Source organism: Dermacentor silvarum, unplaced genomic scaffold (assembly GCF_013339745.2).
Source record: "Dermacentor silvarum isolate Dsil-2018 unplaced genomic scaffold, BIME_Dsil_1.4 Seq925, whole genome shotgun sequence".
Taxonomy (NCBI): domain Eukaryota; kingdom Metazoa; phylum Arthropoda; class Arachnida; order Ixodida; family Ixodidae; genus Dermacentor; species Dermacentor silvarum.
In genome coordinates, this window is record NW_023606977.1 from 7446 (window position 1) to 151624 (window position 144179).

A 144179-nucleotide genomic window follows, 5' to 3' on the forward strand; every position below is an offset into this window, starting at 1 on the left:
AATTCAGAGACTTGAGAAACTACTTCTGCAAAGCCGCAATGACCGATACGTGGAACTGCTGTTGTGTTTTTATTTCAGTCAGCCCAAATTGCTTTCGCATTAGCATGCGAAGTATGATTTATGGTCGTTCTGCTGTGTATTGAACGCCTCACGTCAAGTAAATGACAAGGTGTGGATGTCCTCCTATAAAGGTAATATTTATCCGTAACCGGCAGAATAAACGAATGCTGCAATTCGAAACAAAGCAGCATCTACAAATATCGGCATATACCTAGCGCTGAGCATGACTAGGCAGTCGAGGCGCTGCGTAACCGACTATGCACTCAAATTTACCGCCAATGGTCAGTGGTCATGCAATTGGGTGAGTTTTCGCACAGAGGAAAAGGAAAGAAAATTGTACGCGTATTTGCGTGCTTCGCTGCAAGTGACTGTAGGTGCTCAAACGTGGTGTTGCTACGTCGGTACATCACAGCATGTTATAAAAAATTATTGCGCATACTTTATATTCGTGTCGTTCAGGGACATACTGGTTTAATATTGCTACATATACTGTTCTCCGGTGTAATTAGGTGCCAGCTTCCATACAATTCAAGTAAGCCTCTGTGCCAAGCTCGGTTTTTTTGCTGTTTAAATTTGTTTCGCATATGGAGCGCGTATAAACATGCTGACCTCTTGTTCAGTGAATGTAGTTTCAGGCATGAGGCTGTGTTGTTGACACGGAGAACTCTGGTTAGAACGACTTGCACTGCAATATCATTTCAGCTTCAGTGCAGCAATATCAATATACATCAATACGAGCTTGGAAAAACACTTAACCTTGCACTCGGCCGCACAATGCTCGAAACAACGAAGATGGGCAATCGTAGCCCAGAATTTTCCGGAAGTGCGCGCGAACCTTTGATCTTATCACTCATGATGATGAAAATTTCTTTTCGCGCGTCTCGGACTTACGGCCGTCACTGCGCGTTGCATAGCGCAGCTTGCAACACCGACACCGCGTTGCAACGCCGACAACGCGTTCCAGCAGACCCGCTCCGTGAATGCGTCTCTCTTTCGCTCTCATAGCGGCCAAAACCTCTTCATCTCGCAGAGCACGAGCGTGCGAACGCGCCAGCTGTGGACGAAGACGACGACGCTCGAACGCATCTTATGGTTCTCATAAATGCATATTCTGCAAGCGTGGCTGTATACACTAGTGGTTGCGATGCTCGCCTTGGGACCGGGGGTACGCGGGTTCTAATCCCGCCTCGGCAGGGAAGTTTCTTTGTTTCTTGATACGAACCACAAATTACGGCTGGCTTTAACAGCTTCGCCTTTAATAAATTGAAACTATAAATTTCGCAGTCCCAGTGGCTGCGGAGCCCCTGACCAAGGCGGCGGTCAGACCTGCGACACAGCAGAGGGTGCTAAGAATCTCTGGGGTCCGGACAGGCCGCCACTGCAAACTGAACCTCGTAACGTTGAGCACGCGCACCCTATCGAAGGAGGCAAGCTTAGCAGGGCTATTTGAACAATTATCAGGTATTGCCTGGGATATTATTGGCCTTGGTGAGGTTAGAAGAACTGGTGAGGCTTACACATTGCTGACTAACGGCCACATTCTCGGCTACAGAGGTCTTCCAGATAAGAGCGAATTCGGAGTACGATTTCTAGTCCATAAAGACATAGCGGGCAACATTGATGAATTCTACAGCATTATAGATAGGGTAGCAGTCGTCGTAATAAAGCTGAATAGGAGGTATAGAATGAAGTCAGTACAAGCCTACGCCCCAAGATCCAGTCACGATGATGAGCAAAAATAGAACAGTTTTATGAAGATGTTGAATTAGCAATGAGAAAGGTGCAAACTCAGTATACTGTATACTCATGGAGGACTCTAATGCAAAAGTTGGGAAGAAGCAGGCTGGTGAGCAAATGCTAACTACGGCATCGATTTTAGGAACACTAGAGGAGAGATGTTGGTAGAATTCGCGGAAAGGAATAGTCTCCGAATAATGAATATCTTCTTCAGGAAGCGCAGCAACAGGAAGTGGACCTGGAAAAGCCCTAATGGAGAAACACGGAATGAAATAGATTTCATACTCTCTGCCGATCCAAGCATAGTGCAGGATGTAGAAGTGTTAGGTTGGGTAAAGAGCAGTGACCATAGGTCAGTGAGGTCTAGGATTTCTCTTAATTTGAAGAGAGAAAGAATAAAATTAGTCAAGAAGGAACAGGCCAACCTACAACGCAGTAAGAGTAGAAGCAGACCAATTCAGGCTAGTGCTCCCAAACAAATATGCAGCTTTAGACCAGGCAGATGAAGACAACATAGACGCAATGAATGAACAGTAACTTGGCTGATCTCTGAAGCAGCAATTGAAATTGGAGGTAAGGCACCAAGGCAACCAGTAGGTAAGCTCTCCCAAGTAAGAAAGGATTTAATAAAGAAACGGCAAGACATGAAATTGTGAAACTCGGGACAACAGATAGAATTCGCTGCACTGTCTAAACTGATCAACAAGAGGAAAGTAAGGGATATCCGAAATTATAACATGGAAAAGGCTGAGGAAGCAGTAAATTATGGACGCAGCCTGAACTCAGTGAGAAGAAAACTTGGCATAGGACAAGGCGAAATGTATGCAGTGAAACATAAGCAGGGTAATATCATCAGCAATTTCGATGACATAGTAAAAGCAGCAGAAGAATTCTATACCGACATGTACAGCGCCCAGAGCAGCCAAGCTACTTTTATTCGAAGTGGTGAACAGGTTCCAGAGGCTCCTTCTATAACTAGCGATGAAGTTAAAAGGGCCTCGAAAGACATGACGAGGGGAAAAGGTGCTGGAGAAGATGGAATAACAGTCAATTTAATTAAAGATGGAGGAGATAACATGTTTGAAAAGCTTGCGACCCTTTATGCGCATGCCTCACGACTTCAAGTGTACGAGAGAGCTGGAAGAACGCCAACATTATACTCATCCAAAAGAAGGGAGACGTTAACTAATTGAATTATAGGCCCATTAGCTTTCTTGCAGTATTGTATAAAATATTCACCAAGATAATTTGCAACAGAATTAGGTCAACACTTCAGCCGACCAAGAGAACAGGCTGGCTTCAGGAAGGAATATTCTACCATGGATCATATCCATGTCATCAATCAGGTAATAGAGAAATCTGCGATGTACAATCAACCTCTCTATATGGCTTTCAAAGATTATGAAAAAGCATTTCATTCAGTAGAGATACCAGCAGTCATAGAGGCATTGCGTAATCATGGAGCACAGGAGGCATACGTGAATATCTTGGCAAATATCTACAAGGATTGCACAGCAATCTCGGTTCTCCACAAGAAAAGTAGAAAGTGACCAGGCAAGGGGTCAAGAAAGGGTTCAGGCAAGGAGACACAATCTCTCCAATGCTATTCACTGCTTGCTTAGAAGAAGTATTGAAGCTCTTAGACTGGGACGGCTTAGGAGTGAGGATCAACCGCGAATATCTCAGCAACCATCGGTTTGCAGATGGCATTGTCCTATTCAGCAACAATGGGGACGAATTACAGCAAATGATTGAGCACCTTAACAGAGAAAGTGTAAGCGTGGGGTTGAAGATTAGTATGCAGAAAACAAAGGTAATGTTCAATAGCCTGGCAAGGGAAAACAAATTCAGGATCGCCAGTGAACCTCTAGAGTCTGTAAAGGAGTACGTTAATCTAGGTCAATTACTCGCAGGAGACCCTGATCATGAGAAGGAAATTTAGTGAAGAATAAAGTTGGGTTGGAGTGCATACGGCAGGCATTGCCAAATCCTGACTGGGAGCTCACCACTGTCCTTGAAAAAAAGTGTATAATCATTGCATTCTACCAGTGCTAACATGTGGGGCCGGAACTTGGAGGTTAACAAAGACGCTCGAGAACAAGTTAAGGACCACACAAAGAGCGATGGAACCAAAAATGTTAGGCCTAACGTTAAGAGACAGGTGTGGCTCAGAGATCAAACGGGGATAGCGGATATTCTAGTTCACATTAAGTTACAGAATGGATACCAAGAGAAGGGAAACGCAGTCGAGGACGGCACAAAAGTAGGTGAGCTCATGATGTTAGGAAATATGCAGGTGCAAGTTGGATTCAGCTAGCGCAAGACGGGTAATTGGAGATCACAGGGAAGTCCGTCGTCCTGCAGTGGGCATAAATATAGGCTTACGATGATGATGATAAGTTTTCAATCTATTTGCACAATAAAAAAGTATATCTTTACCAAAACAATATTGACAAAGTGAAAAGTTTCGTGGTCCTTACCAGTTCTTATTGGCAGCATCTAGTCTTGCCACAAACCTCTACAATTCTTCAACGGCATTCTGCAGAACAGTGTATCTTACGAATATCTAGGGAAATCTAGAGATTTTTTAATCCAATTTAAGCGAAAAGTGGCTTTGGAGATAATCAGCACTGCTTTGACGTAATGTTTTAGAATTTATTATACCTCAAATGTCTCGACGACTCGTATTACATACTAATTACCGTATCGTAAACTCTTCCTTTATATTACCGCAGGCTTTCTGCACATGTGCTGAACAGCTAAATAGGACGTAGCGTCTCTAACAGACTCCACGTGACATCACTATGGGTGCACGAGCAGTTCTACCGGAAGCACTCGATGTTTATGCGACTCCTTCTTGAGTACTAATGACTGACCACGTAGGGCCTACTGGGTCTTTTGCAGGGCACGTCTTCAGCCCGTTTTGGTTCACCATAAAGACGTTGCACTTCCTGAAAGAAGCTTCATAGTATTGGTGCTCTCACACAACATCTTGATCTTGGATTCGTTACCTAAAAGTCAGAGATGTCCTTTTTTTTCCTGTGCAACATATTGCTCGCATTCAGCGGTGTTCAAAGAAAGCCAAAATTCCCGTGGCAAATACAACGTTACAGGCACAAAATGAGGAACTGAATAAAAACATGGTTTCTTCAAATGTTTTGATTGCTTTGTGCGACAAAGTAAACGCTGAAACGAAACAAGCCCACCAGGGCATGCCCTCGAAGCATAAAAGATGAAAAGTCGCTTCCACGTGGGGTATTTGTAAAAAGGAAGGTTTGGCCCTACGTCTAAAGCAGTAGGTCTGAGGAGTGCATAATTATGGTTGAACATTCATACCGCAGTGGAGTCTATCGAAGGGTTGGTTTCCTCAGTAGTTACTGCTGGGGGTAATAACAGTTTATCCTGTTTACGCGGGTACCCAAAGAGACGAATGGTTTATTCTTTAGAGGCTAATGGCTGCGCCAGTGAAGTCATTGCACGGAGCACTAACCTCCCTTCCCTTTTTAGTCAGCTTTGACTTAAAGTGTAGGACTAAGCCTAAGCAGCCACGAACGTGGGCTTGCTGAGGCTTCTCAAAAGAGTTCAGCTCTGTGGTACGAAATGCTACCGAGTGTCTTTTTTTTTCAGAGTAAGATACCTGTAAAGAGTACTTCAATACATTGCACTCACTTGGTGAACGAGCTGCGCATTCTCCTCTTGAGCCCTTAGAAGTTCGCCACGCAACGAGCTTACTTCTTCCTGCAGCGACAGAAACAATGGCTGTGTTGTCTGCAATGCGCTCCAACGCAGACAGTGACATTCTCGACAAGGCTTAGTGCGCTCCACCGAGATACCCAAGAAACAACTGGGCTCAATTGATAGAAAAATATAGTAGTCATTCTGAGTTTGTGGGTTCGGCTCCCACCAGGTTGCCAAGTTTTCTAACTGAACTAGTAACTTAGCGCAATAGAACACAGGCACAAGAAAGGGAGACCAAGACAAGCGCTTCACTTCACATACAAGTTCTCTGCCCCTTTATTTCGGTTTTCTGATTACTTCATTTCAACTAAAAACCAACTTCTCTCTTCCCCTATGATTACCTAGCCTTTCTGTTCTGTTGACTTAAGTAACAAAGAATCGAGAGACGCTCGCTTCCCTTAATCCATGTCGCTCATTATATATTGCTTGGGCACGTATAGTCAGCTATCTAGGATATCATTCCGAAGAGTGATTGATATTCGGAATTTTCGTGACCTTGATGGGGTGCCGCAGTCGTGCAACGTTGGCGGCTAGATCCAGGAATTTGTCCATGCTCAGCTTGAGCTTATCAAATCTTTTCTCAATTGCGATATTACATCGTCGCGTTTTGTTGAAGGCGAACGCCTTGTGTTGGCCAAACACTTTGGGGCTGTTGGGGTGAAACAAAGGCGCTGATCTAAGTCATGGCCTATGCTTGCAAACGTCTGCCTGCAATGGAGTTGCATACCATCTTTCTGCGTTTCCGTGATGTTTGCATTGAAGTCGGCATACGTGACGCTGAATGTTACTGAACAGCGGAAAAATCGAAGTGCAAGCACGTCATCGGTATGCTGATATACTGATGCCAGCACGAAATACTTGGTCATTTGGGTGATACAGCAGCCAGCCAACTGATACGACTCACCGCGGTGACTCGCTTGCTTTTCAGTGCTGAAATGTGAACGAGTACTGCAATAGGCGCGCTCGCAATTTACCCAAAGAGTGCGTTTGTAAATGATTGATATCGATATCTTGGTATAAAGTGCAGGCGTGCATGCGTGCGAGCAATAACGCCGAGCGGTCGTCTACTAATACGCGGGCACATTTTATCGTGAGCTGCCACTTCGCCAAGCAGGTGATGCTTCGCGTGAGAGGCCACGAGTGCGTAGCATGTTTTGTGGTCTCCTTATGTTTCGTGTAAGGCATGAACACGATAAAGCTTCGCTTGGCTGACGCTTGGATCTAAGGTCCTCTAATGGGTAAGTTACGACGTAGTATCTCTGCATTGTTCAGTGAGAATTTATAATACATGTGTTTTTACTTAACCTTTGCATTATTTGAGCTCTTAGCATTTGAGCTCATAGTCTTAAAAACAGGCTTGCAGAGCTACCTCGCCTGAGCTGCACCGACAGGTAATGTGCCAGCAAAACGAGAAAGTCGGCGCATGAAAACTGCTGGTCAGTGGAACTTACAGAGCAGTGCTATATCATCAGTACATCTCTTCTACGATATAATGCTCAGGACTTGACGTAATAACTTTCAAACTAAAGTGATTCCTCGGTGTTTTGCTGTTGTCTGCTACAACCGACCGTGCATTCACAAGGAGACCTCAGATTAGCCTCCTTTGTATAGTGGAGTTTGTCCGAACCGCCCGTCTGCGATCGTCTGCACTATGCTCACAGTTGGGGACGTCTGGTGAAAATATGAAAGACATACTGAAGAAGGGTAGGGGAAGTATGTGATACATTCCTGCCACGTTTATCGTATTACCCAAGATTTCTTACTGCTAAAACACCTTTTACCACTCGCACTGATTGCCGAGCAAGTTAAATGCTAAATATCAAGTGTGACTTCAATAAACTCGCTAATCTTCACACTGCGAAAGCATGCAGAGCTAGCGATAACTGTATCTGCTCGCGATTCATATTGCAAGGCAGAATGATTTTATAGTTATAAATGCCGCAATATAGGTGACTGTGCGTAGCAACATAATCTAGAGCCTTAGCTGCACATCAATTTAGTTAAAACGTTTTGCCTTCAAGGAAGAACACGAAAATTATGCAAGTTCTCTGTTCCAGGCAAGGAGTACTTTTCTGTCGGAAATGCCACGAACATCTATCGTCGCCGTTATGGGCTAGCCCATCCGTAATTTCTGTGCTCATATCTTCGCCTCGCGCTTCCTATACGCTTTCCCTCACTGGAATTTTGGGAAAGATGGAGTGATGCCTCAGGACTCTTCCATGTAAAAGGTGTGTAGAATTGCACGTAACAATGTTTTCATTATTTCATTTTGCAGCGTTGCTCTGGCGACACCGAAGTATGGCTGGACAAGCGACCGGTCTACGTAGCAAACGCGTTGGTTTCGAAATTCGCTCGCACAAATGCCGGATGCGCATATCCCGGATAGAGTGCTTCGTGGGGCGGCCGTGGTGCTGCGTCTGTTTCGTGAACATAGCGAATATGTTAGCTACACCAGCGGCGGATCCAGAGCAGCCTCATAGTGAAAGAGTGTGCGGGGGGGGGGGGGGGGAGACTGCTCAGGTGAGCCGTCCCCGCCTTCCAATGGAACATACATAGCTTTGAATGAGGAGGGGGGGGCTGTTCTACAGCTTTCTCTGTGGATCTGCCAGCGTGCCTCACCTGTGCTTTTGTGAGCTGCTCCGTCGTTTCGTCCATCTGGCGAGCGGCGTCAGCCAACCTGGCAGCCAACTCACCAAGCTGAGACTGAAGGGACTGCTTCTCAGCATCGGCATCCTGCGAAGTTTGGCCCAATTTGAAGTACTCCAACACATTGATCCCCATTTCAAGCGTTAGGCTTCCACTGCAAAGCAAATCAATGTCGCACACATTCATTCGCATTTACGCCCCCTTAGAATCTGAGCCAATATCGACAAATTGGAGCACCAAAGATAAAATAACTGTTTCCAATGGAAGCAGATCGGAATATCAAGCAAATTGAGATGCTCTTTATTTGTACAACCCCGCCTCTCCTAAAGGATACAAGTAACATTGTACTGGTTAAACCAGGATCGAGCTCGTCATGGTGGGCCACTCCGTTTTTTTTTTCTGAAATAAATATTTGGTTTAAGGTAGTTAAATGATTCCGCAACTATAGGAAGGGCTACGCGCAAGCGAAGCTGGCGAACAAGTGGCACGTACAACGAGGACAATGGTCGAGTCCTGGTTGTACGCCTCAATCCTTCGCCGACGTTTTGACGCGCCGCCTGGTAGTTGTTTCGCGTCTTAGACAGCGACGCCAAATGTATGCTTCTCACTTTCTTATTACAAGGTTCTGCGACGGTGCGGGTCGGCAGTGACAGGCACAGTTCTAAGATTTTCAACTACTACAACGACATATTCGTGGTGCACTTACAAGTTCTTAAAGGCAACATCGAGTCTTGCAACACACCTTTACAATTCTTAAACCACATTCTACCATATTCTACAGTCTAAGGCGACCCTAGAGCATCATGCGGGACATTTCCGAAATAACTGTCTCATTACAGACAAATTAAAAACTGGTGGCACGAAGCGATACGTTTGTGCATCGCAAAGGCAACTTATGTTACTGAATTTTTGTAATTTCAACGTAACCGATTAAGCTTGTACACAGTACAATAGTCGCTGCGAAGTCTGATTTCAGTGACCCGTGGCAGTATTTTCTATCTATTTGTTTCATTTTCCACTGTTTTCCTCTATTCGTCGTTGGCTTGGACGCGACTCTGACGACACCATTGTTGCTAGGATGGACTGCTCCACATGACGCGTAATAAAAGAAAAAAAAACAAAAAAAAACAAGTTAACTGTTACGGTGTACGGCTTGTGTATCAATGGGCTGGAGTAGAACACACTGCAAATGTCTAACTTATAATTCTCTGTCGCAGAAACCACTGTGTAACTGTCGAATGGGGTTTGATTTCGTACCTATTCAGATAGGTGTCAATTTATAAAATTATTAATGCTTACGAACCAGTTACTATCCCAAAACATATTGGCGAACAACTTCACCGCAGTACACGAGACCATCGGCCTCTCATGTCCTTTGCAGACAACAAGTCGCACATCGGGCAGTCATGTCAGCAGGCGAATCTCTCTGTTCAGTTTTTTTTTTTGCCACGAGAGCATCTAGGAGCTGAAAACCAAATTTGCTTCGTCCATCCATCCGTCCGTTCTCGTGTTAGGCTGACAAAAACGACGACGGCCGTCATTGTCATCTTGGAGTCATCATTTTTGTTATCTTGTAGGCGTCAGGCCACCTGCTTCATCGGGCGAACCCAACAATAGTCGGCCACCACCAAGACTTAAGCTCCAGAATATCCAAAGCCCGAGCAAACCGTTTTGTAAGCGCTGAATTTTGCTGACAAGGTAGCTTTATTGAGCGCATTTATACACTGCATTATTTATTTTTCATGCACAATGCCTTACAGGCGCATTAAATGGCATTGCGTAAGGGTGGTAAGAGTTTCCAAAAAAAAAAGCAGATTAAACGTTAGCATCAAATAAAAATGTAACTGAACAAACGTTACAAACAGTACATGGAACATAATTATAAATGTTATCCAAGGGGTATTCAGGTTACCACTAATATTTCGCGGCTTGACATGGATGCGACGTGGTCCAGAACATTGTTCCAATGTGCAATAGCGCAAGGCAGTGATGTGATATTCCATATCAGACAATTATTCGAGATTGAATACCAGTATATCAGCAGTCGCCTCATGAGTATCTCAAAAGCAGACGCACGTACCAACTGAATAACGTATAGAAGAAGATAATGCTAAATAAACGCGGCTAGGTAGAGAAGGAAAAGGAGACGACGTGATGAAAGTAGTGCTACTATTCGTATCCATACCGTTTATTCTCCACGTTTCGACTTAAAATAGAGGCGTGCTGACTGTAGCCACATTAGCAGCTTACGAGGCTAAAGCAAATTTGCAAACCACAGCCGCTGAGATATTGCTTGGTGGTGGTGGTGGTTGTGGAGCAGCTGGTGGGGTTAGCCTAGAATGATTATGTGCCAATTGTTCCGCCTGAGCACCTCATAGGTACTTCGCAAGGGTGTGTTACCACACTTTGCCCAAATCCCTGCGTCAAAGAAAAGCAAACTGTCGTAGCAATCTCGCTCTGAGTACTGCGGTCCCTTCAAGGAACACTACGTATTCGTAGCTCACGCGTGTAATACCTTACTTTTGCAGTCTCGCGCCCCTGCGGCAATGTACACACTGCAGCCGGCCGCATTAACTACTGGGCTTATCACTCGACATTCACGCTAAATCTTTGTAAAGTTTTGGAAACAACGCAGATTCTGAGAGTGGTGGTGCCGCAGCACGTATTTCAAATGCCACGAGATTCAATAGTGCGGTGGATGAGAATAACATTGTGCGCGTGGCAAATAATTTACTTATTATTATGGCAAGAAAGACGGGATGGTAGCCTACTATCCCGTCGTTCTCGAAACCAATGTCCGCTTGCGCAAGAGAGCATACTACTGGCGCACTGAATTAATTCAGTGCCAATGGAACGCCTGAAGTGCGGCGATTGCTCAAGGGAGAGGGAGCGATAGGGCGCTGCAAGGTAAATATTTTAATCTGTGTCTATTCCAGATCCGCCGTTAGCCTCCTTAGCTGGTCAACATGAGGTGCGCCGTGCCCTCTTCGCCTGTCTCTCACGCAACTTCACAACGCTACGAAAACTCAACATGTCAAAGGCACGTGTAGGCACAACAGATACATTATTATGCGGAAAACAACTTAGTTTGAAATCGCCAGAGATTGCTTGTTCTTCCAGTGCACGCGCTTTCACACGAATCAGGAAGTCCAGTAAACATGAATAAATGTTCAGCCCCACACTTTGAGTAAACTGACTTCACTGCACCAAACGTTTTTAAAAGTATCTACAACACATGTTAAAGGTAATTTCACTCTTCGCTTTCTTGAACTACGGACATTAGATAAGACAACAGGTAAACCAAAATTATTGACCCCGGTTAGCCGCATATGTATGATGACGCATATTGTAGGGCATGCAGGGCGGAGCCAATGTTTTGTCACTCAAATAAAAATCCATGGGTGCGGTTACGATACGCAAAAAAATATCCCTCTTGTGTTAACCTAATCTGTTATGTTATACATAAACAAATCAAAATCTACTTTTCGATAAGGCCACGCTTTGCACGCATTCAAGCCTTGAGTTACTTCGGATGCATCTATGCGATGGGGGCGAAATGCGAAAACACCCGTGTACTTAGATTTAGGTGCACGTTAAAGAACCCCAAGTGGTCTAAATTTCCGGACTCCCCCACTGCGGCGTGCCTCATAATCAGATCGTGGTTTGGCACGTAAAACCCCATAATTTAATTTTAATTTTTTTAATGCATCGATGGCCTCGCCAATGTAGTCTACTTCTAACTCACTTCAGGATTTTTTTATTGCCCACTGACGAGCCGAGAAATTGCGGTAAGTGGTAGAGCAGGCTGTACGTTTTAACACAGATCAGAATGACTAGTCAAGCAAGTTCAGATCCGGGCTGCTGGAGGCCCATTCTGAAGTGGAAATGTAATGAAGGTAGTTTTTTTTGCGCACCATTGTTGCAGCACCTTCGCCGTGTGAGCCGGAGCGGACTCCTGCTGATATGTCCACTGACTTGTTCCGAAGTGTAATTCTGCTCATGGCAGGACCTCCTTCTTCAGGACATCTACCGGTTATTTGCGCTGTGCACTTTGGCTCCTTGTTCGAACAAATTCAGCGGCATCTTTCCATTGCCCTGAAAGCCATCCCTGATTGAGGGAGAGAAACTCTTTACGCAATCCTTCCGCTGACGTTGGCTCCTTTTCAACCTTTCTGTCAATACCCTGTCGCTTGGCGGTTTAATAACCGCTTGATAATGAACATTGCATCATTTGTGTAGAGAATGCTGCGTTGGCTTGCTTTGCTGCCTAAGCGCTGGAGCAGGTCCCTGTCTTTCCGTCTATTCCTCCTCTTCCTCGTTGCATCTTATGCCCTGATCTCTCTCATGTGTTGTGAGAGTCTATGAGCTTTCTGAACCGTGTACTTTTGTAGTTTCTCTTTCCCAATTCTTCAGACGGAACGTTCAGTAATTTCTTCGCTTCGAACCATTTATCTTCTTTACAGATGATTTCTGGAGACTGCGGGAGCTTTTGCCGCGCTCTGTACAAGGTAATTAAAAGCATTCATATCTGTTTATTGCGGAACATTATTGTGAATATTATCTGCATTATTTTCCATTATGTGGGCAGGATACCAAGCTTTCATTATTCTCGAAATACGTGGAAGCTTTCCTGGACACAAAATTTTGCAATAGATTGAAGTACTGATTGCAAGTCAACATTAAATCATGTCATTAGCTGAAAGAGGATATAGCAAGTCCTTCAGCTCTCCTTTAATTAGTAAATTTAACGGTTCTGCTCGCAAATCGCGTCGCCTGCATTGCGAGAGTAAACTATAATGTTGGTTTGTAATGCATTTCAAGTACTACTGAATACACGTGCTGCTCAAGCGTAATGGGAGGAAGGAAAGACGTGTAAATACCACGGTGTCGCTGGCGGTTAGGTTTCTTTTCAACCATGCGCAGTAACAGTGTCAATAAAATTGTAATAGTCGTGTCAGTAAATGCTTTATGGGTTGAACGTCACTTTGTCATTTCATTGGTCACTTTGAACGGTTATCTACAGAACCTGCAGTTACGTGCACTTTGGAACGTACATTCAAGTAGCTTGTTTATGCTTCTCTTTAACTGTCATTGTATTTCCAGAAAACAAGACGAATTATTTCACAGTGCATCTATTAATTAGTACGTCATCTGTACTACTGCATATTGTTTCAGGCGGTCTTTTCCTTCCTTGCATTTTGTGTACACAGTGAAGAGTTAAGATATCCGTCGAATCGTCAGTCAAGATGGCAGTCAGAAAGTAGAATCCGTCCATTCACCTTTACTGCAATGCTACATGAACAGACCTACTTCTTCAATTATGTGACCAATGATGTTACTCGATTGCGTTGAGCGTCTAGTGATATCTGGTGCTTGTTTTGAGTGTACTCATTGCATTTCTGTAAGAAGAAATGACATTCAGAAGAGACCTTAAATGCATAACGATAGCACCACCTTGAATTCAGAAGTTATTTTTATTCTAGGCGCAAGGGTTAGCACAAGTTCTTTCATTATTTTTATGATTTAGCTTTTAAAGACACGCACACATCAGCTTACAGTCTGGCTGTCTCCTTCATTCTCTGTATAGTGAGGCAAGCTCTAACAATAAAAGCGAAGACAATACGTCCGGCCACTCTCTGCCATTATTTATGAAACGCGTGTGGCCATGGAAACATTGTCCTCCATTATGCGTAGGACATGTCACTCTCTGCCGACATCTATGGCTGACAATGTACAGCCTCTAGTCTGGCCAGTATCATTCTTTGCGGTGATTGCAAAATTGTTCATGCATATTGTTTATTATTTCCAGCTACAACCGAGAAACAGACAGACAGACAAAGAACTTTATTCACTAGGTCCTGAGAACTGAGAAAGATACAAAAAATACGCTGTCAAATTTTGTTCAAGAATAATGTTCGAACAACTTCCACTCTACCAGGCAATAAGGTAAATGAAAAGAAGCCACACTTTTTAGCGAATGTGGCTTTAACAAATGAGGCTCATTCGTTAAAGAATGTGGCTTCTAGGTATGATCTATGATTTGTGCTCGCCTCTCATCTGTAAAAAGGGCCGAGTGAGCCAAGAAGCACGCTAAGTGTTTTTTGAAATGTTCAGCCGGGGTCGTTTAGAAGATTCCTTTAGGCTGCCGCACGGTATACATCGGCCAAACTGGCCGTTGTAAATGATCGCTCTCGAGAGCACGCAATATCAATCAGAAATTGGGAAGGCTCGCACTTGCCTTGTCATTGCAAAGCGTGCACGTGTGAACCGTTGCTGGTATACACATGCACACTACGAAAAAGAGACACGATGGCACGGGAACTCACATAGGTTTTGTATATAAGAAAATCTGGAGACCAGTGTAGCAGCATTCCGTCGTAGTGTCCATGCGAGAATGATCGAGTTTAGTCTTCTTATTGATAGGATGTCATTAACCTTGGTATCAATCTCACGTGGACTCATTTGGTTATGTTGTTGTGCACATGCCTGATGGTATATGAAGCGAGGCATCGGGAACAATAAATAAGTTGTGAGTGTGCGCCTCTCCGTGTCTCTTCTTTGTCAGTGTCTTATATTGCGCCTAAAACCATTTGTAGACATTTACCAATTAGCCCGACAGCAGACGTTACTGAGCCCATTATAGTTCAGATCATAACATTACATGGACACACCGCTTCTATGACGACCAAGTTCTTTAGGTGGAAGAAAACCTTGTATGACGTCACATACGTAAGACGAAAAAAAACGACGCCACGATCTCGTGTAGTTTTAAAGTAGTGCAACAGTCATTGTACGCATAAACCTAACCACACGCCACGCAAATTCAGATATGCGCGAACAGCTTCTGCGGAAATCTGCAATGCGGTGATATTTTATGATAGCGAAAGTTATCATCCTTGTTAATTAACTCGAAGCTACAGACGAATCCGGTATGGGTCTTACAGAAAGTACAGTTTACTAGAATAGGGGCAGTGTGCTCACTGCCATATCCCTGCGCCGCGTCGCCGCGGCGCACTCTCTGTCGACTGCTCCGGCGCCCGCCAGAGGCGCTGCCGCCAGAGGCACTGCCGCCAGTTTCTCCTGAAAACTTCCCTCGCTTGGTATGGAGTACGTTCTGTCGGATCGCGACGTTGACCGTTCTCCCTCAAGGGCTGTAGAAGATAGCGCCAACCTTTCCTTTTCTGAAAACTAACCACTTAATATCGACGTAATCGGCTCCGACTGCAAGTCCCGCCGGCGTTTTCAGCATATCCTCTCTGCTTGCTCTCTGCTTGACGCTTTACTCAATGTGCACTCTTAGTGACTGAGAATGGCTAGCCGCCGTCGAAAATACTGCTTTGAACCCTAGTGCAGATCTGCCTACGGTCGTGTGAACGATGCACCAAAGGCGTCTTTGCTCAGCGTTCCCGTGATGAAGAACGCGCGAAAGGAATGGGAGAGGAACCTCAACCGCACAGATACGAAGACACTGGAGGAATCTTGCAAATCTGTGATTTACACTTCGAACCGCGTTCATAATTAGGGACCTGTGCACCTTATAAATATAGAATCAAAGAGGTGGAATTCCTCGTGACATTGCCACTGCTATCAGAAAACGCTGTTCCCACGATTCTTCCTAATTTACCACAGTACGTGACGAAGACGACACCGAAGCCCAGGAACAAAAGGAAATGGTGTGAAAGGGACGAAGCAACCGCGAAGAAAAGCCGAAGCGCACTAGACAGTAGCTATTCGGAATTTTCACCAGCTGCTCCCGTCGCTTCCGGGATCATTCTTTACTTCGTTGTAAATAAACATTGTTAATTATTGCAGAAATGTACACCCGTGAGCAAAGTATACGACCAGGGATTGCGCGATAAAGCTGATTTTTTTCAACTGCCTGCGAATGCAACTTGAAATTGAGGACTGCAGTCCAATCTTGGCATTGCGAGCTTTAACGTGTACTGGTCAATTCCACTTTATGCATGTTAATTACGAAGAAATTGAGTTTTTTTGGCGAACCTGTGGTCTGTATACTTTTGCTCACCGGTGTATCTGGTATTTTCATCCTTTCGATTTCATGTCGCAGTAACGTTACGAAAGATGTAATACATAAATAACCAGCTCACCAGCTTAAATTGTGCAGCAGTGATACCTAAATATTTAATTTCGTGAATAGATGGGGCAACGTGAAAATGTCTAAGGCGCTGCACGCCTTCATCATCGGCCTATATTTATGTCCACTGCAGGACGAAGGCCTCTCCCTGCGATCTCCAATTACCCCTTGTCTTGCGCTAGCGTATTCCAACTTGCGCCTTCAAATTTCCTAACTTCATCATCCCATCTGGTTTTCTGCCGACCTCGACTGCGCTTCCCTTCTCTTGGTATCCATTCTGTAACCCTAATGGTCCACCGGTTATCCATCCTACGCATTACATGGCCTGCCCAGCTCCATTTCTTCCGCTTAATGTCAACTAGAATATCGTCTACCCCCGTTTGTTCTCTGATCCACACCGCTCTCTTCCTATCTCTTAACGTTACTCCTAAGATTTTTCGTTCCATTGCTCTTTGTGCGGTCCTTAACTTGTTCTCGAGCTTCTTTGTTAACCTCCAAGTTTCTGCCCCGTATGTTAGCACCGGTAGAATGCAATGATTGTACACTTTTCTTTTCAACGACAGTGGTAAGCTCCCAGTCAGGATTTGGCAATGCCTGCCGTATGCACTCCAACCCAATTTTATTCTTCTGTAAATTTCTTTCTCATGATCAGGGTCCCCTGTGAGTAATTGACCTAGATAAACATATTCCTTTACAGACTGTAGAGGCTGACTGGCGATCCTGAATTCTTGTTCCCTTGCCAGGCTATTGAACATTCTCTTTGTCTTCTGCATATTCATCTTCAACCCAATTCTTGCACTTTCTCGATGAAGGTCCTCAATCATTTGTTGTAATTCCTCTCCATTGTTGCACGCCTTACCTGCGAGAAAAAAAACTCGAAGTGGTGGTTAAATTCGGCGCGGTGGTGCTGGAAACGCGGATGCGCGGTCGTTGTGGTGAAACTACACTGACCATTTTATCGATCAGCTGCAGAAAAAACTCGAGAGCCTCTTGCTACCGTGACTGCAGCGGCCGTATCAAGATTTTAACAGAACAGCATGAATAGCAAGGCTAGTTCATCCGTGCCTCCGGCTAAAAAAAAAATCGCCAACCAGTAGATCAGCCGCAACAATAGTAATTTATTTCACTGCACACTGCGAAGGTGCACCAAAAGAACTTTCGTGCGCTGCACGTCGTGCATTTTACTTTTATACGGTGAAAACAGCAACACGCGATAGCTGTTTTACCGCGACGCGTAGGAAAGTTTCAGGTGACGCTGCGAACCGCCACTGTCGGCGGCGACATGAAGTGCGTCAAGTTCTGCCGTGGTGTGAGCGCACTACAACTCTTCTAGTACACTGTACAGAAAGCAAGATTTGTAGAACGATTCGCGCTGCCCTGGGGATCGAGCGCGACACCACCGTCTTTGTGGTGCAGTCACTCGACCCACTAACCTAACCACTACAGGCCAGCAGATCGCCAGGCGATTGCAAATCACTCGAGAAGTTGTACTGCAGTAGCTATGATTACGCAAATTGGTTCTAGAAGCTACGTCGAAGGCCGTTTATTTTTTATCACTGTTCCTCAATGTGACAGCACTAGGTGCCACACCAATATCATTATGACTGTTTGTCTCCGCTGTGATTAGGCAGACAATCACATAGCTGGTAACAAAGATTCGCCGCAGTGAAATATGATACAAATGACTTTGACAAATTCTTATTCCCGCTGTCACAGCGTCTGCACCATCACGGCCGCAGCGTCTCGACATATTCACCTGCGCTACTTGTATTTCTTCCTCTCGTAGTTGCAGTGACCACTCTGGACGAGAAAAGGTGATGTCTAAAAGATGGCAGCCATGACGTGTTTCGGGATGCCAATCATTTTCGAGCGCATGCAGTCCGCCAAAACAAGTACATCGAGATATAGTTTTTGTTAGAGGGAACCGTCGCTTGTGTGTGAATATGCACACTGCCTATTTTGCCTTGAATTCTCTCAAAGTTCCTCTCAAAGAGCTAGCTCAAAGAGCTTAGGGTGGCGGTGGCACGAGCTAAAGGCTTTCGGTGAATTTCCTGTGCAGAAACATCCACAGAGAAGCGGTGGCTATCATAGAGTGTCGAAGCAATAGCGTTATGAGCGAAGCCGTTACTATCTCGATACGAGAGACTGTCCTGTTCTTACATATGCACACAACATTGCACAGGAACCAACACAAAACAGGTTTCGTCGCGTTAGACACGTCTGGCGAAGCGAATTCATGTCGTGATCGATTACGTTTGCCGCCAATTCCTCGTTTTTATCCGATATTTAGGATAAGGATTCACCAAACCTAAGCTTTTTTGCTACAAATGGCAAAGACAAATCTTGAAGCACTACAAATGGATACGTTACTTTCACAAATCTGTTTTGATCTCAAGGGATCGCTTTCATCCTTTTCTTGGGTGGCAATGCGCTTTCTACTGTTCCCTATCGAGGAGTTTGCTTTCTTAACTCTTGTACGCCTGTCCCAACTCCTATTTCGTCCACTTTAAAGGTTTCTCAACTCCGTAGTCGCATAGAGTATTACCCAGCACCATGGTGCACTAAATTTCCAAACGAGATCATGCCTATTTTCTTCGTGCCTTTCTTTATGTCTAACATCTTGGTTTATCACTGCACTCCGTTTCGTCATTAATACACAAAGATGGACGTAAGTGTGGAATTTGATGCACTACCTGCGGTGTTTAGTACCAGGATCGTGTAGTTACCAGGCGCCTGACCGTATTTTTTGGTAGATAGGTGGGAGACTTCCACCTCATTATAAGGCTGATGATGATGAGGTGCGAGACACTGACATGTTCAACGCCAACTGGAAGCCGAAGTATCGCGGGTGTAAAAGGCACCAAACATTCACACAATGAGCCTCCAGCTCCGTGTGCTAGCATCTAAGTTCCCAGAGCCACTTACATAAAAAAATACCTAGGTTGGGGAAAACGGCGTGCAATTAGGCACAAATATAAAATATTTTAGGCTGCCCTTACGGCCACACATTACTTTAAAAAAAGCAAAAGTTTACTCAGCAGTGTTCTAATTCATATTCTTTTATTTTGCTATTGAAACTATAACTACCGGGAAAAGATTCTACGTAGTGGTTGAAGACGGTATTTACCACAGCATGTCACTTCTTGCCAATTGGAAACTTCTCCTATAAATTCAAAGTGAATATATTTGTTCGAGTCGGTTTGATGTAAGGTAGAACACTATAGTTATGGCGGTGATAAAAAGAAGCTTGACAACCGTACTTGTTCTACTGACTTGTTCAACCGCTAGAAATTACGATTATATATCTCAAGAAGCATTTATTGTATTGCAACTTAGTGTAGTAGAGGAAAAAGTCATAATTGTGCTGAGCAACAACTTTGGACGTGTGGCACAAATTACACTTCAGCACAGTGTGAGTGTAGAGATCCCTGTCGACGTGCCAAGTCGCATTCGTGTCAAAATTGACGGACAAGCATGCTTTCTCATGAAAGCAACAACTATGGCTGGTGCATGAGCATCGTGGACAGTGGAGCAAACATTTAGACTCCTGAAGCGGCAAATCTTTGCAACGACGGCTACGCACATTGTCAATATTGCTCACAATTAAGAAATATAGAATAAAAGATGCCGCAGACAGTGACTTTTTAGTCCTAGTAACCGCTTCAATTGTTCGTTTTCCGGGACGAACACGCACGTCGTCAGCTGCAACAAAAAAACTGAGCCATCTTTCTACACGGAAAATGCAGCTGTGCTTCCAGACTGGCATGTCAATCTCCTTGCTGCTGCCGAAAACGTGCAAGGCATCTGCATATAGTAACACTCTGTTCTGGTGAACTAAGGCTACACAATTCGTTTATAACTTGGAACTGTAGGCTAGGATTCTGTTTTTTTTTTTGTTTCTTTTGATAAATTACTTGCAACAACAGACAATGTCGCAGACTCAAGGATGAAACAATGTTATGCAAAGGGCTTCCAAAATTATTCCCGACACCGCCTTGAAGAATCAGTATAAAAGAGTCGGGGATTTCGAACCAGGGCAGACTGATTTGTGCAGCGAAGCAGCCGCACTATGAGGTTCCTGAGTCTCACTGCGGTGGTCGTCGGCCTCCTGAGTAAGTCAGCGGACCTTTTCGAACGTGTTTATGTCTAGCTACACTGTACTTCTTTTAAATCCGGAGAGCGCAGCTCACTGCACTAATTTCTCAAAAGACCGCCCGATTTCTATTTTCATACAGAAGAAATATTGCTCCGCATGGTATAGTCAGGATGTTTTCTTGAAATATAGCGTAGAATTCTGTGATGCTCCTTCCATTATAAGCCGGTTACGTTTGCGATGAGCAGGATGCAATTAACCGTTGAAGCTGATAATTCTCTTATGGCAGTTATGCTTTCTAACAAAGTAAGACAGCTAAATATGCTTGATTTATCTTGTAGGATGCATAATAACAAATTTTCTTTATGATAGTGCACGACTCGCGGCTTGCTCGGCGTGAAAGCTCACTCGAAATTATAATTTGCATCCAGAGAAGGCTGGACTCTTTCGGAAACGGAAACATGCCATCTTTGTTGAACTTAGGAAGGATGTGGCTAGAAAATTATATTTGTCTGAATAATGAAACAGAAAGAGACGAGACAAAATCTAAATCATAACACACGCTTCATCTTCTATGCGTTATCTTCTTTTCGTAAAAACGTATTTTCGCGACCCTAATGCGCTGACGTTACTGTCAGATGCTATATTTTATACAGCAGCTGGAACAGTACTTTTGCTACCGCGTATAAAGTGCTAAATTAACGAAAGCGCTCAACCACGCAGCTCCTGTGCATACTTTCCTACTTCCTTGGATTACGTTCAATCGCTCTACTTGCAACCACAACGCCATAAATATTATCACTTACTGCGCGCAAAATAGCATTGGCCAAGCGAACACGTTTCCCTTCTAAAGTTCACAAACGCTTTAGCCGAATGAAAAGTCAAATGGCCTTAAAAGGAGGTATTAGAAGGCCACAAGTCATTAACAACTGCTTCTAACACAATTCAATTACAATATGCATTGATTTCTAATAATCTAAAGGAAGTCACTGATCTAATCCAAAAATAAGTTTCTTAGCATTAGCGCCAATGTCTGCCATGTACGCGTGAAAGAAAACAATAATTTTGAGTCTAATCTGACAGCAATGTTCAACATCAACATTTTGGAGTGCGTAATCACAACATAATGCAAACGAAAGTCAAATAAGTTTGTGTTGAGAAAATTTAGTTGCGAAATACATATTTAGGTTGATAGAAGTTACGGGCCATTCACACCTTGAAGTTCTGTCAAATGATGTTCCGTCAGTTACTAAACAAGAGCCAACTAAAAGGCGAGGACCGACAATAAAGATATTAAAACGAAAGAACAGCATGCTTCTAGGTGCATGTAGGCTATTGTGTTCGTCAAAGGAGCTAGCTGTAGTACCACCATAACACAAACCGGTTGAAAAAAATACAAAGCTTGCCGAGACGGGACTATTGATAATTCTTCGGCGTTCGAAAAGTAAGTGTGCAGTGAAAATGAAGGTCCTAAAATTTGAAGTTTTGCTTACGACAATGCACCCATCTATACAAAAGAAACTAAAACTCTCCACCACCGGCTTTACTCATATTTGCGCACGGCTCTACGTATTCTTAAGCACTCGGGGAGCGTTCCTGGATTATCTGTGCAATGTCTTCGGTAATGCCTGTCTGTAGCTCCTGCTGTGTTGAAGTATTGTTCTTGTACACCCCTCCTATAGGTGGACTTCACAGACGTTATCAGACAAACTACAGGTTTTACGTTATGATATAGAAATTGAAACTGTTTTGTCATTCACAAATGTCATCCTATGTCTATTTTCTCACTGCAGTTACTTTTCTAAAACCAAGTATATTGCCTAATTCAGATACCAGTCACGAAGCATCGCCTAAAGGTGACCCAGTCTAAATGAATGGCGGGAAATTATTGTGCCAATGTTGGTTGCTTCATCTATTCGTTCAGAAATCGGTAGTTCACCGCAATCGTGCCTCTTCTACAGCACAATTATTCAGCGTTGTCGACTTCCTTCACTGTGATATGTCTTTCTGTAGACTACAATAAGTTAGTTATCCCTAAAAGTACAACAGAAACATACACTCAAAAGTTTGGTGCACTTTGTTTTTGAGTGGAATAAGCATCAAAAAGCACAACTTATTCGACTTGTAACCGATACTAAAAACATTCGCTTGAACTACAAGTGGGAAGATGCAACCGAGTTATAAACGCGATGATGATGGTGCAATCCACATGATTTTAAAAAAAAACGTACATTGCTGAGAATCACCTCCAGCGCTTGTCATCTTTAGTATGACTTCTGCAGAATCGACAGCATCCACAACAACCAGTGTCAATTTATTATTGACTTGCTCACGCACAAGCTACTTGATGTTAGAAGGCCCTCGTAGTTCGACAACGATGACTAATTACAGGTGGTTCAATTAAAATGAATATTTTTGTTCACATTTTTCAGGCACAGGGAACGTTATACTTATTTCTTGTTTGCACGACAAGACAGGGGTAATTTGAGATCGCAGGGAGAGGCCTTCGTCCTGCATCGGACATAAATATAGGGTGCTGCTACTGCTGCTGATGATATAAAATTATACTGGCTTTACTATGACAAAATAGTATAATTGCGCGGTGAATTCCTAATATGCGCATAATAATTACTTCTAATATAAAGGGTGTCCCAGCTATCACACATCGCGTTCTTTTTTTGTTGAAAAGACGGGCCATTCTACGCGAAGATAAGCAAGTGCGTATTGCTCACAGACGAGTAGAGTAGCTACTAGCAATTTTATTGTTTATACCATTCAATTTACTATTTAATTGCAGTTGGCTAACCTTTATTACTGATCTGGATGCCGTGCTGTCAATGAAGAACGTGTAGGAAATTGAAAGAAAACTTAAAGCTGGCATGTTTCCATTGAGGTACATTCTAACCGCTAATTTTCCCGGCTGATAAAAAAACTCGTTAAATTACAGACAGTCTAGCTCCATCTGCCACGAAATATAGTGCGCAAGCCCATTTTCTTGGAACAAATTAAGCATTTTCGTGCATAAAATTAGGCATTGCTATGCTGTTGTTGCACCGGTTGCTAATTAAATCCTGTGAAGTCGCGATCTCATTCTTAAACTATTGTTTTATTGCACAGATGATACGCATAGTCATGCACACTAGCTTACATAATACATACTGGGTTACCCGGCGGACACAGGAGGAGGTGGATTGCAGACTTGCACAAAACCGTTTTGGTGTTTCACTGTTCTAGAGCAGCCTTCGCATATGCATGAATGGTATGGGAGGTGAATTCATGCGCTGCGCTATACAGTTGAGCGGAAGGAGGTGGGTATTGTCGGTTGGATATTTGTACCCATTGCTCACAGAGTACACAGTCACTTTAGTTTGGGCGAGCGAAGACTGCCACGTTCTACACACCTTAAACGCAGACAATTATTCAACCCCGGGAAAGGCCGAAACCATGAGGCTGTGACGCAGTCCAAGTCCTTCTTGTGTCACAGTCTGTCACACTCAGAACATGCAAAACCAAACGGCTTCTCCATGAATTCCCGCTTGAAGATGTCCGTCACAGCCTTTGCCAAAAACAGACGTTCTTCCACCTTGAGACGCTAGTATGCAACGTCCGCAGCTAGTGTGGCTTGTCGCGCTTCATCTATTCGGCAGCGCACTTGGCATGCTTCTGCAATCTGTCAGTCTCCAATCGCTTCTATCATCGTCGGCAGTTTCGTAGTCCCGCTTCAACGCCTTGAATTATCGTCACTGCAATCGCTTGGCCACACCTTCGTTGATCGACTCCATCTGCCTCGGTCACCAAGCTCGTTGTCGTTCGCTGCGCTTGGCACGACGAATCTCTACTTTAGACATCTCCGACGACGATGCCGATTAACTAACTTATTTATTTCACGCGTACTTACGCCGGCGTATGCGTGAAAAGAAGTAAAGGCTGTGCACGGGAAACTCGCGTGAGGAAACACGCGTATGAAGAGACAGAGGCGAAATCCAGGTTGGTAGGCTGGTGGTGCTTCGCACTAGATAAATCGCTTGACTAACTGTGCGCCCGCATCAAAAAGCATCGCCCAAAAACAAGCTCTATAGCAGTTAGTGGCAGAGCTGGACCTTCATATGGCGCGACCCTCTCGCGACAGCGCGGCGCCTTCGTGTTCGCAAAGATAGAGAGGCCGTCACTGATTGATGCGTCGTGGAATAAATGCTCTCACTAACTTGTGTGGAGCGTGCTTGATGGTGCGGTTTTTTGATGCGGGCGGACGGTTTGTCAGGTGATATGTTTCATTATTAGCGGGCTTTCTTATTATACTGGTAATCATCAGCCGCAAAAAATAAACGGACAAAATGTAACTGGGTCAAAACATGCCAGTTCTGAGGTTCCTTAAATTTTCTGCAAGTTCTTCAATCAGAGCATGCCATTTAGAGCAGTAATTAAAGAACTTACCTCATAGAAATTAATTATTCAATTGAATGTTATCGACTAATAAATTCCTGGCGGCTCCTTTATTAGACTCAGAACAATATTCACTTCGCTATCTTTGCGTACAATGGCCCGTATTTTTAACGTGAAGCTGGGACACCCTTACAAAAGCATCAACTAAACTCAGATATTTATGTGCAACAAAAGATTGCGTTTTCGAGGAATAAAAATTTCATGAAGTATGTGAATACAAACAACCGATCGTTAGGCATACTATTATCCAGAACAAGTACAGTATCTCTTCAGTCGCCATCTCATTTACTAAAAAGCAAAGAAAGTAACTTAGCGGTTTGAGAAAATGTCTCCCGCTTCTTTTGTAGAAAAAAGAAACATACGCCCTAACTCCTAGTACATTACAATTGTCTAAACTACGTGTTTATAAATTTCAAAACACCATTTTCAGGTCGCCAGGTCATCGGGGGCCACCTATATCAGCCTTGGAAATGGATTCTGGAGTGGCTCTTTGGGAGGAAGCTCTCTCGGCAGTGGAAGCGGCTTCGGTGGTGGATACAGCAGCGGATATGGCAGCGGATATGGCAGCGGATATGGCAGCGGATTCGGCAGTGGATTCGGCAGCGGCAGTGGACTGACCGGACTTGATGGAAACGGCGGTTTCTGGGCGACAGTTATGGCGGACTGTACGGAAGTAGCCCATTCTCGATTTGGAGGAGGTTAATCTCGCCCCTCATGTTGCCAAGCGGAAGTGGTAACTTCTGGGGAAGCAGCGATGGTGGTTACGGAAGTAGCCCTCTCGGATACTGGAGGACTCCAGTCTACGTATTGAGGTTGTTTTCTGTGCCGTATGGAGGAAGTCAAGGCGGCAGTGGACAGTGGGGTCTGCGGAGAGTAGGTTCGCCATTCACGTGGCTTACGTGGGGTAATCTCGGTAGCCCAAGGCCAGCAGGCACGCCCTGGGGATTTCAGGGAAGCAGTGGGAGTGGCTCATTCCCGCGGCCATGGGGAGGAAACAGTGGTCCTCAGGGTGACTTGTACGGCGTGCCTGGTGGTGTAAGTGGAATGGAGGGTATGGTGAACAATGGGGCCAAGGCGGACAAGGCGAATCAGGGAGCCAGTATGGACCGCAAGGTGGACTCAATGTACTTGGAGGATTCGGCGGACAGTTTGGACGCGGTGCCCAAAGCGGATCCGGTGGCCTGTACGGTAATCAAGGAGGTTTCAGCGGATTTGGAGGATTAGGCGGATTGTCGGTCGGAGGAGGCCAAAGAGGAATGGGTGGTCTGTACGGACAGCAAGGAGGACGTGGTGGAAGTGGAGGACTGGGTAGATTCTCAGGCGAAGTCGGAGACAGTGATTTCGATGGCCTTTCCGGTCAAAGCGGTTCGCTGGGCGTCGGTCGCGGACTACTTGGCTGGGGCAGCCGAAGTGGCGGTTTGGGCTCCGGTGGAAGCGGAAGCTTTGGCAGCCAAGGCGGCTTCGGTGGAAGCAGCGGTGGACGAGGCGGATTTGGCAGCAGTTTTAGTCAGTTCGGGGACAATGACGACGATAATTATGGCCTCGGCAGTCTGTCTGGACAAAGCGGCCCTTCTAGCACGCTGAGTGGTCTGTCCGGTACACGCGGTCTCACTGGGCGACTCGGCAGCCTCCGTGGTGGTCGTAGTGGTCTGTCCAACCAACTCGGAAGTTTTGGAGGACTGGGAGGAGGAAGTGGACTTGGTAGATTAGGAAGCTTTGGTCAGAGTTGGGCGAGCAGCCTTGGTAGCGATGGCAGGCGGAGTCAGGGTAGCCAAGGTAGCAGCGGTGGTCTCACCGGAAGGAACAATCAAGGGAGCGGATATACGTGGAGCCTTTCTGGACTAGGCGGTAGTCAAGGCTCTCCTGGTCAACTAGGCAGCTTCGGAAGTGGATTCGGTGGACTGGGCGGTTTCGGCGGTTCCAGCCTAGGTTGGCTGAGCCATGCCACTGGTCTCTCTCGAAGGCGATTGCAGCGCCTCTACAGGAAGTATAGAAACAGCGGGCATAGATGCACATTTCCAGAATACCTCAGGCGACGTGGATACCTCGTTAGCTTCTATGGAGGTCTCCCATTTGGCGGTAGACAAGGTAGTGGGGGGCAGCGCGGAGATGGTAGCAGTTTCTGGTACTGGAGTTCTAGACCAACGTACCAATACACCTGGGGAACACCTCTGAGTGGCTCCGGATCCTCACAAGGAAGTAGCTCTGGCGGAAGCTCCTTCGGTGGGCTCGGTGGATTGTCAAGCGGTGGATACGGCGGATCCAGCAACGGATTGGGAGGAGGCTTTGGCGGCAGTAGCAGCTGGAGTTTAGGAGGTGCTGGTAGTGCTTGGCAGCAGCAGCAGGACCAGGGCCAGCAACAGGAGAAGGTGTTTTAGAAATAAAGTTCTTTGTACAAACTTACAACAGACGTAAAGCTGTACAAATTAACGAACGGAAAGTGCACCACCACTCTCTGGTTTGACAATAGACAAAAATCAATACTGTGGACAATTTTTCATTATAAGATACAAACTTCCATGTGCACACGCTATCAAGTGTTGAATAAGCAATACAATGGCTGCGAGCGACAACCATTTGTAAGACGAATACATAAGCTATCAAGAAGCCACACAGGGCTTATGCGCACACTTCAATAGAAACTAATATGCAGACTTTAAGAAATCTTTTTCAAGAGGGACTACTTCGGCGCCCGCCAGATCATTCGCAGGTTTCAAGCCCGATATAGTGATACCATAGCACCCTTTACTTCTTCTCTAGTTGTAAACATAAACTTTACTTTCGAAATTGCAACTTCCATTCAAGAATATCAGTGTACAGCAAAATGATCATTCAAGCTGTTTATTCATTTGCACTTTCATTTAAGGCTAAGCCTGAGGAGTACCGCCGTTTGTAACCAATGACTCATTTGGTCACCTCCCAGCCGTAACGAAGCAGTTTTTGGCTAATGCTAGGCACTTCGGGTAGGTTGGCTCCTTTCTGGCCAAGTTTCGGGCCTCTTCAATAAAACAACTGAAGTGTTCTTTGGTGGGACCGAACCTCGAGCTCTGACTCCCAGCACAGCAGTCCAATGCTCTAACCGTTAGACGACAATCACACGCTTGCTTCTATCGCGCCAGTGATAACTAGCTCTTTGAGATGACTTGCACATTCGTTACATTACATAGCACGAGGGCGATCACGTGCGCGCGCGCGAGTTCTCGTTCGGGCACGAACTTGCCACTGACTGTCATGTGCGCCACGAGTGGCAGCAGGCCTGTTTTTCAATTTTTAACGCGTGAGCATTAAGGGCCACGTGTCGCGGAAAACCCGGTGTCGGCGTCGGCGGAGTCATCCTTGGGCGAAGCTATTCTTCGAATTTTGAGAATGACAGCCCACAAACAAATATCATGAAACAAAACACCGAAACCGCGTGCCTTTTATGTTAAATCTTCTCACTGAAACATTGAAAGTGCGAAAAAATACCACAAACCTGAAAATGGCGTTATGTTTTTTTGGCGCGGCTGTGCACAACCTCCAGGATCGGCCCACTCAAGAGGCTGCGTTTGTACCAGAAAGCTCGCTTTCGGGCATAGCGTTCGCTGCCAGCGTTTCCTGGTAAACACTACATTTACATTAGCTGCTGTTGCCGAGAAGCCTGAGAAGCAGTAAGGGATCCTTGAATGCTATCGCGTTGCACTCTTAAAGGCGAAGCTGAAGCGTCCTCGAAGTTATTGCTTCGTGGCACCTTAAACTTCCAGACGATGACGATGTCGAGATCGGCCAAGATTTACATGTCCGTTCTTCGTAGAAGATAACGCTAGCAAGAATCTGTGCGACATTGTACCGTCTTCGGCAAAGGCCAGGTCAAAACCAAAAACTTTGTAACATTTCTTCGTCGCCGTAAAAACAACAGTGTCGCCATGCCGTTGCTGTCTTACTATCGTCGTCGCCGTTATCGTCGTCTTGCTTGTGCCGTCAAACACAGCGTACCGCACACAGTTGCTTGTTTTACACAAGACGTTGGTCTATCTGGCAGCATTTTCAAGGACCCCAAATCATTCTGATAGCGAACTACCAACAAAATGCTTCGCAAGACATCAATTCTTACAGTGCCTAGGATCTGCGTAGCTTTTATTTTTATTTTAATCATTTGTATCTTTCAAAATAGCGAGTGTCGTTTTGAGGTTAGCAAGCAGGTATGAGATTGACATATACGAAGAATAGTTAGAAGATTCAATGTAAATATGTAAAAATATAACTGTTTCGATAGAGTGACCAGAGAAGTAAGAATTATCAAGTGTATATATTCAAAATACTTCGGGCTGAGACTCCATGCATGTATAGAAATAATAGCTGAGTGCGTACAATAAACGCATGAACGTGAACTATATTTTCGCACATAAGCTAACAATGTTAAAAGCAAATACGCGTATACATCTATATAAGAAAATTTAGGCCAGAACTTCTCACCGCTTGTTCTCTGTATACGCGGCACCATACACAGATTGTGACGTACGTTACTACCGACCTTTTGCACTCATTTAACAAAATGAAGATTTGATACCTAGTATCCTTATAAACTTGCGATTTCGAGCATGCCTCGAGGCACTCGCGTACACTCAACACTTTCACTTCAGGTTCAATATCCTTATTAAAGACTCGACTGTGGGGCTATTACAAGACACCAATACTTTTGTGCGAGATGTCTACGAAGTGGGCGAAGGCCTTCTATCAAGTTATAAAGAAATAGGCGACCGATGATGGGATCGAAGCTCTGTCTTCCAGCACAGAAGCCCAAAGCTCTCGCGTTAGGCCACGATTACACGCGTGCTTCTCTCGTGCCAGTTGAGCCGCACTGCACGGAACGCTCGAAGTGCTCGAACGTATGCCTCACTGACTACGAGGACTTCCGACGAAATCGCCGGTAGAAAGCTCAAGTACTCTGCCTTAAGCTTCTAAAAAGACGTCCGTCAACTTGAGACTCACCTAATTGAGTATTTCGCTTATCCCGCACAGTATACTGTGCCTAAGGGCCCATCTTCAACGCACCTCGTTGAGCGCAATCGCCAAGTCTACAGAATGGGCTTGGCTGCCTACACCTCAAAAACATGGAAGAAGACAGACAAAATAACATCCCAGCGTCGTCCGAAGCCCCACATAATCGTGCAGGTCTGTGCGACAGTTTCATACTCCAAAGAAGATTGCACTACGAGTCGAGAACCGTATTCAAAAGCTGCCAAGTGGGCCTTCCATCTCACCGACTACATTATAGCTGCGGTTCAGTTGATTTCAGCTGAAACTAAGGACTTGGACATTGAAATATGGAAAAAATTAAAATTAAATGATGGGGCTTTACGTGCCAAAACCACGATCTGATTATGAGGCACGCCATAGTGGGGGACTCCGGAAATTTGGACCACCTGGGGTTCTTTAACCTGCACCTAAATCTAAGTACATGGGTGTTTTCGCATTTCGCCCCCATCGAAATGCGGCCGCCGTGGCCAAATATATGCAAGCCACAAAACTTTGCCATTGCGGAAACTACACGAGAATGAACTCTTGTGCGCAAAATTCGCGGTGGGCACCGATTCTCAAAAAACACCTCAAAATGCCAACTCAGGCATATCAACTGTGGCGGCAACCAAGGTGTTAGAAGTACAGGTGGGACGACGGAGCGCGGCCGCCGTGCAATTGCTGCGTGGAACTTCGGTACCTCCGCTCCATCACACCGCGAGATGGCAGGAGCGGTCGCGTGGCCGACATCCTGGCCAGCAGGCCCCTATTGCGCATTTGTGGACGAGTGGTGGCGCTCTAGTCGAAACAGTTGTCGCCACGTTGCACACTTGTTTTCATTCTTATGAAGCGATAGCTACATTACGCCAGGTTTCCGCCTCTTCGCCGTCGCCACACTTTGAGCCGTAGCCGCAATGTGACGTCACACCACGGCCCTCGATTGTCCAGCAGTTCGGCTCGTCGCGGTCGCCGCGCGGCCACCCCTGGGCACTCGCCGTGCCCTCTGCGTGACGTCACACCACGGGCCTCAATTCTCCGGTGACTTGGCTCGTCGCGGTCGCCGCTCCTATGTATGACGTCACACCCCGCGCTCTGCAGCTGTGACAACCGGAAGTAGAGAAGGGGAGAGCTCGCGTCGCCACAGCCATAGTTGAGGCCGCAGTATGGATGGTGAGAAGTCAACCAGCCTGAAGGAGGCCAGGGATCGCCGAAGAAATCAAGAGGAGACAGCGCGCTGAAGAGACTCAAGATGAGTGTGCCGAACGGTTGGCCAAACGCCGTGAAAGCGATGCCGCTAGACGCCTAAGCGCAGCCGGGGGTCTGTAGCTATCCCTACTAAACTAGGTTTAACCAGAGCTAAACCACAGCCAAATTTTTGTGCGATGACAAGCTGTACTGTTCGTGTGAGGAAATTGTGAAATCGGCAAGAAGTTTTTTGTGCCATGGTGCAAATATGGCTACAAGACCTGCACTGAAAAAGTGTCGCTTTTTGCTGCACCCCGAGAAGGGGACCGGCTGAAGATATGGCGCCATGCGATTCCGCGCAAGGAAGGAGAAGCAAGCACTTCGAGCCGAGGTCCGTGTCGAAGACGTGGGAAGCAGTCTACAAATAACACGTTCTTGTGAGTGCACCACGAACGACGGCTCTGACAAAAGACGCCGTGCCGACAAGTTTCCCGACTACTCAGCTTACTTGACACTTGACAAAGACAGAGAAAAAAGAAAGGCGCCTGCGGACCGTTCGCACCCTCCTGCCACCAAACGTAGCCGTGTCAGACTGGAAGATTCTCTGCCCGTGCCAGAGCTTCTCTCCCCGCGCGAGAGCTACGCTTGTAACAATGAGAATATTAGGGGTTTTGTGTGCTAAACCACAATATGATTATGAGGCACCTTTAGGAGGGTTCCGGAAACCTCGACAATCTGGCGTTCTTCAACGTGCACTCGCATCGTACAGTACACGGGCCTCTAGCGTCTCGCCTCCATCGAAATGCGACGGCGCGGCCGGGATCGAACCAGCGACCTTCGATCGGCAGCCGAGCGCCGTAACCACTGTACCACCGCGGTGGACTGGCTACGCTTGTAAAGACTCCACACATTCAAATGGATGTGTACCTTAAAGGACCAAGTCGTAATGCTGTCTCTGGGCGTCTATGTAAGACACAGACAGTGAAAAATATCACTCGGATGGGAATAGAGAAGAATCCGAAACACATACCCACCACTGTAAATATGTCTACCCTTCTCGCGGTGCCAAACCAGGATGTTTTTTCATGCCCTAAAGCGTCGTCGGTTCCTAAAGTGCTGGCACTTCGCTTAAATTCACTGTTTTAAATGCGACAAGCTAGCGTTAACAAAACTTGTATCCATCACACATTTTTTATGCGTAATCTACGACTGCTGATTGCTTCTAATGTTCAAGACAACAATCGACAGTACATTTTACTGCTGTAATGCTACGGCTAATACGTTATTTTTGTCTAACTAGGTAAACATTCCTCCAACAAAGAGAACTAACTTCTGTCAGATTTCAACGAGACTTCTCTGTCATATTGTGACAGAGCGATGAAGAAGACGTTTTGAGAGCACTTGAAGAAGACGAAGCTCGGGACTTCGCGTGCTTACTATGATCTTGTCAGCCCCTGCCAGTCTTGTAAATACATTTCATTCCTTTTCCCCGTAACATTTTTGGTGGAGTTTGCGGGCTCAAGTTCAAGACGGATTTACGCAGCGGGCGCTCCTTGGCTGCATCTACCATGCCAGCTCAAGGCGAGGATGCTTCGGGCTCGTCGGCCCCCACGCCAACCGCGCGACCCCGGCACCTTTTCCGGCACTGACAACACGGATGTTGAAGACTGGCTTCAACTATATGAGCGGGTGAGCAAGAGCAACCATTGGAACCAGACCGCCATGCTGGCTAATTTGATCTTCTATCTCGCGGGAACGGCACGCGTCTGGTTTCAGACCCACGAAGAGGAACTTACCACCTGGGACATTTGTAAACAGAAGCTCACGGATTTGTTTGGCAAGCCTGTTGGACGTCAGCGCGCCGCTCAAAAACTTCGCTTCGCGTGTCCAGACGTGCACTGAGTCCTACCTCACATACATCCAGGACGTGCTCGCTCTGTGCCGCAAAGTGGATCCGAGAATGTCCGAAGCTGATAAGGTCACACATGTCATTAAGGGCATAGCAGATGACGCCTTTCACCTCCTCGTCTTTAAGAATTCTTCTACTGTACAAGCCATCATTACCGAATGCAGGCGGTTTGAAGAAGCCAAGAGCCGCATTGCCCACCCGTTTCCCCGCCTCCCAACACGGCTGCTACGTCCACCTGCGAAGACCTCCGCAGTCTGCCCACGCCCAATCGCTCTGATGACATCGTCCACATCATCCGCGTGAAATCGAGGCCGCATCTCCTATCCAAACCCCAACCCTTGGCTCCGACAATTGCCAGTCCACCGTTTCCCTGATCCAGACCGTCGTACGCCAGGAATTGGCCAACGTTGGCTTGACCAATGTCTGCTCCGTTAATCGGCCTGACTACGCTTCGTCCACCTCTGCCATGCGCCCTCGCAACATGAATGCCCCTCCGCGGTATCGCAACCCGACTGAATGGCGCACTCTCGACGACAGGCCAATATGCTTCACTTGTGGCCGTATCGGTCACATTTCACGTCACTGCCGCTCTTCGTGGAATTCGACCCCTTGGCCCTATCTGCCATCCGACCGCCCGCCTCATGCTGCTTCTCGCTTCCCACCGCGCATGCAACCAGTAACTCCTGGCGACTCCTCTCGGCCCGCCCGCTCTAGCCGCTCTCCTTCGCCACATCGCCGCTCCTCCCGCTCGCCCCCATCGCGTCGGTCACCGTCGCCCAGCTCCTTCCGGCGCACGCTTTCGGAAACTACCGGTGCAGCACCTAGAGGTGATCTGCTATACCGCCCCGACGCCAAAATCCTCTTCTGACCCTGCCTACAAATCGGAACCTCATCAAAGTGACGTGGATGGTGTACCTGTTACGGCTCTGATTGACACTGGCGCGCACGTATCTGTCATGGGTGCTCAGCTTCGCCATCGTCTCAAGAATTCCTCACTCCGGCCCGTCGCCTGTGTTCCGAGTCGCCGACGGGGGAACGCCGGCCGTTATTGGCATGTGTCCAGCTCGTGTGAGTGTCGCCGATCATCATCTTCTGTTTTATTCTATGTCCGAGAACACTGCCCTCACGACCTAATCCTGGGACTTGACTTTCTCTCAGCCCATTCCGCCTTGATAGACTGTTCTGCTGGTGTTGTGCAACTCGCTCTACCTGTTGCTATTGATCCCCCCGATAGTGCTCTGATCCGGCTATGTTCCACAGAGCATCTTCGCCTCCCTCACCTTGCCGTTACCTACATAGGTGTTTCACCCGTTCCGCCCTTCCCGACGGTGACTACATCGTATCTCCTAATGGATGTCCTGCTCTCGCATAACGTCGCATTTCCTCACACCGTCATTACCATCACGGACAACACGTCCTGTCTTCCGCTAGTGAACTTTGGACTTAGTGCACAAGTTCTCCCGCGCGGCATATCACTTGCGCAAATCACGCCGGCCGAAGACTACCAGATTTCGGGTTTAAATGCTGACGACTCCTCGTGTGCAACTCTTGCTGTGCCTCCTGCCCCTTCAGACTTGAATGCCCTAATGAAAATGATCGCGACCGACCTTCCGCCCCAGTGTGCCAATGAACTACGTTGCCTCCTTGCCTCGTACTGGGACTTATTCGACCTTGGCGACCGTCCTCTCGGACAAACATCTGTTGTCAAACATCGCATTAACACTGGGGATGCGAGCCCAATCCATCGGCGACCCTACCGCGTCTCTGCTACCGAGCGAGACATCATCCAACACGAAGTTGATAAGATGCTTTCTCGTAACATCATTGAACCTTCTTGTAGCCCATGGGCATCCCCTGTTGTCCTAGTTAAGAAAAAGGACAACAGTTGGTGATTTTGCGTAGATTATCGGCACCTAAACAAGGTAACCAAGAAGGACGTCTATCCGCTACCACGCATTGACGATGCCCTTGATTGCCTCCATGGAGCACAATATTTTTCGTCCATAGACCTTCGCTCCGGGTACTGGCAAATTGCCGTCGATGACATGGACCGTGAGAAAACGGCTTTTATTACTCCCGACGGCCTCTATCAGTTCAAAGTGATGCCTTTCGGGTTATGTAATGCCCCAGCCACATTTGAAAGAATGATAGACGCCCTCCTACACGGTTTCAAGTGGTCCATCTGCCTCTGTTACTTGGACGATGTGATCATTTTTTCTCCGACTTTTGCGACGCACCTCGAACGCCTATCGACGGTCCTATCTGTTTTTCGTCGGGCGGGGCTACAACTCAATTCGTCCAAATGCCACTTCGGTCGTCGTGAAATTTCTGTGCTCGGACATCTCGTCGATTCTTCTGGTGTCCGTCCTGATCAAGATAAAATCGGGGCAGTGAAAGACTTTTCCGTGCCCACGTGCGCCAAGGACGTTCGCAGCTTCTTGGGCCTCTGCTCCTACTTTCGTCGGTTTGTCCGCAATTTTGCGGACGTTGCACGCCCTCTTACTCAGCTCCTCAAGAAACGCTGCCTTCATTTGGGGCTGTGAGCAAGCTCGTGCTTTCACTGAGCTGATCCGGCTGCTTACTTCCCCTCCCATTCTCGCTCACTTTGACGCGTCAGCTCCAACAGAAGTCCGTACCGATGCCAGCGGCCATGGTATTGGAGCTATCTTGGCCCAGAAACAACAAGGACAAGACCGTGTTATGGATTACGCCAGCCGCCTTCTTTCCCCTGCTGAGCGCAAATATTCCATCACTGAGCCCGAGTGTCTGGCTCTCGTTTGGGCAGTGGGAAAATTCCGCCCCTATTTGTACGGCCGGCAATTCACAGTCATCACTGACCACCATGCTCTGTGTTGGCTTTCATCTCTGAAAGATCCTTCTGGGCGCCTTAGCCGATGGGCTCTGCGCCTTCAAGAATACAACTACTCAGTTGTATACAAGACAGGCCGGTTACACCAAGATGCGGACTGCTTGTCGCGCCATCCTGTCGACCCACCTGACGTTTCTATGGCCGGCATTCCTGTCACCGTTCTCTCTTTGAGTGCTTTTGACGATATCGGAGCGGAACAACGCCGGGACGACTTCTTAAAGACCTTATTCAACGGCTGACTTCAACGACGCCCGACCCTTCCCTTCGAATGTTTGAACTCCACGATGAATCTTGTACCGCTGTAACATGCGCCCTGACGACCCTGACCGACTCTTAGTTGTCCCTTCGCATCTGCGCCGGACTGTTCTCGCCCAGCTTCATGATGTGCCGACTGCCGGTCACCTTGGCGTGTCACGGACTTACGACCGTGTTCGTCGGCGCTTTTTTTGGCCTGGTCTTTACCGTGACGTCTGCGTTATGTCGCTGCGTGTGACCTTTGTCAACGACGAAAAAAGCCGACCACGCTCCCTGCTGGCCGCCTTCAACCACTTGACGTGCCTTCAGAACCATTCTTTCGTGTAGGCGTTGATCTTTTAGGCCCTTTTCCTACGTCTGTTTCGGGAAATAAGTGGATTGCTGTAGCAACAGATTACGCCACCCGATACGCAATCACACGGGCTCTTCCGACAAGCTGTGCAACCGATGTCGCCGATTTTCTACTAGAAAACGTCATCCTTCACCACGGTGCCCCTCGACAGCTCCTTACCGACCGAGGCCGCTACTTTCTTTCGAAAGTTGTTAATGACATTCTACACTCGTGCGCGACTAAACACAAACTTGCTACTGCTTACCATCCCAAACGAATTGTCTAACAGCGTCTCAACCGGACCCACTGAGATGCTATCCATGTATGTCTCCGCAGACCATCGCGACTGGGACGTTGCATTACCATTCGTTACCTTTGCCTACAATTCTTCTCGCCACGATACCGCAGGCTTCTTTCTCTCCATTCTTCCTCTTGTTTGCCGCGACCCTACGCTACCTTTCGACACCCTCCTGCCTGATCCTGTATTTCACATCAGAGTACGCCCGGGACGCCATAATCCAGGCACAAGAGGCACGCCATATTGCCCGACGTCGACTTGTGGACTCGCAGGAAAATCATCGGCGCTTATATGACACCCGCCATCGTGACGCCCACTACACACCGGGCGCCCTGGTTCTCCTTTGGTCTCCGTCGCGACGCGTTGGCCTCTCGGAGAAGTTGCTTTCACGCTACTCTGGTCCTTACCGCGTCTTGCGTCAAGTAACCGACGTCACCTACGAAATCGCCCCTCTTGACCCCACCGTGGCTCAGGCTCGTTCCGACGTAGTCCACGTCGCGCGTCTTAAGCCGTATCACTCGAACGCCTCCTAACCAGCACCGGGTCGGTGCTTCAGCCGCCGGGGTCATGTGACAGAGCGATGAAGAAGACGTTTTGAGAGCACTTGAAGAAGACGAAGCTCGGGACTTCGCGTGCTTACTATGATCTTGTCAGCCGCTGCCAGTCTTGTAAATACACTGTAAATACATTTTTTATTCCTTTTCCCCGTAACAATATGTTTAATTGCGCGATTTCACATGTCCGAATGCGAAGTCCGAATGCGAAGTCCGAATGCGAATGTTTTTGACGGGCCGCGGCTTCTCCAAGGCGGCTCTCCACATCCTACACCAGTCAGCAAACACAGACACATGTGCCCCACAGCGCATCCACTTGCTGTGGACTCCTGGCCATGCCTCACTGCCGGGTAATGACCGCGCACACGCGGTCGCTCGAGAAATTACCCTCCGAGCTGCCCGGCATGACGAGGATCGGAGTCCAGATTGGGCGGGCTCCCCACTCACATACAGACACGTATTAAAATACTATACACGAGCTAGACACACCATGGGTCCGCCGCCGCTGTCGTTCTCGCGAGAGGAAGAGCTGGCACTCTGCCAACTCCAAACAAACACGTTTCCCAATCTCCTCTCCCTACATAAATTTTACCCTGACCGCTACGCAGACTCTTGCCCGGGCTGTAGAAGCTCCCCCACGGCGTTCCATGTCACGGTGGAGTGCACCACGAAATTATTCCGTCCCCTGCCAGTCATCTTGCACCCCTTCCGCACCAAAGAGCTGTGGGAGGATGCCCTCCGCGACGGGCCTCGCGAGGTCCGCCTGGCCCTAGTTCAACGTGCCCGTGCTGTCGCAGAGATCGTTCTAGGGACCCCGGATGAGGGGTCCCTCCCACACTCTTACTACCTTTTCTTTTTGCAATAAAATGTTTACTCTCTCTCTCTCTCCGAATGCGAAGGCATTCTACTTTCGCGAACCTTCGAGGAGGCGAATTGAACATATTCAGCAGGTATCTAGGGCTGTATTGTTGAAATCTTGTATTTGTTCGCCGTTTTTGTCGTTTTGTGCTCGTTGTAGCGTGAAGGCCGAGTTAATTTATTTGTTTCGAGCGGCGTTCGTGGCCCCGAAGCGACCATGCATGATACCTCTCATCGGCCATGGGTACTGTGGCGCAGTAGCGCACCCAGGATCTCTGCCAGGGGCGGGGGGGGGGGGGGGGTTGAGAGTTTGCCAATACCATCTAAACAGCACTAATTTCGATTTCTTCGCGGGAAATTGTCAAAAATGCGCTTTTTGCGAGTGTGCAGACGATTGCGCGTCTTACATCTTAGTTGCAGTACTCAAATGCGCAAGGAAGAAAAGGGTTGAACAAAAGGGGGGTTAAGTCGGCCTCAGGGGAGGGGGGGTTACAACCCCCGAAATCCCCCCCCCCGTCGGTGCGCCACTGCTGTGGCGCCATCTCGGGCCCTCTGCACAAAACGCGGACCGATGTTACCCCTTTCCGGAGGCGCCATTGGTCCACCTAAAGTACGTCTAACACTGTGGCGGCAACCACGGCGTCTGGGAACGAAAATGTCCGAGTAATAAAGCGGCAGGCCAAGTGCCCAGAAAAGCAGCACAAAGACAAGACCGACGCGAAACAGCAGTACCACCGACCATCAGCAGCAGTCCTTCTCGACAAAAGCGAGCCAAACAACAATGACCCTCCTAAATGAAAACAAAAACACGCAAGGAATTTTCCCACCCTTTATACGGAAAACCAGTTCGACATCCCCAAAGACAAATGACGCAATGAAGATGGTAAGCAGGGAACACGGATAAAGAGCAGACAAGACGGGACCAACACAGGATTTCGGCCCGTACAGACCAATCGGGACCGAAAGAAATATATGCAAACGCCGGAAGAAATATTATTCTGGAAACCCAACGGACAGAAAAGATGCCGCTAACTTCACCCGCACCATCACAAACAAACAAGGCACCAACAAAAGCAGCCGACGGATCCGGCACAACCACACAACTTCCGACTATTGTTTCTAAAGAAAGATGCGATTGCGACAACAAGCCAGGCAGTGAGCAGACGGAGGTCAAGCCGCGGTTTAATCCCCCCCCCCCCGCGACTACGAGCAGAGGTGAATCGGTCAACACCACCTTCGACCACCCGCAGCCTACTGCGACACCACCCACAAACTTTAAAAGGATCATTACACAAATAAACTATGTAACTAAGCAAAGCCAAGAATGAATTAAATATAACTTGACAACCCCAACAGCTGTCTCAACCAATTCACTTGACTATCTGCACAAGTTGCTATGCTCGTACAGAGCATTACCACTTTAAAACAAGTAGCGGAGACACATCAGCGACACTTACGTAAACGTGCAGAAAACAGGATTGATAAGAAACTGAGCAAGAAAGCAACTAATCTAGACACATATAACAATACAGGACGCGAATATGGCAACTTCTAATAACGCTCCACAAACACACGACAGGAACCGAAGTGACCGAACCTCGAACATTAAGAAGCACGACGCAAAACAAATAGTAATCTGGCAGTAGAACTGTAAAACCATCAGACGTAAAACAAGTAATTTCGTGCAGCACAATCCATGCGTCCCGGAAATCCAACGTTATCACCTTACGAAACAGAAGGTCCAGTAAGCCAACCGGGCTACACTTCCTACACGTGCCCTAAAATCACACCGACAAAGAGGATGATGCACAAACAACCGAATCGCCACGAGCAGTGACACCAACAATGACAATCACGCTCATCCGGAAGAAACACATCGATGCACGAACTCTTACAAACACGCTTGACAACGCGCAGAAGGAAACTGTTCACACGCGGTGCTGCTTTCGAGGAAGACGCGACATCCATATCAATAATACATGCAGGCTAGCCACCGTACAAGGCTATGGTAGATCCCGGAGAAAACATGCATGCGGACTTAGGAAACGACGTGCGATACTGTGGCGTGGTGACTTCAACAGTCATCATACAGAATGGGGCTATGGATTAGAGCACTGCACGGGCCGATTTTTGTGGCCCGGGCCCGGCCCGTTTTTACATTGGGCGGCCCGCCCGAGCCCGATCAAAACTTTTATGGCGAGACCCGGCCCGGCCCGTCCCGGAAATAATCTCGTTACACGCCGGCCCGGCCCGCCATCCTTTACCTCACGCCCGAGCCCGGCCGGAGCCCGGCTCGAAACCGGCCCGAACCCGGCCCGAGACCGAAAATACATGTTTTTCAGAGTTGAGAAGCCCAAGAATACTCGCAGAAGCCTGAGCCCGACCCGGGCCCACGTGAAAAAACCCGAGCCCGGCCCGGCCCGGGTCAAAAAGCACACGCCGTGCCCGAGCCCGGCCCGAGCACGGGAAAAAACTGCTCTATCCAGCCCGGCCCGGCGTACGGGCCGGGCCGGGCCCGGGCTTTCGGGTAAGCCCGAGCCCGTGCAGTGCTCTACTATGGATACAGCCGACCAAGCCAGAAACAACGGCTCCACTTCTCCGAAGGCTTCCATCGCACACTATTGAATAATTCAGAACACCCAACAAGGATAGGTAACCCGGTGGAAAGGAACGCTAAAATGTTGGCTAATCAACCCTCACGTGCCGCAGAGCTTTTACAGGTTCACAACATGGCTTTCAAGCCAATTGTTCAGCATCATCATCAGTGCTGGAAATAACTTAGAATATATACACATCTATGCAGAAAAATGAACTTGCTGTAGAATTTTTAGAATTAAACCAAGTCTTGGACACATTCATTCATTGCATACTGCTAAGAACATTATTAATGTATGGAATTAGCGAAACTTCCATGAACCTGCTTTCAAGCTACTTAGTGGTCGTATACTTCTCAGTATACCAATATTTTAGAAGTGTTCCTCAAGGATCAGTATCGGGCCCTATGTTCTTTTCGCTATAGGTTAATGATTTCCCATCAAAGCTAATGTCATCAAAAGCTGTCATTTACGCCGAAGACACCACCCAATTTTTTGTCAGGTAAAACCCTTACTGAATTTCAGCACCTTCCAATAGTGAGTTATTGAGCCTATCTATTTGGTTTATGAGTAATAAATTCAGACAAAACGGTCAGACTGACTACATAGTATTCAGCTCTCCATACGCAAAACTTAGCACAAAAACATGGGAATTAATCTTGAGGGTGGTGCTATAGAACAGCTTGAAGCCATAAAATACATAGGTGTGTTATTGGACTGCAACTTGCATTGGAGACCACATATTTCCAGTACATGCTCTATAGTGACTTCTGCTTGTTATGAACTGATCAAATGTAGACCGTCATTTGAGTTAATTTTTCTAAATATTAGCTTTCCTCTTTGCATTGTAATATAGTTTACTGTTGTCAATCATTGGCTTGTACATTAAAAATGTCACAGTTTCGCCCGAAGGGCGAAGCAATGAATGCGATAGCAACACAGCAATGTCATACGATGTAAGGTGAGCGGCTTTGGTAGCAATATAAATTGTAGTAAACATGAGCTGATTAAGTAGCAGGTGTGCTGCGGCGTAAGTAGACCGACATGAAGAGAGACTCGATGACCACGAGAAGGCGCGTGTGAACGGTGGTGTTGAGAAGCGCTGCCCGTGGGCAGCGCGTGCGAAGGGACACACCTGTAGCGCTGCACTGCCGATCCGGGCAGCATTACATGTGTAGCGTGCGTTCGAAAATGTGGCCCGACTATTACTAACTGAATGAACAAGCGTGGTGTGAGCGCGCACAACCAACATGAAGAGATCACACTCAATGACTGCAGACAACTACTGTCAAAACGCTGGCAGCAAGCCGATACGCTGCAGCGGGCGAAGGTACGTGCGGTCTATCGCTTCAACAGAAACTGAGCGGCGAATGCACAGTGCATAAAGGTCAGAGCCGTGTGGAGGTAAGAGACTGCGGTCGAGCGACGAGCGCGTTGTTGGCAGAGTAGAAGTGCGCCCCCCCCCCCCCCCCCCGCTCCCTCCGGCGCTGGCTTCCCGCTTCCTTGCTTGCGCGGGGAGAGATAAGAGACTGTGTGACGAGCGACGAGCGCGGTTGTTGGCAGAGAAGTGCCCGCCCCCTGGTCCCTCCGGCGCTGGCTTTCCGCTTCCTTGCTTGCGCGTGGGAGATTGAGTGCGTTCGCTCTCCGTGATAGCGCGCGTCCCCGAACGCTTCCGTTGGGGCAAGATTTTATCTATACGAACCTCACGGCGACGACAACGGCGACGCCGACGGCAGAAATCCGGTTGAAGTGCCCATAAATTGCTATCGCAATAAAAGACATTTAAATCCTGTAATTCAATTGCATAACAGAGCGTTGCACATCATAATGTACGCAAGTCAACGTCAGTCAAGCACCGCACTATTTAGACATCTCGGCATATTGCCATTTGTCTTGCTGTCCAAAATGAAAGTCGCCATTTTTATTAGCAACATTTTACACGGAAATCACTCACTGTCTCCAGGCTCGCTTATTGTACCTAATCGAAGTAGGCGAAATGCTACAAATATTCATTTCAACACTTCCAGTCCCCCGCAACAGATATCGTCAACGAATGTTTGAATTTTGTGGTGCCAAAATCTGGAATTCAGTACTTTTTCAGGCAAAAATAACAAATAATTTTGTGCTTTTTATTAAAAAAAGCTCTACTTATGTAAACTTACGTTTCTCATTTTCAGTCGCTTGACTTTGCAATTTGTTATAGTAATATTTGGTTTTCTTTAGACATTTGTATATACCGCCCCCTTAAAAATTGTGTACATCCGTGTTTTCGTATATGTTTATGTATATAAAATATACGGTTTATCCATATAGCCTGTGTTTAATTATTTTATTAGGTTTGTACTTATTCTTTGTAGTGCTACTATATGCTTAACAATGGGCCTCCACTAGGCTTTGGTTACTGGCCCGAAAGTTTTATTGTGGTCGCAATTAGGTGGTTCTCCAGGCGCATTTCTGCCGCCGCCGGCGGCTTCGCCGTTTTGTTCTGTATAAAGTCCAAGTACCATACGTCGCCGCGCGCCATGTACTGTAGGTGCGAGTGAAAGCGTGCGAGGGCGAGCCGAGGATGGTGACTAGATCTCGCTCGCGCAAGAGGGCCAGGTGGGGGAGTAAGGCCGCCGTCTTCCACCCCGCGCAAATTACCGGAGGTGGGGGCGTTTCACTCTGGCGGCGGCCGCATATGGTGCCGCTGAACGCACCCGCGCGGGCCCTATCTCGAAAGCGATCTGCGTTGAGTACAGAGTCTAGGTGCGCCGAAGGCTGTTAGCTTCGTGCGCGCTGTCTTCTTGCCGCTTAGTTCGCGTTGAAGCGAGAAGCAGCACGAAGGACAAATCACTCGCTGCTGCTGCTGCTGCTGCTGCCGCTCTTGCTCATGCCAACGTTTTGACAGCGAGTGTCCGCGCTGATCGAGTGAGGTGCGCTGATGTTTGCCTGTGCGCGAGTAACACCGTGCTTGTTATTTAGTTATTAAGCGAATGTTAACGAGTTTATACGCCCGAAAAATACTATCCTTACTTCCTAGAGCAGTCTGCTGATTTATTATCGCAATCGGTGCTTCTTCTCGGACGAAACTGCGACTTCTTGCACAATTTAAATTATAGTATAATTGACCAATAAATGAAATGCAATGAAGTGCTCAACGCGAATCTCAAAAAGACCATGCAGCGTTCCAAAGCCTGATGGTCGGCAGGGACATTCATTGCCAACATATCAATAAGCGTTGGGTTGAGGCGTTTTATCAAGCTCTTTTTATGATGGTACGCCGTAGTCAACTTGGGTTGAGTTGAGAAAGACATGACAATGTTGCCGATCACTTTCTAGATGTATTGTCTGCTTAGGTCGATTCGAAATTGCCGTGGAGCCCCGTTCTGGAGTATGACATTCTGCAGCAAATCTGTAACGTCGGTGGCTCAGCTAGAAGAAAGAGCACGAGTAATGGCAAATATCGTCGAATAATCTGCGACAACGGCCACCTACTTCTTTCCAGAGGTGGTTAGGGGAATTGGGCCACGTACGTCGAGGTCGACACGGTGGAATGGTTCGTTTAGAACATCGAGACGCTGGAGATGGCCCGCAGATGGGAGTGTCGTGTTTTTGAACAACTGACAAAGGTCACAAGAGGCCACATAGCGATGCACTGCGTGGGTCATCCCAGGCCAATAGAAACGACGGCATGCGTGGTCGTATGTGCGTGACACGCCGAGATCTCTTGCCGATGTGGTAACGTGAAGTCGGGCCGGTACAGTGAAACGGAGGTGGGCCGGAAGGACAAGCAAGAGGTCATAACAGTCAGGGTGTAAAATACGACGATATAAGATGTCATCTTGGAGTACAAATAGACGAAGAGAAGGATCAGGCGCGTGGAAGCTGGGATTGTCGACGATCTCGCGCACAGAAGTGCCACGGCGTTGTTTGCCCGCGATGTTCAATAGTTAAGAGATAGAAACAAACAACACAGAGGCTGGATTCGCTCAGCGCTGTATTGGATGAATATACGGGCTACCAGGAGAGGCAGTCGGCAGCCTGGCGCAAACTACCAGACTTATAAACGACGGTATATAACTATTCTTGAAGCCGCCATGTCCCACGGTCAAGAAGACCTGTGAGATCTTTCCGTGACGACAGCCAGCTGGGTTATATGTCATTGAAGAGTCGGCCGTACAAATAAACGCAAAATATGGCGATGGCCCCAACACACAAAGAGAGAGTGAGATTCTCTCTCTCTTTGTGATATAATAATTTCGAACAGCAGAGGAAGGAAGAGACGGCTGACGCACGTAATAATGTAGACCTGACCATGCTGACATTGCGGTAGAACCGCACCAATGCCACGGCCACTGCCATTGGTACGAACCACCGTGGGGACAGATTCGTGGAAGTGAGCCAACACTGGTACTTATGTGCGTCGCGCAATCATCTGTGAGGAGGCGGAAGCTCGTTCAGGACCCCACGAAAACGTACGTCTTTCTTAAGCAGATGAGAGGTCGTGCAATATAAGTGGAGTTTTTCACAAAGCGGGGAGGAAAGAACAGAGGCCAAAACGTTAATGTATTGAGAACAATGAGGCATAGGACAATTCGTAACGGAGTGAATTTTGGCAGGGCCAGCCTGAATACTTGCAGCGTCGACAAAATGGCCAAGTAAAGTGAACTCTCGGTGGCCGAAGTGGCATTTCAAAGAGTTAACTTCAGGAACGGCAATGCACGAAACACGAGCCATGAGACGCTCTCAGCATCATCGCCAATCAGCCTACGTTTTTATGTCCACTGCAGGAAGAAGGCCTCCCCCAGCGATCTGAAATTGCCGCTGTCTTGCGCCAGCTGATTGTAACTGGCACCTGCAAATTTCCTCATTTTATCTCCCCATCTAATTTTTTGCCGTCTTCGACAGCGCTTTCATTCCCTTGGCACCCATCCTATCTGCCCTACGCATTACATTGCCTGTTCAGCTCATTTCTTTCTCTTGATGCCAACTTGAGTATCAGCTATTCCGTTTCCTATCAACCACATCGCGCTATGCCTGAAGAGACGTTCTAGATTATGGGAAAACGTAAGCGAAAAAAAAGTTGTCGCAGTTTCACCTGAAAGGCAAAGCATCAATTGCGATAGCAAATTTGTAGAGAGCTATACGGAGTAATGATAGTAGCTTTAACAGCTGTATAAACTTCGACATGCAGCAGCACCGGTACACGCAGAACTGTTGTCGACGCCGTCGCCGTTTGCCCCGCGTTCGCACAGCGTTGGTGACTGTTGCCGGAGCCTCTGATATAACTAGGCACTTGGTGCCGCAGCTAAAGTCGCCTGTCTTCCCTCCCCCTCCCCCAAGGCCTTTCGCTTGTCGGAAGAAGGCGCGTTTGCTCTACATATGGTGATTGTAAGGAGGAAAAGAGCCTACTCTCTGCAGCCCTTAAGGGAGCACGGCGCAGAACGCGCATTTGTTCTCCGCCGTGCGTTCACTCCCCGTGAAAGCGCGCGTCCCTCACGCCCTTTCACTCGCACATACAGCGCTCGGCGCGCGGCGACGATTTCATCTCCATTGACGTCATACGGAACCTCACGGCGACGGCGACGACGACGGCGACGCCGACGGCAGAAATCTGCTTTGGAGTGTCCATATAATTGCTATCGCAATAAAACGCTTAACCTTGCCCTCGGCCACGCAACGCTTGAAACAGCGAAGTTGGGTGATAGTAGCCCAGCATTTTTCTGAAGTGCGCGCACACTTTTCATCTTATTACTAATGATGATGATAACTTCTTTTCGCGCGTCTCAGACTTACGGCCGTCACTGCGCGTTGCATACCGCAGCTTGCAACACCGACGCCGCGTTGCAATACAGCCAACGCGTTCCAGCAGACGCGCTCCGAGAATGCGTTTCTCTCTTTCTCTCTCGCTATCATAGCGCGCAAAACCTCTTCAGTTCGCAGAGCATGAGCGTGCAAACGCGCCAGCTGTAGACGAAGACGACCACGCTCGAACGACGCTCGCCTTGAGAACGGGGCTAAGCGGGTTCGAATCCCACCTCGGCAAGAAAGTTTTAACAGCAAAGCTGTTTAGGCCAGCCGTAATTTGTGGTGCGTGCCAAGAAACTACCGCGCCGTAGCCATGGCAACCCGGAGGAGGAGACCGCATGCGTGCGCAGGCGGTCTCCTCCTCGCCAGCTCCCTCCCTTCCCGACTCCCGCCTCTCTTCTTTCCGCGGCGCGCTGAGCCAAACGAAAAAAAAAAAAAAAGTTGTCGCAGTTTCACCTGAAAGGCGAAGCATCGATTGCGATAGCAAAGTTGTAGAGAGCTATACGGAGTTATGATATTAGCTTAATAAGCTGTATAAACTTCGACATGCAGCAGCACCGGCAACACGCAGAACTGTTGTCGACGCCGTCGGCGTGTTGCCCGCGTTCGCTCAAATGCGTGCGGCGTTGGTGACTGTTGCCGGAGCCCTTGATAAAATAGGCACTTGGTGCCACAGCTAAACGTCGCCTCCATTCCCTCCCCTCCCCCCCCCCCCACGGCCTCTCGCGCGTCGGAAGAAGGCGCGTTTGCTCTACATATATGGTGATTGTAAAGGAGGAAAGACGCTTACTTCGCAGCCCTTAAGCGGCACGGCGCAGAACGCGCGTTTGTTCTCCCCGTGCGTTGACTCCCAGTGAAAGCTGCGCCCCTCGCGCCCTTTCACTCGCACATACAGCGTTCGGCGCTGGCGACGATTTCATCTCCATTGACGTCATACGGAACCTCACGGCGACGGCGACGACGACGCCGACGGCAGAAATCTGCTTTTGAGTGTCCATATAATTGCTATCGCAATAAAAGGCGAAAGCTTGCACTAGGCGGCGCAAAGCTCAAGAGACAGCGAAGCTGGACGATCGATATCGAGCGGCTAGCCTCCAACGCGTTCGGCATGGGCAAGCAGCAGCGTTGTTGGCACTGTGCCAAACTTGGTTAGCCTGCCTGCGGTTGTAGCATGCCAGGAACGCTCGTAGGCGCTGACGCGTCCAGCGCTAGTCACGCTAAATGTCGCGAAAGGGAAGGTACCTCCAAAAATGTCACAGTTTCGCCCTAAGGGCGAAGCATGAATGCGATAGCAACACAGCAATGTCAACGAAGTAAGGTGAGCGGCTTTGGTAGCAACAAACACAGAACTGTTGTCGACGCCAGTGGCGTTTTGCCCGCGTTAGCTCAAAATGCGTGCGGCGTTGGTGACTGTTGCTGGAGCCCTCTGATATAAATAGGCACTTGGTGCCGCAGCTAAACGTCGCCTCCCTTCCCTCCCCCCTCCCCACGGCCTCTCGCGCGTCCGAAGAAGGCGCGTTTGCTCTACATATATGGTGATTGTAAAGGAAAAGAGACGCCTACTCTGCAGCCCTTAAGCGAGCACGGCGCAGAACGCGCGTTTGTTCTCCGCCGTGCGTTCACTCCCCGTGAAAGACGCGCCCCTCGCGCCCTTTCACTCGCACATACAGCGTTCGGCGCGCGGCGACGATTTCATCTCCAAATGACGTCATACGGAACCTCACGGCGACGGCGACGGCGACGGCGACGGCGACGCCGACGGCGACGGCGACGCCGACGGCAGAAATCTGCTTTTGAGTGTCCATATAATTGCTATCGCATAAATGATCGCTCGAGAATACCTTCCTACATGCGTAGTTAAACAAGTTAAAACCTACCAGCAACCAATTTATTACCTAGCAGTAGCAGCCAGTAAGTTTCGCTGTGCCTAAGCTTTGCGCGACCGAGTGGAAACTTGCCCGTTTTTTTTTGTCTTTTAATTCTCCATAGTCTCTTGATACGCAGCACGAACCACAAATTACGGCTGCATTAAACAGCTTCGCTGTTAAAACCGGCAACGTCTTCGAATTCTTCTGTTTTTATTCGTCGAATTCTGTCGAATTCTTCTGTTTTGTAGGCACAAGTCTGTTGAGTCTGACGGGGTGTGGGCTCGCAAGCTAACATGCCTTCTGTTTTGTAGCAATCGCTTTCCCGGCTGCTCAATGGCAAATATATTCCTGCTGCGCTGGTCGATACCATACGCCGACTAGTGTGGCTGTCCAAGCTGTGCATGCGTCAACGTTCCGCTGGCCACCGTCTGTCCGGCAGCGATGCGAGGGACGGTATCAGAGACCGGACCTCATACAAAGGCGGCAGCAGGCGGCAATCCTGTCGCAGTCTGACGGGGTGTGGGCTCGCTAGCTAACATGCCTTCTGTTTTGTAGGTAAGCCATAATTTTAGCGATAGCCACTTCATTTCTTGATTTGTACCCCCCCCCCCCCCTCTGACTGCGACAGGGCCTTTTGCGCTGTGCCATGTATTTTGTCATGTCCCTTGCATCCAGAATTGGAAACTGTGATGCTTGTCGCGAACCGGTGGCAGGAGATGCGCTAACCATGTGCTGTTGTGAATGTCACAGCTTATATCACACTGGGAAGTGCTCAGGCGTTGCAAAAAAGAACGTAAAAGGAAGCTGGCTGTGTTCAGAGTGCCCCATGAAAAAACGTCATCTGGTGCAATGATCAATGCTGAAGACCCGCAGCCCACTATGAGAGAGGTAATGGCAGCCGTAAGCTCTATTCAAAGCAGGCTAGATGAATTCCACTCGCTGGTAGACAGGCTTCATAAGGCCGTGCAGTTGCAGTCCACTAAGAATGACTCAGTTCTGGGATTAGCTGAAACGCAGAGTAAGCTAATCTAAAAAGTTGAAATCTCGATGGAAATGCTGTCAAGAAAGTACGATGAAATAACCACATCTATTGTTTCTGAGGGCAGACATGTTGCTGCTCTCAGGAAACACTCTGATGAATTAGACACACGTCTTGCGACGAAGGACAAAGAAATCGCCCAGCTGCAGACAGCAGTCACGAATATGGAGATTTATTCTAGAAGGAATATTATCGAAATTCATGGGGTGAAACCTAGTGCTATTGAAGACCTTAACATTGTTTTGAAATCACTATAGCATGAAAACTCGATATAGCATCATTGACTGCTGAGTGTATTGATGCAGCTCATAGGCTGCCAGCTAGGGAAGGAAGGATACCGCACATAATCGTTAAATTTACTTCAGTAGTACAAATAGACCATGGCATAGGAAGCGTAGAATCTTGATAAAGGAAAACATTTTCATCAATGCGAATTTTACGACTGAAACAAGGAGACTGCTCTGGCAGGTAAAGCAAGTTGCAAAGGCTAAGGCATTCAACTTTGTGTGGACCAAGAATAAAATGGTTTTCATCAGAAAAATTGAAGGATCTGGCGCGAAGAAAATTGTCAGCGAAGCTGATCTATTAAGGCTGAATTAGTCATGTCCACTGCGCTGTATTCATTCGCGTAATGGATACAAAAAAGGTTACGCTTTAATGATGGCTGCACTGCACCATTTCTAGAGCTTGTACACACTATTATCAGAAGCATTAAAAAGCACTGGGATTCACTAAATGTGTACTTGAGAAAAGCATTAGAATACTTAGACATCTTCATATTAACAGAGATAAATATAACGCAGTCCGAATCTGCAGCGTATGTTCTCAAAAGTTTTCAGTCACATCAAAGTGCCGTGACCTGAGCAAGGGCGGTGGCATCTATGTTTTTGTTAAGAACGAATGGATAATGGAAGCAATTTCTGCTGACTTCACCCCAGCGGTAGTCGTTTCCTTTACATTATGCAAGCCTAAAGCTACTTTCCTGGTATTAGCAGTATACACGCCACCTAATTATGATCTGAAAGTATTTTTATCTGAATTGTCTACATTCCTCACGCGTCCTGGTTGAGCTTGAATTGTTGCCTTTCTTGGACGGCTACAACAAGAAACTGAGCCGTCATTCTATACGGAAAACGCAGCTGCGTTTCTGCAGTGACATGTCAATCTTTTTGCCGCTAGAAAAAAAGGTGCAGTCCCTGTGCACATAGTAACGCGTTGTTCTGGAAACTAAGGGTTCACAATTCGTTTATAACCCAGTGCTAGTAAAGAATTCTGCTTCTCTTTGTTCCTTCAATGTTTCAGACATTATGTCCAACTACAGACAATGTCCTACAGGCAAGGCCGAAACAATGTTATGCAAAGAACTTCCAAAACTACTCCCGAAGCCGCCCTTGAAATCAGTAAAAAAAAAAAAAAAAAAAAAAGCAGGGCAGACTGATTTGTGCAGCGAAGCAGCCGCACTATGAAGTCCCTGAGCCTCACTGCGCTGGTCGTCGGCCTCCTGAGTAAGTCTGAGAATTTTTCAAGCGTGCTAAATCTATCTAACTCCAGTGTCGTTTATTTAAATCTGAAGAACGCAGGTCGCTGCGTGTATTTTTCAAAAACCGCCGAATTTCTTTTTTATACTGTAAGCTTGAAAGCTCCACATTACTCCAAAATATTATTTATTTCGGTATCGTTTTGTCTTAAAAATACTGGCGTAAAGTTACGGTCGCCCAGTATAGAAAGATTGCTCCGCATGGAATAGTCACGATGTGTTCTTAAAATGTGCCTGAGATTCTTTCTTCCACTTCGTTCCCTCCATTATGAACTGGTTTCGTTTGTGATGAGCAGGATGCGATTAACCACTCGACACAGATAATTATTTACAGTTATCTTTGTTTCATAACATCACGAAAGCAATCGATTATGCTTGCGATATTTTGGCAGATCCCTAACAGCAAAAGTTTCCTGGTGAACGTTCCCAATTAGTGGCTTCTTCTATTCAAAGGTGAACGTGAAATTATTATATACATCGACTGAAGGCTCTTTGAGAAAAGGAAATTATTTTCGTGCCTTGTAGGAATTCGGAAGAATCTGGCTAGAACAATAGATATCTCTCATTAATAAACCCGGACAAAAACAGGTTACCTAATAGAAATAATACGCGCCTTGGCTGATACCATGTGTCCCGCTGCTTGGAGCAAGTCAGACATTTTTTTTCTTGTATTTCGCCTAATTACATAATTCGCTCTTACCTTTTATTGAACTTTTCAATTATTATTGCATTTGCAATTATATGGGCACTCAGAGCGCATTTCTACGGTCGCCGCAGCCGTCGCCGTAATGTTCCGTATAAAGCCCACACGATAACACAGTAGCCGCGTGCCGTACGCTGTAAGTGTGAGTGAAAGCTTGCGAGGGTCAGCAGATGATCGCGGCTCAATCTCGCGCGCTTGATTGAGGGAGAAAGGTGGGGCGGGAGCACGCGGTCTTCTATCGCGCACGAGGAACAGCGGGGAGGCAAGGGAGAAGTGGGGGGGGGACCTACTCCAGCGGCGGCTGCTGCTTACGGCGTAGCCGCGCGGGCGCCGTATCTTGATGCTAATCTGCGACGTGCACAAAGCGCTGGCCCACGCGGGCCTCGTCTTGCAAGCGATCTGCAGTGAGGACAAATTACGCCACGCCCAGTTGCGGTAGCCTCCTATGCGCTCTGCTTTCGACGTTTAGTTCGCGTTGAAGCGATATACAGAACGACGGTCAATTCGCTGCCTGCTGCTGCCGCGCTTCCTGATTACAGCGTTTTGACAGCGAGTTTCCGCGGTCATCGAGCGAGATGTGTTCATGTTTACCTGTGCACGCGTGACACCGCGCTTGTCAATTTATTTAATAAGCGAATGTATGCAAGTCTATAGGGTCGATAAAGCTAATATCCTTACTTCGTAAAGCTGTCTACTCATTTTCTATCGCAATCGGGTGGAGCTGCGACTTTTCTTATTCTGTGCAAAAGTGACTAGGAATAAAGTGCAGATCATCCTGAAAAACGGCCATCCTGAGAAGTCGACACGGAAAAAGTGCCGCGGGACAGCGGCGCATTCTTAAATGTGAAGCATTTCTTTGCCTAGACGTAGCCAAGGTCAAAGACTAGGCCTACGAAAACCACGGAGTTTCTCGCCGACCCGCGCACCCCCATGCGCCAACGCGCTAGCCGCTATTGGTTCATACCCTTCTAGCTCCACTCGTCGTTACTGGTGCGCGCGCCACAAATAGGCGTGACTCGATTGCGCTAGTTGCGCTATGTTCAGCGTAGGCCTCTATTTGCAGGAACAACAATAATCCCTCGGTAGTATCAAGCGGAAGTGAACCAGAAGCCTCATCACTTGGATATGCATTTTTAGTAGATAAACTTATCAATAGGTACCATTTTCAAAGTCAGTACGCTCTCAGGTAGATAATTCAGGTTTCTCAAAGGTTTGCCGCTGTGCGACCTGCGTCGGCCATGTGTACGCTCGGAACGCCCTTTCTTTGTCGTCGTTCCACGCGGTTGCGCGCCTAGTTTCCTTCCGCTCTCCCGCCGTGGCAGTCCAGTCGCACGTGTCTACTTCCCACCGGGTTGCGCTCCCGTTGCGCGTGTTTAGTTTCATCCGGCTCCGCGAGGTTGCAGTAGTCTTCCACGCGAATGCATGCCGCTGATCAAGACCGCCGATCAAAATAAAAGTGTGTGCGCGTGCGTCTTTTTTCGAGGTGCCCACTGTCGCCACTCAAGAGAAATAAAGTTTGCTCATACCTCTGATCTAAATTTTGTGTCCCCTCTATGTCGTGTGCTAACCTGCTTCTCTGGTAATTAACCCACCTTCACAGCAGGGGATGCCTTTAGATTATTCTCGTTTCAAGGTTTTTTATGCTTGGAAAAACTTTTATGTAGCACGTATCGAGCATCTAAAAACGGGATCGATAATTTTTCATGATGGTTAACAATATTCTCATTAGCACTCTTGCTATCTCAAATAATGAGTATTTATATAATTAAGTGAAATACAAAAAAAGTATGACTTTCCCTAAGCGGCGGCGAACATTTCCTTGGTTCTGTCCACCTACGTGGCACTTGCATAATTTTTTAATGTTGGCTAAAGCTACATGAGACACATGGTATATGCGTTACACGCTGTTCTCAAAAAACCTCCATCCCATCCATAAAGCCGCAAAAGTGAGTGTCAGATGTTATATTTTATGCAGCAGCTGGAAATGCGCTTGTTCTACGGCGCATAAAGCTTCTGAATAATTCAAAGTGCACATTTAACGAAAGCACTCAGGAGTAAATGCCTATATACTTCCCTAGTTCTTGCGCGTGATTAGTTTCAACAGCTCCACTTGTACGCACAACGCTATCAATGTTTCGTGAACATTTTATCGTTCACGAGAGTGCGCCAACCCAGTGAACGCATTGCCGTTATATAGTTGAAGGAAAATGCAGCTTAAAGAGAAATTAAGCTGGTGCTACAAGGCCAAGACTATTTATAGCCTTGTTTCATTCCCGTATTTGTATCGATTTCCAATAACCTTAAAAAGTCATGATCTGAACAGAAAACAAGTTTCTTAATTGAAACGCCAATGGGCAGATGTTCAGTTGCCAATATTTTCGAGTAAAATGAAACGTGAATATACAAAGAATGAATGCTTATTATAAAATTGTACAACAATTTTAGAGAAAGTAAAACGTCAAGTTTTAGTTCACAGCATTTAGTTACGAAAGATTAATTTTGGTTGATAGATGTTACGGGGGGCCGCTGAGACCTTAAAGTTCTGTCAAAAGATTTTCCGTGCGTTTTTAAACGAGAAACAACTCAGATGTGACGACTGACAATGACAAACGAGCAACATGTTGCCAGATGCAAGTAGTGTGTTATGTTCGTCAAAGGAGCCAGCTCTAGTGCAACGCAAACCGGTTTACCGAAAACTTAAAACGGGCCTATTCAAATTCGTCTATGCAAACCTGTCTATAGAAAATCACTTGGCCTAATTCAGACAGCAATAACAATGCATAGTCTGAAGCCGGCGCCTATCCTTATTAAATGGTGGGAAGTTATTCGCAGAAATGAATTGCTTCATCTTTGCGCTAAAAACTAGTACATGTGCACTGTAACCGTGCCTCTCCTACAGGAGAATTACGAATGTAGTCTATACGTTATTCCACTTGTTACTTGTTCTTGAAAACTGCAATAACTATTGTAATTTTCAAATTAGAACAGAAACGTATATTTGAAAGTTTCGTGCAGAAAATAAGGACCGAATAGCGAAAAGTATTTGCCTTGCATTCGATATTACAACATTCGCTTATCGAGCTCTATGTGCGATGGCGCGAGCAAGTTCTGAAAGTGATGATGATTGTGCTATTCAGATGCTTTCAAATAAAACGTATATTTTATAGAAATAGCTCCAATACTTGTATATATCTAATATAATGTTCTGCAGAAGCGCCAGCACCAATAATAACCGTTCTCCCTTTACGGCTCATTTGCCCTCGATTAGGCTACTGGATCTTAGACCGCCCCAGTTGTTCAACTACTATCGCGAATTACGTCTGGTCACATTCAGGCACAAGTATCGTTTCATGTATTTCTTGGTGTCACGACCGTGAATAAAAATAATCCTGGCTAACATCACCAAACTGTATGATTGTGCGGCCAATTCCTATCATGTGCGTTTTATATAGTTGTAATATACACCGAGATTTTTTCTAGACCATACACATATTGTTAAATCACCTGTAGGAAATAGAATATTTATACTCAATGAGCGGGACTGCTCTACGAGGCGGACGTTACTTGCACGAGAAATCGAAATCCAAATTCAAATAATCAACCAAATTCTTGAATTATTTTATTTTTTTATTTTATGGCGCATATTGCAGTATACGAATTGCAGTCGGTAATATCGCAAGGCGTGTCTACTTGCAACTGATTTCCAGGACGACACCAGTTTCTAGATATTTTAATCCAAAGTCTGTTGCGAAAGGCGTGGGCGTTCCAGTTACTTTTGTGTTTCAATGCATAAAACGGTGGTTTGTAAGTAGAACAATAATGCATTTTTACAGCAAGTTTCGCGACGCATATCTCGCCATCTGTGCGGCCCTTCTAATTCGTTCTAAGTGGTAGTGTCTTCAAAACTCACCCTCTAAAAGTCGTAATTGGAATGTTAAAGTTATTAGTAAAGTAATTATTTAAACATTTATCTTATGCATTTTATTGGTCAATTATGCATTTTGATGGCTCATGCGAGTATGTCCCGTTTTTTTCGAGTAATGCAGTTCAACCACTTAAGTTACGCAATCTGCCAAAGGTATTTTCTAAATTCCTTATGGTCCAAAAAAAAACACCCCGTATAAAAGCGCTATATGAACTCAAATATTTATGCGTAACAAGAAACTGCGGTTCGGAGAAATGGACATTTCATGAAATATGTGAAAACAAATACCTTACCGTTACACATACTTGGCCATAATACTTTGTTCAGAACGAGTACAGTGACTATTCAGTGGCAATCTCCTTTACCAAAAAAGAAAAAAAGTGAACAACTGTTTCAAAACGTCTCTCCCTCTTATTTTTCTTAAGAAAAAAAAAGAAAGAAAGAAATAGTCGCCTTATCCCCTAGAACATTACAATTCTCTAAACCACGTGTTTCGAAATTGCAAAACATCATTTTCAGGTCGCCAGGTCATCGGGGGCCACCAACATTCAAGTCTTGGAAAAGGATTCTGGGGTGGATATTTGGGAGCAGGGTTTGGAGGAAGCTCTCTCGGCAGTGGAAGCGGCTTCGGTGGTGGATACGGCAGCGGATATGGCAGTGGATTCGGCAGCGGGAGTGGGCTGAGCGGACTTGGTGGAAACGGCGATTTCTGGGGCGACAGTTATGGCGGACTGTACGGAAGCAGCCCATTATCGGTTTGGAGGAGCTTAATCTCGCCCATCATGTTGCCAAGCGGGAGTGCTAACTTCTGGGGAAGCAGCGATGGTGGTTATGGAAGTAGCCCTCTCGGATACTGGAGGACTCCAGTCTACGTATTGAGGTTGTTTTCTGTGCCGTATGGAGGAAGTCAAGGTGGCACTGGACAGTGGGGTCTGCCCAGAGTAGGTTCGCCATTGACGTGGTTTACGTGGGGTAATCTCGGTGGCGCCAGGCCAGCGAGCACGCCCTGGGGATTTCAGGGACGCAGTGGGAGTGGCGCATTCCCGCAGCCATCGGGAGGAAACAGTGGTCCTCAGGGTGGCTTGTACGGCGTGCCTGGAGGAGTAAGTGGAATGGGAGGGTATGGTGAGCAATGGGGCCAAGGCGCACAAGGCGAATCAGAGAGCCAGTATGGACCGCAAAGGGGACTCAGTGGATTCAGCGGACTGTTTGGACGCGGTGCCCAAAGCGGATCCGGCAGCCTGTATGGTAATCAAGGAGGGTTCAGCGGATTTGGAGGATTAGGCGGATTGTCGGTCGGAGGAGACCAAAGCGGAATGGGTGGTCTGAACGGACAGCAAGGAGGGCTTGACGGGAGTGGAGGATTTGGCGGATTGTCAGGGGAAGTCGGAGGCAGTGATTTCAATGGCCTTTCTGGTCAAAGCGGTTCACTAGGCGTCGGTCGCGGACTATTTGGCTGGGGCAGGCGAAGTGGCGGTTTGGGCTCCACTGGAAGCGGGAACTCTGGCAGCCAAAGCGGCTTTGGTGGAAGCAGCGGTGGACGAGGCGGATTTGGCGGTAGTTTTAGTCTGCTCGGGGACAATGACAACGATTATGGTGGCCTCGGCAGTCTTTCTGGACAAAGCGGCCCTTCTAGCACTCTGAGTGGTCTGTCGGTACTCGCGGTCTCACTGGGCGACTCGGCAGCCTCCGTGGTGGTCGTAGTGGTTGGTCCAACCAACTCGGAAGTTTTGGAGGACTAGGAGGCCAAAGTGGACTTGGCGGATTGGGAAGCTTTGGTCAGAGTTGGTCCAGCAGCCTTGGTAGCGACAGCAGACGGAGTCAGGGTAGCCAAGGTAGCAGCAGTGGTCTCACCGGAAGGAACAATCAAGGGACCGGATATACGTGGAGCTATTCTGGACTAGGTGGCAGTCAAGGCTCGCCTGGTCAGCTAGGTAGCTTCGGAAGTGGATTCGGTGGACTGGGCGGCTTCGGCGGTGCCAGCCAAGGTTGGCTGAGCCGTGTCACTGGTCTCTCTCGAAAGCAATTGCAGCGCCTCTACAGGAAGTATAGAAGAAGCGGACACAGATTCACATTTCTAGAATACCTCATGCAGCGTGGATACCTCGGTGGCTCCTATGGAGGGCTCCCATTAGGCGGTAGACAAGGTAGTGGGGCCAGCAGGAAGATGGTAGCAGTTTCTGGTACTGGAGTTCCAGACCAACGTACCAATACACCTGGGGAACACCTCTGAGTGGCTCTGGCGGAAGCTCCTTCGGAAGTAGCTCTGGCGGAAGCTCCTTCGGTGGACTCGGTGGATTGCCAAACCGCGGATACGGCGGATCCAGCAACGGATTGGGAGGAAGCTTTGGCGGCAGCAGCAGCTGGAGTTTAGGAGGTGCTGGCAGAGATTGGCAGCAGGACGAGAGGCAGCAACAAGAGAAGGTGTATTAGAAATAAAGTCCTTTTGTTCCAACTTACAACCGATGTAAAGGTGTACAAACTAACAAAAGCAAAGCGCACCTGCAGTCTGCAGTTTTTTCTACATGATTGTTTTTTTACAAATCAGCATTCCAGGCGTTTTTCATATAAGATGTTTCTATGCATTTAATGCGCATCTGTGATTCTCATTGTTTTCATGAAAATGAAGACGATGAAGACAATAAGGACAATGAAGACGCTGAAGACAATAGAACTCTGGGCCACATTTATTATGAGATAGGTAATTACACCTACACGCTATCAATCGTTGAATTTAAAAAAATAAACGAAAGAAAACGCGAAAAAAAAAAAAAAAGCAATTGCGAGCCCAAAACATAAGGAACTACGAAGCCCATCGGGCTTAACGTTCGCTTCTTCTTTCTGGGGTTTTACGTGCCAAAACAAGTTCTGATTATGAGGCAGGCCGTAGTGGGCTCCGAAATAATTTTGACCACCTGGGGTTCTAACGTGCACTACAATGCAAGCACAGGGGTTTTTTGCACTATGCCTCTATCAAAATGCGGCCGCCGCGGCCGGGATTCGATCCCGCGATCTCGTGCTCAAGAGCGCAACGCCTTAGCCTTCTGAACTAGAGCCCTGCACGGGCCGATTTTTTCAGCCTGGGCTGCCCACCCGAGCCCGACCAAAAGTTTTAGGGCGGGACCCGGGCCCGGCCCGGGCCCGGAAATAATCTACGTTGCCCGCCCGGCCCGGCCCGCCAACCCTTTACCTTAGGCCCGAGCCCGGGCCCAGCCCGGCTCAAAACCGGCCCGGACACGGCCCGAAACCGAGAAAGATCACCGAGCGGCATTAAAAAAGTAAAATAAAGAATAGAATGAAAGGAATTTATTCTTAAGGCATAAATACAAGTGACATGCAATTATGAACACCATTCGGGCAGTCTGAACGCAAATACGAGCGCGCGAAGTAGTACGAATGACCCTGCCGAGCAGTAGCGCCAGCAGTTTCCAACGGCGCGACCTTGATGCGGCCCAATCCACTTCTATCGCAGCGCCGCCACAGTATTTTTCCACGTCGAGCGCCTCACTGCAAAGCATACGCCGCCCCAACCACTCGTCCCACTTAACTGTATTCTAGTACACTCTAGCTGAAGCGCAGCCACGACCGGTGGTGAGCGCAGCGCATGGATTGAGTAAGCGGAGAAAGAAAGCCTCTCGTTCCTCCGTGGTGCTGCGTAATGCGCTGCTGCTAGGCGGCCGGTTGAGAACATGCGTGCATTCATGGATGAACGCAGTGCCATATTTCAGCCGCGTGACGAATTATCTGATCTTACCAGTCATCGTTTTACCAATTCACCTTTGAAGAATCAGCAAGTCGCGAACGCGCTCACACCGCGTTGAAAACATTAATTACATTTATTTGGTACAGGAATACAATGACATCCTTTGATTTGAGGCGACTTCGGTCTTTCTGGACCGAAGTCGTTTCTGGACAATTCTGTTCAAACAGCGCAAAATACGACGGAATTAAGAAGCAAATGGAAATACACAGGAGTAGCACTGCTAGCTTCCAGCTGCGCTGGGGCAACATGTTTTCCTGTTGAGACGCGCGAGGATAACTCGCTGCACGTTACATGCACACCACCAGAAAGCTCGAGCCCGGCCCGGGCCCGCGTCAAAATACCCGAGCCCGGCCGGGCCCGAGCCCGTGAAAATACTGCCCTAACTGGCCTGGCCCGGCCCGCGGGCCAGGCCGGGCCCGGGCTTTCGGGTAAGCCCGTGCAGTGCTCTAGACTGAACTACCGCAGCGGGTAACGTTCGCAGACCAATAAAAAAGGCTATGCAGCATGTAGGCTAGCGTTTTCTAAGAACGATTAACCACGGTTCATGCCTGAAGGATCACTTCTTTGCTGTAAGCCCGGTATAATCTTACTAATTCACTTTCTTTACTTCATCTCTAGTTGTAAGTGTAAAAATTAGTTCTGGAATTAAGCCTTGAGTTGGACGATACGAGTGTACAGCAACAAGACTTCTTTCAGGTTGTTGTGAATAGTGGTTCATTATTGGTACTTTCTTTTAAGGATAAGTCTAAATTGGCCAATCGAGCCCTTCATGGCAAATTGTGGGTTCCACATTTTGTCAAGAATGACTCAAGTGGCCAACTCCCGGCAATAACTGCTGATTTCATTTTAATTACTTTTTTTGCTTTTAAAATAGCGAGCCTCGTGTCGAGGCAATGTTACAAGCAAATAAACAACTGTACAGCGAACCAATCATTAAAGGCACAGAATATACAAATGGAAATGGGGTAGAATAGAGGCGACCAACTATCTCTCTGTTAATTTACAAATTTACAATTTATCTCTCTGTTAGAAACGAAATTAGGCAATGATGATGCTGTGTAATAAAACACCCAGGCAATTCTGCTTTCAAACTACACGGAGGAAACAGGAAAAGTGCAAAATATCGTCGTTGTTGGAGAAAATCATTTAGTGTGCAAGCGGGTGCGCAGTAATTTCTGCGGCAACTTGAAAAGGAACCGTGTACTGAAAGAATGGTAAGCCAGCGTGAAAAAACATGTACGAAAGGAATAGGCGAGGCATACACTCACGCTGACTAAGGACTCCATTTTATTTGCTTACACTTGTTGATACAGGGTGTTTTTTTTAATATCATCATCTGCCTATATTTATGTCCAATGCAGCACGAAGGCTTCTCCCAGCGAATCTGAAATTACCCTTGTCTTGCGCTAGCTGATTCCAACTTGCGCCTACAAATTTCCTAACTTCATCTTTTTTAATATACATCATTACAAAAAAGATATTACCGTGACACACCTGTCCTCTTCGCACACGAGCTCTACGTCGAGGCGGAAATACTTTGTCGCTGCTGAAGTTGCTCTGTAAAGACTAATTATTGTCAACGAATTTCAACCGTAAATCAAGGCAATATCGAAACTGAGTGCCGCGGGAGCGCAGAAAAAGCGGCCCCGCTATCATATCAGACCGAAACGCCTCGTGATGACAAGCGCGAGTAAGCTTGAAACTGAACGTGTCGACTAGTCGCGGCACCTACTGATACGGCAAGCTTTGCCTGGTAAGCATGTGCCGCTGTGTGTAGGATGATGATTTGCTGCGGCATGCCATCACTCAAACTTCGCCCCTAATTTCTTTGCCGGTCTGACGCGCACCGGGCCACGTTCAGTCCTGATATTGCCTGGATTCGCTCTTCAAGTTCGATTATGAATATCTCATATTAGTTGCGATTGTTTTTGTTCCTGGAAAACTCGTATGCCATAAATTGTGACGCCCAAGAAGTTTTCAGTCGAAACAACTGCCCTAAAGTTGACGATACACTTGTAATAAAAATATTTTTCGTACTTTGCGCCATATGGACAGTCCAAGCACATTTCTGCCGTCGCCGTCGTTATCTCCGTGAGGTTCCGTATATAGTGCAACGGCGATAAAGTCGCGGCCGCGCGCCGTATGCTGTATGTGCCAATGAAAGAGCGCGAGGGACGCGCGCGTTCACGAAGCGCGAACGCATGGCGCAGAGCAAGCGCCATGTCTTCCGGCGTGCGAAAGGCCGTGGGGGGGATGGGACGGAGGAAGGGAGGGGAGGCGACGTTTAGCTGCGGCACCAAATGCGTATCTTGAGAGCGGGCGCAAGAGGAACTGGCGACTCAATCTACCACGCGAAAGGAAGAAAGCGGGAAGGTAGCGCGGGAGGGAGTGGGCGCGGCGTCTACTCTGCCAGCGACTTTGCGCTGCTGAGGGCTGTCGCGCGCACCGTATCTTGAAAGCCATCTCCACACGGCTCTTTTGAATGCGCTGCGCTTTCGCCGCTCAGTTTTTGTTGAAGCGATAGACTGAACAAACCATCGGTCCCTGCTGCCGCCGCGCTTGCTCATGCCAGTGTTTTGACAGTGGTTATCTGCGATCATCGAGTGGGATCTATTCATGTTGACTTGTGCACGCTGACACCATGCTTGTTAATTCAGTTAGTAAGCGAATGTGTCCAAGTTTACGCAGCCGATAAAACTACTATCGTTCTGGCACGTACACACTAGCGGCAAAACGCGCGCGGCGCGCCGCGAAAGCAGCCGCGAAACAGCTTTTTTTGCCGCGGGAGGGATCACTCCCGAACCGGTTTTTGGTGGTTTGCCGGGTGCCGCGGATAAAGGACACCAATGAGAGCGGCCTGCTTCTTTGGCGTGCGCGCGGAAAACTGGTTTCATGCGGACCCGCCCGACCGCTCGTTTCGTACTAGCGTCCTGTGATTGCCGGAAACAAGTTTCGCGCTATTTAGAGTGACCTAGAATACATTCTAGGTCACTCTAGCGCTATCATCTGCACGCGTCAGCTCCTGGACGGATATTTCGAGAAGGGGGGAGGAGTCTATGCTATCACGTGACTGCCGCAGCGGCGCATAGAGGTGTGCTCCGAGACGTCGGCGCGCCGCCGCCGACTATTCTCGTGACGCCGCTGCCGCCGACGCAAACTGATCGGCGCGCCGCCGCTGCCGCCGACGTTTTTACACGCGAAGCATTTCTTGCCGGCGGCTCTGTCCGTCCCTCCCGCGTCCCATACCCACAGCGCATGCGCGTCCCTACCCCTCTCTCTCTCTCCTATCCCCCCTTTCTGTCCTCTAAGAATCCTGTACGGATCGGCACCCGCGTGCCACACCCCCAGAGCGCACGCGCGTCTCTCCCTCTCTCTCCTCTCCTACGCTCCCCCCTTTCTCTCCTCTAGGAATCCTCTACGGAGCGGCGCCCGCGTGCCACACCCCCACAGCACATGCGCGTCCTCCCCCTCTTCCCTCTCCTACGCTCCCCCCTTTCTCTCCTCTAGGAATCCGGAGCGGCGCGCTCGATAGGTGGCGCGACAGCTGCATACTCCGCCTTACCGGCGACGCGCCGACGACCAGAAACGACCACCACGCCGCCGCCGGCCGAAATGAACGCGGCGCACACCTCTGGCGGCGCACCGCCGGTTGGTGTGGCCGCCCTGCCACAACTACGTTTTGCGGCTAGTGTGTACAAAATTGCTATCGCAATTGACGCTTCGTCTTTCGGGCGAAACAGCGACATTTTTATAATAAATCTGTATGGTAAAAATACTCATCATCTTTATGTACCACTTCGAAAATAACCAGCTAAGCCAGAAAAAAGGCACAACAATACACAGAGAATATCTGATCATATTATCAGCGATTATAATACTATTGCCTCTATATTCAGCTGTGATAAAATAACTTTTCAAATTGAAAAGTCTGAATAATGTTTCAGCGAAATCTAATAAACCAATTTTCAGTGCTAGTCAATAAAAATTCTCAATGGTGTTTCAATAAATGAACAACATACTTTCAGTAACAATTGTTCAAATTGACCAATGCCGTATTCAGTGAATTCTCCACAAAACGTTGATAACTGATTCATACTTCAGTTGAAGGGAATGAAAGACAAAGCTTTCCTGAGCGATTTGGAGGTCAGAATAATGTGCAGTTACTACGCATGACACACTATCGCGTCAGCCCTCGCCTGTGTGGAGTAGGAGGAGCGTCGAAGTGGCTAATATTTTAGTGCACTATCTTTAAAATCTGCGCACATTTCCACGTTATAATGTGTTGACTAATTTTACATAATTTCTGGGTTTTCACATGCCAAAACCACAATCTGTTTAAGGGAAACGCCGTAGTGGGGGGAAAGCGCCCTTGGCATAATTAATGCTTATAGTATAGGGCTTCGGTGCTAAAAGACCCCTGTTAGAGCACGGCCACTGGACAAATTTACATATATATCCGGTACATCACGGTGACCAGCAGGCCCCGTAGCACATATCGGCCCAACGAAGAAAGCTAGAAACACCACCCGATACGGAAAAGCAAGGGTAACTCACCAAGGAACAACATTAAATTTGTAAGGCATCAACAGTAAGAAGAGGACGCGTCCACGCTATCTCACAAGCAGCGTCCTACTCTCATAGCAGGACGGTAGAGCGGCCACATGCAGACCACAACAGCTCGGTCATGCTGAATACATAAACCGCAGCTGTGGTCATTCACCGAAAACCACCAACCTAAATGAAAAATTGTTTTCACCGGTTTGACATAAACGTCATGTGGCACTGCGTTTTATTGATGGCGAATAGCCTCGCTGCTTCTCAATTTGCTGCAATAAGAGAGAGAGAGACCAACAGAAGGAAATGACACTTGATTCTGCAACCTCTGAGGGAGCACGGCGAAGCGTCATCCGGGGAGAGGGAATGGGAAGCAAAAGTAGATAGAGAAAGACGGATGATGAAGGGAAATCGATTCCACAGTGCGCGCCAGGTGGTGGTCCTCAGCAAAAGGGCCAGCGTCGTAGCGGGTGCTCATAAGGTGGCGATTCCTGTTTAGTCCACAAACTCCAGCAGGCATCGCAGCACAGAGTTGAGGACACACTGGAAATAGCAGGTCAGTCTGTGTGGCCGTTGGACGGCCGTAGCGTCTGTAAGTGCCGATGACTTTGGAGCGCTATTGCCCCAAGGACGGGCAGGCACAGAGAAGGTGCTCCAGATTCTCGGGATCTCCGCATCTCTTGCAGGCAGGTGACGTGGCGCGGCCCTTGGCATATAACCGGGCCGCAGTCCAGATGCAGCCAGTCCGTAAGCGCAGTAGCCTGGAGCGGTCTCTTCTGAAGAGACTGTTCTGTGGAAGCGGCTTGGGAGCCTTGCCACTAGAAACTTGGGGGTCCGGGTGGATGGAGGTGAGCAGGCACCGTAGCCGGCGTCTCGTGTAGTCTGAGGCCGCTACCACTCTGGTTATTGGTACTCCATCGCGGTGGGCAACATTGAAAGAGGTGTCCGCCTCTTCGTTACCGGCTATGCCTACGTGTGAGGGCAGCCAGTGGAAAGATGTGGTGGCTAGAGCCGTTAACTTGGCAAGCAGCAGTATCCCTGTAAGTCGTGGGTTGACCAAGACATGGAGTTGACCAAGACATGGAGCGCTGTCTTACAGTCGCACACCACCGACCGGCTGCTGGGGCGGTTCTCAGCAAGGAGGTCAGCAGCCAGATGCAGCCTCGCTAGCTAAGCTGCGGTGGAGCTCGCTGCGAAAAGGAGCCGGCACTGCTTGTGATGGGCGAGGGCTGGAACTGTGCACGCCGCTGCTGCTGACCCGCTCGGGCGAAACGGAACCATCCGTGAACGCTAGCATGTGTCCTTCCAGCTGCTCCTGGATCTTGCAGGCCGCCGCCGGCTGCCGGGCGGCGGCTTGCGTTTTCCGCTTGGCTGTGAACTTGAGGGAGAGGTGCACGTCCGGAGGCTGGTGATGGGGAGGAGGAAGAGGCACTGCCGTGGGTAGTTGGAAAACTTTCTCCTCATAGAGGCGGCACATGCTGCCAATGCGTGAGGCTGGCAGGCTCTATAGCCGTGCTAGGAGAGCCTGGCCGTCCGGTTCAGGGTGCAGCCTGTTAATGTGCCCCAGTCCCCGCTGCAGCATGATCAGTGACAATGGCCATTCCCCGGCCTCAGGCAGTGTTGGGGCGATCTTGGAGCGCCTTAGAAGCCCCAGGACATTTCTGATGGCCGTGCTGTATGGGCTCTCTAGTTGGCTTTTTCTGGCATGCGTCAGGGAGACCAGCGGCAGGGCATATAGCAAGGATGATGTTGCTGCAGCCTTGTCCAGGCGCGCTGCAATAGGCGTCACAACAGCGCTTACTGGAAGCCTTGCCTCGCATGCTAACTAAAACCTTGTTTATATCAAAGCGTAGGAACGCTCGCACTCACAACTCACGCCTGGGTTCCTGCTAGTACCGACCATTATTTTGTACTATCAAGGCGTCGTACAAAAGTGAACCTGCTTGTAAAAAAATTCAATTACTCGTTTCCTACTTATTTCTAAAAAAAAGACTGAGCAACTTGAAAGCATGAAAAATATATTAAATTCCTTGTTTGACCAAACCCTTCTAACAACCAAGTGAGCAAAAATCAAATAAACTTATCACTGTGGCACACCGCTCCACCGCTCCTGCTGCGCTGGAAAGGTACTTCAATGGGCACGGCACGTCCGCTCCCTTCGGCGTCACTCTCTGGAATGACGCCGGCGAGGCGCTACTGACTGCCGCCTAGTGCTTTCGAATGTACGATCGGGATGCAGTAAAAAGACGACAGCACTTTGCAGCAAAAATGGCTGAAGATCGCGGCTGTGATTTTCTGTTCGTTCGGGTGCCAGAGCGCCACTTCAGCGGTGACAGCTGCAGCAAAGGCGCCAGCCACTCAGAGCAGAAATGTACACGATGTTACTGGAGTTAGAGACAAATCAGACCGCATACGTGCCGGGTGCGTCCCGCATACAAGCGCACTGAAGCCCAGCAGTATGGTGTGGAGCTTGTGTTAAGTAGCAGCTCCATTTTGCTGACGAATCCTATATCTAAATTGCTTTTTACGGCGAAGCTGTTAAGGGCTCACTCTTCGATGGTCGCGTCCGGCAAAAGGAAAAAAAAAACTCTCATTGGCCGTATGCTGTATGTGCGAGTGAATTCGCTTTCACGGGGAGCGAACGCACGGCAGACAGCAAACGCGACTTCGCAGTGGAAGGGGAGCGGTGGGCGCGGAGGGCATCGAGGCACCCTAGGCTGTGCGTGTGCGTGCCCGCTCTCCCACTACGGCGCATGCGCGCAACCCTGCCGCCTCTGCCGCATGTGACGACGACTCTCTCTGGGCTCTCGCCCGCCCTCCCCTAACAGTGTCGACAACGGCGTTTAGCATGCCTTTAGTCGTTCCATCACGTAGCCAGCGTTTTGACAGCGGTTGTGTGCGGTCACACAAACAACGCGCACAACTGTTGTCGAGAGCGGTGGCGTTTTGCCCGCGTTCGCACTGAACGCGCGCGGCGTTGGTGACGTATTTATGAAGAACGCGCCAACCTTTGCCGTACACCCTATGGCGGTGTACCGTAACGACCATAAGGCCATGGTCCCTGTGGTCACTAAATAAATGAAAAGCACCGGACCATATATATTTCTCACTCTTTAATAGTTCAAAAAACCAATTATACCATCACCCATCACATCTTAATAGTAATAATTGGAAATACAATTCTCACCACAGTACAGCTTCGCTGGTCTTCCATCTCCACCCCAGTGGAAGGTCTGACAGTTTTTTTTTACCTCTACCGTTGCCGCAATACGGTTTGTGAATACCAATATAAGGCACACGTCGTTGCTGCAGGCTTCTATATATAACTACTCCGCACAGTACGATGCCGGTACACATTGTAGAGATCTTGCTACCAATAAATATCAAATCCGGGCCGTGGCGGCCACACACCCATGAGGAAGAAATTCAAAATGTCCGTTTCCCCTGCATTGCGGGCACGTTAAAGACCCTTTGGTGCTCTAAATAATCCTGAGTCCTCCACTACGGTGTGCCTCATATTAAAATCATTGTCTTGGCCCGAAACGCCCCAGAATCCATTCATTGCTACCAATAAATAAACATGACATCGCCGAATAACTGTCGTCAAAGTCGTCTCAAGCAGAGTAATTACGAATTAGTTTATTTAATTGCGTACACCAGTAAACGATGTCACCAAGCACACGGGTGAATATAAGTGCGAGTTAGCGCTACAACGCCGATGCAATTCCGCTGCGTTCGTCGACTAAATGCCCTTCCCGCTGGAGTTTTCACAATTTTTATTTCCCTCATTCGCCTGCATGGAAACGTAGAAAGTTAGTCTGTGGTGATACCAGCCCAGCAGATGACTCGAGGTTTCATTCTAGATCATAATTCAACATCAACCGCTGCAGAGCTTGTGGCTATACGGGAAGCGATTCGCCACATCTGCGGGGAAAGACCTCAAGTGGTGCATTTTCACGGACTCAAAACCCGCGCTGCAAATTTTGAGATGCTTCCTGCGCCACACCGCATATCAGGCTCTGGCACTGCAGATCACCGAGCTACTTTCATGCGCTCAAAAAAACATCCCCGCATAGTGTTCCAATGGATCCCAGGACACTGGGGCTCAATGGTAATGAGATGGCCGATGCTGAAGCAAAGCGCGCCCTCAGCAATGGCCTGCGAACTGTAGTGCCGTTCTCTAGACCGGACATCACATGCCTCCTGTCGAAATAATGAGGAGTGCGGCGAAAACATACTGGGCCCAGCCAGAGGCTCATCACGTTCGCCTTAAAAGGCTGGATCCCGATATGCAATTTCCTGTTCTGCATGGAATTCCACGCCATCATACATGCCTGATACACAGACTGCGATTAGACGTCGCTTTCACGCGAAAATATTTGCACATCATTGGACGGACGGAATCCCCGGAATGTTCAGTGTGTGGTGTTATAGAGACGATAGACCATGTGCTCGTGGTGTGCCCTGAGTATGCGCCCGAAAGACTCACACTGGCAGCCACTGGCAGACCATTGCAATGTCGGAGGACCTCTTGCTAGGCCCAGGGCCACAGAGTTGTCAGACAACAGAGGCAATGCGTGCTTTTCACGTTTCTTAGGCGACACGGGCCTGGACTCATGCTTGTGATAATCATTTATGAAATGTGTCCTTTCACCAAGTTCCTCCTATTATCATCTCCCATTGTGACCCTCTTTCTTCCCCTCTTTCCCTTCCCTTACGTAGAGTAGCAGGCCAGATGCTCCGTATTCCGGCCGACCTCTCTACATTTTCAAATCAATAAACTACTTCTTCTTAAGTGTTACCAAGTTATGAGCTTTTTTTCGTTTTTCGATTGATACGGAAGAGGTTACGCGATATACTTAACGGCGAAGCAGCGCCGGACAAGGTACATGGGCCCTGGTGGCAAGACTGGGCGTGGTCCACTGCCGCTTAGGCTTTGCACTCTTACGCCCCCCAAAAAATTAATAAAGAATTCAATTGAGTACAAAATGCACGCGGCAAAAAGACAATGTGCGATAAAAGACAGCGCTATTTAAACCCTATACCAAAGAGGCGAGGCGAAATCCTCGTATAAAAAAATCAACATCAGTGTTGTAACTGCAACCATAACTGCGTTACAGCTTGGTGGGACGATTTAAGAGGCCGCAAAAAACCAACAATACCAGTCCTTGTAAGCCTCTGCAGCTTTAACACACAACATGATGCACTCGTACACGTCGTGCACCCTAGTAAGAGCAATACGGTAAAAACCCGCAAACGGTAGAGACGGCAAGTGGTATTTAGATCCTAAGCGAAATGCCTTTAACCTGCATGCTGCACTGCGGAGAAAGTGAACTAAAACAAGGGTAGGCTGTGATTAACATCATCGCTTACCTGTGTAAACATCATCGAGTTCAAGAAACACCGAGATCACACACACGCAAAAAAAAAAGAAAGCGTGTCAACAAGCAATTTCCCGCTGAACGGCGGATTGCTGCTGTGGCTCCCGCTCATGAGGTGTTTCGAGAGAGAGAGATGAACTTTAATGAAAAGAATGGCTCAATGGCCTAAGTAGGGGTAAGGGTCAATGGCGGGGTTCACAAGGAAAAAAAACACTACATTCATAACCTGCCGGCCCAGCCGGCCTCGCGCGCAAACTCCCATAAGGAGTTGATAGTTCATCGGGCATCGGCCTGAGGGGGCGGCGTGGTCCATGCCTCCAGTGCGGTAATGCCGCCTTCCTTGTGTATGTCTCTTACTGCCGCGAGACCGGGACAGTCCCACAATAGATGTCTGATTGTCGGTCGAGCACGGATGTCACACGCACTGCACGTCACTGATGTTGACGTCATTTTCGCCTCCGGCACTTCCTTATCCTCATTGTCCAAACGTTGCCTCTGATGGCCTCGCGTCTTCCTTGAAGCGGCGTACGTGCGCCACTTAGCCAGGACGTCTTCGGTGAGTGCTGCGCCCGTTCTGGCCTTATGCACCAGGACTTGCGCGCCCCGAGGAAGCCCCTTGGGCAAAGGGTGGGCATTGTGCGGTACATTCGCCTTCAGCTCCCGTTTAGCTTGCACTTTAAGTCGCTCGCGCTCCTCCTCCGGATCCAGAGCACAGGAGTGAGAGGGACTGGGCCCAGGGGATATGAGCGGGAAAATAACAGCTCGCTCGCTGCACTGTGGGCCGCACCGTTGCCGATGCTGCCCGAGTGCCCCGGTACTCAGTCCACTCGCACACCCATGCCGTAATCCCGATGAAGGGATGGGCATGCGACCTTAACATCATGCGCCCACGTGCCTACTCTGGGCGTCACCGTGAGCGCCTTTAGGGCATCTAAAGTGTCGGTGAATATCGTGAACTCTTTGCCCCTGTGGTCTTACGTAATATTTCCCGCCTTTTCCTTCAGCTTCTCTATGGCAAATAGAATGGCCTGCAGTTCAAGTGCCTTAATGGTCGGTTCTTGCTGGTGTCGGTGAATCCGGACGTCTTGCTGCTCACCACTAACGACTGCCAGCGCCGCTCTGGATGTACTAGGATCCCAGGCCGCATCTGTGAAAATGACATATTCTTTCAAATCAGCCCGTTCTGCAAGTTTGAATCGATAAGCGCCGTGGTACTCTTTCGTCTGCCGGCGTGTGACAGGCTTCGTGACTCGAACCTGCACGTCATCCCAAGGAGCAAAAGCCGGAAGCACTTCCACCTTGTTTGACAAGCGTTCTCCGTCTAACTCCAAGAGCTGCGTGGAGTGGAGGGAGTGGAGTGGTCCTGAGTGGAGGAAGTCCCGCGTACGGTGCAGGTCTTCCACTCGCGCGTGGCGGGGGAAGACCCGTGATCACTCGAAGACACTCCCGGTGCACCCTTCGAGCTTGTTGTATTGTGATTGTTGAGGTCAAAGCATACCGCACCGTAACAAGCGCTCGACGTAAGCACTGCGACGTCAAAGACCGAGCGGTATCGGTGCCAGCTCAACCGCGCTTCTGCGATATGCGTTTCCACAAGTGCAGAAGTTTCTTCCACGTAGGTTCTAGTTCTTTGAGCCAGGTAGCCGCTCGCCGTCCTCGTGAATTGGAATGCCGAGTATCTTGACGTGGTGTTGCGGAGCTCTCTCAAGCTCTGTACCGCCAGGTACAGTAAGACTTTTTCCTTTTCTTGCACCGTGCCACCGGGGAGGATGTACTTTGTTTTTTTCCGGAGACAGCTGCATGCCTGTTCCTTTCAAGTAATCAGTCAATGTGTCGAGCGCATGCTGCATTGTTACGAGAATGATTAGGATAATGTTGTTCATGTCACCGGGAAGTTTTTGCAAGAATTTCAGCAATCCACCACACAACAATTATCCTTGGACATGCCTTGCAGCTTTCGCTACTACATACACGCATGCTTTCGGAAAAGTGTCGCTTATTTCCCTCGGAAAACGCGATTCGAACAGAGATGCGCAAGCAATGATGCGGAAAACTACAACGGATGGCTGCTTCAGTTCCCGAGTGCACTAATGTAGCCGCCACTACTGGCGCGTCGGTCGGCACGCACTACGCGTGCAGTACTTCGCACTAACGCTAAAGTGTTATACGCCGGGGTCCACCACCAACTTACTGTAACGGATGTGAAATCGGCGCGAACGTGAAATATGCTCTCTCTTGACAGGGATGCCGCCGCGGTCTAGTAGCGGCGAAGCGAAGTACTACATCAGAACACTAACGAGAGTCGACAGTGAGCGCTTCACATTCAGCGCAGCGGAGGTTCCAACGCAGTGTAGCCTGGTAGGCCGTGGCCTACCAGGCTACACTGCTACACAGCAGTAGGCCGTGTAGGCCTTCTGCTCAGGTGACAACGCAGTTTCCGCATATTGTTTGTACTTCGCGTCCGATTAGCCCGTGACGCCTCCTCGCCTACAAAATGCAGCTTCAACATGCAGCAGTAGTGCTTACACACTGCCTACTGCTTCGCTTGCGATGGCACCAAGTAAGAAAACTGCTGCGCTAAGCGGCGCGAAACGCAACAACGTCGACCGCTCAATCTCCCTTTGATCATGCGAGAGACACGCCAGCGTGAAGGAGAACGCATTCGCGCGTTCGCGGCGCACGCTGCGAATTCTGCCACTCGCATTCCTCAAGATGAGCGCGTCGCAACTCAACTGGCTGCCCAGGACAGTACGGAGTCGCACCAAAATGCTCGTACCTTTACCGAAGCGACACGGCAGCAGGACGCCGCGCGCCAAGCAAACCTGCACCACCGTCGCCGAGCCGCAAATCGTGCGCTTTTCGGTGCAGCGAACCGTGAGTTCACAAAGCAAACATGCAACAGCTTCTGTGAAGACACTTCGTGTTCTACCGAATCCTGTGAATGTGGGATCAACCAAATTGTTATTAGCATTTTATCTGTTTTTCCCTTCGAGGTTTAACCAGCTTCATTGCACGTCTCATTTCAAGCGAAGAAAGTTAAATCCTCTTAAATAAATGAATAGAGCTTTAATGCGCCTTAATTTAAATCCTAGCAGCGTGAGAGCTCACCTCAAGTCTGCTAGCAGCTGCGCCACGTGGCTGTTCTTTTCACGTAGCTTGGCACTCAACGGCCGGTCAGTTTCCTGCTGCGACCGCTGAAGCTGGCTCGACAAACTCGTCGAGCTCGTTCTCCAACTGCGACACCTGCACAGACAAGACCAAAAAGGGAAAAAAACCCAGAGACAATGGCACTGAGGAACGGAAATGGTGCGGAAACCATCGACAATGATTGTCAATGTGGGCGAATAGCCGAACGCTTCTAAAGCTATTCGCTTTATTAAAGGACTGATGCGCTTGATGCCGTACATTTGTTGCATACCGGGTGCTCACCGAACACTCTAAAAAATATTTAAAAGTTGCCTGTGGCAGATCTCATCATCATCAGCCTACATTTATGTTCACTGTAGGACGAGGGCCTCTCCCTGCGATCTCCAATTACCCCTGTCTGCGCTAGCTCATTCCAACTTGCGCGTGCAATTTTCCAAACTTCATTACCTCACCCAGTTTTCTGCCGTCCTCGAATGCACTTTCCCTTCTTGGTATCTATTCGTAACTCTAATGGTCACCCCGCTGATACATCCAAACGCATTACATGGCCTGCACAGCTCTATTTTTTCCGCTTAATGTCAACTAGAATACCGGCTGTCCCGTTTTCTCTCTGATCCACCGCTCTTTTCCTTCTTAACGTTAGTCCTAAGATTTTTCGTTCCATCGCTCTTTGTGCGGTCCTTAACTTGTTCTCGAGCTTCTTTGCTAACCTCAAGTTTCTGCCCCATATGTTAGTACCGGTAGATGCAATGATTGTACACTTTTCTTGTCAACGACAGTGGGAAGCTCCCAGTCAGGATTTGGTAATGCCTGCCGCATGCACCCAACCAAATTTTATCCTTGTCTCTCTCTGTATATATATATATATATATATATATAACCACATTCTATATAATCATAACCACATAAAGCCAACAGACAATGAAGCCAAGGAACGCATCGTGGAAATTAAGGGTGGTTGAATTGGCATGTAGAAAATAATGAAGAAAAGCAAAGGAAAGTGAGCGCAAAGACAACTTGTGAAAGTGGACGAAAAGATAACTTGTCGCCGGCGGGAGCCAAACCCGCAACCTCCGCTTTCATTTCCTTTTCTTCATTATTTGACGTTCCAATTTGAACACATATTCCCCGATGCTTTCATTGCCTTCATTGCTGTGGTTTAGGTGGTTATGATTAACAAAATCGAGCCCCTTGGTTGCCCTTCTTCTTTCGTTTATTTATTGCGAGGGTCCTGAATCTGGCAGCCTTGATGTCATTAGGTAGCATGCGAGGGTTTATTAGCCACGTGCTGCTCTCCCAAGATACACGTGCATCGTGACGCATTCGGGCTAAAAAATGCGCAGTTTCGCCCGAAAGGCGAAGCACCAATGCGATAGCAAATTAGTAGAGAGCTATTCGGAGTAGGGATAGTAGGTTTATCGGCCTGCATAAACTTGGACACATTCGCTTACTAATTCAATTAACAAGAGTGGTGTCAGCGCGCACAAGAAACATGAACAGATCACACTCAATGACCGCAGACAACCACTGTCAAAACGCTGGCAGCAAACGCAGCCGCCGCAGCGAGCGTAGGTTCGTGCAGTCTATCGTTTCAAAAGAAACTGAGCGGCGAATGCACAGCGCATACAAAGGTCAGAGCCGTGTGGAGATCGCTTCTAAGAGTCCATGTGGGCGACCGCCGTAGCGGGCAAAGTACAAGCGCGGTTGTTGGCAAAGTAGAAGCTGCCCCCCTCCCTCCGCGCTGCCTTCCGCTTTCCTCCTTCGCGTGGGAGATTTAGTGGCCAGTTCCCTTGCGCCTGGTTGCAAGATACACATTTGGTGCTGCAGCACAGCGTCGCCCGGCCTCCCTCTATCTCATACCCCACGGCCTTTCGCGCGAGGGAAGTCGCGTTGCTTTCCGCCGTGCGTTCGTCGCGTGATAGCGCGCTTCTCCCGCGCGCTTTCACTCGCGCATACGGCGCGCACCGACGATTTTATAGCCCTTGCACTTTATACGGAACCTCACGGCTAAGACGACGGCGACGGCAGAAATCTGCTTGAAGTGCCATATAATTGCTATTGCAATAAAAGAATGTTCGCCATCCGCCCACCATGGTCTGAGCGGCACCGGCTAACACACTTAGAACTAATCTAGTAATCATAAATATTCAATTAGTGGACGAATGATGGCCGTCGCCGTAGCACAATTGGTAGTGCAACGCACGCGTAATGTGAGGTTGCGGGTTCAGCTCCCGCCGGCGACAAGTTTATTTTTAGGGGCGAAGCACCGTAGGGCCGAGCCTTGTCCCTCGTCGTCGTCCGTTGTCCGTAGCTCTGGTTTGCATGTATACTGTGTATACCAAAGCATGTACATGTGTAAATGTGTACTTTACCTGTCAGAATATATATATATTATATATATATATTGTTACGGGGATAACGTTATTTAGGAAGTGAGAGTATGGCTATATACAAGGGTTGGACAAGCAGCAGCGACGGATGCAAGGCTGTCGCGCACCTCTGGCCACTTCGTCGCGTCGTCTTCGTCGACCGACAGTAGCAGCCCTTCACTGTCTCGTGGCATAGCCCCCCGGGGCGAGAGCGCCGACCCGGTGCTTGCTACGAGGACCAGAGGGTCCAGTTACGTACGGCTTAAGTTCGCAACGTGCACGATAGCAGAGGGTGGGGGCGTAGACGGTGCTGGTGCGGTGACTGGCTCGATCTCACATGTAACGTCGGGTGACTTGACGTAGCACCATGTAAGGACCATCGTAGCGGGACAATAGCTTTCGGAGAGACCGATGCGGCGGGACGGAGACCACAGTAGCAAGAGCACCTGGGGAGTAAGAAACGTCTCTGTGGCGACTATCATACAGGGCTTTTGGGAAGCCTGAGAACTGTGAGCCGTTCACGTGCGATCTGGCGAGCTGTGTCGGCGCGCGCTATGGCGTCGCGAACGTACGTGGTGGTAGAGCTGACAGGAAGTATCGAGAGGCAGAGAAGGTTCGCGTCCATACAGGAGATAAAACGGGGAGTAGCCAGTAGTGTCATGTCGCGACGAGTTGTAGGCGAAAGTAACATACGGCAAAGTAGCGTCCCAATCGCGGTGATCGGCGGAGGACGTACATTGAAAGCTACCGGTCAGAGTCGGTTCAGGCGCTACTGTGAGTCCATTCGTTTGGGTGATAAGCCAGTTGTGAGCTGGGTGTGGGTAGAGCAGGAACGAAGGATGTCATCGGTGACGCGAGACAAAAAGTATCGGCCTTGATCGGTTAGAAGCTGTCGAGGAGCACCATGATGCAGGATGATGTCATGAAGGAGAAAGTCGGCGATATCCGTAGCGCAACTGGTTGGGAGGGCGCGGGTAATGGCGTAGCGCGTCGCGTAGTCGGTCGCGACGGCGACCCACTTGTTGCCTGATGTCGAGGTTGGAAAGGGACCAAGAAGGTCGAGCCCAACACGAAAGAATTGTACAGCGAGAATGTCTATAGGATGAAGCAGACCGGCAGGTAACATAGCGGCCTCTGCGGCGCTGGCATTTGTCGCAGCTAGCGACAGTTCGTTGGACGGAGCGATAGAGACCACGCCAGAAGAAAACGGGCCTGACGAGATCATAAGTGCGGGTGACACCAAGGTGACCAGCAGTGAGTCATCGTGAAGCTGCGAAGGACATCTGACTGCAGATGGCAGGCACGACAAGGAGGCGTCAGGGACCTCGGATGCATATTATGGCGGTATAAGGTGCCGTCCTGAAGAAGATGAACAAGTGGAGGGAAGGGTCGGGTGTGGCGGAGTTGAGACTGTCGATGATAGACCGTAAAGCCGAGTCGCGGCGTTTTTCATCCCGTATATTAACGAGGTCCGAGATATACAAGACGCAGGCGTCGGTGTCTTGCTCGGAGACGTCAGGGGAATCCACGGGATGCCGTGAGAGACAGTCGGCATCTTGATGAAGCTGACCGGACTTGTGCACCACTGAAAACAAGTATTCTTGGAGGCGCAGAGCCCAACGACCAAGGCGTCCTGTAGGGTCTTTGAGCGAAGAAAGCCAACAGAGGGCGTGATGATCAGTTACGACGGTAAAGGTGCGGCCAAACAGGTAGGGACGAAATTTGGCGACAGCCCAGACAAGAGCAAGACATTCTCGTTCCGTGATGGAGTAATTCGTCTCCGGTGCGGACAGGAGGCGGCTAGCGTACGCAATAACACAGTCGTGGCCGCTCTGACGCTGAGCGAGGACGGCACCGATTCCATGGCCGCTGGCATCTGTGCGAAGTTCCGTCGGTGCAATCGGATCAAAATGCGCTAAAATAGGGGAAGTCGTCAGGGCATCTATAAGCGCCGAAAAGGCAGCAGCTTGGGGTGAGCCCCATGTAAAAACAACGTCTTTTTTGAGGAGCTCAGTAAGGGGACTCGCAATGTCGGCGAAATTACGAATAAAACGTCGGAAATAGGAGCACAATCCTATAAAACTGCCTACGTCTTTGGCCGAACAAGGTACAGGAAAATGCTTCACGGCGCGAACTTTTTCAGGATCGGGCTGGACACCTGTCGCTTTGAAGAGATGGCCAAGTACGGTTATTTCACGGCGTCCGAAACGGCATTCTGAGGCGTTGAGTTGGAGACCGGCATTGCGGAATACCTCGAGAATGGTGGAGAGGCGCTGAAGATGGCTGCCAAATGTTGGCGAAAAAACAATGACATCGTCAAGGTAGCACAAGCAGGTTGACCATTTCAAGCCACGAAGAAGCGAATCCATCATGCGCTCGAATGTGGCCGGCGCATTGCAAAGGCCGAAATGCGTCACTTTAAAGTGATAGAGGCCATCGGGAGTTACGAATGCGGTTTTTTCGCGGTCCTGTAGGTCAACAGCAATCTGGCAATAACCTGAGTGAAGGTCAATAGATGAGAAATATTGGGCGCCGTGAAGACAGTCGAGTGCGTCGTCGATACGGGGCAAGGGATAGACGTCCTTTTTCGTGATCTTGTTGAGGTGTCGATAATCAACACAAAATCGCCAGGTGTTGTCCTTTTTCTTGACCAGCACAACAGGAGCGGCCCAAGGACTCGAGGACGGTTCGAGGATGTTCTTGGCCAGCATTTTATCGACTTCCTTTTGGATTATGGCGCGTTCCGCCGCGGAAACGCGATAAGGGCGCCGGTGAACCGGTTGAGCATCACCGGTGTGGATGGAGTGCTGAACAACTGTTGTCTGGCCTAAAGGGCGATTTTCGAGATCAAAGATATCGGAATACGGCAGCAAGACCCGGCGAAGATCTTCTGCTTGCGTATGCGGGAGGTCGGCTGATATCATTTTCTCGAAATTGGCACATAGCGACGAGGTGGCTGTGAGAGAGCTAACACAGAAATCGCGCATTCTTGCAACGACGACATGGTGGCAAGCGCGATGCCAGCAGGTAGCACGTGGGTAGAAAAACCAATGTTCAAAAGCGGCAGGCAGGTTTTGTTGTCGCGTACGTTAACCACAGTGTGCGGGAGAACGACAGAGTGCATCAGGACCACGTCGAGAATCGGGGAAACAACGTATTCACCATCGCACACAGGAGGAGAGGGACTTAATGGGACGTACGTGGAGGCTTGCGGTGGCAAGTGGACGAACTCAACAGAACATAAGCGGCTGGGAGTGTCCGATAGTACGTGGGCGTCAAAAGGGAGCTCCAGTTGAAGGACACCTGTGGAGCAGTCGATAAGGGCTGAGTGCGTCGAGAGAAAGTCTAGGCCGAGGATCACGTCGTGGGGACACTGTGCAAGCACCGCAAACAAACCAATGGTCTGATGGCCAGCAATGCACACTCGGGCGGTGCACATACCAAGAACGGCAGACGAGCTGCCATCAGCGACCCGTACTGTGCTCTGAATTGCGGGCGTAATCACTTTGCGGAGCTGAGTACGGAGAGCAGCGCTCATTATTGAAATCTGCGCTCCGGTGTCTATGAGGGCCGTAACGGTGACGTCGTCCACTTGAATGTCCAGAAGGTTTCGGCGCGTAGGTACAGTCAACAGAGAATTTGTATATCGGGTCACTGATGCAGCGTCACCACCGGGAGCTGCACGGCTTAGTTTTCCGGAGCGTAGGTGCCAGGCCGTGCAGGGGACGATGACCGGTATGGTCGCGGCGATCGAGATCGACGGCCTTGTGGGGACGGTGAGCGGCTAAACCTGGAGTGTGGAGCGGAAGCATCAGAAGCATCGGAAGCATATGGATCAGAGCGAGCGGAAAACCGTCGAATGTTGCCTCCAGGACGACGCCAAGATCCAGTGCTCCAGTTTGAAGGCGACGACCAGCTACTGCGGCAGTGACGGGCAATGTGTCCAACGCGAGAGCAGTTGAAACATATGGGTCGGTCGTCTGCCGTCCTCCAGTCAGCCGGGTTTCTGTAGCGCGAAGGGTAGACCTGGTTCTCGGTGACATTTGCAGGGGTACGTTCGGATGTACGAATGGAACAGACGGCCGATGATAATCCCATGTTCGCGAACTCCTGGCGGACGACTGCTTTTATGAGTTACACGGGGGCAGGTTGGCTGACTGAACGTCTGGAAGAACGGCCGTAGAAGCTAGAGCTTCAAGTTCGCGGCGGACAATACGCGTTACATCTTCTGACGCTGTAGCCGGTACAGGCGTCGGTGGGTCTTCGCATGATGATGCGGCGGCAGTGTTAGGTAGCCGAAGGAACTGGCGGGTGATGCGGAGACTCTTCGCTTGTTCAAAGCGCTGGCATTCCTTAACTATGGCGTCGACCGTCGTACAGTCCTTACACACCAGTAGATTAAACGCGTCGTCGGCTATTCCTTTCAAAATATGCGATATCTTGTCATCTTCGGCCATTTGGGCGTCAACTTTTCGACAAAGGCCCAGGACATCCTGTATGTACGAAATGTACGATTCAGTGGTCGTCTGGATACGAGATCCCAACTCCTTTTTAGCGGCCTGCTGTCGGTCAAATGATCCGCCGAACAACTCACGCAGCTTCGCCTTGCAAGCGTCCCAACTTGTAAGATCTTCATGCGTCCGGTACCACACGCGTGCCGTCCCTTTCAGATAGAATATCGCGTTGGCTAACATAACCGTGGGGTCCCACCTGTTGCGGTTGCTGACGCGTTCGTACATGTCGATCCAGTCTTCGACATCCAAGCCATCTGTGCCAGAAAAGGTTCCCGGGTCTTGTGGGTGAAAAAGATCACAGGAGCCGGTGGCTGCTGCACCGTCGACACTTCACTGGTCATCGCGGAGCAACCAAGACGGCGACCGCTTCGAAGTTCCGTGCTTGGTTGACGGAGCCGGCACGTTGACAGGTTTACCCAGCACCTCCACCAAAGATGTTACGGGGATAACGTTTATTTGGGGAGTGAGTATGGCTATATACAAGGTTTGGACAAGCAGCAGCGACCGATGCAAGGCTGTCGCGCGCCTCTGGCCACTTCGTCGCCGTCGTCTTCGTCCGACCGACAGTAGCAGCTCCTTCACTGTCTCGTGGCAATATATATATATATATATATATATATATAATATATATTATAACCTTTTCGCGGAGCAGTTTGTTTTAGAGAAACGAGATGGCGCTCACGGCGGCGCGCTATACCTCTCCTCAGTGACCGCGCACGAATACGAAACCATTACCGCTTCTACCTTGCTTCTGTGCGATCAGCTGTCGGAAATGCAACTGAGTTTTCGCTAACACACTGTGCTCCAATCATGCTAGATTTAATCATGTGGATTGAAGACGTGTGCAGTAGTTGGCTGCAAAAATAGTGACTGGCATGTTAAGGAATAGAATGAATCTGTGTGGCCAAGTTCGCGAACCGCTGCTGAAACTGTCCGAACGTGTTACCAGCACTTCGTGATGTACGGCTTTCCTCGAGGATACGGAAATTTGCTTATCCGCCAGCCTTGTATCGCTAACCTTCAAAGAAAGGGCTTCATCCCAGGAACATCGGCAACGGTGAGTACCACTCGTTAAACAATGAAGAAGGGAGTAGCGCCGCTTCCTGTCATAGTAGTTTCGCGCACAGTTTCTGCACACATCTACCCCAACTGGCACGGAAACTTACGCCCACTCTTTCACCAACGTGTTAAGAATAAGTGAATGGGTGCACACTTGAATATGTGCGCACTATATACGCACAATAAATGACGGACTACACCGATGGCGCACGAATGGTCGAAGCTGAATGTTTCGTGACGGTCCACAAGAGTAAGCGACTTACTAGCTGTAAGATATATTTGCTACAAGGTATTACAGTGTACAGAACAGCTACGTTTCAAGCCTTGTGCGCAGCAAGAAGAAATCTATCGGCACTGAGCACACCCGCGAGCGATTAGGCAGAAAATTATCAGATAGTGGCCGCAGCGAGGAACTTCACTGAGTCAGAACTGACAAGCCACTGCTTCGAAATATTTGCCGAATAAAGAATAAAGAGCAAAACACACTAATATACGCTGCTTGCACCGTTTGGATATAGCTTAATCAGCTCCGAAACCGTTTTTTGCATGTTCTCTGAAGCTGTGATCAAAGCTTCGTGTCGTGCACCTAGTCACCGTCTACGATATCCCCGAAAAGAGAGGTTTTGTAAGCCGCGCCGGCGTCATACACTTCCATTGTAAACGAGGAGGCAACGGAGGCAGTTGAGGCAAGCAATTGACGCGTCACCACGGGATCAAACATGACAGCGCCCACGGGATCAGCGCGAAAGGGTCAATATATGTATATATATATATATATATATATATATACATATACGGGGGATTCACGGTTACCCGAATGATCCCCCGGTGCTTCGACCACTCATCATTAACTTCGCGGATATGCGGTGATCTTTTTCTGCCACTTTCCTTTCCTTTTCTTCATTATTTGGTACATTCAGGGTGGGAACTTGTATGTTCCCACCCTGCTAAGGTCTTGTAAAAGATCGCAGTAGCTATAAATAAATAAATAAATTCCAATTTCAACCACACCTAATTTCCCCGATGCTGACCTTGGCTTCATTGTCTGTTGGCTTTATGTGGTTATACTTAACAAAATCGAGCCCCTCGGTTCCCCTTCCTCCTTCGTATATATATATACATGAGCGTGAGTGCGAGTGTGTATGCGCGCTATATTGGTCTCCACCCGACGAGGGCGCCCCCTCCCCCCGCTACTGCAGTGATGCTTTGAGCCCTGTGGCTGATACATTGCTAGCGCTACCAATGCATCGTCTTTCTGGAGAAACTGCCACTATAATTTTATTGCAGAAGTTACGTGTTCAACCTTCTCGGGAGAGAAGCGCTCAATTCATCAATCCTTACGTCCCAATTGTAGGCATTTGTAGAAAGTGTTGCTTGTCCTATGAATGTATACAAGACGCCTCTAGCTCAAGGAATATTGCAATGAGCACCATTTCGTTAAGAAACCACCTGGCGCACAGACGTGGGAGCGGCCCGCTACGTGCTGACGCGCGTTCCGACGGACAATAATAAAGTTTTACCATACAATACCATACCACCTGGCGCATTATAGCTATGGCGCAATCATAAGCTCTGTCCTTCAATGCGACAACTCCTACCTGAGTTGTAATTATTTCTCTTGCTCAGTTGAACTTAATCTTCAGAGCATGTAGCCACGGCTTCATTACATTATCACGGCCATCAGTTGACCACTGTACTTCGATGACAAAGCCGAGTAATTATCTAGAACATACCAACAAGCTCAAATCATAAAGCAGCCACACATCTACGATGATTACGTCACCATTCATGTTTTAGCGCACATTTTCATCTGGTTAAAACTATTTGGCATCCTGGCCAGGATGCCAAATAAAAACAGCCAAATGCCAAATAAATACGTGGGTGTTATCGAAGAAGACTTCTTAAAATGTTTGCACGTTCAGGATTATACCGCTGCCGACACTTTGCTCCAGCAGCCAAGTATAATATGGTTGGCCACTACGTTAGTAGCTCTGCGTCCTATCTAGTAACATTAGGCGCCACGAGATGGCGCTGCAAGCGTTGCAGCAGCCGTCCTCACCTCCGATAAGCAAGCATTCCGCAAACGGTGATATGTTCACAGACAAAATGATACCTTATACTGCAGCCTATACTGGGAAGGATAATAGCACGGTGTCACACACCTGTTTTCCAAGTGCTCTGTTCTCCTCCTTTAGTCGAGGCACCTGCGAGGCGTGCTGCGAAAGGTCAGAGAGACGGGAAAATGTTAATGACTTCAAGCCAGTCTACATTGCCACAGCGATTCGCCTACTTTTTCAGCCGATGCCAGTTTTTGCCTCAGCTCGGCCAACTCCTCTTCCTCCTCCTGCAAGAAAATGAAAGCTGTTTTTCTAATGCACTGCTATCAAATCACCAAAGTTTGCAGTGTCAATTCGCCGCGTGACGTGGATCAGGTCGGGCGTTCTGTTTTCTGGTGTAATATCTTAGTACTAATACACACAGTATGTAGCAGTATGTGCTTTCAATAACGTTGTCTGTTGATAGTCGGTACTTGTTCGTGTATCTTCTCTGTGTGTTCTTGGCGTTTCGCGCTGTGAATCGTTTCAGTACAGTATGTACTGGAAACATTTCGTGCGCCTTATGTTGCGCACGACACCTGGGCCCATACTCTCAAAAATGTTCTTACGCTATAGATTACTTGCGGGAGCCAGTGGTGATATTACACGTGTTATTACTAAAAGGCTGACTACCGATGAGAAAGTGCTCTTACAAATGAAAATATTTTGAATAGAACCCTGGACCGTGAATTGGCTACATTGAGATTTCATGACCTGGGAATGCGCGCAAGACAGGATTATCCTGATATTTAGGTCGCACATGGGGCTTTATCAAAAGGAAGTGCCGTAATCCGGAGAGAGTGTTACTTCTGAGAATAAATTTCTGCGTTGAACAAAGATTTCTTCCTTCAATAAGCTGATCTGGGGTCTGTGTCATTGACGTTATTTCATAACCGATGAGTGCATGCACTAGTTTCGCTGCAATATTCACTTGTTAGCATTGCACTGTGAATGCACACTGCACTAGTCTAAGTCCCTTGCCCTACAGCAGATCATAGTAAAAGGTTCATGTTATTCTCTTGAATATCTGTATGCATTAGAAATGAAAGTGTAAACTGCGCGATATGCTGGAATGAATCACTTATTTCGGCAACTATTACGCAGAACATGCTTCAGTCAAAGCACCGCTTACCAATGAGAATATTACCATGCTCATTAAGTCTTTGAAGAAGGATGGTCCGAACTGAAGTTTAAGCAGCGAAGAAATGGCTTACGCGGGGTAATACAGCAGTCGTACCTGTGTCCTGTGGTGCAGCCTCGTGGTCTCTTCGGAAGCAAGCTCTGCCTGTTCGATCCGCATCTGTCAGAAGAAAAAAAAATCCCCAGCAAAGAAAGCACCTATGTAATCGTGTATGTTCTCAACGCAAACACCATCGTCATTAGGAAACCGCGCAGCGCAGGGAAGTTTACAGAGGGACTGTAAAATGTTTTCTCTCAGTTGCTTGGGTCACTGCGCAAGCGACCAAGTGGAGATGCGTCCCACCCTGATATGGTAAAGTGGTAGCGTTCGTAACGCCCTCTTGAGGCAAAGCGAGGCCAGGCTATATGCATGCTCGAGAGTGGTCTAGGCCTCATGAGCGCATTGTGTAGAGCCTGCCTCGCGGTGGTCGCATGCTCAGCTGTCTGAGCCCTATCGTCCGGTGATGTGCACGCTCTATTTTTATCATAGCTCTATTATATTTCATTGTTGTTATCAGTATTTGTTTTAGTTGCGAACTGGTCAATTACGGAAAACCGTCGTGCATACTTACGTGCTTGAATGTGCGCGTAATATGTACATGTATTTAGATGTGTTCATGTGCAAGGAATAGCATATACAGGGTATTCCTTTTCAAGTATTATGGAATCTTTTAACATAGCCTGTTGCAGATAGCATAATTATAGTCCTTGTGCTGGATTATTCAGAGGCGGACATTACTTGCACGAGAACTTGAAACACGTATTCAGCTAATTAAAAAATTCGCTAATTATGTTTTGAATTATTTACTTTACCGCACATATTGCAATTCACGAATTGTAGCCGGAGATTTCGCAAGGTGTATCCACTTGGAATGAAATTCCAGAATGATGTCAGTTTGGAGATATGCGCCATCAAACTTGCCGTGAAAAATTCGCTGTTGTTCCACTTACTTTTTTAACAAAACGCTGTTTCATGCATTGAAGCACAAAAGTAACTAGAACGCCCATGTATTTCTTTCACACTTTGGGAAATAATATCTTGAAGACGGTGTCATCCTGGAAATTCACTTTAAGTGGACACGTCTGGCAAGCTCACCAGCTACAATTCGTAAATTGCAATACGTGCCGTAAAGTAAGTGTTAAAAAGTGAATTAGCAATTTTTTTCTTAATTAGTTGAATACGTGTTCCTATTCGTCGTGCAAACAGTGTCCGCCTCATTGAATAGCCCCGCTCAAATGGACAAGAATTACGCTATTAGCCACCAAATTCTTTTTAAATATCATAAAACTTAAATATGATCCCCCATGTATGCCAGGAATATCTGATGTGTTTATCTGTATTAAACGAAGTTCGTATTACCCTACAGTTATTGTTCTACATTATGCTAACTGCTGTTGTTGCCTGGTGGTGGCCCCTTAGCCTGGTCAAGCTGTACTCTAGCAGCTTCCTTGCCAGGATGGCCGTCAACACTGTACCCTGTACATGTTGTAAATGAACTTGACTTCACTCGACTTATCGTCATCTGTTCTTTTTTGACTAGTATTCACATATCTGCATCTGGGTAGGTGCTGAATCATAAGGTAAACGATCATCATAGAAATAAACTGACACATTAATTGTGTATATTCGCAGTGCACACACCATTGTCACGAAAAGATCACTCACGCACATACAACTGCCTTGAGCCCGTTTGCAGAACGGTATAACGACGACTTCCCACCAAGAATGAAAGCCTAAACATAAGCAAAGCTGAAGCTACCTTTAATTACCAGCAGAAGGCAGATTTACAAAGCCGTAGAATGAACTAATCATAGGCTTGTTGCATTACAAAACAGGACAAAGGCAAGCAGCATCGAAGAATTGTCCTTGTCCAGCAGTGCGTTGTGATTCGTAATACAAAGGTACACCAGCCTGCCTGCGCCAAGACCCTGTTGCAGCTCCTTAATCAGTCAAATTTTATGTCATCCGGCAATAATCACCAGCAGAAAGTTCACGTCCCTTTTTGCAACACGACCTTGTTTTTGGACTCATGCACCTGAGCACAGCTAATGAGTTCAACCGCTTCGCCCCCTCGTCCTCATCATTTCAAATCATCATCATCATCATCATCATCTGCCTATATTTTATGTCCACTGCAGGACGAAGGCCTCTCCCTGCGATCTCCAATTACCCCTGTCTTGCGCTAGCGTATTCCAACTTGCGCCTGCGAATTTCCTAACCTCATCATCCCACCTGACTTTCTGCCGTCCTCGACTGCGCTTCCCATTTTCAAATATAGCGCATTTCAAATATAGCGCATTAAAACCTGCCATTCAAGATTATTCCATATACAAAACGCTGCAAGATATGTATCTTTCTTTCGCCACAGTATTCTGCAATGCCTTTGGGTAATGAATGTATGTAATAAATACATAGTACCTTAATGAATAAGTTAGATATAAGGCAAATGAACAGCCGTGAATCACCCGTCAGGAAGCGCACGTGTTGCAAAACCTAAAGAACAAATGGTTCACTGCAACAGCTGCAACCCAAATTCCAGTAAGCCCTGCTTGTCATTTGCCGCCCCCCCCCCTCCCCTTTAAAGGCGAAGCACTTTAGGGGCCGGGGCTGTCGGCGTCTAATGTGATGCCATGTCGTCGTGGACACGCGCAACAACAAGATCTGCCGAAAACTCGCGTCTCGTTCACAAGGTATATACCAAAATTGGCATGGAAGAGTACGAATGTATGAATAAAACGACTGATAATCATGACATCAATAACATCACATGCTCGTCAGTTACGTCACGATTAACGATAATAAAATCACGTTGAGCGCATACCCGCATTGGATATGCGGTTAAGAGCCAGGGATATGCGGGAATTAGCAGAAACTCGCGAAAATCTTTTCCGAAACGCCAGTCTGGTACCAACGGAGCACAAAAGAGGGCGCCACCACCCCACAAGCGCTCGATTCCTCCTCACTTGTGCAAGAATAGCACTAGAATAACATAAGGGAAACACCGGCGCATCACCGCTTCGCACTTCCCCAGGTTTCACGTTAGTCGAGCTACATTAGCGCTGGATTTGAACTACACAAGTGCAGAACTTGAACAGGATTGGAGCTACATTAAGCGCTGGATTTGAGCAGAGCTTGAACTACACAAGCGCAGGATTTTCCTTTATCGACTGTCTTTCCGGCAGACTTCGCTTGTCCTATAAAACGAAGATAACGAGCGGATAGCTGTGGTTGACACTTTTAATAGGCGTCGCGTAGATTCGATTCCTTATCTCAAGGTTATAAGTCGATACGCAAAGTGATTTTCTTCTACCACCTTCCTCTACTTTGTTCGCGTTCAAGTTCCTTTTTTTACATATTCGTACAATAAATAATTCTCCAAACCTCACGGGGGTCTTTACAATAAAGTGAGTATAGAATGTGTCCTCAAATTACCCTCATAATCTGCCGTGCCGCGTCGAAGAGCTCTCGCAGATCGTCCGGGTCATCCAAGTCGTTGGGATCGACCTGTAAGGATCGAAATGTGCGGAATAGGTCACATGTGAAGCACATAAGCTCGACTTTCTATCAATACAATTTACAAAGTAACGACATTGAAAAATATTCAATACCCGCCGCGGTAGCTCAGTCAGCTAAGGCGTTGCGCTGCTGAGCTCGAGATCGCGGGATGGAATCCCGGCCGCGGCGGCCACATTTCGATGGAGGCGAAATGCAAAAACGCCCGTGTGCTTGCGTTGTATTGCACGTTAAAGAACCCCAGGTGGTCAAAATTAATCCGGAGCCCTCCACTACGGCATGCCTCATAATCAGAACTGGTTTTGGCACGTAAAACCCCACAAAGAAGAAGAAAGAAGAATAATCAATCATCAATACTTCGGAGTGGTTTTGAGAATGAAGCTCAGCCGCGAATATTGGCGTCTCGCAGGGCGCATTTGTTGTATGAGGTATGTAGTAGCTACCCACCTACAGTAAAGCCAACCTTAATTCTGGAAATCCTTGAAAGCTGTCATAAATGTTCCATGCCCTTTGTGTAACGCCTGCTGCAGTAGGTACTTTTATTTTTCCTTTCTCCCAGCCTATAGACGATTTAGGGCTTTAGTATTCAAAACACTGGCGTCATGCTTTTACGCTGATAGTTTTTAAAATGAAGGCGATGCCTTTGAGCACAAAGAGTCGACACATATCAAGTCGACGTATTAGGAGGCGTGTTGTTTGCCACAGTCCGAGGGGTTAGTCAGATTGGGCTACGGGCATTTCAATCGTTCTGAGCATGTATCCTCACAGGAGGGTCGCAAAATTCATCGGATGCCTCGCATTGCCCGTTTCGGTTACATTTTGTAGTGCCTAAAATCGCAGTGTTCCTCGACGAAAGATATCAAACCGAATGAAAGGACCTTGCATTCCTTAAATTTCAAATGTATGTAGTTTTACGTAGTTACACTGCACGTATGAACCATCTCACGCTTGCGTATATGGAGTTTTCTTTTTCTTTTTTACTGCGAGCAATCAAAGAAAAGGCCGACAGAGTTTACTGGAAATACGTCATCAGGATAAATTGTCTGCCAAGGCGCACGTCATTTGCAACAAAAGCCTAAGCAATCCCTTCACTGAAAACTAATTACTATATTGAGCTTCTTAATTATGAATGGTGCCGCCCATGTTGATATCGGAAAACTGAAGCCAATCGTTGTGAAATATAGTAATAGATTTCTACGTTTGAAAATGGTCATGTAAACCAAAAGACCTGCCGTGAAATTTTTCATTCAGTTTACTTGAGTCCATCTTCCAGCTACCCATTAGTTGATTTCGAAAAGCTCAATGCGCAATCGCAGTTCGGCGCACAATCACTTTAGCAGTAGGGGCGCCACGGACCACTTTCGTGCCCGAAGTGTGAAGCACCAATTTACCCCGCCTTACTACGTCACAGAGGGGTTGAACGGAGAGACGCGCTTTGCGGTACCCTGCACATAATCAGATAAAATGAGCCAATAGTTTCACATCATTTATTTCGGTTAACATGGCCGATTTGCAATGTATTATTATTATTATTATTATTATTATTATTATTATTATTATTATTATTATATATATTATCACAAGCGAAGCTTGTCTACGTCTAGCCTGAACGTCCGTGTCTGCACACAGAAATTATCAGCATCAGCAATGGCTCGGGCATCGTCGTCTTCTTACACAGCTGGCGTGTTGGCGTGTTGGCGTGCCACTGCTCACGCGTTCGTCGTCGTCGTCTTCTTTTACAGCTGGCTCCGTTGTCACTCATCATTCCACCGTAGAATTTCACTTCTCTTCTGTCGCCGTAATGGGGAGGCCGCGTTTACGGGGGTATGAGCCGTTGCTTAAGGAGGTTTCAGCCATTTATTGCCTTACGTGACGGACAGATTTAATTTTGAAGAATCGCAAGCGGCAATGGCGGGCGGATGCTGCTAACCACGCCGCCGAGCTAACTCGAGATATCGAACGCAAGCGTTTGTGGTTTGACAGCAACTTGTCCCACACCAGTCTGATCCGCTCCGACGATCAGCGACGATCAGCGATGCCTTCGATCTGTTGAATGAACATTTCGCTATTATTGGAGAAGGCCTTGGTGAATTTAGAGTTTGCAGTGCGTGTAAGGAATCTTTAATGAAAGGAAAACTGCCTGCGATCAGCATTGTGAACGGGTACGTACTCCCTACATTTGTTGTGATGATGATAAGCTTCGCTTATGATTCATCTTCACGAAGTGGAAGGGCCGACAGATTTTTAACAGCGGAGCTGTTTAAGCCACGGCTGTAAGTTATGATGCGTGGGAAAATATGTGGGCCAATCCTGGCGGTAGTGCAGAAAGGGTCCAAGCGCAATGGCACATACCCCTGTGAACTAGAGAAGCTGAGCCTGGCTAAGTCTAGCCACGGCGGGCTCGACTGGCGCGTGCGCTCGCTTCTTACGGCCTTCACATAAGGGATAGTTCTTGCCTATCGCCGCTGCTTCATGGGGGGCGCTGCGACCTCACCCTGCTCAGCTGTTCCCAGCCGATCTGTGCAGCGCGCGCAACGCTGGAAGATGGGGTCGGGCGCGCTTCTTACCTCACGGTGCATTCAAAAACAAGTCGCCTAATTGTAGAGGAGGCGTAAATGGTTCATCTAGGCTTCTCACAAATACATGCACTGTAACCACATTAATACATTGAGCTTCTTTAATTTCACTGGGGAACATGGAGATGCATGCGCCGGGAGAACAGCTCTCCGACTGCAAACGCATGTGCATTTGATGAATGAAAATAAATATTTATTGCTCGTATGCACTTATACCGCTGTCACACGGCACATCTAATGTCATTTTCAGTAAACGACATTCATACCGAATGTCACTGCGCTCTTGCGTTTCCTGTCTACACGGGTAAACAAAATGGCATTCGCAATTGATGGCAATGTTTATCGGCAGGCTGCTATGGATAACGAGACCTTACAAATCGTGCTTCTTGTTTACATATTTTCACTATATCTTTAGCAATAACAATGGTAAACATTGGATGGTTATTTGCAAATATATTACACTTCTTTTTAACTTATCGATTTTGTAATTTTTTGCCAACCCCCTGTCGTCGAGATTGCACAAGTCGCGCGTGTATGAGTTCGGGCAACTCATTCAATGGGCGAATGCCATTAGCTGTGAATGTCATTCACTATGCCCATGTTGAAGCAACAAAAACGGCATTAAGACTTGTCTCATTCGCTGCGAATTACATTACACGTGCCGTGTGACAAGGGTATTACAATGGTTGTCATACTTTCAGGCGAAAACTCTTGCGGACAGAGTAGCTCACAAATGTGTCTTATTCACAATTACAATCTAAAGTGCTTCCTTGGCGGCTTGTGTACATAGGCCGAAGGCTTGTCGTTTTCGTCAGTCAGTCAGTTTCAGTGATTTACAAGGAGTATTCTCAGAAAATTCTCGGCAATTAGATTTGCGGATCGTCTCGCATGGCTGTCGTCAACACCTTCAGGGCAGCTCAAGATTGGAGCGCGTTGTAAATAGGGCTGGACTGCTATTGCTGCGTGGCAGGTGTTCGGAGGCTTTATCGAAAAAAAAAAACACTATCTTGTCCAAAATCGCTAGAAACCCAGGCTAGAAACTCATTGCTTGGGAACTGGTGAAAAGAAACACCGGGTGTTTTCCCGGAACGGGACTTGCAATACGGAACAAAGCAATACATCATCAAACAACAGTTATATACCGGTGTGCAATGAACGGCGCCAAGTCCTGGCTATGGGCGCGCGTACTAAAGGCTGTACGACCGTCTTCAGGAGCCCACAAATTACTGCATAGTGAACAACGCTGACAGATCACCGAATAAAATGCGCGGGAAAACGATCGTGCGAGCGCGAAGGCAAGCGCATGCACGCGGAGCAGGGGAGGGAGGGTCAGGGTCGCAGCGCCCCTACCGCCGACGGGTGGCGAAACGTGCTGAGAAACTCTCCCATTGTTTCCCCGACGGGTGAGAAGGCCGTAAGAAGCGAGCTCGCGCGCCACTCGAGCCCGGCCGTGGTCTAGCTAAGCATGGTTGGGACTACTTAAGCTCAGTCAGTCATCGATGGCCAATCAATAGCCAATCAGTTGCGAATAAATAATCGATATAATCAATGAATTCCGGAAAATGCTGGGGATGACTTGGTAGTGCTTAGCCCAGCCCGAATACATGGTCAATACCTTGCGATAGCCACTCGATAGCAAATCAAAATCTAATCGATAATCGATTAATAATCAATAAGTTCCGGAAAATGCTGAGGGTGACTTGGTTGTGCGTCATCATCATCATCAGCCTATATTTAAGTCCACTGCAGGACGAAGGCTTCTCCCTGCGATCTCCGATTACCCCTGTCTTGCGCTAGCGTATTCCAACTTGCGCCTGCAAATTTCCTAACTTCATCATCCCACCTGGTTTTCTGCCGTCCTCGACTGCGCTTCGCTTCTCTTGGTATCAATTCTGTAACCCTAATGGTCCATCGGTTATTCATTCTACGCATTACATGGCCTGCCCAAATCCATTTCTTCCGCTTAATGTCAACTAGAATATCGGCTATCCCCGTTTGTTCTCTGATCCACACCGCTCTCTTCCTGTCTCTTAACGTTAGTCCTAAGATTTTTCGTTCCATCGCTCTTTGTGCGGTCCTTAACTTGTTCTCGAGCTTCTTTGTTAACCTCCAAGTTTCTGCCCCATATGTTAGCACCGGTAGAATGCAATGATTGTACACTATTCTTTTCAACGACATTGGTAAGCTCCCAGTCAGGATTTGGTAATGCCTACCGTATGCACTCCAACCCAATTTTATTCTTCTGCAAATTTCTTTCTCGTGATCAGGGTCCCCTGTGAGTAATTGACCTAGATAAACGTACTCTTTTACAGACTCTAGAGGCTCACTGGCGATCCTGAAGTCTTGTTCCCTTGCCAGGCTATTGAACATTATCTTTGTCTTCTGCATATTCATCTTCAACCCAATTCTTACACTTTCTCGATTAAGGTCCTCAATAATTTGCTGCATTTCGTCTCCATTGTTGCTGAATAGGACAATGTCACCTGCAAATTGGAGGTTGCCGAGATATTCGCCGTTGATCCTCACTCCTAAGCTTTCCCAGTCTAAAGGCTTGAATACTTCTTCTGGACATGCAGTGAATAGCATTGGAGAGATTGTGTCTCCTTGCCTGACCACTTTCTTGATAGGTAACTTTCTACTTTTCTTGTGGAGAACCAAGGTAGCTGTCGAATCCTTGTAGATGTTTGCTAAGATATTCACGTATGCCTCCTATAATCATTCATTACGCAATGCCTGTATGACTGCTGGTAGCTCTACTGAATCAAATGCCTTTTCATAATCTATGAAAGCCATGTAGAAAGATTGATTGTACTCCGCAGATTTCTCGATTACCTGATTTATGACATGGATATGATCCATTGTACAATATCCCTTCCTGAAGCCAGCCTGTTCTCTTGGTTGGCTGAGGTCAAGTGTTGCCCTGATTCTGTTGGAATTTATCTTGGTGAATATTTTATACAATACTCAAAGCAAGCTAATGGGTCTATAATTCTCAATTCTTTAACGTCTCCCTTCTTATAGATTAGTATAATGTTGGCATTCTTTCAGCTCTCTGGTATACTTGAAGTTGTGAGCATTGCATATGAAGGGCCGCAAGCATTTCAAGCATATCTCCTCCATCTTTGATTAAATCGACTGTTATTCCATCTTCTCCAGCAGCTTTTCCGCTGGTCATGTGTTTCAAGACCCTTCTAACTTCATCGCTAGTTATAGAAAGAGCCTCTGTATCCGGTTCATCACTATTTCGAATGAAAGTAGCTTGGCTGTTTTGGGCGCTGTACAGGTCAGTATAGAATTCTTCCGCTGCTATTACTATGTTATCGAAATTGCTGATGATATTACCATGCTTATCTTTCAGTGCATACATCTTGCCTTGTCCTATGCTAAGCTTTCTTCTTACTGATTTATGCTGCGCTGATATTTTACGGCTTCCTCAATCTTCCCCACGTTATAATTTCGAATATCCCTTATTTCTTCTTGTTGATAAGTTTTGACAGTTCAGCGAATTCTATCTGATCTCTTGAGTTGGACAGTTTCATGTTTTGTCGTTTCTTTATTAGGTCCTTTGTTTCTTGGGAGAGCTTAACCCAAATACGTGGCGAATACATTGCTATAGCCAATCAATAGCCAATCAATATCCAATCGATAATCGATCAATAATGAAACAATTCCGTAAGCTGCTGGATATGACTTGGTAGTGCTTAGCCTAGCCCAAAAGCCAGGACAAGCTATGTGCCCATCAGCTCTGCTGTCTCTTTAGCATTGCGCCTCCAATGCAAGCTACGCTGTTTTTTTAATTATTGCTATCGTTATTTGTTTTGAAAAAAATACATACGCTTGAAAGGAAAGGAAAAGCGAGTGGCAGGTTGGCAAGTGCCACCGGAAGGGGCACAACGCCTGCCTACAATTCAGAAAGGATAAGTAGACACATACATGAAAATGGACAATACGAAAAAGGGAAAGAAAGAATAAAAAAAATTGCGACATGACAGATCTCAATCAATAAAAGCAGAACAATGACAAAAACATATTACAGCCGATAATTCCAGGTGGCGCTAATAAAAGAATGTCAAAATAAGGTGAAAAAATTTCTGAGCCGGGTTATTCAAAAACAAAAAAGAGAACGTGGGCAGCTTGCACTAGTGGCGCAAGGCTGGAGTAAACAGCGGAGCTGGTGATCGACCTAGCTTCTTCCAGGTTTTAGTAGGCTTGGCTGGTTTGCTAGGAAATGCTAAGTGCTTGGTAGGCACGGTATTACGAATCGGCTCGCCGCCGACGCGCAGATTCTCGCTTGGCCGATCGACGCGCTTCAAGATGAGTGGGTTCTTCTTCGGGTGTCCAGATCTCCTTTGGTCGTTCCATGTCAAGGGTACATGTACTCGCCACAGAGCCAACGAGAGTTCTGCCGCCGTTGCCGCGGCTCCGAGCTTGATCTCCCCGATGACGTCACGGCCAAGCTGCGCCTCCACAGTTGCCGGGGCGTGGCTGGTCGAAACCTGGCGAGCCGCCGCCAGAGGCGCCTGCTGCACTCACGGACACCGCGCGCGTTCGGCGCGAACGCGGGGAAACGCGGACGGCATCGGCGGCGGCTCTGCGCTTTGCCTCCTTGGTGCTGCTACAATTTCTTTCGATCTCTCTCTCGCTCTCATTTTCTCTTTCTCACTGCCGAGCATAGCGCGCGCGCATGCTCTTCTTCCGTCTCCTTAACGTCCCATGTCAAGGCAACATGTGCACGGCACGGAGAGGAGGCGAAGCACACGACACTCTGTGAGGTGGTTTCTAGGCAACGCACGGTGACGTCATCGTTCAGCGAGGTTTTCATAGCGAAGCTATATACCTCTACCAACCAACGGTTCTTTCGTGTGCCCAGGAAAAAACTTCGTGGGCCGATCCCGGGTATAGTTCAATACCGGGCCTACCGGAGGTGAAGCCGGCTTCAAGCACTCCGCCAACTTCCAAAAATAAGTTTAATATCTTGGGTCCAAATAGAACCCCTATCAGATATTAAGCTGATAAGAACAGCGGTTTTTAGAAAAATGTTTGCCTCTACCAACCAACGCTTCTTTCATGTGCCCAGCAAGAATTCCCGCCAAAAATTTAGGGCAAAAACAGCATATCTACATTGTAATCAGACACACAGCAACCACTCAGCAGTGCTTTTGAAAAGCAAAAGTACAAAACAAGCATCAAAATCACATGCCGTATGATAAGGTCCCTGTTGTCAGCAATTGAAGGCACAAAACAGCACATCTTCGTTTCCATATCTTCGCCACGCAGAAGCAGATCTAGCCGCACAACCAAGCGCTTGTTTAAAAAAAACACACACAGCGCAAGTGCCGCTCTGTGTGATCTTCTGTGGTTCCGTGACGACTTGTCGCGCATCTCAGCCGCACAGAACGCTGCGAAGAAAAGCAGTGCCCTCGACGTCCTCGCTCGTGCATTCTCCGGACAAGCCTTGTCTGCTTTCGAAGTATGCGAACCTTGGCCTAGAACGTTTCAAGCATCAAAACAGGAAACATAAGCGTATACCAGAGTGACCACAAAGCAGTGGTGAATATCGTTGTGCAATACATTAAATATGATACACTGCATTTTAATGCAAATTCCTTTCTTTAATAATTCCTTTGCTGAATCTCTACAGCTTCGCTAAAATCCACCTTCACAGCGTGGATTGGACATACATTTTTTGTACACGCTCCACGGACCGACGGTAGCCTTAAACAGCTCCGCCGTTAAAAACCAACAAACGAGAACCTAAGCTACTTCCTTTTGTAAACGTAAGGACAGTGCGATGAGCTTCAATGTGTTGAGACGCACAAACACTCGGGTACGAGCATTCTTCAAGTCTACACCGCAGGCCAAGGCGATAGTAGTCCATCACTATAGACGTGTGCTCCGCAATGAAAACGGAACACTCCAGTATAAGGTGGTGAAGTGTCTTGCAGTAACCGCCAGACGTACACCGTGCACGGCCCACACGTCATTTTCGGTGTACACTTTCACAAAGGTAACCCTTAGCTTTCTTAGCTGTGCAAGGCGGGTCAGAAGGCAAGCCCCAACTGCGAACACGAGGCGGAAGTGGTCGGAATGGGTCCATTTGCGACACGCTGGTCTGACTGCTGCTTCAGGACGTGGCGGCGAATCAGCAGACGAGCGTCGTCAAACATGCGCAAAATTTCCGGGCAGTCACAGTTGTTATCAGGCCAGGTTCAAGCCAGCCGATCAACCTCTTCATTTCCGGCAAGGTATCCACTGGGTGAAGAGAGATGACCCACGAGACGCAATTTTCCTGACCGTGCCCGTAGTGCTGCGCGCAACTGGACAATCAGTGTCACTCCTTTGTAGCGGAGTCCGTAAGGATTGCAATTTTCGATGCGGTCAACTCCTCTTGCACGTATTTCAGTGAATCATAAATCGCTGCTAGTACCGCTGTTGTTGGTGAGGCTGGATGTGGTATTGTGAAATGTAGAAACGTGAACTTTGGAGCAAGGACACGGAAACACTTTTATGACAATTCCCGTTCAAATTTCCAATACGAAAGTGTGCCGTAAACTTTGTAATTAATGGTTAATTGCTGTAATTCGATTGGTGTAACTCATTGCTGTTGAGGTGATCCGAATAAATTGTGTGCTATTTCTGTAAGTAGCGTGTTCTAACTAAAAAAAACAAATCACCAGCCCTTCTCCTGTCGAGAAAATGAGGGTAAGCGAAGCTTGTCGTGTGTGTATATGACCTGCGTATAGTGGTTGTATTTCTTTCTTTCTTTCTTTCTTTCTCTTCTTTCTTTCTCTCTCTCTTTCTCTTTCTCTTTCTCTCTCTCTTCCTTTCGTTCTCTCTTTCTTTCTCTGACCTTCATGGTGATTTTCTTTCTTTCTCTTCTCTTTCTTTCTTTCTCTATTTCTCTCTCTCGTTCTTTATCTCCCTTTCTCCCTTTACTTTTTTCATTCTGTCTCTTTCTTTTTGTGCCTGGCATGTGCCACTGCATGCTTAGAAGAAGTATTCAAGCTCTTAGACTGGGAAGGCTTAGGAGTGAGGATCAACGGTGAATATCTGAGCAACCTTCGGTTTGCAGATGACATTGTCCTATTCAGCAACAATGGAGACGAATTGCAGCAAATGATTGAGGACCTTAATCGAGAAAGCTAAGAATTGGGTTGAAGATGAATATGCAGAAGACAAAGATAATGTTCAATAGCCTGGCAAGGGAACAAGAATTCAGGATCGCCAGTCAGCCTCTGGAGTCTGTAAAGGAGTACGTTAATCTAGGTCAATTACTCGCAGGAGACCCTGATCATGAGAAGGAAATTTAGAGAAGAATAAAATTGGGTTGGAGTGCATACGGCAGGCATTGCCAAACGCTGACTGGGAGCTTACCACTGTCACTGAAAAGAAAGTGTACAATCATTGCATTCTACCGGTGTAACATATGGGGCAAAACTTGGAGGTTAACAAAGAAGCTCGAGAACAAGTTAAGGACCGCACAAAAAGCGATGGAACGAAAAAAAATGTCACACTTTCGCCCTAAGGGCGAAGCAATGAATGCGATAGCAACACAGCAATGCCATACGAAGTAAGGTGAGCGGCTTTGGTAGCAATATGAATTGTAGTAAACATGAGCTGATTAAGTAAGCAGGTGAGCTGCGCCGTAAGTACCGACATGAAGAGAGACTCGATGACCACGAGAAAGCGCCTATGAAACGGTGGTTCATGAGAAGCGCTTCCCGTGGGCAGCGCGTGCGAAGGGACACACCTGTAGCGCTGCACTGCCGATCCGGGCAGCATTGCATGTGTAGCGTGCGTTGGAAAATGTGGCCCGACTATTACTAACTGAATGAACAAGCGTGGTGTGAGCGCGCACAAACAAACACGAATAGATCACACTGAATGACTGCAGACAACGACTGTCTAAACGCTGGCAGCAAGCAGCGGGCGAAGGTACGTGCGGTCTATCGGTTCAACGGAAACTGAGCGGCGAATGCACGGCGGATGAAGGTCAGAGTCGTGTGGAGATAAGCGACGGTGCGAGCGAGCGACGAGCGCGGTTGCTGGCAGAGTAGAAATGCGCCCCCCCCCCCCCCCCCCCCCAGCTCCCTCCGGCGCTGGCTTCCCGCTTCCTTGCTTGCGCGTCGGAGATTGAGTGCCTTCGCTCTCCGTGATAGCGCGCGTCCCCGCACGCTTCCGCTCGGGCATACGGCGCGCGGCGAAGATTTTATCTATAGGGAACCTGATGGCGACGGCGACGACGACGCCGACGGCAAATATCCGGTTGAAGTGTCAATATAATTGCTATCGCAATAAAATCTTAGGACTAACGTTAAGAGACAGGAAGAGAGCGGTGTGGATGAGAGAACAAACGGGAATAGCCGATATTCTAGTTGACATTAAGCGGAAGAAATGGAGCTGGGCAGGCCATGTAATGCGTAGGATGGATAACCGGTGGACCATTAGGGTTACAGAATGGATACCAAGAGAAGGGAAGCGCAGTCGAGGTCGGCAGAAAACCAGATGGGGTGATGAAGTTAGGAAATTTGCAGGCGCAAGTTGGAATACGCTAGTGCAAGACAGGGGTAATTGGAGATCGCAGGGAGAGGCCTTCGTCCTGCAGTGACATAAAATATAGGCTCATGATGATAATGATGATGATGATGATGTGCCATTGAGCTTGGACCCTTTCTGCACTATCACCAAGGTCGACCCACGATTCAGCGTGACACCACCACCGCCGACACTTGTGAGCCTAAAAGCTTCAGTCCAGTCCAGCTATGTGGCATTTTCACATTGTAATGTGGAAATGCCACATAGCTGGACTGAACCAAGGTAATGTTGTTTGCCGTCGCTTGGGGATACTCGAATTATTTTTGCATTCCGCTAAAATTATTTATCATCTTTACAAATATTTCAATTATATCAAAAGCGTCAGTGAAATATCTGACCTTCGTCGGGATTTTCTTTCTTTGTCTCGCTCTTTCTTTCTTTCTCTCTCCCCTTTTCTCTCTCTTTTTTTGTCCCTGGTAGGTGCCATTGAGCTTGGACTCTTTCTGCACAATCGCCAGGATCGGCCCACTTTTCAGCGTGACACCGCCGCCGCCACCACCACCACCGCCGACACTTGTGAGCCTATAAAGCTTCGCTTAAGAATAGACGGCAAGAAAACGCTGTAAAGCACGTCTCACAGAGACTAACATGAATGAAATTATCAGCATAATAGTCCAAATCGCCTTGGGCTACTAAGAATACTTCATGCTACGCAATTGGCTGAACTATATATTATTTCTGAAGGAGAGACAGAAAAATTAGTAACTAGCGTTCTACTTTCAGTATTTGCTGCGCGTTTTCAAGAACAGCTAGTGAAGTTGCATTTGTACACGGTCTCTTGCGCACTCGCCGCGATGGCTTGGCGGCCATGGCATTGCACTGCTAAGCACGACGTGCTTAGCAGGTTAGGTTCCAGGCCATGGAAGCCGCATTTTGATGGGGACGAAATGCAAAACGCTTGTGTACCGTGCATTGTGCACACTCTAAAGAACCCCTTTGGCTAAACATCCCAACCCAACCACGGCAAGTCCCAACCATATATGGTTGTGGTTTTTGCACTGAAAACACACAGTATTTATTTTTTAATTAAATTTGCCCCGCAGCTGTCTATTCCGAGCTCTAAAAAAAGCACTCAGTTTGGCTTGCCGAAAGGCATGAAAAGCTCAACGGCGCAAGTGCAAAGGACACCGTGTGTATCGTCCTTCGAATTGGTTGGCGTTAGTTTCTATTCTGACGCGAATGCCCGGAAAAATACTGAGAAATGACGTGACTAGAATAAGCGGCTGCTCACCAAGATTGCAGCGCTCAAAAGTGAGCTTTCGACGAACACAGTTTGCATTCTGGCCGCGAAACAGGAAAACAAGACATGCGTTTCGGCAGGTTTCTGGCGCGAGCCTATCGCAGATCAGTTTCAGCCACAGCGGTTTTCCATCTTCACAACGAAGTTGCTGACATGGCTGTCTGGTTCTTGTCAGGGCTGACACTTCTTTGAAGCCAGCACGCGGTACTAGTTGCTTCGGAGAAAGTTTCATATTGCTCGTCTTCTAGAGACGGATGCGACTGTTTCATATTTCAACCTTTCATTTTAATCAGGAAAAATAACACGTGAGAGCTCATTTTATTAAAAGAACTGCAGCAGGTGATCGCCTCTAGAGCTGTATAGAACTTATTCACTGTAATCAATGTTACATCGTTGCTTTGTTCTTCGTATAACCGTCTAACTAGGCGCATTACACAAGTATTTCTGATAGCTGAAGAATACAAACATTTAAGCTGTTGGCCTCATTCGCACACCATGTTCCACGTTTCTAGAAGTCTCACTTAGGCTGCGTGAAACTCTCTGCCTGCAGCAGTGAGAACACAGGCCAACACACAATATTCTGCGAAGCTCTGTTTAAGGCAGGAACAGCCATTGTTTCGCGGACGGATACAATCATTTGAAAGTAACGCAAGGTTCAGAGGACAGCAAGGGCCACTGCGGTTTAAGAGGCGTGAAAGCAACAAAATTCATGAAACCCCACCTTCCAGTGGGTGCCCATATTTCGAAAACAAGCAAGCTCTCCAAATATTTCAGCGTGTAAACAGGTATAACTACATTTTCACTCTATTCATGATGCGGAGCAGTAATCGCTTGCACGGGAAAGGTGCACCAATCAGTACCTGCACATTGTACACTGAAAGGCGATGGCACAGCTGAGAAAAATGCAAAACTACCAAACGCTGTCGACGTGCACATAGTCACCTACATCTCATAAGATCACAACTACGGCCCGTATTCACAAAACAGCTTTTGCGCTTGAAATGTTCGTAAGAGCAGCTGCCCGCCTATTCAGTAGGTTATTAGCGAATGCGGTCTGTGAATGCGGAGTTAGGGGAAAAAAGCTTGCGAATTCATACAAATTATTTTTGTGCCATACGAACCACGACACCAATGGACTTGTCCAAGCCAGCGGCACGAACCAGCGGTTCTAGGCAGGAAGGCCTGAGTTTTGCAAAGTTCGTGATGTCCGCGAGCTCTGGAAACACCCTCAGATGGAGCAGCTCAAGACAAAATTCAACCCTCGGAACGCCTCCAGTTTCATTGAATTATCGAGATTCACTCTTTAGTTATCACTTACGCGTTACCTCATGGGTGGCCGTGAAAAAAAGGAGTCACGTGCTCAAACCGTGGGTACCTTTCATTTGTTTATCGTTCCACTGAGGGCATTACCTGCGCAAGTAATTTATAGAATAAAATGTTTTAATGTCCTTCAATTACGCCCCTTATGCTAGTGTATCAGCTTTTGAAAACGTGGGAGATGTGCACTGTATGAGCTCTAAAATCACTTGCAAATTATTACACTTTGAGTTGTACTCCGAGGAAACAGTGGATAGCCAGATGATGTCCGAAAGAGGAGGCACACCCGTGACGCGCCCCAGAGAGGTGTGGCAGGAGGCTTGCGCCTCGTGTGTATGTAGACAGCGGGACAGTCAGGGTGCTGCTATCGTCCTCCAATTTTTTGCTATATTGCGTTCAGAGCAATAGGCGGCGCTGGTGACTAACACTACCCAGTCTTGTGTGTTTGAAACGAGGAAGCGGCGCGCGCACGGTGCGCTCATGTTGACATACGTGGCTTTATCTCCACACTTTAATGCATGCTACTTTCGCACGTTCCGCACTATCTTTGGACACTGACGGCCGTCATACAAACTCAGGCGAGCGAGAAACTCGGTGCATCCTGCATAGCATCCCAGGGCCCCGATTAACAAAAACGTTCTTGGGCTTAAGCTGTTCGTAAGAAAAGACGCCAGTCAATCGTCATATTCGACATATGATTAATACACCAGCCAAGCAATCGCAAACAGCACTGACGAGGAATAACTTTGCGAATACGACGAGTAACATTTTCTTGACTGTGCTATACTGTTTTACAAAGCACGAAAAAAAGGACTGACACACGTGTGCGAAAATTTTCGCTAGCGAACGTCAAATAAATACATGAAGGGTAACTGCAACTGAAGAGAAAAAACTTGAAATTAAAGACGAAAAATGAAGCTAAGCTACGCACATCTGATTTCACTGACTAAGATGGCTTAATCAAACATTCATCCATGAATGGATGAATGGACGCCTTTTCTCCCAGCGCGACAGAAGGTGCACTCATGTGGTTTCCCGGTTCATTTTTTTTTTGCATGACATAGGCTTCTAAGATTTCACGTGCTTTTTTAGAGCTGCAGCGAGTCAAAGCCTAGGTTTTTTGAAGACAGGCTTACAGCCATGGGGTGTGCAGTGTGTCGCCAAATGTCCTGGGGACTATAGCATTGCTGTCGCATACCTGTGTTCTCTTAACCTAATATTATTACAGTGGCCTGTCTGTCCTATATGTATGGTTTCCCGCACGATAAAGGCATCTTGTAGACAATGTTGTCTACGCAGTCCAAGTATCTGTCTACGTAGTTTATTTCGCATTTGTTGACTGGTTTGGTTCTGTCGTTATTTACTTTTTTGCATAGGCCTTTCACATTTAAAAGAGCACCCACAAAAAAAAACCTCTCGGTCCGTGCTTTTCGTCAATCTTTTTGAGGCCATCTGAAATTTTATGCATACGAGGTCTGTCAGAAAAGTATCCGACCTTTAGCCGAAGAAAAAAAACTGACATAACTGGAGCGTTCGAACCTAATCACCCTCAAAGTAGTCTCCTTGGGACTCCACACACTTCTCCCAGCGGTGCTGCCATTGTTGGAAGCCTTCCGAGAAGGCCTCTTTCGGAATGGAGTTTAGCTCAGCTGTCGTTGCTGCTACAATGTCCTCTTTTGTCTGAAATCGCGCTCCTTTCAATAGCCTCTTGATTTTGGGAACAGCAGGGGGCCATATCAGGAGAGTAAGGAGCCTGCTGAACTACAGGAGTCTGTTTTTCGCCAAGAATGTCTGCATCAAGTGCGAGGAATGTGTGGGAGCATTGTAGTGATGGATGCGCCAATTTCTTGTTGACCTCTTGATGGCCAAATCTTCGGTCATAATGGAATGTGCAGAAAAAAGTGCTGTAGCCCATTTCTTCCGCCATTTCTCGGATAGTCACACGACGGTCCCGCATCACCACAGCATTCACTTCGGCAATGACCTGGTAATTTCGGCATGTTGATGGCCGACCGGAGCCTCGCTCGCTCTCCACCGATGTGCGGCCGTCTTTAAACCGGTTGTAACACTCCTTAATCTGTGTGCTGCTCATAGCATCGGTACCGAAAGCTGTCTGAATTTTCCGAATGGTTTCCACTTGGCTGTCGCCCAGTTTCTGGCAAAATTTGATGCAGTAGCGCTGCTCAAGTCGCTCAGCCATTTTCCTTTGAATAACTAAGCCGACGAGAGCACTGCGCACTACCTCACTCAAACGCTGCGTCCAAGCGACTGATTCTATCGGCAGGCGGGAAAAAATTCGCGCATGCGCACGAAGGTTCAAGGTCGGCTGATGCAAGCGCGCTTTGCATATCCATCAGGTCTTCGCAAAAAAATATAAGGTCGGATACTTTTCTAACCGACCTCGTATAAGATATCACAGTTACGTTCTTATATATGCTCACCGTTCTTTGTAGCTGCATTCTTTTTGCTACTTAAGCCTCTCAAAACATCTTTGGCGATGGACGTTATAACTGTAATAAGATGACCACTATCCCTAAGCTTCGTAACCTGCCGCTGCATACTATCTAGGACTGACACGTGTGTCCGTCCTTTCTTTTTTTTGTCCTTTGTAAAACAGTATAGCACAGTCAACACAAGGATGACGTACCAACTAGTCCCAGTAGAAGTCTTATTGAACGCCGAGTATCGCCAAACGCACGCCCAGTTTTATCATATCAGCCCCGCAGCAACGGCGACGGGAGATCTGCGCCAAGATAACAATTAAGTTGCAATGTTTGAACCATTGAGTTAGTGAACGGAGTGGTGCTCCACCTGTACATGAATACTAGGATTTCCCGATTTTAACAGTGCACGGTAAAAAATTCCGTAAAATCATTTTAAGGGCATTCTTACGTTATGCCGTGCTGTTGCTCAGATACGTGCTGTTTCAATAGGACGCCTGGTGAATCTTTCTGGGGTTTATGTGCTCTGCAATTCATCCGCAGCACGTCAGACCCCAGAAAGAAAAACAATACAAGACCAAGCTTGCTTGAGTTGCCCCAAACAATCGAGTGTTTATCACTACAATCGTTCAATTTAGTATTTGCACTGTTACGTACCTTGCTTTAAAAAAAATATGCGGAGTTGCCTTTCTCAGTCCCTCGCCATAAGGTGTTTCCAAAACATCACTTCCTTCATCATCATCATCAGCCTATATTTTATGTCCACTGCAGGACGAAGGCCTCTCCCTGCGATCTCCAATTACCCCTGTCTTGCGCTAGCGTATTCCAACTTGCGCCTGCAAATTTCCAACTTCATCACCCCATCTGGTTTCCTGCCGACCTCGACTGCGCTTTCCTTCTCTTGGTATCAATTCTGTAACCATAATGGTCCATCGGTTATTCATTCTACGCACTACATGGCCTGCCCAGCTCCATTTCTTCCGCTTAATGTCAACTAGAATATCGACTATCCCCGTTTGTTCTCTGATCCACACCGCTCTCTTCCTGTCTCTTAACGTTACTCCTGTAATGACGAAGTTAGCACAAGCGTCGCTGTGGTCGCATGGCTGCTGAAGTGAGGAAGAGAAAGACGAACGGATCGGTGTCGCTGGTTTTGCCTCGCGCTGGCGTTTGGCTGGAACTGCTCGGGTGCTCTTTGAGCTGGACCTAACGCCAATAAACCCCATATCATTTGGTGGAGGCGCTGGGTATACTAACTATCCTACCAACTCGCCCTGGAACTCCGCAGCCGCACTCTGCCCTCCGCTACCCCCACGACCATGCCAGACGACGCCGGTGAGCGACCCACTTCGTCAACTGTGCAAGTCACCTGTGGTGCCGTTCGTGAACGAGACCCGGCTGTGTTCAGTGGCACCGCTGATACCGACGTCGACGACTGGCTTTCGTCGTACGAACGGGTGAGCAACCACAACAAATGGGACGATCGGACAAAGCTCACCAAGGTTATTTTTTATCTTGCGGGTGTCGCCCACCTTTGGTTCCGCAACCATGAAGCAAGCATTGCGACATGGAATGACTTTAAGACTGCATTCGCGGAAGTATTTGGCCGTCCTGCGGTGCGAAAGCTTCGCGCTGAACAGCGCCTTCGCCACCGAGCGCAACAGCCGGGCGAGACTTTCACTAGTTACAACGAGGACGTCATAGATCTCTGCAACCGCGTGAGCCGAACGATGACTGAGGAAGATAACATAAAAGAAATCCTCAGGGCATTGAAGACGACGCTTTTCAGATGCTCATGGCCAAGAATCCTACCACCGTTGCAGCCGTAGTCACATATTGCCAAGCTTCGATGAATTACGCCGGCAACAAGCGCTCGCCGCCAAACTGTTCCTCAAGTGGCCTCCCTTTCCAGTTTGGTGACTGCTCACGGACAGGCTGATGACGGGTCTCTCCTGCCTCAGATCAAAGCCTTCATTCGTGAAGAGGTGGCCCGCCAGCTCTCGCTGCGCCCCTCTCACCCAGGAGCCTGTCCAACCTTTGTCCTCGGCCGTGCAGCAGGCCATCCGCGAGCAGGTTGCAGAGCCCTTCCACCAGTCCAACAGATTGCTGCACCAGCTCAGATTGCTGCACCCTTGACGTACGCTGAAGTCGTGTCGCGTCCTAGACAAACGACACTCCCCTACTCGGCGCCACCACCGCGCCCAGCGCTTCTTCCTGTCCCTCAAATGCCCCCTCAGTACTTCCGGCCACAAGATCCCTGGCGCATGCGGGACAGTCGGCCGATATGCTTCTCGTGCGGTATCGCGGGACATGTGGCGCGCTTTTGTCGCCGTCGCCTGCCGCGTCAGGACGTCGTCGTTGAGCCTCAGGTACCTGCATCCCACCAGCATGCTGATTCGAACCCATCGCCGAACTTCTGGACCGGTCGTCAGAACTTCAGCTCCCGTCGTTCACCATCACCGCGTCCCCGTTCGATATCGCCGATGCGTCGTCGCCCGCCTCTTGGCGACATGCTCACTGCATACGTCGCGTCGGACCACTCCAATTGGGACATGATTCTCCGTTTTGTCACCTACGCTTACAATACCGCGACTCAAGCAACCACAGGCTTTTCACCATTCTTTTTATTGTATGGACGAGAACCCTCGTGCACGCTCGATACAGTATTGCCATACCAACCTGACGCCTCTGAATATCGACCCATATCAGAAGTAGCCAGTACGCTGAAATGCCGCTAACTTGCCCGTACCTTCACGACGGAAGGTCAAGCCCACCAGCGGAATCGACATGACACCGACCTGAGCCCTACCACTTTCCGTGTCGGCTCCCTCGTCTGGTTGTGGATTCCACCTCACGTTCCCGGTCTTTCGTCTAAGCTGCTGGCTCAATACCACGGACCCTACCGGATCGTCGCCTGTACATCTGCTGTAAACTATGTGGTCGAATCTCTCACGCTGTCGGACGATCTGCGGCGTCGTGGTCGCGAGACTGTGCACGTCAGCCGGCTTAAACCGTATTACGATCCCTCTATTGTGTCGTCACCGTGAGTCGCCAGGATGGCTAGTCTTCTCTCGTGGGGCCATTGTAATGACGAAGTTAGCACAAGCGTCGCTGTGGTCGCATGGCTGCTGAAGTGAGGAAGAGAAAGACGAACGGATCCGTGTCGCTGGTTTTGCCTCGCGCTGGCGTTTGACTGGAACTGCTCGGGTGCTCTTTGAGCTGGACCTAACGCCAACAAACCCCATATCACTCCTAAGATTTTTCGTTCCATCGCTCTTTGTGCGGTCCTTAACTTGTTCTCGAGCTTCTTTGTTAACCTCCAAGTTTCTGCCCCATATGTTAGCACCGGTAGAATGCAATGATTGTACACTTTTCTTTTCAACGACGTTGGTAAGCTCCCAGTCAGGATTTGGTAATGCCGGCCGTATGCACTCCAACCCAATTTTATTCTTCTGTGAATTTCTTTCTCGTGATTGGGGTGTGAGTAATTGACCTAAATAAACGTACTCCTTTACAGAATCTAGAGGCTGACTGGCGATCCTGAATTCTTGTTCCCTTGCCAGGCTATTGAACATTATCTTTGTCTTCTGCATATTCATCTTCAACGCAATTCTTACACTTTCTCGATTAACGTCCTCAATCATTTGTTGTAATTCGTCTCCATTGTTGCTGAATAGGACAATGTCATCTGCAAACCGAAGGTTGCTGAGATATTCGCTGTTGATCCTCACTCCTAAGCCTTCCCAGTCCAAGAGCTTGAATACTTCTAAGCATGCAGTGAATAGCATTGAAGAGATTGTGTCTCCTTGCCTGACCCCTTTCTTGATAGGTAACTTTCTACTTTTCTTGTGGAGAACCAAGGTAGCTGTGGAATCCTTGCAGATGTTTGCTAAGATATTCACGTATGCCTCCTGTACTCCTTGATTACGCAATGCCTCTATGACTGCTGGTATCTCTACTGAATCAAATGCCGTTTCATAATCTATGAAAGCCATGTAGAGAGGTTGATTGTACTCCGCAGATTTCTCGATTACCTGATTTATGACATGGATATGATCCATCGTAGAATATCCCTTCCTGAAGCCAGCCTGTTCTCTTGGTTGGCTGAAGTCAAATGTTGCCCTGATTCTGTCGGAAATTATCTTGGTGAATATTTCATACAATACTGAAAGCAACGTAATGGGTTTGTAATTCTTCAGTTCTTTAACGTCTCCCTTCTTATGGATTAGTATAATGTTGGCGTTCTCCCAGCTCTCTGGTACACATGAAGTTGTGAAGCATTGCGTATAATGGGCCACAAGCATTTCAAGCATGATATCTCCTCCATCTTTGATTAAATCTACTGTTATTCCATCATCTCCAGCAGCTTTTCCCTGGTCATGTCTTTCAAGGCCCTTCTAACTTCAGCGCTAATTATAGAAGGAGCCTCTGTATCCGGTTCATCACTATTTTGAATGAAAGTAGCTTAGCTGTTTTGGGCAGTGTACAGGTCAGTACAGAATTCTTCCGCTGCTTTTACTATGTCATGGAAATTGCTGATATTACCATGCTTATCTTTCAGTGCATACATCTTGCCTTGTCCTATGCCAAGCTTTCTTCTTACTGATTTAATGCTGCGTCCATACTTTACGGCTTCCTCAATCTTTCCCACGTTATAATTTCGAATATCCCTTACCTTTTTCTTGTTGATTAGTTTTTACAGTTCAGCGAATTCTATCTGATCTCTTGAGTTGGACATTTTCATCTTCTGTCGTTTCTTTATTAGGCCCTTTGTTTCTTGAGATAGCTTACCTAAAGGTTGCCTTGGTGCCCTACGTCCCACTTCAATTGCTGCTTCTGAGATCAACCTAGGTACGGTTTCATTCATTACCTCTATGTTGTCTTTATCTTCCTACTCTAAAGCTGCATATTTGTTTGCAAGCACCAGCCTGAATTGGTCTGCTTTTACCCTTACTTCCTCTAGGTTGGCCTGTTTCCTCTAGACTAATCTCTCTCTCTTCAAATTGAGAGAAATCCTAGACCTCACTAACCTATGGTCACTGCACTTAACCTTACTTCTACATCCTGCAGTATGCTTGGATCGGCAGAGAATATGAAATCTATTTCATTCCTTATTCTCCATTAGGGCTTTTCCAGTTCCACTTCCTGCTGCTGCGCTTCCTGAAGAAGGTATTCTTTATTCGAAGCCTATTCCTTTCCGCGAATTCTACTAACATCTCTCCTCTTGCATTCCTAGAATCGATACCGTAGTTGCCAATTGCTTGCTCACCAACCTGCATTTTCCCTACTTTTGCATTGAAGTCGCCCATGACTAAAGTATACTGAGTTTGGACCTTTCTCATTGCTGGTTCAACATCTTCATAAAACTGTTCTATTTCTTCATCCTCGTGACTAGAGTTGGGGCATAGGCTTGTACTACCTTCATTTCGTACCTCCTATTCAGCTTTATTACGACGACTGGTACCCTCTCATTAATGCTGTAGAATTCATCAATGTTGCCGGCTATGTTGTTATACACTAGAAATCCTACCCCGGATTATTTTTTATCTGGAAGACCTCTGTAGCAGAGGACGTGGGCGTTAGTCAGTACTGTGTAAGCCTCACCAGTTCTTCTAACCTCACTAAGGCCATATATCCCAGGAAATGCCTGATAATTCTTCAAATCCCTAGTCCGCTAAGCTCTCACTCGAGAGGGGCGGTGTTGAACGTTACTTCAGTTTCCATTGGCGGCCTGTCTTGACCCAGAGATTCTTAGCACCCTCTGCCGCGTAGCAGGTCTGACCGCCGCCTTGGTCAGGTGCTCCGCAGCCACTGGGAACTGAGGGCCATGGGTTAATTGTCGGAGTCATGAGGGAGGTAGTGGCCGAATACTGCACCAGGGAGGCCAATTCCTGTTCTGGTGAGGGAGTGACTTTAATGAAGTTTAGTGGGCCTTCCTAGTTTCGTTGCACCTGAACTAGTATAGCCCCACTAGCTGTCGGCGATATTTTTTTTTTCTTGCTGGTGTCAGGCACCACTCCATTCCTGAAAATGTGGTGGACTGGAGTAGGATTCGAACTTACGACCTTCAGATTTGAAGCCAGGTATTCTGCCTCTGCTCCACGCCACCCCTCCTTAGTTTCCACGCTTCCTTAGTCAGCAGTAATGTAAAGCGTCAGTACAGTAAAGCATGGTGTGAGGTCGGTATGGTTTACTCGCTTAGGGATACGATGTGCATATTGCGAGCACAGCAGACGAAGAGAAATTCTAATTCGTTTTTATAGCAAACAAGGCAAATAAGTACGAAGTGTTAGACTTGCACCATCAAGAATTGGCTTTCTGCGGAATTTCAGCACCATCAAAGCAACGGAAAGCACAAGTTAGGCGGAAACCTCGAAGATAAAAACAACTATTACCGCAGCTAAGCTCGTAGGCGTTAAATTGAAACGCTAACTGTAACTGGTCACGCATTAAAGGTGGCCAGCGATACTATTCCCTGCATCGTGAGGGTCTCGAATTTTGCAGGTTTGATGGTATTAGGTAGCATACGTGGTTTTCGACTAGCCACCGCAAGCTAAGTAAGGCGAAGCGGACCAATCGGAGAAGCCGGCACCACCCTCTTCATGCGGTTATCTATTTTCACTGTGCTTGCTCGGTCCCATCGAAAACCCTCTCCACTAGAGCGTGCTCCTCGCCTCTTGTCAGCCAATCAGATAAGAAAAACCGCTGAGTGTAGACTTGAGTGAGTTATTGGTTTTGAAAGCGAACAAAGGTGACCTCCTATAAACGAGGAGGGTGTTTGATTGGGTTGTTCAGACAACGCTGCCGGTCACCGCCCGATGCTTGCGTCGGTGGTTACGTAAATTTGACGTCAGGAGTTTGGAATCAAAACAGTTTGGAATCATTTTACGTTATAGGGCCCCAGGTTGGCGTCCACAAGGTCGTCGATCCGAATCGCTGCGTGACGCTGCCATGGTGAAGTTCAGCGCAGCGTTGTCTTACTCGGACTACATGTGAAGCAGGAGAGAACAGGGGAGGTATTCGGTAAGAATCCAACTAGTGGACATGTCCATTTCGTCTGCTGCTCGAGTGCTTACTTGCTGTGACGCGTGGCTCCTGCTAAAGCGCACCCCAACCAATCTGAACTTCGAAAGCAGACGAAATGTACAGGGTCGACCACATCTAAGGTGAACACCTCATTAGTATTCAAGACATCATAGAAGCTGATGTTCAGTAGATAATTCGAAAAATCATTATTGCGTTTATCGACAGCATGATTACACATCGTATAATGAACATTTCACTGGTGAAGTAGAATAAACGCTGTAGTTTTACCGGCTTGAATACTAATGAGGTGTTCACCTTATGTGGTCGACACTGCACATACATGTCCACTAGGTCGACTCTAACAGAATACATCCCCAGGCCTCGATGCTTGATTAATCGGCCTCATAACAACAAAAAGGCTGTGAAAGTCTGATGTGCGACGGTAGGAAGGAGGAAGCGGCACGATGCTGTCGGCATTCTGAAACCTACGCTCTTCGAAAACTTGCTTCTTAATCGCCGTTCCAACGTAGGCAGGCAGCCATTCGGTGTTCCCTGCCGAAGTGCCCGGATCTTCGTACTCGCGCCACCTGGCTATGGAGCACAGGTGGTAGGCAAGAATCAGAAGCGTGTGTCTGATGACAGAGCTGGGATGATAACGATGCAACGACCACGACGGCATCGCGAACGCGAACATACACCCAGCTGCTCAAGTTAGTAGGTATCACGGCGTAGATAGATAGATAGATAGATAGATAGATAGATAGATAGATAGATAGATAGATAGATAGATAGATAGATAGATAGATAGATAGATAGATAGATAGATAGATAGATAGATAGATTCAATGCACCTAAAGTTGGTGAAAAATGTCTCGCAATAATGCTGTACACCTACACAAACCGCCAAGAATGTAGACGTGGGAACAGCCGCCGACGTCGCGCCATTGGTATACAGTGCAACACACGTATAATGCGGAAATTGCGGGTTAAGATCCTACCAGAGGCAACTTTTTTCGGCGTGTACTTTCATTTCCCTTTAGTTTATAATATGAATATTGCAATTAAAAACCGCAGCTGAGTTCCTCTACGCTTTCTTTACCTGTTGGCTTCATATATGGCTGCACTTAACAAAAATTGCGCGCAATTCCCCCTCTTCTCATTCACCGTAAACTATTGCATCATCCCAAAGGGCTGAGTCATACCTGCGCCTATCTAGGAGGAACTATGCTGCCAGTGTAAGGAAGCAACTTGTCCGGTTATACAAAGAAAAATATACTGCAATAGCATAGAATATCCAGTTTAAATAGCCTCTCTGCGTCTAAGTGAAGAAGGATACTCGGGAAGATTATGAAAAGCCACAACTCTTCTGAGTTTCGATGGCATCTGACGAACTGGAATCTGTTGTAGTGTCCAATGTCTGCGCGTACGCCAAGACCAATTTTGCCCCTTCTGCACATTTACCGACAGATTTACTGACCTTTTTTTAGGAATGTTTGAAAGTTAGGGATGAAGCTTCTGCACCTATTATTTTTTTACGTATTCCAGAAAAAATATGCTAGCAAATGTACCTTTTAAACTTATTCTACTTTTCTTACTACATTCTACAAAATCTATAACACTTTGGGCGAAGAGGGCACTGCTGCAGTTTTTAAGGGCAACAGACTTGGACAAGCGGCTGTAGCCCGGACAGATGTGTTTATAGTGATGCAAGTGCAACTGTGCTGTGCCACCTGTGACCGAATGTGATTGTGTATCTGTGCTCCTTTTTTTCTCTACCTCTACTTTCCTGTCACTTTACCTCCCCCTCCCCTCTCTCCCCAGCGTAGGGTAGCAAACCGGATCTTCCCATCTGGTTAACCTCCCTGCCTTTCCCGTTTATTTTGTCTCTCTCTACAACACTCTCAATAAATAACTAAAAATAGATCAACGTTTGCTGCGCACGAGCAAGAACAGATATTTGCCTTTATAGTTTTCATTTTTTGGCCTAAAAGTAGTCTACAACACACTGAAAAAATGGGATTTCTGGTACCAAATGTCATCTAAGGCCCTTCCAATAGTGGTGCGAAGGTTGGACCACGTATCCAGCCAAGAACATTAGAGGCCATTGTTTTGTGTTGTTTTCCCAGATGGCACATTGAACAAAAGAAGAAGCACCCGATACGTGCTGGCAAAAACTTCATTTAAGAATAATTCTTTACCCAGTGTTTACCTATTTTCATTGGTTTTTCAAGTAAATGTACATGCCTGTTCTTTTATTACCCGTGACAACACTGGCCGAGACAGCACAATATAGCACGACAAGCCGCGCATGTAGTGGCCTTTCGTTATCGTTCTAGATGCCGCAGGTGCACATCTGCATTGCTTCCTACTGTGCGATTTCAGTTTATGACCAACTGGTCAGCCAACCAGCTTTCTGGAGATAAAATAAGTATGACATCTTTGTATCTGTATAGTATCACGAGAGCATCGTTACGGCGATTTATATTAACCAGGTTTATTGTGAAACTTGATATAGCTGTAAAATAAATAAATAAGTTTAAACAAGTTGTGAGGTTTTGCGAGCGAAAACCACGATTGATGTTGAGGCATGCCGCTGTACGGGACTGCGATTAATTATGATCAAATGGGGTTTATTCTAAGCAAACCGCGTTTTTTTTTTTTGCATTTTGGGCCTCATGATAACACGGATGTCGCGCTCGGGATCAAAACCCTCAACTTCGACCCCAGCAATGCAACGGCATAGTCAAGGATATTCCGCGGCGGGGGACACTGGTGTAATCACAGTTGTTATAAGCGACATAACCTTACGTTTGGCATTGCTAGAATTGAATTGGCATGCAAACAGAGCCGCGCCTGCTTAGCGCAACTTAGACACGACGCAGGGCGTGGACCTCTCTTTCTTGCTGCCCCAAAATTATCTGAGCAGGGGCAAAGAGAAGTCTGGCTTGCCTGCAATATGTGTTCGTAGGCGTCCTTCTGGTCCTCTTCGTCGGGGCTTCGCAACAAATCCCAATCCACGGCCATAGCTGCTTGTCGTGACCCAGCTAGTGAGAAAGCAGGCCGTCCGGTGTTGATTGCGGGGCGTCTGGCAGCGCGTGCCACGCGGTTGCCAAGCGACAGCGCGTGTCGGGCACTCTTCTCCCTCTTTCTCTCGCTTTCACGGCTGACCCCTGGGGACGTTGCGCCTCATCGTGGAGGGTGCGCTCAAGCGTAGCGCAATAAAGTGATTCTACTTCCGCTAGGTAGCGCGGCGGCTGCGGCGAGCCTGGCGAGCCGCACATTTTGTCGTGGAGCGTCTAGCGTGCATTTGGGGTCTGGCGCATCGCTCCAGGTCGCTTGCTTTTGCGCTGCGCGCTACCAGATAAGTCATCACTGCACTGACATCGCTCTCTTTTTGCCATCACTGCAGTGATTCAGTAATTATACCTGCTCTATAGAATTCACAATTGTATATTTGTGGTTCTTTCTTTACTTGTTAATTTATTGTGATTTTTTTTTTTGCCAATGAGCGTGTGTCTCTTGCTTTAGCGCTCACTTAGCGTATTAGCAGAAAAAAAGTAAGAGAAAAGTAAAGCATAATAGGCGTTTACAGAACTGGTCTGTCCTAGCTATGCGCGTTTTCTTCGAGAACCTGCTCTGCGAGGGTGACGAAGCAACTAGGGAAAAAAACATTATATTAAGCTGCTAAACACTAGCACCTAATAAATGCGTATTCGTTCTGCTTGCATTTTGTTGCGTTTACTTCAGCTCTTTATCTCCTTATTGTTGTATATTCAGCACCACGGACACACTGGACGCTTCAATTCATATTTTTGCTGACTAGTCTAGCATAGCGTGACTTCCACCGACTTGCGTTCAGTCACTGCCACAGCTATATCAACTCTGTAGAGCTGCAAAGAAAAAAGAAAGACTAGCAGGGAGGCTTAGACTGGTGCTAGGAGCGGCGACATTAGACAATTCACAATTAGGTGCGGGCAATTGTGTCACTCAAGCAGCGTTCTGGATTTCAAAGCGACTGAAATGAGCCGCATTAATGCAGCTTCATAATGGATGCAATAAGAATGCAATAGCGTTCAAAAACAAAGGACACATACAGGTACACCTGGGATCTGTGTCCTTTATATGTCCTGTCTTTGTCATACACAAAAAAGAAGTTACCAGGAATACGGAGGCTTGAAGTGAGAAGCAGCGGTCGATCAAGGAATATCGCCGCAGCCAACGCTTACAAAACTCGTTACGCGAATTCCGTTGCATTTCTATAGATTGTTTTTACCTCAGTAGGCTTACTCTTGAGATGCAATTGAATACCACGTATGAATTATCTAAGGGACATGATTCCCGAGGGGGCTTAACTTCGCCAGTGCAGGAACCGCTTTCCTTAGTGTTTTAAGTGCGGAGAACTTCAGGCGCCCGGGCTGTCGGCGTCAGTCGCGTGATCACGCTCAAAAACAAGTGCTCGAAACAAGGTCAAAACAAGTGCAGCATTGATCAAAACCGGTTCAAAATAAACTAACGTTATTCAGAATAATTAAAAGACAGAAATAATCAAGCATTAAGCGCATTGATTAACAGTTGTCATTCAAATCGCCTCAAAGCTTTGTCTCCATGTGCATGGTTGTTTGGCTCCATGTGCGTGACACTTGCCCACCACTTGTGCCTAAACACAACTGTCATAACGGATGATGGATTGCTAAACACAAGATAAACAAAGGATAAAACAAGATAAACAGAAGGACTACATAAGGGAAACACCGGCGAATCACTGCTCCGCATTTCTCCAGCTTTCACGTTTAGTGGAACTGCATTACCGCCGAGTTTATCATTGATTTTTGTACGCTTAGCTCACACCCGTCTCCTTAATTGTTTACAGTTCTTTTCTGTTGGAAGAGTAGATTAAGCTGGTGCCTAAAGTAAGGGGAAGGAAGTTTAAGCGCTCAAAAAAAGACGAAAAAAATGGGGTTCGTGCACAGTTCTGAAAGAGAGGGAATAGTCAAGTGTTCTGTTCTTGGTTCTTCTATGAGGGAGGGGTAACAGAAATGGACGTCGATCACACACGTCAGATTTTTCAAAGGACAACAGAAGCATTCCTGCTGATATAGCGCAGACCCCCCTTCAAAAAAAAAAAAATAGACATCGAGAGCATACACGTGTCAAATGCCACTGGCAAGCGTGGGAAATAAAGAAAAAGGCCAGTAGAAAATCCGGAATCACATCACCTCTGCAGCATACTCGCATGCACGTAAAATATAAATAGCACCTGCGACTATTTTGTCAAATATTCTGGTGTTTTCCCCGTTCCTCATCTCATGTCACTGATATATTTATAAAGACATTCAATATTAAGGTGATAAGCAACGGCGGCCGGATTTCGATGGAGGCGAAATGCAAAAGCACGTGTGTACTTAAATTTAGGTGCACGTTAAAGAACCGCAGGTTGTCCAGATTATTCTGGAGTCCACACTACAGTGTACGGCAGCACGCAATGATTGTAAACTATATACGTAAATTAAAAAAAATAAAAACAATGCGTCGGCCGGGAATCGAACCCAGGTCAACTGCTTGGAAGGCAGCTATGCTAACCACTATACCACCGACGCTCACGGTAGAGTGGCTCCCATGCACCGCACTTGGACCACGTATGCAGCGCAACGATAAGGCGAGCAGCACTGAGTGAGAGAAAATAGGCCAGTCCAGCCTGTTTCTATACGGCCGGCCAAGACTAAATCGAGCGACCGCAGCCGTCCCAGTGTTGCTGCCGCCTCGGTCGCAGCTGCGGAAAACGCTCACCCTACAGCTGCTTCCGTTGGTTCTGCTCGCACACAAAGGGACAGTGTGACAGCTGCCACCGCGAGCGCTGGCCCCTGATATGTAATACGCATTACCGTAAAAGACAACAGCTAAGAGAAAATTACATTGCAAGTCATTCAGGATTTAACACATTATTTTCCGCGTATACAAACGAATGGGCAAGAACGAATCTACTAGTGATGCAGAACTACCGATAGTATTTACTACCGATAGTCCATACTGTCGATAGTTGATTCCTATCGAACTATCAATGGTAAAAAAACAATCGATAGCGCTATCGATATAGTACTATCGATTGTACTTTCAATAGTACTATCGATAGTATAAAATAAACCGCGCGAACTTGGTTCCTTAAGTGCGTGGCATATGGTGGTGGTGGTAACTATGACAGGACTCTTCGTTATCGCAGTCTACCCGTCATCGAGCTCTGAAGATGTACCCTTGTTGTGCTGGCAGCAGCGGCCCGAGACGCACAGTTTGGCGCGCCTGCTTCTGAGCTGAATTCGAGTGGAATTATTACTTCAGCACATATGCTTGCTGGGTTTCAAGGTCAGTGCTTGAACTCAATGGAAGCTGCATAGACATAAAAGCAAGGAACGAGCACGTTGCTCTTGACACAGCAGTTGCGCACTATGATTTGTTCCGCAGCACAACACTTCTGCGCTTTAATCAAGTCTGCTCACGAATTTACATGCGCGCGTACAAGGACGTTGCTTGCTCGACTGAATCGGTGGTATGATCGGTAGTAATACTACGCATGGTACTATCGATGGTAATACTATCAATCCCACTATCGATAATACTATTGATAATAGTATCGATAGCCTTTTTAGAGTAGCGATGGTTCCAAAAAAACTATGGACACTATCGATAGTCAATTTACCGATAGTTTTGCATGACTAATAGCTACTCCTGAAGACCTAATACCTCCTGTGTAAGTACTTCTGAAGACCACCTGTTCTCTTAATACAATGAAGAAAATCGATTAGGCGTCCATGTGTTTGAGATCTCTCATTGACTTATGCTGCAGCACTAACACAAATTGATTTCATGACCACATTGTTATAATATGATATACAAGTTTCTGATATCCAGTGTGATAGCGCAGTATTGTCGCGTGCTTAACCAACCACAACCGATGATGCCATATGTGTTTTTTCTGTGGAAATTATTCACTCGGGCGACAATTGAAACATTGCATTAGATTTTTATTTCATTTTATTCAAATCAAAAGGTGGCCTTCTAGCATAAAATTAGGTGATCGATGCATCTTAGACGTACACATACAACTTATTATTTTGAACAAACCCCGTTAACCACAGCAGGGAGTTATGCCTAAATCCAGTGAAAACACTGTGAGAGAAACTGCTAGAATATTTCATAAAATTCTGAAGTGCATTTCAGCAGAAAGTTGGCCTGCAAACACCTACATCCCCCACCGAAAATTAATTTCGTCACCTTGAAAGTAGTTACGTGAAGGGACCTACCAATCGGGAAAAAAATGGGTTATATTTTACAAGCACCGGTTCCCTCCGTTTTAGAAAAACATAATGTTGAAATATTGACTCATCAACAGATCGAAATTAAATGTTATAGATAGAATGAATACGCTGAATATATTGAGGAGTCCCAGCAGGATGGCGAAAACCAAAAATGAGAAGTGAGCCCTTGCACCCCATGGTGGCAGTAGTGGCCAACAGTGCAGGAACTGAAAATGGGAAAATAATTGACAACGTGACAACCCGCCGGGGCCTCTCATGTCGCAATGGTATAACTTTGAGATCGCAAGAGCAAAGAGTGCGCCGGTGCGGTCTCAAAGGTAAAAGATTCGCGCTCATAATGATAACTTCTACAGGCGTACCCTGTGAAACGGAGATGCACAAACAGTCATGCAGCATTCTCAAGTTAATTAGCTTTTGTTGCATCTATTGCAGCCTTAGATTTGGTCTATCTGAATTTGATCGTCTCTCCCTTCATCAAAACTGATATTTATATATTCTACGTTTGCCTACGCCGGCAACGGCCCCACCACTATCGATGTCTTCGCTGTTTTTCCTAGCAATAATGTAAATGTACCTTGCTTATCTCGACCGCTGATGAGTTAATGCTCTCACGCACTTCGAATCCCAGTACTCCGGGAAGTTGAATGCTCCTTACGCTTCCTGCAGAATGAATAGCTTATTATTACAATTTACAATATTACAATATGCTGAGTAATCTCGGGAATTATCATGCAGGAGACACATATCCTCAGGCTGGTGCGAATAATTCCTCCAGTGCAGTTATGACCTTAGGCAACCAGTTCGGGCTCCAAATAACAAGGCACTGCCCTTTGTGTTACAGCATAGATTTTAGCTCTAGATTTCTGTTTTGCCGTATTAACGCGACAGCGTTAAGAGTCCTGCATCACAGGAAATTAAGTGTCGGCGTCGGTGCTGTAGCCGGCGTTGGCGTCCCGTGAGCGAAAATTCGAGTATATATTCTATACGGCACTAAAGTTTTTCTATCACTAAAGTTTCTCATACTTTGTCGTACATTCTTTACAGAGTTACTCCTCAGAATTTTGAGAATGACAGCCCACAAACAAATGTCATAAAACAGAATGCCGACAGCGCATGCCTTTTATGTTAAATCTTCTCGTACTGAAATATTAAAAGTGCAAAACAATAACCGAAGATGGGCCCACGCAAGAAACCGCGTTTCTACCAGAAAGCTTGCCTTCGTGCATATATCCTTCGCCGTCGAGAGTTTCGCGATAAATATTAGGGTTACATAAGCTGCAGTTACCGGGATGCGTGAGAAGCAGTCAGGGATACTTGAATGCTATCGCGTTCCACTCTTAAAGGCGAAGCTTAAGCGTCCTGCAATTTTTTTTCTTCTGAGAATCGCCTATGAGATTCCTTCGAGCTTCGTGCTACAGTCGGGTCAATGAAAATTTACCCTTTCAAGGACCGTCCTCCACCATACGGGTTTCCGCACAACTGATTCGCCATGTTCAAGGTGTCTCGCAAAACGCGCATCTTGTTTTGACTTTGTTACTTCGTGTTACTACATCAGAAGAAGAAACACCCTACTACGAAAAAGCAGATGGCGTTCCATTCAAGATAGCAGGCTGGCTATCACTCCTCCCGATAGATTTCAAGAAACTGGGATCGCGAACAATGCCAGGGATCTCGGTGATCGCACACGCTTGGAAAATATTTGCACTAAGAAATAATGCAATTAATGCAATAACCACACCACTGGGTAATAATGACAATTGCTTTCTACTTTTGGTGCACCTCGCTTGTCGTTTTTTATATGCTAGTGCCGCACAGCATTCCCTTCTCTAGCAATCCGAAGTGGCTGGTGCTTGACCCAAGCTTTCATTGAGCCAACGGGAGCGTCTTCAAGTCCTAGCAACAAGTCCCACTCGTCACTTCTCTACAGAATGTGACGAGTGGGTCTGGACGATACGAAGATGCCTCGAGCGATAAATTGAATGAGTGTGAAGTAGCTTGAGGATTTTAAGCCAATCTTCTGTTTTTCTAAGCTTGAACGATTTTATATCCTTAATTTTCTATATTGAGCTGCGGGAATGAGATGTTGAAAATTTGTTGAGTATTAATGTAGCAGCTTTCTCTGCATATTTGTAGCTCCTTTCTCTAAGAAAAGGTGATGAATCTAAGTAATATCTATAAAGCAGCACTGATTTCTTACACGCCATTCTAAGTAATACGCTTCTATCAGTGTTAATTGTCATTCCCCAGCACCATACTAGAATATTATTCAACCCATTACACTCGTTAGTTTCACGTGCGTTGAATGTGCTTTGAATTTATTGGCAACTTCACGTAACACCCCATAATTAATTTTAATGTTAATTACCCCCCCCCCCTTTCCCAAAACTTTTAGCGGTATAGGCTCTGTATTTATGTGTGCTCAGTTGGGGCTGAGTTCGTAAAGCGACAGGTGTTTCGGTGAAGTGCATTGGTGAAGTGCCTGCTTCCTCGGGCAGATGACACTAAGCAACTGCCTGCTGACCTCATGTGTCTACGTCAGCTGTACCTGGTGTGCAGTCTCCAGTAATTCGTAAGCGCGTGCACGTTTGCATTCGCCATCTGGCGCTACTGGCGCAGGCGCCTGCACCCAAAGCTATCTACAATGATGTGAAAATTTAAAAAAAAAAGTTTTAAAAATCGTCGGCCCTTACATTCAGTGAAGATGGCTAACCAGCAAAGCTAAAGCTAGCGGCCCTGGTGTAGATCGGTGCAGGTTAATCCCGAGGGTTCATTAAAGTAATTTTTAATTATGAGGTTACATGTACGTTCGGCTGCGACGGAGAGAACGACGCCACTTGCGCAGTCCGCCGCCCGCAGTGCGCCGTTGTCGCTTGCGTTCGATGTCTCGAGTTTGCTCGTAGGCGTGGTTAGCAGCATTCGTCCGCCATTTCCGCTTGCGATTCTTCGTAATTAAATTGATTCAAAATTAAACATGTCTGTTACGGTAAGACAAAGAAGGGATCATAGCCGCTTAAGCAATGGCTCATACCACGTAAACGCGGCCTCCCCGTTACGGCGACCGGACATAAGTAAAATTCTACGCTGGATTGATGAGCGGCAACACAGACAGCTGTAGAAGAAGATGACGACGACGGACGCGGGAGCAGCGGCACGAGCGCGTGCTAAGCATGAGCACGAGCGCAACCCGAGGGGCGCCAACAAGGAGGTTGGGCGCCATCGAGCCAGCTGTGGAAGAAGACGACGACGCTAGAGCCAATGCTGATGATGATAGTTTTTAGTAGACAGGTGATTTCGCCTAGCCATATGCGATTTCGCCTAGACATATAAAGCCCCGCTTTAATATTTTTTACGCTGTACGCGTAACAGCAACCTTGGAGATGAATTAAAGCAAATGATTGAGGACCTTAACCCAGAAAATGTAAGAGTGGGGTTGAAGATGAATATGCAGACAGACAGACAGACAATGAACATTTATTGAGGTCCTGAGGGACTAGCCTGCGGAGACCCGTTGGTGCCCCCGGCTCGCCGCTGGCTGCTCCCATGTCGGAATCGGGAGGCCAAGCCTCTCCTCTCGTTCACGGGCCCTCTGGACGGCCATGGACTGGAGCTTGAGTTCCGTACTAGAGATGGCCTCGTCCCAGTCCTGTTCGCTGGTGAGTGACGTATACCGTAACGCAGGACACTGCCAGAGCATATGGGCTAGAGCGCTAAACTCCTCCCCACAATCCGGGCACTGTGGGTCAATTTCTGTGTGAATCTTCCTTAGGAAACCTCGCAAGGGATATGACCGCGTCTGAAACATCCTAAGCGTGATCGATTGAGCTCTACATAGATTTGGGTGTAAAGGCGGGAAGCGCCTGTGTTCCTGTTTATAGTGGGAGACGATCTCATGGAGTGTGTGAATATGCAGAAGTCAAAGATAATGCTCAATTGCCTGGTAAGGGAGAAGAAGAAGCGCTCGCTGACCACCTTTCAAGCTTGCAGAGGCCTCCATCGAACGCTCCTGTCTCCTGACAAGCTGCGGTGGTTTGGGTGAGTTTTGGGTGGATCTGACCTACTTATCTTAAGGTATGTCACCACCTTTTTCAAAAAAAGTTTTAGTTTTGGCCATTCAATTTTTATTTCACATTGACCTTATAAAGGACCATTTTAAATGATATTCAAAAGCAAGAAAGAGTGAAAAATTATACTGGCATTTGTTATTGACAAAACATTGCCCAAACTTGGCTGTTACGTGAACATTCATAACTAGCGAATGGAGTGCAGGAATCGTAAACTTTTGGCACAAAGGTAGCCAACTAACCAGACTGTGCAACGAACTAGGATCTTTGCCATCCGATGATTGGGAATCAAGATATAGTAAAAATACCAAAAAAAATGTGTCTTTTGTCTGCATTGCTTGGAATAAAACTTGAGAACATCAAAACTTATCATTCGTTTTCATTAATCCTAGTTCATTGCACAGTCTAGTATTAAAGGAACGAGCGTGCAAAGTTTCGTTGAAAACTATTCATTGATTTTGAAGTTACAACTGTTTGCGCAACAGGAAAGTGCAAGAAATCAAGTTTTGAGAAAAACAAGATTAAAGTTTTCCAATCCTTGCACAAACAAGATCATCACGCCCTAATAAGTTAAAATCCACTAGGTTCATAGCTAGGGCCCTTATTAGCTGCCACGAGCTCTGTTTTGGCTTTTGTTGCAGCCCACATTTTCTTGCGGAGATATTTTGCCTCACCCGTTGATTGACGCTGGGCCTTCTTTACACGGTACTGGTCACTGGTGCAACATGCTACGAGCGTGTGATGGCCAGGTTCAATGCCTGCTTGCCTCAAAATATCTGTTGTACTTCTGTTGCTATCTTTGAAGTGGCACACAGCATCATATAAACCAAAAAGGAGGATGGGCAGGCCACATAATAAAGGGCAGGCTCACGCGGACGTCTTTGGCACCCGTTGCCATCATACCGTTGAAACTCTCGTTACATTTTGGGATTTTCCGTGCAGGCACTTCTTTAAATCCGTACAAAGGTTAGCATAAACCGGCTTCACTTTCGTTTGAATCTTTGTTCGAATGTTCTTTTTTTTTCGAAAGTTTTGATTGAAGCTTTTGTTTCAATCGCATTTTTACCTTGAACTTGGCCATGCCCTCCTGTAAAAACGTTCAGCCTATGTTATTACTGTTGCTACTAAAAATAATAGCTATAAAAACGACGATCCCGGTAGCATTCACAGCGGCAGCATAAAGCGCACGCAACGTGAACAACAGAGACGCACTTTTAACGCTTGTAGCGTCAGGCATCCCCCTTACGGAAATTTGGGCAATGTTTAAAAAAAGGAAGCCTTACAAATTGTCTTTGAATAATATTTTACGTATCAATCTAAAACATAACAAAAAAATCTCAATATACGCCGTTCATTTTCGCTGAGTTATCAGTTTCTGTTACCACACCACATTCGTTTCGGTTTCAGAGCCGTTCGCCAGCTGTCAGTAAGTTGGCTATAACTTTTGAACTAAATAAGAACATAATTCTTTCTGCAGAACATTTTTGAATGTTTGGGAATTCTCGAAATCTAATAAAGAGAAAATGTATATTTTTCTTAAAAAGTGCCTTTTCAAAGGTGGTGACATACCTTAATCATATTATTTTTACAGGAGTTATCTAGTGATTGAAGCAGCGCTGATGCCTAAAAACTCCCCTTGGCAAGGTTGGCCAGCCTGCCTTTCTCCTGATGGTTTGCCTTTGGAATCTTTCTTCCGCAGCGTTGTGTTAGCAGCATCCCTGTCGCGCTGGTGCCCTTGAGTGGTGGATTCATCCGGCTGAACAACCCACTGGCTGTCCAGGCCGAGCTCCAAGCCATGACGCGTCACTTCCAAATAAAAGCGATGTCCGACAATTTAGAAGAGGTAGGATAGTTTGTAGGTCATCAGATCCGACATGTGTTGCAGGCCTTCTAAAGTGTAGCACTTTTGCATCTGTTCCAGTGAGTACGTTTATTCATCCCCATCTAGCCTGCACTAAAGGCATTTTCCGGGGCGTAGACTCTCGATTGAGCACAACTTAGACTCTGGAGAAATTTTCTGATGCTAGTGTCATAACCGTATACCGATGTAACCACTCGTAAACGTGGGAAAAAGTTGCCACTGAATCGGTTATTCCTACGTTTGCTGGCGTGTACTGCCCATCTGAACTAAAAGTGTGGCCACTTATTTTTCGAGTGGAACCTCTCGCTTCCGGTCCACTTCAGTGTGGGAACTGTTGGTGCTTTGGTCATAGTGCAGGAGGCTGCAAATAAAATGCACGCAGTCGCGACTGTGGTGAGGATCATTCCACTAATGAGTGCACAACTGAAACCGAAACGTGCTGCCTGTGTGGAGGAAGCTATGCGGCTGACTATGGAAACCGCTCGGCAAAAGCTAATGAAATACAGGTACTCGAGATAACTGACAGGCGACGGTGTTCGCGGCAAGGAAAGAGCCTTTGGATACGCTGGCGTCACTGCGAGGCAATCGACTTTTAATTGGAGATAACTTGTCTAAACTCATTAAGTCCGCAGTAGAAAAAGCAATGACAAAGGCAACATATTGCAACATATTGTCAACATATTGTCAATATATTCTCAAAAGTGTTACAGAATGTATTTCACAAGTGTTTACTGCTCAGATGACACAGCTGTTGCAAACATCTGCAGCACCAATCACCAAATCGCTTGCTTGTGCTGAGGACCAGTTAGCCAGTTCAATCCTAGTGCCGAATACCAGATCGGACCCAAGGCTTGTTGGATCCGGTCCTTGTTCTTCGCGTCCGTCAGACTCACAGGATGACATGGAAACAGGTAATGACACCAGGCCGCAAAAGCGAACTGGGTCTCCAGTAACAGCGTCTTGTCCATATACCAAAAACCAAACGGGTAATCTTATTTCTCATTCAGACATCCAAGAAAGTACATTGCGACGGTTATTAGATCAATTAAATCATCACCATAGCATTTTTAAAAGTGCTACAGTGGACTGCCGTTCCTTGATTTCTGCTTCAACAGACTTAAATTGCTTAACAACCCATCTTGACACTGATGCCATAATCTTACAGAAACCTCGCTTACTACTTAGAAAAATTTTAATTTGAAATATTTTCGATCTTTTCGATTAAATTGCCTTTCACTAGGAGGTGGTTTAATGATTTTGTTGTCATCTAAATCTGTCAAGGCGAAATAGCTTGCAAGTTAATGTTCTCCGGAATGTGAATTCTGGAAGTGCACCTTAGCATACCAGGCTACCGTTCGTTTTCGATTATAAATGCTTATTTCCCTACGGGCGTAGATAGTACATACCAATCGGAAATTGCGCTTGCTAGATGCAAAAATGAAGCCATCCTTACTGATGACTTCAACTCGCATCACGTATCATAGGGTTACAAACAGATGCATGTGGGACGCGTCTATGGGACTGCACCATACATAAAAATCTTTTATGCCGAAATATGAGACGACCCACATTTGCCCGTGGTGTTGCGACCCGGTGTCAACGACGAGAGACAGAGTCTTGGAGCAGACGAAGAGGAGACGAAAGCTTTATACAATACGTACAAATATGTGCAGATATAGCAGGTAGTAACTGGCAGTAGCTTTCATTAGCTGGTGATAGCTGGTAAAAGCAGTAAGAGCGCACCAGACCGACGGCGCGGCCGGTGGTGACTCTCTCTCACAAGGGGCCGTCTCCTGCCTTAATCCCTTTTGGGCTTCTCGTCAGCAGGAACTAGGCAAGGCGGTTGCTGACGTCACCCGCGTCGAATTCTTCTTTCCACGGGGGAAGACATGGTGCCACTTGAAATGACCCGCGTCTAGTTGATTCGTCGCGGCAAAGATGGGTGCTTCGTGAAGTCCCCCTGCGCGTCGAATTCCCGATTTGTCGCGAAGAGGTGGGAGCTCCCGTCGCCTCGATGATAGGCACGTAGCACGGCACAACAGTGGGCAGTCTCGGTCAGTGTTAGATTTGACGTTTTCTAGCACAAGTATTGCCGTGACATCTTGAACTACGATTGATTTCTGCACAAACAGTGATCATCTCCCGGTATACTTTGAAATTGCATGCCCATTACCATCAGTTGAAAGACAAGGCAGAATATTTGTTAATTCCAAAATAACGAAAGGCTGCTTGCACTCTTCCATTGCCTCATTAACTAATACTAACGACGACGAAATTGGCTTGAAAGTTTGGTCAGTGTTACAGATGTCCCGACAAAAGTCTAAATTCGTAATTCAGACAGCTAAGCGTACCTCATCTAGTTCCTGGTGGAACAGGGAGTGCACACGAGTTTATCGCAGAAGAAAAGCTGCTTGGAAAAAACTACATAATCAGAGGCCACAAAATTGGAAAGATTATCAATTTATTTCGGCAACCTTCAAACGTATTGTTAAACACACAAAAGATGAGTACAATAAAAAACATTTTCATTATCTATCTAAATCAAAAACAAACGTGCTTTATTTTGTTTCGTTCGTTCTAGAAACGGACTCTTAATGAGCGTTAATGTAGAATCAATCGTCTATACCGCACAGGAAATGCAGGAGTCCTTAGACCTATTGGCTGAAGGATTGGTGAGCCGGTTCCCAACGCGCCTTCAAACTTCTGTTTTTACTCCTACATTCTCGGACAACAAAGAGATATCCTATTCGGAAGTAGCACAGGTCATGTTACGGTTGTCAACTACAGCGCCTGACCCAGACGGAATAGCAAATATAATGTTAAACATTTTCTTCCAAGAAGCCCCAAGTGAGCTTCCGAAGTTCCCAAACTACTCTATTAGTAATGCATGGATTCCACATGAATCGAAGATCGCCAAAATGATTCCGTTACTTGAAACGCAAGGGGCAGGGTATACTATGGACAACATCAGACCAATTGCGTTGACATCAAACCTAGAGAAACTTATTGAACGAGTGCTTCACGGGCATATAATAAAGTTTATTGACGTAAATCAATCGTTGAGTCCCTGTGAAATTGGATTTAGATCTCGCTATTGAATATGGCACGCGAATTTATACCTTGAAAGACGTATTAAGATCGCCACACAGAAAAAACAATATGCGGCGTTAGTTACCTTAGATATATGTAAAGCCGATGACAGCATTGAACATCCAATTTTAACAAATCGGTTACAGGGCCACGGATTTCCAGAATATATTGTACCATGGGTGGATGAATTTTTAAAAGACAGGAAATTCTTTTGTTTTCGAAGCGTATTTTCTTCTAGTAAACACAAGCAAACAAAAGGTGTGCCTCAGGCGTCGGTACTTTCACCAATATTATTTAATATTTTACTGAGTAGAATCCCCGTTCACCCAGGTGTCAGTACCTATGTTTATGGTGACGACATTGCCTTTATTGGTATGGCTAGTGACATATACTCCCTTTACGAAATTTTGCAGTCGTATCTAAGGCAACTGGAACGCTGGCTGGATACTCAATAGTAAAAACCAGTCAAAAGACGAAGGACAGAGAAGAGACGTGGCACACACAACGACTGGACTAACAACTGTACTTCATTGAAGAACCCCGTCTCCCTTGCAAAACCAGGCGAGCATGCGCAGCTCAAAAGCCGACACCCACACACAAACTAATGCTGATTGCAACAAGCCACGTTGCTAACGCCAGTGCGATAGGAAACTTAAGTTCCTTTTGCATGAGTGAGATACAGGTAGAACTGATGCAATTAAAAATTAACTTATGGGGTTTTACGTGCCAAAACCTCGATCTGATTATGAGGCACGCCGTAGTGGGGGACTCCGGAAGTTTGGACCACCTGGGGTTCTTTAACGTGCACCTAAATCTAAGTACACGGGTGTTTTCGCATTTTTCCCCCATCGAAATGCGGCCGCCGTGGCCGGGATTCGATCCCGCGACCTCGTGCTCAGCAGCCCAACACAATAGCCACTGAGCAACCACGGCGGGTAGAACTACTGCAATTATCCCCTTGCATGTTGATATGGTAAGCTTCGAGAATTTCACGCTCCGTCTTGCCCTTGCCCCTACCAAGGATTTTAACAGTGGAGAAAATCCGGACGCAGCCGCATTCTCGACAATGGCGAGGCAAAGTTGCTCCATCAGAGGTGTTCCAAGAATTGTGGTGCTCTAGCAGCCTCTCATTAATACACCTGCCTGTTTCACCGATGTAAACTTTTTCACAATCCAGCGGAAGCTCGTACACCACACGTGTCGCACAAGAAATGTAGCCGTTATCATGACACGCGGGGGGTCTATTTCTGCCACGCGCAACACGTGAGCAAAGGCCTGAAAGTTTGCATGGAGCAGAAAAAAGAACGTTGACGCCCTGCCTCGCAGCAACTTTCTTGACGTTGTTGGAAACTCTATGTACATAGGGAATCACTTCAAGTCTTTTCCGTTCAGCTGCTGCTGGGCCAGCCCTTTTTCTGTCTCGCCCCTTAATATTTTGCGGCAACGTTTCTGCCACTGCGTGCAAAAGCGCTTTTGGAAAACCAGCGGCAACCAAATGCTCGAACTGGTTCTCAAAACTTGATTTTATGCTGTGGTGGCAACTCTTTTGCAAGGCATTAGGAAAACAATTCATAGCAATCCGTCTCTTAACGACTTTTGAGTGTGCGGACGAGCACTCCTAGGCAAGAAGCACCAGCACACATGGCCATCGTCAAGAAAAATTAGTTCAATTTCAACGCTGTAAGAAGTTTCACACTTACAAAAAAATACACCTGCGTCCCTGGCTATCGGTCCTCTGTGTCAGTGTTGTCGAGTTTACCCGTGCCGAATAAAACTTTTTCAGCTCTCTAGAACCTGGCTTACGTATTTTGTGGGCAAGGCAGGCAGACAGCCTCTACGAGCAATTAAATACATAAACAACCTTTTGAAGCCACAAAAACTGCCATAATAACCGACCTTTTACAGCACGGCGAAAGCTTGCGATGCACGTCTTTGAGCCCATAAAACCCCTGTCGCTCCCTGGCGTCTGCTGTAAAAACTCGAGACGCGCGGCGACGTAAGCAGCTTGTAGCGCTTGGTTGGCGACCTCTACTATTCTACTACCTTCACCGCGACCTTTGTGGCATGGCAAATATTTCTTATTTATCTTAATTAACGTCATACTTTATCAGCATACAGCCGCATATGACTAGCATTGTCCTTCCTTCAGGGTATGACGAAAAGTGAAATGCAAACCCATGTGCGGCTGCGTGGAAGTAGAATAGTGTTTCTGAAGTGTGGGAAGCTATAATACAGGATGTTAAAAAGGGAAAGTTGTGAAATCTTCCTACGAAGTGTTAGACTAGGGATACTGAGGGATGATTTCATGCCACTTATATTCCAGTCATGATTTGAGGCCACGAAAATTACCGCGCGATTTTGCACTGCTTCAAAGTAGTTTATAAGGTTAGTTAGGTGAGGATTCCAAATTGCTGAGGCATACGCAAGTTTAATACGAATTAGCGTTTCGTAGGCGGGGAACAGCAGGCAAAAGATCTATATTTTGGGGGCCAAGTGATTTAGAACAGTCGTTTATAGGATTTGTTATGTGTGCAGACCAGGTAAGTTTATTAGTGATTGTAACGCCGAGTTAATGGTAAGAGTAAAATTGATTCAGAGCTGCTGAATTAAGAGAGTAGTGGTTGTTAGTGATTTGTCGCTTATGATTTACACACATCTACTTGAATTTAGAAACGCTAGGAAACTGAGCCACAGAGAGCACCAATTCACGATTTTGTTTGTCTTCCTCGAGTTGGTCATCTTGGGAGGATATGCGCCGATACAGGACGCAGTCATCAGCGAATAACCGGATTGACGAAAGAATGCTCTTAGGGAGGTAATTTATGAAAATTAGAAGCAGAAGAGGGTCAAGCACAGAGCCATGTGCCACACCTGACAAGACTGGACTACTTGACGACTTAACGTTATCGATGACAGTTTGTTGTGAGCATTTGTGAGAAAAGATTCAATCGAGGAAAATACGAGGGAGTCATGATAAAGGCTAGCAAGTTTTGCGGTTACACGACGATGCGCGACACGATCGAACGCCTTTGCAAACTAAAGATAGACAGCATTGGCTTGAAAATGGGAGTAAATGTGGAGGTGAAGGTCTGTGGTGAATTCGAACAGTTGTGTTTCACTTGAGTGGCCTCGTCTATATCTCTGCTGATTGGTAAATTAAAAAGCTGTAGTTTAGCTTTGGTTAACACTGGTTGATAGCGAAAGCTTCAATGCCCTGGCTAAGCCCATTGTCGAGCTGTGGCCAAGGTGTGGTTTCGCACAACTATACTCGGGAAATGGCGGCAAAATCTCCTTTCAGGGCTCCGTAAAGGTCTAAATATAGTCCTACGTAGCATAAACGCGCGCACACGTTATATCACGTTGGCGAGAACAACAGCGGCTATAGTTCGACCGATGGTTCTACGTACTGGCGCCGCCAACGTAACCGGACGCGCGGCCAATGCGCTCCGATGCGCCCAGCGTCTGATGACGCTCGCCCGCGTGCCGATGGACTATAAACGCGCCTTAATGCTCTATTTTGGTTTGACCTCTAGCTCTCAAAGGGGAAACTGTTGAGTGGCCGACGGCTGCCCGAGGTAGCGTAATGAAGCTTTCACTTCAATATTAGTGCTTGTCTAGATGAGATGCAATGTTAGAATACAATATATGCTCTACGAATACAATATATGCTCTATTGGAACGGCTACCAGATTTGTGTATAGGTACAACATGGCTAATTTTCCAGTCATTTGGAGTAGTGGAAGAGGCAATAGATTGAGGAAAATTGATTGCAAGAAGCGGCTAGATTGTGACTTGGTTTCTATTTAAGGCTTTAGTCGTTATGTCGTCTGGGCCTGGCGCACTGGAACATTTAAGGTTATTTATTAAACTGGAGATTCCTGGAGTAGTGGTAATAACAGCCGGCATTTCTGAATAATGAATAACTGTAATGTAAGAATATTGGTAGCAGGTTCATTAATGAAAACCAAGCAAAAAATAAGAGTTCATCACGACGCGACGCTGATCACTTAGGACAGATGAAGCATCCGAGTCGATGAACGCGATACTATGACCTGCAGTATGTTTAGTGAAAATTAGTTCCAGAATTTGCGGGGTTATCACGGAGAATGCTCAGAAAGTCCCCGTATAAATATTTGCGTTTAGATTGGCTCAGCAAACTTGTGTATTCCCTGGTACCGTAACGCATTTTTCCTATCTTTGCGGGTTGTCCCGTCGTTTGAGTTCGCTGGAAATGCGCTTCTTTTCTTTTCTAGATAGTTCTCTGAGGTTGCTCGAACACCACGGCCTGCCAGCCTCCCCGCGAATACGCACAAGAAAAACAGAGGCATCAATAAGGGACGAAGGTTTGTGTTTATAGAGCAACCAGTTTTGCTCAACTATTTTCGAGGAGGCTAATTGATGACATTCTACAAAGAAGGACTCAACCTGACTGTTAATTTCGGGAAAGTTTGCTTTATTGTAATCGCGGATGTATTTAGTGGACGACTGGCGGGCAGGGAGCTCAATAGCTATGTTAAAAAACAAAGTGTTGTGGTGGCTAACACATTTACCATAATTTAACACATAATTAGTTCGTTATTGCAAGTAAGAACTAAATAAAGAATGTTAGCACTGCGAATGGGTCTGGCAACTACTTGGCTTAGGCTGTACATAAGAACTAGTTCTGGGAAACTTTAGGAAGCACGGGCTGTTGCGACGCAATTCTCCCAATCGATATCCGGAAAGTTGAAATCGCCCGCATAGCAAGAGATTAGAACAATAAAAGCAGCGGATTATATCGGACATGGTGCATTTAAGTTCGTGTGTAAATGAAATGTCGCAACCAGGAGCTCGGTAACAAGAATCTCAGTATGGTTGCGCTTGTCGTCAGTTTTATGCTGAGGCAAAGGATATCGTGATGACTCTCAATAAATACGCGAGAAGGGACCAGCCATTGTTTACCAAATGCCAAGAACCCCCTGACGACGGGTCCTATCGCGCCTACAAACGGTCAGAAGCTCGTGGTGCTCGATATCAGGGTTGAGCCACGACTCTGTGATTACAACAACATCAGTGTCATCGTCTAAGATTACCATTTCCAGTGTTTCTTTTGTTGCCATGAAGCCTCGAGCACTAGTTAACATAACTCTCATCGTGTGAAACATAGGGCTTCTTTACGGCGTATGGCTGGGTAGGGCCGGGTGGTAAAGGGTAAGAATTACGGTTCGCCTCAAGAGAGAGAAACGAGAAGGGAAAGGTAGGGAGGTTAACCAAGGACGTGCCCGGTTGGCTACCCTACGCTTGGGAAGAGGGAAGGGGGAAGAATAGATAAGGAGCGAGAATATAAAAATAATAGAGTCCGTCATTCACAGATTCAGTCGCAGAGGAAGTTCTACTGGCAGAAGCGCTCATACAGTCCAGTCTCCTTCAAGAAGTGAAGAAGAGCTTTTGTGGCCGTATACGCATGCAAGAATGCGTAGGCCATGGTCCCAAAATCTTTTCCTCTGAAAGCACTCTGCTATCTAACATTGTAGTTCTATGACTGAATCAGATTCGGCGTCATAGACACACTGGTTGTCATCTATTATGAGCTTGTCAAAATGGTTTTTAAGTTGCGAGTGTGTTTGTACACTAAACGAATATAACTTCTTCCGGGCTGCGAGCACGCGCGCATTGAAATCCTCTCGGACCGCAAGAGAGGAGCCAAGTTTAGAAGCTGCATGAAGAATGGTGGTTTTATCTTTCAAACGTGCGAATTCGACGGTGATCGGACGATTTTTGTTTTCCTGGAAACGACCTAGTCTGTGTGCGCGCTCTAAATCATCCACTGCAATGGAAATGTGAAGCTTCTCTATCAAGATTGAGGTTACGTTCAATTCTGATTGTGCCCAGCTTTCGTTGTTTGCATCGGGAATTCCCGAGAACAGCACGTTAGAACGTCTTTGTCGATTTTCCGCGTCGTCACATTCTCCCGCGAGAACTTTTAATTGGCAACCCAGATTAGCGACGCAATCACTTGAGCCAATAGAACGCTGTGAGTTCAGTGACCGAACTTCATCAACTCTTCCTTCTAAGGGGTCAACTTGAGTAGAAAGTGCACTGATCGAAGCTTCAATCTTAGTTTAGGAAATACGAACTCGTGCGAGTTCATTTAGCACGGTGCTCTGGGACGATTTAAACAAGATAGTGCTTTCGAGATAGATTCGAGCGATAGAACAAAGCCGGTGTCAAGGCCGGGTTTCAATTCTACGTCGACTGCCAGTACAAGCAGAAGAGATACAATGTGACAAGTAAGATAGCAGGAGCAAAACAACTGGCACAATCGAATGCGACAACTGCCAATCAACTCAGGGGGGGCACGACACCGCAATTAGACAAAGGTCATTAAAACGGATGGAACTTGCGTTCGCAAGGTAACTAACCTGCAGGAAAAATGGCATTTGCATGACTTGTTTCGTACGATGGCGTGCCCCGACTGGCGAACAGTGCCGGGTTAAGTAGCAGCTGGGGCGGGGCGGCCACGCTGATAGCCAGTTTGCCAGGCGGGAAATGCGTTTGTGCCCATGCAGGAAAAGAGGCATATTGGTAAGTGGATTATCCGCTTCGGGTTTGGCGGGCAGGTATTCCGGTTGATATGGCCGGTTGCAATGAAGCATCCAGGCTACCTTACTACGCTTTGGGTGCTGTGTGAGGCTGCTCTGATTCCTCATGGTCGCGCGAGTGTGCGATTTTTATTTTAGAGGCTTTGAATTCAACGACATCGTTTTCAAACGAGTTCCCCAGCATAGGGTGCTAAGAGGAAAATTTTATCCTAAGGTGAAAAACAACGAAATTCGTTAATAACTAGCGCAGCCAGTTCGCTGTGTTGCGCAATGGCCCCTAAAGAAGAGAATATAAAAACTCATCCGGGCTGCACTGAAGTAATTTTCCTCCAAATCATGGGACATTGGGGGAACGCAGTGCGAAGCATATTTACTTACTGTCACCTCAGTAAGATTTACATACTGCTTTCTCAAGGACTGAAAAGAAATGAGATCTCAATATATTCACACTAAGTAGATGTAAATGCAAGGTAAAGAAAGGCAGGAAGATCAAGTAGGCGAGCGCCCAGCTTAGTACCTCAGACTGGGAGTAAGAAAGGGGCAAAGAAAGAGAAAAAAGGGGAAAACACTGTATGCGCAGGTGGCACTGTGTACAGCCAAGCGCCGTGACACCAAAGTCTCTTGCCATAGTTCACAGTACGTCTACATCGTGGGTTAATTGATATAGATAGTCACGAGTTTCCAAGCCCTTCTGTAGTGTAAAGGTTGTGCCGTTATTTTTTACCTATTTCTCTGCTCTTATTTTAGTGATTGATGGGATGCACTGTTAGCCCTTCAGGAAAATTTCCCGATGGGCGAGTTCTTAGAAAACCAGAAGGTGCGGCATGAAGCAAAAATGCAAATATAGAAAATAAAGAGACTTTTTCTGCGGCACATGCTAATGAGACAAGAACTGGCGCAACAGACGGGACTTGGATCCGTGGTAATCTCCCGCAATCGGCACAACGCCGATCTCTGGGCGACCTCTTTCAGGGGTGTCCTGTGTCCATCGTGGCCTTCAGATAAGAGACAGTCGGTTCCTCGTGCGGTGTCAGCCGCGCCACCTCTTAGCACTTCGTTGAGGAAAAGGTTCATTTTTGCACTTCCTGTGGCTTTCCAAGGGCAGAAAAGCCCTCGCTGTGATTTGTGCATTATGACAGCCGGTGTTTTGGGGATAGTGAACCCGCTCCAGACGAATGCCTGAATTGTGCGCGTTCCAGTATAGCCAAGAAACATGGCTTATGTCAAGGCGCTTCTCTCTCAAGTGTCAGCGGCCGCTGTGCTTGCGCTGCTCTCATCTTCGACGGAGGTTAAAGCCGGACAATGTGATTGTCATTGTGAATCGTGGAAAGAAGAGGTCGATGAGAAGCTTACGCTGCTGGACCAACACGTAAGCATGGCTATAAATTTGTCGCATAAAGTTGTCCTGTTAGAACTGCATTTCATGAGCATCTCGAAGTCGATAGAGACACTGAAAAATGACGTGGAAGCACTACAAAATAGGGGACAGAATGCCGTGTCCAACTCAGTACTTGCCGTACCAGGGACTGACATTGACGACATGCGAAAGATCGCTGCCGAAGTTAGTGAAATGAAGGCCGAGAGGAGAAGTCTTCACGATGCAGTGGAACGAATGAAACGAGACATAGCTTTGGAACGGCTTGAAACAAATAGGAGCATCGAGGCTGCAAAAGCAGAAGCCAGAAGTGTTACAAATTTACTTACGCCGGAAGTGCAGCGAGCAGCGGCATCGCTTCCGAAAATAGTGGCAAAGATAGAACGCTTTTATAGAACTGGGGAGGACATCAGGCAGCTCTTGTCACCTCCACATTATCTTAATGAAACGTGGGATCAAGACAAGCTAAATGGCATTGAAATCGAGAGAAACGTAGCACATATGAAAGAGAACAAAACGAAGGAAACACAACGCGCATCTCCCGGCAAGATTCACACTTCAGAGGGTTCACTGAGCAATGTATCACGTCAGAGAACCCAACAAAAAATCAATGTGAGCACTGATCTCCTTGAAAATTTGCGTAACACCTCCGCACCAACAGTTGCAATTGCTTTTACAAAAAATGGCACCGACGGTTGGCGTAATTCTACAGAAACTGCCTCATACAGCGAAGTAATGAAAAACAACACATTTCACGATATTAGCGAAATTGAATTCGTTGGAAAGGATGGGAACTTCTCGGTCACTATTAGAGACAGCAAGGTGATTGAATGTACGGAGTACGCATCGAATAATCACAACATCTCAGATTCTCAGGAAATGCCTTGCGATAGTTTCACAGCGGATGTGGATACGGAAGCGCACGAAGCATTGGAGCGAATGGCACCCATATCTCATGATTTGACAGGCGAAGAGTGGTCGATCGAAAATGCCATGACATTCATGGCTAAAGAGCTGGTCAAGTTACGGAAAGAAATTGGTGACAGCGCGTTGAAGAAAAAAGTGTCACAGATCGAAGACAACACCGCTCGCGTGAGCACAAATCTTAGAAAACTGGAACATTCTCTCATAAACGAAATTACGCGCAGCTTTGTGAACGTGAGCTTTCGGGTGAAAGAAACCGTGGATGTGTTAACAGAACACAATTTGACACAACTCGAAGCCCAAACTGAGGACCTAGCGCGAAATGCTAGTTCTCTTTGGCAGAGTCTACATAATGCAGAGACTAACATACAACTATTACAGCTCTCTCTTTCTGAAGCCATTGGTAGTTTCAACGTTGGCAACAATGCCACTTTTTACAGGATGAACGAGAGCCTTTTCACCTCTGTGAGCCAATTTTCGACCCTGAATGAGTCGCTACAAAGTTATCTCGCAGAAAGGCTCACGCTGATGAAGGGTAAACTGGAAAAGCGAAATTCCGAATTGGAAGTGCGATTGACCCAGCTTAGCCAAAATGTACAAGAATGTTTGTCAGTTGTGGGAGGCTTCAATAACACTGTCGAGGAAGTCAAGATATTGCTGGACGAACTAGGTGAAAGTTACAACAGCATCGTTTCCGCGGACATCAAACTCCAAGCAAGCATTGATGAGCTGCTTCAAAAGATATCCAATGAAATTGCGCATTTGGAGGAAATGATGAAAAACAGCACGCCTTCTGGTCATCTGCCCGAATTAACGGGATGGCATCCAGGTAAGTGACTCCGATATGGTAATTTTGCTTCTTATATACGAGACACATGCTGTATGTATTGAGCAACAACGTTTCACAAATAACTACGCTGCATTAAAACGAGAGCTTTGTCAATTCTTTTTCGAACTTTTCCACGCAGTTCCACATATATTCATTTCTCTGCGCACGTTTTTCCTGCCGATCGGCCAGCTTTAATACACGCTTCTGAGAGCCCACCTTCCACCCTGTTTGGAGATAGTGGACACATCGCTGCAGGCATCGCCTCTGGTGTTTCGTATCATTGGCCACGCATTTGATCGCAATAAAGATGGGTGTGACCTAAGATTTAAGTCACCTCCTAAACGGCACACCACACTTTTCTGAGCATTTTCACTATCATGTCTCTTGTTACGCGATTGTCTTCTTTGATGAGTGCATCAACGGCCTCCTCATTGGTTTTAGTCGCGTGTTCCCGAGGGCAACAACTCGGAGGCTGACCTGCAACGATTCTCTGGCCATATTTAAAAGGTCTGCTCCATTTGGGCACATCGTTCGAGCTCACTCACGCGTCGCCATAAGCATGCTGAAGCCTCTTATGAATGGTGATCACCTGGCATGCTGGTAGCAGTGAGTAGGTTATCTAACCAGTTGATGCCAAAAATCCATCTACGAATGCGGAAAAGATCGCGCCCCGTAATGAAACATGACCATTACTCAGACTTGCGCTCAACAAATGGCTGATCATTATTCTCAGTACGGCGCTTGTAAAATTGCAATCAATTTTGCCGTTCGCCTAAAAAGGCGCTGTAGTTTCTCCAGTTTAACAGTGTAATGCAGGCCGCCATAACCTTGGTTTCTCACAAGTACTATACGATGAACGAAGCGCATCTCGCTTACTTTTTCAATGCTGAGTTCGTTTCAATGCTGAGTTTCAATGCATGATGCGCCTTGCCGTGTGTTATGTTAACCGCTTCGGTCAAAACGTACGCGCTTGTATGCCTAAGTGGTTCTTGCCAGTTTATCCTTTGGTGACAATGAAAAAAAAAAAAACACGCGCCGTAAACTGTGGGTAAATTGAACACCCTGCATGTTTAGTGGAGCTCCATTTCACTACAGCGGGAAGAGCAATGTTACGATCGCTTTGCTCAACGCACTACCATGTTTTCATGGGGTGCGCGATGGGGCGGTTTCCATCAGCATTAGCGAACGAATAATGTTTCCATTCTCGTAGTACCTGCTGCCAATAATTATATTGTGCAGGTGATTTGAATAGCAGATTAAAATATTTTAAGAAACTTGATGCGACTGACGGAACAATAAATGGAGATTTTAGGACTACATAATTTCACCCGAACTCTCGGCATTGCACAATAAAATATATAACTACTTTCTTGCAATACAACATGCGACGCTTGGAATAAACTTATGCAAGTTTCAATGATCTATTCAAAGCTCATCACGCTTCATGACAGTGTGGATTAAAGCTGGAATGATAAGTATGACATTTGTATGTTTTTATTTACTTGATCACAGCCCCGCCGAGCCTAATTTTATTGTTTCAAATGAATACATGCAAATATAAAAATAGATCAGTTCAAATGGGCCTCACTACAAACGCATTGTATCTGGAACTTTCGGTACGGGAGTTCACGATACATCACGTGCGACAGGGGCTCCTACACATGCATATGTACACATGTATCTCTACACATTCATCTACAGATATCATTGAATAATTGTGGCAGCTGCATTTTCGTGCATTAAATCAGCAAAAGAATCCTACTTGAACACATCCCTTACATTTCAGTAAACCTTAACAGCGATGATTATGCAATAGAAATAGTACTACAAAATTTCCCTGATTACAAGCAATCAAGCAATCTGACAATAATAAAGAACGTTTGAGTTTGAATTTATTTCTCACTACATGTAAGGAGTACATGCTATGATGAGGAGGGTTAAAAAAGGCCGCATTACCCTATAATGACGGCACATATAAATGCACGAAGATAATGTTTATTTTCTATCTTAGTGTGGAAAAACAACGAGAATAAGCATAACTAACGAAAATAAAAAACAAAAATAATTCGCGGAAGCTTTTTCAGCGATAGGGTGGACGCACCACTATAGCTTCGTTTGGAATTTGTACCGTCAGCTCTCGTCACATCTGAACCATAGATGTACAGACTCCCGCATTTTTAGCTATATCGTGCGAGCGTCCATGACGCGTCACTTTAGCGCCTTTACGATAATCAGTGAGACCGGCTGAAGTACTCTCAGGTGCACTAAGCGCTCTCCTGTGCAAGAGTCGTCTAATGCAATGTTCCCTTCAGGACGACGCACGACCATATTATAGTGTTCTCGCGCGATATAGCTAAGAATGCGGGAGGCTGTACAGTTAATTTGTTTTGCATCACGTGTGTGACATCACCGCAGCTGGAGGTCTTGCATCAGTCTGTCTCCTCTGACCGTTCATTAAAAAAAGGGACTCGCGTGCAAAACTTCTCCTACTTCATCCTGTGTTCCCGCTCGAAACCAACGGATGACGCTTGATGCCTGTTATTCAGTGTTGGCCGAAAACATTTACCTCGGAACTTTGAACTTAATACAAGAACTCAGCGAGAAAAAAAATTCTGGTATGTTGCCTGTAGGCAACACTCGTGAATAAAGGGTTACGGCAGCTCGACTAGCCCCACCTTTCCATAAAATCTGGCAGTACAAATGGCAGGCTATTTGCTTATCAAGCCGAAATAAACTCAGCAAAATTACACTACACCATCTTGCATATATACATATACGAGAGGATCATTGTAGAAAAGTAAGCACATGAGTCACAATATCAAAGCAGAATAAATGCGTTGACAACGCTTCTTGCACTTAACAGACCTCACACAAAATTTTACAAAAAGTCACAGAATTTTGCAGTAGATCGTACGTCAGCTCTGTCATTGCGGATCTCAATCTTTAAAGAACGAAATAATTTATGCTCCAATATTGAATGAGCTTTCTACACTGCATCTTCTGAACAAATTGTAGGTATAAAAATTATGAGATAAATTAGCGACGGCAGGTAACGCATCGTTTTGCATAACTGTAAGACCACTGGCGGATTTTTTCCTACCATTGCCCCAGATTAAATGACAATAACGTAAGTGCGAGTTCAAGACTGCGTTGTGCAGAATGGGTTTTTTGTTTAACCGGTAGAAAATTTTGAAATTCTCTAAGAAATCCTACAGCTTTCCAAAATTTGGGCTGGAGGTTGGCGCAGTGGTGATCCCATACTAAGAAGAAATCCCATACCATATACGTAGAAGAAAAGACCGAATGTTTTATCAAAGGAGGACAAATTAATTGAAATGTTATGGCGCTCCTACAGTGAAGACACGTTGCTTGCTGTCTGCTTGAGGTGAAAAACACGGCTTGAGTTTTAGAGCAGTTTATCAGTGAGCACTTAACCATGTATGTAGTTTCCTTAAAATTATGTTGGCTGTTTTTTTTTCTCTAGTACCAGTGTATAATAACCTAGAGTCATCCGCTTAGATAACGTAATCAATAGTGTTGTCAAGTCTTACAATATCGTTAACATAAATTATAAGAAACAGGGGGCCCAGAATACTTCCCTGTGGTACGACATGATGAATGTATTTTGATCAATAAAGTTTCCATCTGACAGATGCCTGTGGATGAGGTGTGCTAGGTATAACTTAATGAAATCTAACGGAATGCCACGGTTTCCATAATAACCTAATTTTTCTTGCACAATTATTCGTAAAAAACGCCTTGGAGAAGTCATATGGATGACTACTGTTAGTTTTTAGCTTCGATGTTCCGTAATAATTAGTCTTTTTGATGCAGTAGGGCGATTTCCGTCGATCTACCAGATATACAGAACCTCTACATTCAAGCACACATAAGGCAAGAGTAGTAAATATCAATAAGTAGCAGAAGCAATTGACTATTTACAAAATAGTGAGTGCCACCTGGTATTTAGTAACCAGTTAGTCGCGTTCACAAACTGCATTTCTCCCAAAAGTGCGTCTCCGTCCCCTCCTCGTCCTGGGAGGAAGCGCGAGCACAAAGGCCTTTTAAAATTTACTCTAAAGTTCGAGGTCCTCATAGCTACCCTACACCCCCTGACCTTACCCCTCAGGCTCTGGCAGAGTAGATGCCTCGCAGGGTTCACTGGTGGTAAAGGGAAAGATGTTGAATGGGAACAGTAGTTCGTTCTTCTAGTCTGTCATCGAGGTCCCGCCGTATATTTTTGGTAAGGAAAGAGACAAAGTTAAGAGAAACTAAAACATTTTGGTGTTTACGTGCAAATATCACGATATGATTATGAGGGACGCCGTTGTGGGGGACTCTGGCTTAATTTTAACCACCTGGGGTTTTTAACGTGCAGCTGATGCATGGTACACGGGCGGTCTTTCATTTCACCCTCATCGAAATGCGGCCACCACGGCGGCCATTCGATCCGCATTTTAGAGCTTAGCAGCACAATGCCAAAGCCACTATACGTCATCCCGGGGAGTAAAGCGAGCATTTAGATACCGTTTGTTGCCATGAGTTATGACGTTGAATAAAACTGGCGACAATTTACAATAAATATATTGAACGGCTTTTCTCTGTAGTCCTTGAATATTTTTAATGTTGATAAATATATTTGAAGAGCAACGTACTTTACCATTTGTGATTTTGGAAGATGAAGTGCTAAATTGCTACACGGGCTGCCAGACACATCGGAAGGCCGCCTTCTATTGAGTGTTGGGCTGTGAAAATATCTCGCATACGTTCTATGCCCACTCCGTCTAGATGATAATGCTGGCTGCCCGGGATTGGATGCCCTCGCTTCTGACGACCACGTGGTACTGTCTGCTCACAACAGCGGGAGGTATCGTGCTCCGGATCTGCCGTCGGACACACTTCCCGTGGGTTCAGTGGTTCGCTTCTGGTGTGTCCCTGCCGGCAGTCACAGGCTGATTGGCGCTGCGGAGCTACGCTGCCTGGCTTCCAGGCGCTGGTCGAGCAAACCACCAAGATGCCAGCCGCTTCCTACGCTTGAGCAGATCATGGGTGAGTGCTGATTCGTTGTAACCTCAGTTGGACAACAACACTGCGAAAAAGTCGAAATTCTCCTGTAGAATATAATGTATTGTTGCATGTAGTAGGTGATAACAAGGATATTAAAAACGACAACAGGCGAATATTTCCAGCGTTCTGTCTGTATTATCTGGTTATGTTGTATTTTCGTTTTGTGAAGGCGCTGATTGACTTTGAGCATCGAGACCATGTTTTTGGCGCCGTTGATTAGTAGTGCTGAAGCAGAAGCCAACCTGGGTGAACTCTTCGGCGTATTGAGCAGCTTGGAAAACGGAGATCAGCGTTGCACTGAAGGATGGTGTCTAGCTAGCAGAGCGCTCACATGGGTAAAGCAGGCAGTATGGAGATAACCCAGCGGGAGTATTTTGTATCTCCTATACATTTATGGCTTCGTTTTTGTTTCGTCAAGAATTTCAGTATTGTGGCTGTTTGAGTTTGTTGATATGGCATAGTGGTGAATTGTAATGTAGATATACACGACAGCAAAGACCGGACGACAGACTTGCGCTAACTTTTAACAAAAAGCTTTATTTTCGGCGACCCGTGTTTATAGCCGTCACTGATCACATTGCATATACTCAATTCACAGCTTTAGCAAGGTTAACTCCTTATCAGACAAATGCACAGATGGTGTGCTGACACACACAGAGCCTAGTCGCTAAATAATTTCAGCCTGAATTGTTCGGCATGTTAGTTGATCACCACTTCTGCTGAGAATAGTACTTTCAGCAAACAGCGGTTCACGCTCACACGAACTGCAGTGACATGCAAGCCAACCGTCACGTACGCTTTTATTAATATTGTTTGAGCGTTCTCGGTCACTGATACAGCGTCCCGTTTGACCTGTATACTGTTTACCACAAGAAAGAGGGATGCGATTAACCACGTTGCTAGCACAGGTGACAAACAGACACGGGTGACGATCCGTTCGTCATCGATCCGTTCGTCACCGCACTTCCGAGCAACGTCGCGACGTTGCTCGGAAGTGCGGGAATGTGGCAATTTAGGCTAGTTGGCTGAACTTCACCACCTGAATGAAAAACGAATAGAGTGCGTCCGGTGCGTGGTACAGTCGCATGACTGAACCGGATCCTAAGCGAGAAAGGTTTGTTATGCAGGATCCTATGGTGCGCTTTTGTGAATTATATATGGCAGACCCGGGTAGGCAATCGCACCTACAGCAAAATAATTCATTTCCCATTGGAAAGAAACGTTCCAAAATTGAGCTATATTTTTATCACTGTCTTGGCTCTTTGAATTTATTTTGTTTTTAAAAATCTGGAGGTTCAGTACAGGATGCATAAAACGCAGTACCAAATGCGGAAATTGTGTTCGATGAAGCAAAGCTAAGAGTGGAGGCAAAAGGAAAGCTCGCCGCCTGACCTACATTCCGTGAATCAATTATCATGGCTCTGATGTTTTCCTTTAAATACGGTGGCACTCATTTTAGGTCATTGCTGTGTGTGTGTTATTTTTCTCTTTGAAGTGCACTAATTCACGGCCAAAGTTTTCGCGGCTTCACTTCCCTGCCGTTTCAGCGGGGAACACAACGACGCCATCCATCCTTTACGATGGTGTGGCGGATGACGAGTGGGCATCCTCTGACGACAACGGCAGCTTGGTGGTGCGACCTGGCGTCAACCTGCGACTCAAGTGCCTCTACCCTCGGACTACACTAGGCGGGAAGTTACGTGGCTTCACAACGGCAGCGTTCCGAGTTACGGCGCTTCCGCCTGGGCCAAAGGAGGTCCCGCGGATGTTGGTGAAAATGCATACATGCTGCAGATTAACCGAACCACACACCTGCATTCCGGGACGTACAGCTGCGAGACGGTGAATGGAACGCACCACTCCATCACCATCAAGATATCAGGTAGGTAATAAGGGTTTGGAACAACCATTAAGGTGTCTTAACAGTGAGTACCGGCAAACGCGAGAGTCTCACACAAGTTATGTGAGATAACTGTAATTGTTTAAAGAACTGCGCATTTGTGGTTATTTGGCACAATGATAGGGTGCCTCCACAGCAGCGAAGAGAAGCGGTGCTGTCGAGGCTCGTTAGCACAATTATTGCGTCGCGTTGTCTGCCTAGGTACGTGCAAAGTCGTATCGACAACCGGAGCAACTCACTCCGCGGCGCCAGAGGCTCCGTACTGTGCCGTATTTGTAACGGTGATGAATAACTACCGGCAAATTGACTTTCTTTAATATCGATAGTTTTTACAGCGTTTTTAGTATGTTTCGGGAACTAACTTGATTTTTTATCAATCCTCTAACCGTTTTTGTGGGCCGATTCTTAAAATAACGCAGTCCAACACAGCGGCAGAAATGGCATGGTTGTACGGCCGTACCGTGTGGTGATACCGTGTATTGGTTCCGTTGGTACCGGGGCGACCAGACGCTGTGACCAGATACGCAGCGTCTGTTACCAGAGGCGGTCGCCGACGCTGCACAGGGTTCCGAACTAGCCTATCAGGAAATGGCGCTTGAAGTACCAGTTGGGTGCAGCGTACGGGCAAGGCATGGTGATAATGGGAGGGCTACCCATGACCCATAGGTTACCATAGTGCCACAAATGACCACCACCCAAAAACATGCTACACACATTCTTGGAAAGCAACCAGGGTTGGTGGCTTATTTTGCGACTTCCCAGATGTATCTTTGAAGTGACTTACAATGCACGAAACAATGCGGACGACAGAGAAGCGCACATGGACAGCGCTGACTCTCAACTGATTTTTTTTGCGCGTTTCAAAGTTGAATCAAGACCAACTAGCCC

General features: G+C 47.1%; 3 protein-coding genes, 1 non-coding gene and 2 pseudogenes across 5 annotated transcripts; 3 read left to right on the plus strand and 3 right to left on the minus strand.

The window, feature by feature from the left end:
• The first annotated feature begins 20234 nt into the window (after positions 1-20234).
• LOC119435806 (uncharacterized) lies at positions 20235-57969 on the plus strand. Of its 2 annotated transcripts, none has more exons than XM_049659951.1 (2): positions 20235-20388; positions 56042-57969. In XM_049659951.1, exons 1-2 carry the CDS (start codon positions 20346-20348, stop codon positions 57262-57264), a joined length of 1266 nt encoding a protein of 421 aa, XP_049515908.1. In that variant the 5' UTR covers positions 20235-20345; the 3' UTR covers positions 57265-57969. The 2 variants fall into 2 exon arrangements, with proteins under 2 accessions (XP_049515908.1, XP_037558450.1); XM_037702522.2 differs by lacking the exon at positions 20235-20388 and adding an exon at positions 50761-50862.
• Positions 25516-27218, plus strand: LOC119435807 (uncharacterized). Its single transcript, XM_037702524.2, has 2 exons — positions 25516-25925; positions 26010-27218. The coding sequence occupies exon 2, from the start codon at positions 26069-26071 to the stop codon at positions 27188-27190; it is 1122 nt and encodes a 373-aa protein (XP_037558452.1). The 5' UTR covers positions 25516-25925; positions 26010-26068; the 3' UTR covers positions 27191-27218.
• A 14386-nt stretch (positions 57970-72355) lies between the features above and the next one.
• LOC119435808 (uncharacterized) lies at positions 72356-113317 on the minus strand. Its single transcript, XM_037702525.2, has 6 exons — positions 113243-113317; positions 87018-87089; positions 83643-83705; positions 82600-82653; positions 82472-82525; positions 72356-72463 (listed from the first exon to the last, which is right to left on the minus strand). Exons 1-6 carry the CDS (start codon positions 113315-113317, stop codon positions 72395-72397), a joined length of 387 nt encoding a protein of 128 aa, XP_037558453.1. The 3' UTR covers positions 72356-72394.
• Positions 94551-94715, minus strand: LOC119435810 (U2 spliceosomal RNA; annotated as a pseudogene).
• Positions 113318-115818: 2501 nt separating the features above from the next.
• On the minus strand, positions 115819-115890 carry Trnag-ucc (transfer RNA glycine (anticodon UCC)). The gene has a single exon. It is a non-coding gene; the product is annotated as a tRNA-Gly (tRNA).
• A 25197-nt stretch (positions 115891-141087) lies between these two features.
• LOC119435809 (locomotion-related protein Hikaru genki-like) overlaps positions 141088-144179 on the plus strand; it is a 9914-nt pseudogene continuing 6822 nt past the window's right edge.

What these genes read in the sequence shown, in the direction of transcription:
- LOC119435807 (XM_037702524.2), top strand. Translation starts at nt 26,069, where the DNA reads ATGGGTGGTCTGTACGGACAGCAAGGAGGACGTGGTGGAAGTGGAGGA.
- LOC119435806 (XM_049659951.1), top strand. Translation starts at nt 20,346, where the DNA reads ATGAGGTTCCTGAGTCTCACTGCGGTGGTCGTCGGCCTCCTGA. An exon ending in GGTGGTCGTCGGCCTCCTGA is followed by an intron (nt 20,389 to 56,041) that starts GTAAGTCAGCGG and finishes CATCATTTTCAG; the next exon opens with GTCGCCAGGTCATCGGGGGC.
- LOC119435808 (XM_037702525.2), bottom strand. Translation starts at nt 113,317, where the DNA reads ATGGCCGTGGATTGGGATTTGTTGCGAAGCCCCGACGAAGAGGACCAG. An exon ending in CGGCACGGCAGATTATGAGG is followed by an intron (nt 83,706 to 87,017) that starts GTAATTTGAGGA and finishes TTCTTCTGACAG; the next exon opens with ATGCGGATCGAACAGGCAGA. An exon ending in ACAGAGCACTTGGAAAACAG is followed by an intron (nt 72,464 to 82,471) that starts GTGTGTGACACC and finishes TTGTCTGTGCAG; the next exon opens with GTGTCGCAGTTGGAGAACGA.